Source organism: Thermobia domestica, chromosome 9 (genome assembly GCF_964235325.1).
Source record: "Thermobia domestica chromosome 9, izTheDome1.hap1.1, whole genome shotgun sequence".
Classification (NCBI taxonomy): Eukaryota; Metazoa; Arthropoda; class Insecta; order Zygentoma; family Lepismatidae; genus Thermobia; species Thermobia domestica.
In genome coordinates, this window is record NC_137462.1 from 108,219,901 (window position 1) to 108,364,079 (window position 144,179).

The following is a 144,179-nucleotide window of genomic DNA, read 5'->3' on the forward strand; positions in this document are numbered from 1 at the left end:
TGATAATTTCAGGTATTCTCCAGAAGTGGTTGTGTATGTATTGTTCTCAATGCAACTTGTAGAGAAACACTTTGTGACACATAAATAGTGGCTTCATCATAGGCATTTAGTGAGTTTATAACTGTCTTCACTTGATTAAAGTTATCTGCATAATACGACACAGCTTCTAGCCACAAGCCCCATCGGTTAAAACTAGTTGCGGAGGTAGCGGAACACTTTCCGCAATTTCGCGTAAGATTCGTACGGGCGGTGAAGCTTTCACAAATACTTTCTTTACATTTGATACAAGCACTTCTAGTTCCAGATATTGGCATCTGATTGTTTCTGTTACACGATGCAGACTGTGTGCAAGACGAGTCAGGTGGACTGATTTAGGATACAACACTTCATTGTTCTATATAACATTTTATTCTACATCTGCATTTACAAAGTGATTCAGTTCACTTTAAATATAACCTACTTTCTTGCTATATACTCTGAAATATGCTAGTATGCAGGAATAAAATTCGGAAATATGCAGTATCCTGCAAAATTTACGAAATCCATATCGAAATCCACTCAAAATATGCACGCATCCCAAACGAATCCTTACAAGTCCTTCGGAAAGAAAAAAGTACTTTCTATAGCTACGTTTCAGTATGTTACTGTAAACATGCGTTTTGCATATAAATCCGGGCTGTATTATTAATACTTTCTAACGAAAGAAAGTAAAATGTTAAAAGATAATGTGAAGAATATATCGCACTACTATTTGTGTTGTTTTGAATTTAAAAGTACGAGGAAGTATCTCTATTTAAAAGGCAAAGAGTTAAGCTAAATCAACTTAATTGTTGATGAAAATCATTTAAAACTCTCTAAATAAGTCTTTCTAAAAATCTACAACAAATGAGTTTTCCGTAAGTCGATACTTGGCTAAATTACTTTCTAGGATCCGAAACCAATAGGTTCACCTCGTTGCAGTTGTGAGTCGTTGGATTTGTTTTCAAGATAAAAATTCGATTATTTAACAACTTATCCAACCAACCAACAAAACAAAACCAAGAATTAGTAGCTGGTAAACAACAGAAAGTCACTAAAAAGTATTGGAGACGTGAAACATCTTCTGGGTTCAATCTCGAAAACCTATCTTGAAAACTGTTAAAATTAATGCTTACTTCGAAGTGTTCCGTTCATTTACTAGCTGTAAACATCCGTTGTTCCCAGGTCTTAATTCACAACTAAACTTTATAAAAAGAGAACAATTTGCGTAAAGAAATGTTCTCACAACAATTCCATTGCTGGGTTATTTATTCTCTACTGTAATGTAAGCCGGAATAACAAATACACAATGTTAGTTACATGCTAAATACATTTTTTTTTTTTAAATTTTAACGTCGCATTGGTGAAAGTGATTGATTGTGAACTGTGCTCCCACCAGGAATGAATCCGGGACCACGTGCACGAAAAACCATACGCGCTAGCCACTAGACAAGTGGGGAGGACTTTGTAGTATAGAGGAATGGCGTTCTTAGAAATAACCAGAAACGTTTATAAATTCGGTTTGAATCGCCCCACACCCCGAGTAGAAAATAGGAAACAACATCTCTTTATACGCGATTAACCCTGGTGAAAATTTATCTACATACAAAATTTGGTGACTGTAGGTGACTCCTTCTTTGTAAAAAGTTTATGACAGACACATACATCTTTATATTGTTATTAAAAATCGTTTATCGTCCTTCATGTTTATTTTTTTTTTAATTCAGGTCATTTAATATATCGTACACGAACTATAGAATTCATCCTATCTTGAAGAAACCTTACAGAGAGGTAGACTTTGACATTTTGTTATTGTCCATCTATATCTATACAAATAAATAAAATAAAATGTGTGTCTGTCATCAGTTTTTCGCATAGAAAAGTCACTTAGTGCCACCACAATTTTCTATGTAGATAGATTTTTACCAGATCTAATCACATACGAAGCTTCTTTCTTTGATTTTCGACTCCGGGGCGGATTGACCAGGGATTTGTGAACATTTCTAGATGTTTCTAACACATTGTCTATATGCAACCAACAATACATATTAATTAAGTGGGATTACATAATGCGAAAGGATAAATCTGGTGTCCTTCGTTATTTATTTCAGTCATTTCTTTACTGTCAGATATTTTTATTAACATTATACTTGGGGGGGTGCGTGGGGGTCATTGATTCGAGCCCAGTTCGCGCCAAGTGGGCTTTATTGTGGGCAAATACCATATGTACGGGTTTTCTTTGGGTTTTCCCGTTTCCTCTCACTTTCTTCATTCCATAATTTCATTTATTTCTCATCATCACCGTCTCCTTTAGCATACACTGCATAACCGAGGGACATAAAACTGATAGAAGAACATTATCCTTCCCGTGCGAGGAATGGATACTTCAGGTAGTGTCTAATATTTGGCCAGCAGACTCCTGATTCCTGAATTATCGGTTAACAAAACAGATGTTTCTTATGTAGTCCAATTTTCGCATAAAATATAACTTTCACTACTGCTATTTAGATCAAGAATAATGTGAATATACGTGTAATAAAAAAACTGTTAAATGTTGCTTTGAGCTGAACGTTAACCTGTTAAAACATTACATCAATGGTATAATAAAGATCAGTTAAAATCAATGAAGGGCGAAAATTGTTTCCGCAAGCAGCAAACTCATTACTAAATACCAATTGCAATAAAAAGGTCGCCATTTAGTCTACATCAAACGAAGAGGAAAAACCGAAAATATGGAAGTGCTGTTGCCACTAATAGTGCAGTATTTATAAACTAAGTTCAGTTGCCGTGACAGTCAGTGAATTTTGTGTGGAAGTAAGGTCAAGCAAAAGTATTACTGGGGAAAATACGAAAAATTGGAGGAAATGTGACCTCTCTTGGCGTGTTTAAAGTGTGTGTTTTAAATTTGTTCATGTATGCTTAATTATTAAGTACTCATCCCGAGTACCGTACTATTTCTTGTCCTCTTGTTTGAGCTGTGGAAGCAGAACCAGATCGAAAGGTAAAGAGTGTATAAAATACTTACTATTTCCAGGGCTTGCGCGAGGGGTGTCGAGCAGTGCCACCGCCCAGAGCGGCAAGTCTAATGGACGGCAAAATTTGAAGAAAGAACAGAATGCTATCAGAATAATGCTTCGTAATAGGGCCACATGGAAAAATAAAATTGTGATCACTTGAGCATGTAACTGAGCTTACTTCACTCACATTCAGGAAAATATTCACTCAGGAAACTCAGAATATTCTCCCTCATTTTCAATTATCAAACTACTAGCCATACCTGTAATCAAACTACTATCTCATATCTAAGCAAGATAATTCTCTTGCAATTAAGGTATGTTAAAATTATGTATCTTTATTGTGTTTTAGTACATTACAACACTCTTTGATATAAAATAAGCTTAAAAATTAAAATTTTTAGTTGTGACTAAAGCATTTTTTATTTTATTTTCTGTATGCGCTGCTGTATATCACGGATATAAAGCTAAATTGAGCATACTGAATATTATGTTATGTATGGAGTCGTTTAAATATTAAGTAAGCATTCGAGAGAGGTAGTCCAATTTTTTTGTTTACTTTTCATTTTCATACCTGTTTTTAAATGAGGCATCTTACTTTTTTCGTAACACTTGGACGTCTTCTGTCAAAAAAAGGTTTGCGGATTAAAGGGCGGCATGTGAAAGTACCGTCCAGGGCGGCAAAACTACTAGCGCTGGCTTTGCTATTTCTCAGAGCAAACAGGCAATAAACATTTTTAAAATGCTTCTTACTAGGTGCTCCCAGTGACTGCCTCACATGTTTCCATGATACTATAAGCCTGAGGTGAGAACTTGCGTAATTGTTTGATTTTATATTAAGCAATAGCTCCCGTCCAATGCACTTGGATATTGAAGCCAGACGTTTCACATCAACCAATCAAATCAAACAGAGTGACGATTTGAGAATGTTCTTTAATAAGCAATTTGTAAGAATACAAATTGCTTATTTAAGAACATTTTTACAAATTGTTTAGACTCAGACATCAGTCCAGTTTATTTCTTAAATTGAAACAATATCGTAAATAATCTGTACAATAAGCCCATGTGACCTCATGTAAGGTTGAGCATATACATACAAACGTATTTCTTCCTTTGTTCTTCGTTGAAATTAGAGTTCTGTGAGGCAGCACAAGTAAGTTAACAGCCAATCAGATAGGGAAAATGTCGTGGAAGAGTGGCTCTGTCATTGGTGTTACTCTTGATATCACAGATGAATAATAACGTCGGCTGGTAATCAACTTTAGAGGGTAAAAATACAGGAGATACTACGATAATGAAGTAGAAATGTTTAGTTAAGTTAATAAACTACAATTTTACATCGAAAATGCGTAACTCGTTCAATTTATCTAGAAACGGTTCATTTCTGAGTAACAAGAAACCCCAATTGACTAGTATGGTGAGAAATCGTTTGTTAAACAACACCAAAGTTCTGTGCAATTTCTGAAGTACTCAAAAATTCATTCTCTATCAACAAATTTTCGAAGAGCATCATTATAAATCACGGAAAGTTGTCCAGGACGTGGTTCATCTTTAGTATTAGGTCTCCCTTCTTGAATTTCTCTAACCATCTTCTGGATGCAAGGTCAAAACTCTTTCCAAACACAGCTCACAAAAATTTAGAGCATCCTTTATATTCTTTTCTTAGAGTGGAACAAATGAACTTAAACCGACAGACAACTTTTAGGGCTACAGATCTTGTAAGAAATGTAGAAAAAAATCAACTACCATTTTAAAAATCACTCAGTGTACGTACAATAAAAATACATGATGTATGATAATGCAGAAATTATTAATGTGAGGAAGAGAATAGAATTTAGTGCTGCAAAAACGGAGTGAAATTTTCGGGAGAAATTATTTTATTTCAAGATGATACAAGAGACTATTATGCGAAAACTATGAAGAGATTTGAATTTACCACAAAACCGCAATGTCTGAAGAAGAAGAAGAAGAAATGAGCCAGAGACAACAGGACGCTACACAATCAAGCATTTGGAAATGACATTGTGGATACACCTTGAATTGCACAGTAATTGTCATGATAAATTAGCCATATAATCGAGAGAAAGTAAGTAATCATTTCTACATGCCAAGGCAGACTGAAGAAGACTTTTTACAAAAGGCAACTCTAAAGCTCACAACTGCTGAAGAAATAATACATCACAGTCAAAGTGTAATTTTCCTCCATTATTTGTCGCGGTTCGGAACAGAAGGCGAAAGTTTTTAAGTCTTTGAAAAAAAAAATATCACAATAAAAAGATGATACAGAATAAATGATATACAGTACAAGGCCAGTAAGAATTAATGGTCCTTGCACGGAAGTCGAAAATTTTCTAATCTCAAGTTAAGCCGTCCTCAACATTAGGTCAAGGTCATTAAAAATGAAAAATAAAAAAAATCCGCAGTCACTAAATAGCCATTTGTAATCTGTTATGGATTTTTAATGACCGGATTTATTTTCCGAGGGTACATAAAAATTTGTTCCAACTCGGGAACAACAGCGATTGCTTGTGAAAAGCACGTTTCTTTACGAGCGTTGTAATAACTTGACCAAACGGAATTAAAATTGCTATCTATAAAACAAAAGACCGCACACGTAACAAAAAGTCAAGTTTTGCTATATTTCAACACAATGTTGCATTACTAGCGCTGTTGAATTCTTACACATTATAAAGTACCCTATATTTTCAGGTAATTGATAATGAGTTTCGCAAAATTTGATTATGTATGACTATTGAATTCATTAATGTCCTGCATTAACTATCCATGTTAGCACCTAGAGAACGTTTTCATAATTATCGTTCAATTGTGAATATCTGTGTGTTCGACAACTGCCTTGAAATTTTATTGGACGTTAAAGGACATTTTTTTTAAAGTGATAGCTTCTGTTGTTTCATAACATTGGTTTGTCGTTCAAAAGAGCTAGGAGTAACCTCGTAAAGAACACTGAAAAGTTGAATTTAATATTCAGTTGGACAATTGGATAGAAACAACTAAATCGTTAACTCTAGTTGTATTGTAATTGGAACAGAGTGAATAAATACAACCTTAAGTCAATATTAAAAAATACCTGTTGATGCTGAATACATCAATTAAAAGGATCTCTAAATATATTGTAGACAATAAAACTTAAAAAAAAAAATCTACGGTTTCCGCTTTCATAATACTCTTCCCCTCCAGTAATCCTCTTGAAATGTCCTGATACATAAATATCGCTGGCTTAAAAGAAGGTGTAACTTCATCAAGCGTGTAAGGTTATTATTATTATTATTATTATTATTATTATTATTATTATTATTATTATTATTATTATTATTATTATTATTATTATTATTATTATTTGAGAGAGAGAAACCTCTTAAAAGAAGTAAATAAGACCATTTCATATTTAATGGGGTAAATTGAGTCAAATCTTATAACCAAATTTTCATCATTTTTCCAATAGTTATATAAACTTGAACCTACATGTATGCCTGCTGACAACACATAAATCAATAAATTATTATACAGTACCAACTTATAGGAGACTGCAATCGCTCAGTTCAGGGAATAAAGGTTGTAAATAAAAGTATGCATTTTCGTTATTGAGTGCCCAATATATTCATCGAATAGCGGAGAGAAAAAGAAGAAGACTGCTTTGACTAATATTGTAGTGAAATTCACATAATGCCAGATATTATACTATTTTCCAGTTAGGCCCAGATTAGCGCCTAAGCAGAGTAGACTGAAGCTTAGGACGGCATAATTCTCTCTCTGTCTCTCCCTCTCTCCTTACATATTACAGAATAATTTAATTTATTGTACAATAATCCCTAAATTTTATAATGCCATTAGAGGAAGTCCATCTTTTTTTGTTTCCCTTTTAAATGCTTATATACTTAGATAGGGTGACACAAATACCTCTGCGATTGGTAGGTCTCGAACAGTATTTTGCTATTTTGATGCACGAACTATTTCTCCATTCTAAGATTCCTGATGTGGATCTATGTACAGCAACCAAGCCCTCTTGTGTCAGCTGGTAGGTTGATCGAGAAACTCTCCAGCTTTTCAAAGAGAAAAGAGTGTCCATGAGATTATGGTTGTCATTTCAATAGCCGATAAGAAACGTCGTCTAAAAGAGAGCATTACAACCTAGCTTCCTTCCTGTTCCTTTTGTCCCTATTAGTCAGAAATATGTGGCTACCTAGACATCTGTCATTCCCACGCAAATTAAAACTCTTTTCAGCTAAGAGTACTGAACAGAAAACCCCAGTCATTACATTATCTTCCGAACCTTCCAAATCACCTCTGTTCGTAAGCTAACGCCATCATATTGTTACTCGCCATATATTTCTGACATCAAGTTATGCCAGCATATTCGACGTCGATCTTAATGACCCTATCCCATTACCGAAGAATCCAAAATCTCCTACAATTTTAATTTCAAGTCAAATCATTTTCAATTTTACTGAAATCGAATATGATGGAGGAGAAATTATAGATACTGAGTGGACGGTAATTGGCTTACGAGGAAAGATTCGTCTTAAACGTTAATCTTTCCAACTAATGATGCTTCTAGAGTGGAATCTTAAGGACTTCGGTAGTCATCTTGAAGAATTTGAACAACTAGTATCTGACCAGTCATCAGTTGTTATTTTCTTGCAGGAAATCAATTTTCAACTTACTCAGTCATCTGTTTTATCTCATCACACTATTTACAGATGTGATGAACTTACTAATGATGGCGCTGCTGGCTACGTAGCCATTGCTATATTCTGTAACTTTTATTCTCGGTTTATTAACTTAAACTCCCGGTTGCAAGCAGTTGTAGTGCGTGCCTTCTTCTCTCTCCCGATCACCATATGTTTGTTGTATATTCCTCGTCCTGAAGCTTTTTTGGCAGTCGATTTGATTCAACTTCACAATCAACTTGAGTCGCATGTGATGGCGGTCGAAGATATGAATGCGCACCTATGGGGCTCTGATCCCGAACTGATCCCCGTGGTCGTCAGGTGACGGAATTCCTCTATCGGAGTGGGATACACGTCCTTAATGACGGTTTCATTTCATGAATTGACTTCTCCTTTTGTAGTGTTTTCCTTGAGGCTTCCTTCACATGGAGAGTGCATCCTGATTTTTTAACAGTGATAGTTTTCCAGTGAACACACAGGATCTCCATATTACTATTTTGACGTTGCAAGTCGGAGCGTGCTGACTGCTCAATTATTCGTGAACTCAGTGTTTTTCATCATCCTGAAGGCTTACGTGTGTGTTCAGCTGTAGACCTATTTATGCAGACTATGATCGACACTGAATATGATTTTATATTAGAATTAAAAGGCAATGGTCCAGGAAAGGGAATTCCTTGATGGTCTGTTGAAATCCGTGGCTAGCCTGACTCGTCGACATGCTCTTGCCATTTTAAACGACATCCAAGTGTCGATAATCTTCAACAATTTCTTATTCTTCATGGTCTTTCTAGACAGCTGATAAAATCTTCGAAGCACCAAAGTTGGAAAGATTATCTAACACCTTCCAGTAATCGAACCTGGTGACGATTTCGCTCCATAAATGAGTACCATTCTTCTTCTAGTGTGCTCTATCTATCAACGAACATACTTCTGGGGAATAACCCCACACAGATAGCCAACATATTGGTCTGACACTTTTCTTTCATCTCTGACTCCGCACACTATTCAGTCGTACAGGGAAGAACCGTTTAAATTTCTGTAACTCCTATAATGAAGATCATAATGTTCCCTTGATAACTTATGAATTTATGTCTTCCTTAAGTGAGTTGTTCAACTACTCCAGGAATTAATCGTATATATCTTATGGTATATTGCGCAACATCTCGAGAGATTCACAGCTTGCAATATTACAGCTGTTTAATCATATCTGGTTGGATGAGACATTTCTACCTCAATGGCGTGATGCTCTGGTGCTTCCAATCTTGGAACCAGAGAAAAGTGCAACAACAGTCACGAGCTACAAATCCATTACTCTTACGAGCTGTGTCTGTAAGCTTCTTGAGTGTATGGTTAACAAGCGTCTAGTTCAGTATTTAGAATCAAACTCTCTGTTGAGCAAATTTGAATGCAGTTTTCGCTCCTTCTGACCCACCACAGACAATCTTTCAAACCTCGAAAGCCAGATTCAAGAAGCCTTCTTGCATCGTCAGACCTTGTTGCTATTTTTTTTTTTTTTATTGTGAAAAGGCTTATAACACAACTCCGCATTACGAAATTTTAAACAACTACAGTATATGACTGAGACCTTCGTAGTCACATGGTAGCATTTATAAATAACTTCCTGGATGAACTTCCAACTATAGACCTCTCAGAGCGATTTCCACAAGAAAATTGTGTTCTCCAAGGTTATGTTCTCAGTGTCACACTATCTCTGTAGCCGTCAATTCTGTATTACTGATTATAATATGATTTTATTTCTTTTCGATTAACTCTGATGTATAAATGACTTGTGAACAATGAGACTGTGTAGCCGTTACTGAATGAATCCATTTCTGATGACAATTGGGTCGTTGTAACTTACAACGAAGTCTAAAACTTCGATCAGAATACAAAAATGTTCTTCATGTATTAAAACAGGATAGGCAACAGAGTAACCAACAATATTCTCATATTCATTGAGTATAAATATATTTTGAAATGTACTTTTCAGGGGACGGAAGCAGCTCTGAAATTATAGTCTAAGGCTCAAGAGTGTTTTAATCCGCCCCCCCCCAAAAAAAATCAAAACTCAAGTTTGACTTTGTCTGAACAAAACACTACTTTTGAGCAAATATGTAATTAAACTGTAACAAAGTTTTAAAAAAATACACTTGCTCAACTGTAGATTGCTTTGTGTTATACAGTTCTTGAAACTTGAACAATGCACTATGATTTATACTCATTGCAATTTTGTGCTTGACTATTCTTCATTTTCCTCTTGAACTTTTGATAGACTATCACAGAAATTCACTAATTTCTTTTGAGATTACCCTTGTGTTGCCTCATCAAATCATGCAATTGTGCATTATTGGATTCTACGATAGCAACTAATGAATATTCTCTTTTACCCGACTTTGATCCGACATTTTCTTCTCGAGTTGTTGCTGTTTTTATATTTTTTCTTGTAAATTTTCGGCTGGTTTCAGCGCCGAAAGAAGGAATTTTTACACTCATGTTAGTTTATACTTTTTGTCTTATTTTGGTGTCAGAAATCACCTTCCGAACGTTGCCCGTGTTGTTTAGAAACACCCTGTATATAAATTGCTAAAATATATGGAAACTGTTTTGATTTTCTGTTATTCCTAATAAGATTGAAAGAAACGAAAAGAATTAAAGGTAAAGACTAAGTGAAGTAGAAAAACTCCACGACATTAAAAAAAAAAATCCTTCTTCTGTAGTTATTATGCTTTTGACTGCTTACAAAACGTCTCGCAGATTAAATATGTCACCTATTAACAGATGGCAGTGTTTAAAACGGGTCGTTTTGTTTCTGATCGACCACCAAACAAAGCCGACACAAGTAATTGCCTTCTAAAATCCTATTGTTTTGTGAATGCTTTCTTTCTTTTTCTTTTCTTTCTTTCTTTTTTTTAAATTATGATTTTCATTCGAGACGACTTCTGCTAGAGACCGTTTCGACAAAAGACGCTTTTTCCGTTGATGGCTATTACAAGGGTACACGCTGAAGGTAATTAATGGGAGTTAATAGGTGTCAAATTGTTAGCTAATTAGGAAGGAAGAAACAGCCACCGACAGCAATAGCGGGGATAATATTAGTTATTAAACGAGGAATGATGGCGTGCGGAGGGTTTGCGGAATTCGTTCCAGTCTTTAATTAGAACTTAGAAACTACAAAACATTTCCATTCTTTGAACGTTTGATGATGTTACGTATATATACCCTATGTATGTACGTACTATATATACCGTACGTAATGGAGAAACAACACGTTAAGCTTCTTCTTCTGCGTTAATGCTATTTTCCCCATATTACCTAAAGGCCAATGAATTACATGAATTATACATAATGAATGGAGTTACTTAGCATGTGTTTAGATATAGGTGCTGGATATTAAAAAGCTTCGCCTGACTAATTAGATTCAGTTGTATATAAACACTGGTCAAGTTAGAGTTGAGTTTGATTCTCCAAGCTGTATTGGTCACTCTTTCGCTTTGCAATCCAGCCTCAGCATTAAGAAATCTTTGCTTCTCGAAAGGATAGAATTACTGTTTTTATGTGGTCCTATCAGGATTACACCATTATTTTCTTCATGTATACTGTATTCCTAATCTATAATATCTTTATGTCTAACTACACATCTTCATTGATGGGAGAATTGGTTTTCCATTTAGGGGAAAAGATGGATATCTATAACCATGGGTTATTTTGTCCTGCTGATAGTTTTTAAAGAGTTTAGATTACTAAAACGTCTTTTATATATTTACCTTATCTGTCCGTGTGTATATCTGGGAAACAAAAAAAAAATCAAGAACTACTCTAAATCACCCATCAATTTTGGCCAGAATGTAGGTCAAAAGTTAGGAATAGAGGTCGTTGATCGAGGTGATATTCAAACCGGAAGTGGTAGAAATAAACCATTTCCGGTTTCAACGTTAATCTCTATAGCGGAAAAAAACTGTAATAGATATCTAGAAACGATTTGCTGCAATGAATGAAAAATCCCAAAGATAAATTCCATGTCCATTCTAATCTTTCTACTAAAAGAGGAAGTGGTAGAAATCTACTAACACTTCCGGTTTCAATATTGAAAAAGTATCACGGCATACAAAACAAACTCCCTTACGTGATATACACGTGATACTGATACTAATTTTAACATATCGTTTACAACATACATTTGTTACATATCTGAATAATTGGCCGTATTTAGACATTGCATACAGATTTTGAGATGAAATTTAGACTTATTTAGACGTTTTAAAAAATGTAAAATAAAATGCAAAGCTCTTATGAGTTACAATATAAATAATATATTCTCTCTCTCTCTCTCTCTATATATATATATATATATATATATATATATATCACCTCCTTTTGTACGATTTCGTAATTTTTTTTTCTAATCAGACTAGTCAATCGCACTGGGAGAAACTATGCTCTCTTAAAGGGAAAAAGTTGAAGCACGTGCTTTTTATAAACACTTGTAAACCAAAGAGTAAACTTAGTCATCAGAATAAATTCTATTTTGGCATCAGAAAGCATATGACATCGCCGACTTCAAACAGGTGTACCATCCTCGTTTCTTGAGATACTGACATCTTATGTGCTTTTTTTTTTTTTTTTTTTTTTTTTTTAACGTAGACTGCTTCAATTAGGGGTATCGATTGTTCCTTGGATGCCACATGATATTATGAACTGAATTTCTTGAGGAAGGCTTACTCTTTCCTTCAAGCCACTGTAGAATCCCATGCGAGAAATTACTAGCATACAACATGGGCGCCGACCCTTGAGGGGTGGGGGGACCTGGCACTCCAAAGTTTGCTTGGGCCTCGTAGGATCTGGATATGTATGATTGGATCTAAGCTCGGATATTTGACAACGAAACACCACTACCCGTTCGGGGCCCCTATATTTATTCAAAAATCGTCACCACTGGTATTCAGTGCTTTATCCAGTTCCCTCGATTTTGGAGGTGACTCTAAAGCTCTATGGAGAGACCATGTTCATCACTTTTTTTTTTCCCTTTAGACTTGGATCAGTTATGAGATAAAAATTGGAAGGGGAAATCTACAACTTTGACGGAAAAATTTTCCGGTACTAATATATCTGGATAAAACACTGCTAGTATAGTATAAAATTACTAGCCCAAAACGGGACGTTGTTTTAAACAAGCGAGTTTCGTTTCACAGTTGTAAAACTATGGTAGACTTGCAAACTGTGCGAATTCAATCGTGGAAGTAATTTACAATTTCAAGCTGCAATGATTTAAAAAAAAAAAAAAAAAACGATATCTCTTGCCGGTTTTGCTCTAGATAAATCAATATTAAAATCGGAAGTACTAGTAAATTTCAACCACTTCCGGTTTAGGTAAAGCGTAGCGGGTGGTTACGGTACGTTTTCTTGAGACGCGGATTTAATTCTAAGAAATCGCTTATTGCTATTATTATTGCTTTCGTTTTACGACATTCAACGCTGAAACCGAAAATGGTTTACTTCTACTACTTCCGGTCTCAATAGAAGATTAATGTAGATAATCAAATCCATGTTTGAGACACTCAACCAATTCCATAAAACCGTTCTCGATGTCTCTTAATGATTATGGTCTAAATAAATCAATATTGAAACCGGAAGTAGTAGTAAATTTCAACCACTTCGGGTCTTGGTTGGGTGTTACACTTGGTAATAGTATGTTTTTATGAGACGTTCAATCGATTCCAAAAAAAACCGTTTGTTGTTATATGTTACCGTTTTTTATTATGTGGCTATCAACGTTGAAATCGGAAATGGTTAATTGAAACCACTTGCGGTTTAAGTAGAGGGTTAACGGAGGAGATGGAACTGATTCTTGGAACGCTGAATCGATTGCAATAAATAAATTAATAAATAAATAAAAATTTAAAAAAAACTACTTCCCAATCTCTTTTACAGTTTTTTGTTCAGATACCCGTCGACAGACACACGGAAAGTCGTTCTATAAGACTTCCGATTTTATATGTGGTATAGTTTAAAGTCTATAAAGAAATATTGTGCGTCCTGTTTGCATTTTTGTCAGGATACCGGACAACTTTCTGAAAAGAAGAAGACAATTTCGTTAAAAACGGGACATCGGTTCAACCTCTCTCGGCGTGGTTTTCCTTATTTACAGTAAGTAAATAAGTCGTCGCCCTATGCAGCTGCAACTTGCCTCTTCCTATAAGTATTTCCCTTTCATTATTTGAGTCACAATTTCTACATTAAGAGTAAGCAGGAGGAAACATCTGTTACAGTCAACAGTATAAATGAGTGAATCAACACACTTTTTATAGCATTACAAAGTAAAGGAAAGGAATATTTTTATCTTGTTTTGTTTCCTCCTCGTCTGCAGTCTGGTGCTCTGTTCAATAAATCTTTCCTTTATTGTGTTAGTTTATTCCTTGTATTCATTTACAAATCTTTCAAGAAGGAATTCAGTGAGATAATTATGCTTTTCAAACTACCAAAGAACAATATTTCTCGATGAAATCATTTCTTTGTTTCATTTCTAGCAATTATGTATAATATGATTTAATATATATATATATTTACTTTAATAACTTCTGTATCAAGTGTCAAATACACATACTGCAACTGTTATTTGGACAATATAAATATACTAGGTGCATCCAGAAAGTCTCTCTCGCGTCCCATATCTAGGGAACCGTATGCTGCGCAAAGCGAATGCGTGCATGTGTGAGAGAGTAAGGTTCTAGCATGACGCGTACGCCAGCGGAACTTCCCTAGTGCTCTCAGTAGTGTCGTGGCAGTAGTTGAAGATAGACATTCCTATTCCAGCTCCCGCCGCATGTGAATTGCGAGCAGTGATGAAATTTTTGAATGCACAGGACATAGCGCCAATTGAAATCTACCGTCAGATGAATAGGAACATCCATCTTCAACCACTGCCACGACGCTACTGAGAGCACTAGTGAAGTTCCGCTGGCGTATGCGCCATGTTAGGATCTTACTCTCACGTGCACACAGTCGCTTCGCGCAACATACGGTTTCCTAGCTATGGGACGCGTTGGAAAGTTACTTTCTGGATGCGCCTCGTATTATTTGTACTTTGTGGGTGCTGTAAAATGTTTTGAGGCTAATATAGAACTGCAATAATAGGTACAGTATTACTCTGTTTTCACACTTTTCAAGGGACTAAAAGGAAAATCATGTTAATAAATGGGAAGTGCAAATTTCGTGAAATGAAAAGAAACTCGAAACCTATTTAGCAGGAAACCATGGTTGATTTCGTTGTCATGATCGGTTCTATTTATCTATGTGATGAAATCATGCGTTTACTCTAAAGATCAAGGCCATGTAGCATAAATAGAGAGAAATTAAAGTTTCATAAACTTCAAGGAGCAGTTCAACTTAGGAATGCATTTTTTACAAATTATTTCCATTTGTAGAGTTGAAAATTCTAAAAAGAAACGTTTTTGTTTGATCGCGACACGTTCAGTAACAGAAGAAAAAAGATTTTGTGATGACGTCATGCGTGGTCAAGCAGCGAGAGCAGGCTTCCATACACAGTGCCAAGCATTTCGTTTGTGAGAAGTGCGGTGGCACGTTCTAAAGTGCGATTTCCTTTCCCAGAACTGATAGCAAAGACTTAGAAATGTCATCTGCATGTAGAAAATGATAATATGTGATGGTGGGCGGCACAAAAGTTTTTATAATATTATAAAACGTAGTTCTTCCTACAAAGCATAAGTTCAGCGTTGCACAAAAGGAACTGAAATTTCGAAACCAATACCATGTAAATAGATGGCGGATGAGATTACTACAACACCTAAGTACCTTCGTTAAAAATCATTCTTCCGATTCCAAAACACAGGTATGTTCATTTTCCCGTTTGTCGCAATTTTTAACGCTGACCCTATAATTTTGTGCTTCAAGATATGTACAGGAGCGCGACATATTAGGCAAAAATGAAATAACATCTGTAAAGTTTGCTAGAATACGAAAAACATTTTACTAGTTAAAGTTCTTTTATTCACATCGCTCTCTGAGGAACAACTCTGATCACCCGTTTTATCATCATTGTCACTTGATACAGAAAAATTAAATAATGAATCAATGTCCTGAGGAACACTGACATCGTCACTGATTCCTTCTTCAAGACGGTATATTTCACTCCCTAATTCACATTGTATAGCTTATTTCTAAAGCAGTATCTTCAGAATCATGAGTCACACCGTCTCTATTATCCTTTAATGCCTCGTCTTGACTACAACCGTCAATTGCGTCTTGTACGATACTTTTACGTTGGTAACTGGACATAGATCGGCGCTTGTTCAATGGCTCGGATTCTAAACCTTTCAAAAATATACTTGGAACAGCATTCTTTCTCAGTCTACGTGTAAATAATTCTACTGGCATTAGCGAGAGGCGGATCTAGACGGTAAAAACTGGGGGGAGGCAGACAGAACCAATACTATGATAGGTATATCATATTTACTATAAACTTTCAAAAATATCTAAATAATAGTTTAAATTATTTCTGTCACTCAAAAAACTGGGGGTGCCTAGGGCCCCCCGCTCCAGCCTAGATCCACCACTGGCATTAGCTTTTCTTTCAGGAAACCTGACTGCTCGAAGTCGGACTCTCCAAGATGTTCGGAACACGAGTGTTTTTATTTGGCACATTGTTTTTCCTACTGATTTTCTTGAGCCATAATTTATATCGATCTGGTGATTTCTCACAACTTGGAAACGTAAAAAAGATACTTTATGTCCTCAGCTTTAATCGCACGAGAATTACAACCGAAAACACTGCATGTGTTAGGCATTTCTATTTCACTTCGTAGACACAGCACCCGCAGTATTAACACGTGTTTTCTACTTCACACCAGTCTCTCTTTCAGAAAAAAAATGTTCCGGGGGGGGGCATACTTAGTATTTGGAGAGGCTCCTCATTATTTTCACACAGTACTATTATATTTATTATATTATAGACATTATTTTGGTCTCCTCCGAGGGGCACTCTCACAGCTCCGAGAGACAATATCCCCTAAAATTATGTCTGGAAGAAACACTGATTCGCGCAACACTACGTAATTACTGCTCTCTCTCTACTCTTTTTTATACTAATATTCTAGTAAAAACAACCTACAAAAACGTTCCTCAAGAATACAACACAAAGCAAGACTGCTAACAAACCCAAAACACAATCTATTAAATCCAGGTTTATCAGCTGCGTACAAGGGAATGGTTGCTGACTCATATTTTAAGTTCCTCGCGTAGCCCACGCGTGACGTCAGCATTTACGATTCATCAAAAACAAATGCCTATAGAAGCTGAACGAGACGGCCTATGAAGATATAAAAAAAATACGAGTCTCTTATTTTTTTGTTACTCTTTCTATTGCACCAAACTTGTTCTTAACTCGAACTGCTCCTTTAAAAAAAGAAAAATAAAGAAAAACTAGAACATGAAAACTTAAGGGATCTTTAAAAATATTGTAAAAGGCGGGAAAACGTTCATTGCGGGACCATAAAAGCAGGATAATACACTCTTTAAAATTTCCTTGGTCAGAAATGTGAAAAACGCATGTTCAAAACAAAATAAGTAATTGCTACTCATATTTGAGGAAAAATGTCTCATTATTTTCAAATGTGTCTTTGATTTGTGAGCCCAAGGCAAAGCTTTAGGTTCCCATTTATGAGATTTGCTCATTTCTTATAAATGAGAATGAAATAGTGCGTGATTTGCAGGGAACCGGTCAAAACCCCCACAGCCAAAACCCCCACACTCAAGAAATGTCAAAACACCCACACAAACGGTCATAACCCCCACACAAATGGACAAATCTCCCAAATACACGAACAGTCATAACCCCCACAGCCAAAACCCCCACACTCAAGAAATGTCAAAACGCCCACATGATCGGTCATAACCCCCACACAAATGGACAAATCTCCCAAACACACGAACGGTCATAACCCCCACAGCCAAAACCCCCACACTGGTAGTTGGTCATAACCTCCAATGGTCATAACTCTCACACAAATGGACAAAACAGCCACACATAGCAACGGTCACAATCCCCACATAAATGGACAAAACCCCCACACAAATGGACAAAACTCCCATATGCAGAAATTGTCACAACTGCCACACAAATGGACAAAACCTCCACACAATCGGACAAATCTCCCACACTCTAAAATGATCCTGGTTGCATGTCTTGCCCTTGTACTTTTTAATAACATTTTTTATTCCACTTAAACTGATGTTGCAACTATTCTTCTTGGGCGTCATAAAGAGCCGCAACAAAGACGTGAAATGACGATCATTTCGGAGTGTGGGGGATTTGTCCGATTTTGTGGGGTTTTTGTCCATTTGTGTGGCAGTTGTGACAATTTCTGCATGTGGGAGTTTTGACCATTTGTGTGGGAGTTTTGTCCATTTATGTGGGGATTATGACCGTTGCTATGTGTGTCTGTTTTGTCCATTTGTGTGGGAGTTATGACCGATTGTGTGGGCGTTTTGACATTTCTTGAGTGTGGGGGTTTTGGCTGTGGGGGTTTTGACCGTTCGTGCGTTTGGGAGATTTGTCCATTTGTGTGGGGGTTATGACCGATCGTGTGGGCGTTTTGACATTTCTTGAGTGTGGGGGTTTTGGCTGTGGGGGTTTTGACCGTTCGTGCGTTTGGGAAATTTGTCCATTTGTGTGGGGGTTATGACCGTTTGTGTGGGCGTTTTGACATTTCTTGAGTGTGGGGGTTTTGGCTGTGGGGGTTTTGACCTATACCCGATTTGCAAATAATGATGAAAAGGTAACATTACACATCAAAGGACAGCGGCGAGGAGCGCCATATCAGCTTTCGAACGTAAGTTTGGGTGAATTGTAAACATACTACCATAGACTAAAAAACACTGTAATACATTCCTTAGGGTGCAGAACGCTGACCCCTCTCATATAGGTTATATAGGCTATTGTAGTCATGTTGGCTCCTTTATGTAATAAAGCTTAATACTCAATTCACATAATAACGAGTGCAGCAATAACAAGTGAAGGCGGGTTAGAGCTCTGTAGAGCTCTGTTTTCTATATTACAATAGAATGGGGAGACATGTCAATGTTTTACACCCTTTGCCATTCGTTATAAGGTTTCAAAACAACTTTTGTACGAAAAAAAAAGAACATATAAGTCATTTATGTAGTTAGAAACATCGTTAGAAAAGTGATTATTATTGTGAAATTGTAATGCAAAGATACTTTGTACTGATCACCTAGCATAGATTGGCACCTCCTCTTTTCATCACCAGTAATCGTTTTAATGAAATGACATACGTTTGCAGGTTGTTTTATAGCATAGTACTGTAAGCATTTGTTTTAATTTAACGTAGGGGTCGCGGTAGCTCAGTGGTAGAGCGTTCACTTCTGGTGCGTGAGACCCTTGGTTCGATCCCAGTTCGCGGTAAGTGAGCTTTGTGGTGGATAAACACAGTGTGTGTGGATTTTTTCGGGGTTCTCCCGTTTCTTCCTATTTTCTTCATGCCACTCTCTCATTTATTCTCATCATCTTTCACTTTAGCCTAACCGACACAACTGTAAACATTTCATCTCATTCTTTTTTAATTTAACGTCATAAGAATGTGCTCTAAGGCCAAGGGAGACAGTGATAGAGATGGATAATAATGGCGTAATCAAAATGTGGACGTACGTTTCTTGGTAGTTTTTGCATGAATACGTGTTTGTGGGGTTTGTGTCCTTGTTTTCTATCTGAATTGTGTTCTTAGCAGTGGAGTTTCAGCATATTTATGAGGGTCAGAAACTGTCGCATGCCCCTCCCGCATTGAAGAAAGTGGAAGGTAGAGGGTGAGTCATGAATCTTCAAACCCTTCCCGAAATCACAACTTGTATGTAAATTTGTATCTAATTTTAGAGGCAATTTTACAAATTTTAATACAATTTGTCCTCGTATTGAACTTTGATCTCTCCGAAATAAATTCCTGCGTACATTCCTTGTGGGAGGAAACTGGAGAATTCTGGAAAAGCCCATGCACACGGTGTTTTCTCGTGTTGACAACTTGTTTATTGCAGATAAGTAGGCATATTAGACCGAGATGACTCAGTGATAGAACTCGTCTCCGATGCATGGGGTCCCTGGTTTGATTCCAGCTCCTCCAGGTGGGCAGTGTGAGTAAACACCGTATGTGTTTTCTCGGAATTCTCTCACTTTCTTCATTACACCATTTTCGCTCATTATCAACATAATGTCTCCCTGAGCTTCGTAGCATAATCACGGGACGTTACATTCCAGCAGAAATTATTGCTGTTAGGCTAAAGTAGACGGATAATTCTTGAATCTGAATTATCAAGAAGTTGATATAATGTTGGAGGAAACGAGAGAAGCTTGGGTAAACCCATGTCTATAAAAAGAAAAGTCTTGAGAAAGCGGACAGTGATATAAGAAAAATGTTCAACTGTTCAGTAGGAAGAAGTAACGCACTTAAAGTACAAGTCTTCGTGGTCTTCGTGGAATTTTCTTACGTTGAAATGAAGGTTTAAATGTGTTATATTTTAAACAATATAACTGTAGATGTTTATTTAATATGCCTTTTAGTGTTAATAATTTGATTTTTTCATGTTTATATTTTGTTTATACCCTTTCCCTTCTCGTACTTAAGAACCCCGTTTCTGTGCACCGTTTCTCGCTTTTAAGAAAAACATTTTTCAACTTTTTTGAGAAATGTGTTTCTCAAAATTGGGATCATATGTCTCATTTCCTCAGATGTTACTTTCTTAATTTTAAGAAAAAATACATTTTTTCTCAAATTTGAGAAAGCATTTGCACCCTCAGAAACGAGACATAATTCCTCGCATTTGAGTCATTGTATTTCTCAAAATGATTTGAGAAAATCGAAATCTCACTATTAAGAATATATATATATATATATATATATATATATATATATATATATATATATATATATATATATATATATATATATATATATATATATATATATATATACAGAGTGGCCCAAAAGTAGGTATACAGGTTCCGTATACTGATCAGCCCACTAAAGACGTACTAAAGGAAGCTAATGAAGGACAACAGATCATGAAGATGATAGAAAAAGAGAAGAAACAGCATTCGGCACTCCGATTGGATCACCATGCTAATAGAGGGAAAAGCAGAAAGAAAACCAGGAAGAGGAAGACCAAGGATAGAATATTTAGATCGAGTTACGAAGAAGAGGCCATATCAAAGTATAAAACACCTTTCTCAAGCGAGAGAAAAATTTTAAAATTTCCATGTTGCTCACCAACCTATGGGTGAGGTGAACACAAGAAGAAGACTCTTGTTGTAATAAGTATTAAAAATTGATTCCAGATACTTATTGACTTACCCTCGTATATTCAAAGCAGAAAGCAGCGACAATTTGTCATTGACAAAGGAGAATTGGACATATAAAGAGATCTACTACTTTCAATAATTTATGGTCACATCAAACCTAAATCCGGCTCTGTTTCACGTATTTTCTTGTTAGTGGCTATTCTAATCTCTCTGACTTGAAGGTTGGTAGTTTACATTGTTTTGGTCTTTAGTATAATACGAGTAAAGTTGTTTTACAACACTTTTTTTCACGATTTCATACATACACATTTCACAATTGGGCTCTTTCTTCTTCTTTTCCTTTTACAATCTACATAAATACTTCGCTCTTCTTATTTACTTCATTGCTTTCTTTTTCTTTACAAAGCAAAGAATCTACAATAATCTCCCGAGGAAAAATACACTAATGACAAATATTTTAAGAGCACTCCATATACGTACGTTTCGAATGGATAGAGATTTGCACCAAGGTATATATATTTAGAAGGCATTTTGATATTAGTTTTAAGGTTCCTTTATATGTGCCACCGAAGAAGATGAATTCGTTGTATTTGCTGCTAGGTCTTCTGTCAAACACGAGTAAAGTTGAATCGTTGTCTATGTTTGCCATGCCAGACCAGGACGACGCTAGTTTTCGCACCGGTTCAGTTGCTACCCCGGCTTCGATTTCCGGTGAGAGAGCAGAAAAAATAATTTCACAATCGTTGACTTCTATTAACTATAGGTTCCCTTTAGTCCAATGAACATTAACGTGGATCGTTAAGCTACAATTTTACTTCATTTTTCAATATCAGGATGACTCCACGTACGCGTATTGCACAATTAAGTGATTTCGAGTACGGCGGTATTGTCGAATTGCGAAAGGCCAGAATTGACACTTGCGTGGCTGGTGACATGTGAACAGTCTATCGATTGTGTACACGATGGAAGGTAGAGAGTTTTCATAGAATACGTTCCTCCAGTACCCAATATCTGGAATGCTTGGACGCCCCTAGGGACCATCATCAGTCCAATCAGATGTACTAACTCCCAGGTGAAACTAAACAACCCTTTGATGAAGGCAAATGTGCAATCCCGCGTTTCTCTTGCAGAGTTACCCTTGACACCTTCAGTGGTCGAGAGAGACTGCAGTGGTAAGACGAATGAAAAGCAGTTAACGTTCGGCGATGAGAGTCGTACCTGTCTCGGACCATGGTAGAAATAAGACTTCTACCATGGTCTCGGACACTAGCGAGGGTCCGTGTGTGCGTCCACAGACGTGCAGGAGAGCAAAGAAGCCTAGCGAGTGTTTGAACTAGTTATAGAGGATCCACATCTGACATTCTGATTTGGAGACAATAAACTACAAATTATGCTCTCTCTCTGGCCTTCATTGTTGTACATTCATGATGTCATCTGTCTTCCGCCCCGGTCTTCCAGCAAAATAATGCATCTTTCCAAACATCTAAGGCTTTTCATCTTAGGTATCGCCATGTCCTCGTATTGCGTATCACAAAGTTGTGGCAACATAAATTATAAATTCTGCTCGATTTGGACTTCATTGTTGCACATTTGTGATGCCATCTGTCTTCCAACCCTATATTGCAGCAGAATAATACACCTTTCCAAACCTCTAAAGCTTTTCACTTTAAGTATCGCCATACCCTGGATTGTCGCATAACATGAAGGTTGCGGTGAGATGTTTTGTTATAATTCCAATTATTAAATGTTTGTAGAACTTGAGATAAAATAATGCTAAATTTTCTTATTTTCGTTCAGTGCATTAACTATGTAATCGAGATGTTGATTTTTTATAAATTTGTGCGAGTGACGTTAAATAATAGCACTAGAAATCTCTGTTTTTAATACTGTATGAACACGAAAGTGAGAATGTATTATGGGGAATACATAAAAATGGATTTCACATGATACAGCGATAAAGGATGTTGTATAAGAGAATGTTTGGTATATGGAGAAAATACGATAAATGAATGTCATGTAAAATTGTGTAAAGTAATAGGATATGATGTAGACTTATGTGTACCAACAGCATGTCACTATAAGAGAAAAAATTAAAAAGCACTGCTCTGTCCTCTTCTTGTGAAATTCCTTCTTCCCTATACTGCTAGGTCTCCGTATCTAAAACCTATTGAGCAAGTGTCTAAATCTGAGCAGCAACCAAGCTCCTAAGAGTGACCTGCAATATTAGCTGCTTGTATGGTCTCTAACTCTCGGAGTGGTTATATATGTTAACCATTTAAAGTTAGTATTGTATGTTCTTGAACAGCCATTTATTTATTTATTTTCGTCTTTGGTCATTCGTTCGATCTGGTGAACTACACTGCTCCACAAAACTTAAGCAACTCGAAGAAAGTGGCAGAAAATAAAACGACACGATCACTGCACCAAGTATAATGAACAAACAGACGGTCCAGATGCACAATGCAACACAAGTGAAGACGAACAATACAGTTAGGATGTACAGGGTGACCAAAAAGTTCAGCACTACGGTACCTCAACAGGTGAAGCTGGGTTGTGCGAGGGCATAGGCAGTCAATATGGCATGTAACCACCACAAACAGCTATATAGGCACGACATCTGGCCTCCATGCTGCAAATCAGAGTGTTGATCAAGTCTTGCGGCAGATGGCGCCACTCCTCGAGGAGAGCTGTTTGCAGGTCAGGGAGAGTGTGTGCTGGTGAACTGCGCTGCGCTATTCGCCGCCCAAGAGCATCCCACACATGCTCGACGAGATTCAAGTCCGGCGAATATGCAGGCCATGCAATACGAGTAATGCCTTCGCTCTCCAGATACTCGGACACACGATGTACACGGTGTGGGTGGGAATTGTCATTCATGAACAGGAAGTCTGGGCCAAATGCTCCGCGGAAATTGCACACATGTGTATTGAGAATTTCATCCAGGTACCGTTGTGCTGTCAAAGTGCCATGTTGCACAATATAAAGGTCCGTTTTCCCATCCAGCATAATTCCACCTCACACCATAATTGAACCACCGCCATAGGAGGACCGTTTAGCAATGAAGTTTGGATGATAGCGTGCTCCTGGCTCTCTCCACACTAAAGTCCGATCAGAATCTGACGACAGACTGAATCTCGACTCATTGGAGAACATGACACGGGCCCACTGGTGTTCCCCCATACAACATGTTCCTGACACCATGTGTAACGCGCACGTTTGTGCTCCAGTTTCATGGCACACACAGCGCAGGCCTTTTTGCATACAGTCCTGCTCTATTGAGTCGCCGATGAACAGTTTCACGACTCACGCGTTGTCCTGTAGCCTCAAACAACTCATTGGCCAGGTGAGAGTATGAAGCTTGACGGTTACGTTTGACAGAAATTGTGAGAAATCGGTCCTCGACGGCCGACGTCTTCTTCGGACGGCCTCTTCCATGACGTCTACTGACTTCACCTCCATTTTGAAAGCGATTGCACAGCCTCGACACAACACTTTTGTTCATGTTGAATTCCTGCGCCACTTCCACTTGCGATCGGCCGAATTCCACCGCCCAATTGTTTGCCCGCGGTCAAAGTTACTCAAATGTCGTCTACCAGCCATTGCAAGGTGTGTACACCACACAAGAACCACTAACTCAATGCTTGGAGCCTCGGACACTACTGGGCTGTGGTGTACGGCTCATGGCATAAGTTGTTCACCGCGCTTGTAACGATGCTGCTTATGCGATAGAGTGGGTGCTCGACTTGCCTGTGTGTCTCTGTGTATGTGTATGCCACTAACCAGTGTTGAATGGGCCCCACACGTCACTTATACCACGTTCTCTCGGGTTGCTTAAGTTTTGTGGAGCAGTGTAAAATGAATTACATAATACTATTAATTTTTTTCTAAAGATATGTTGTTAATATACCGCAGCCAATTTTATATATATACATCCACGCTTTACTGTAACATTTTTCTTTCATATAAGGCAAAATTTTCATCATGTGACTAAAGTTGCAGATTCGTTTCAGGAAAGATATTTAATTGTTTTATGCAGGAATTTTTATTTATTAAGTATTTTGTTATTTCATAATAAACCAGTTGAGGATGCTCCAAGAGCATTTGCCAGAACGAACTTACAAGGAATTAACTTTTCTTGTTAACTTCTACAGGCTTTATAGCAATTGTTCTATATACTTTATTATTATACTCATTTTAAAATTCTTGTAATAGAATATATTAAAATATCTCTCTATTTATAATATCCTTGGGTATTAAATTTTTTTCTACATGTTTTGTTTAAGAGTTTTGTTAAAATGTTCTATGATATGTTGTTTTACGAAGACACATGCTCAAAATGGAGGGCTCAAAATTGAAAAATTTACAAAATATGACATCTCTATGACTTAAGGTTTCCAAGATATGGCTCATTAAATCTCCCGAAATCCGAACTTTTTTGGCCAATATCTGGGAAACGGTGGCCAGTTGGCTAGTGGCACCGATTATTATTTGGTACCAAAATGTTTCAACATCCTCTCAGGTATTCATCAACGTCAATATGATCTCTCTGATGACTTACGGTTCCCGAGATATGATTCTTTCAATCTCCCGAAATCGGAACTTTTATGGCCAACATCTCGGGAACGGTAAGAGTGACGCGAAAAATTCCATGACTTCTTTGAGATAGTTTTTGGTGCTTTATCGAATGGAGAGCTCAAAATTGATAAAACCGCAAAAAACAGACACATATACACACAGATACATAGAAAATTCAATAACGAACTTTTTAAGTTCGTTGAATACGTTATGAAAAAAATACGTATTTGTTTTCTATTTATTAATCGGTTTTGTAGTTGATTAGGGAAAACAAATACGTATAACACTTATGTATAATCGTTGTCATGTTTTCTTGGACTTATTTTTCCATGAACATGAGAAATTCTGCCTGGGTAATGTAGAGGATATTTCAAAAAATATTCTGGAAAACCGGGAAAAACTAAGGATTTTTTCCCCGTTATTTCTGTCGCCATCCTGGTTTCATCTTAATACGTGGAGTGGTTATTGTATAACGTCAATTTTTAGGTTTACAGAAAAAAAAGTTTTTTATCTATTATTGCAGAAACTACGCATCGGGATTTACACCTAAGGATACAATTTTGGACAGCTTACTGAGATTCATCGATTGGTGTTTGTCTCATTTCTGGATTTTTTTTTCGTTAAATGCTATATCATTTCATAATGTCCATGTGCTAATAAGGTCGTACTACGTACGAATTTCAAACTGGAGTTTATATATATATGAACAAAAACACCAGAGGCACAAAAAGTGCAGCCAAGTTCGACAGCCTCAAAAAGTGTTGAGATGAAGATGGATGAGCCAAGTTCCTTGGCCACTACATCTGAAAGGAACACCGGAACTTGGCGCGAGGTGTCTAACATATTCGAATACATTAAGATGTCTGTTCCTAGTTTCACGGCCGGGACATTTCAGCCCTAAGGCTAGTGGTGACCCCCAAATCCACCACGCTCACAAACACCATCCCTAAGGCTCGTTAACATAATTTACTTTGACACTTCGTGGAGGAATATAAGTTTTCCTTGTCTGGGTTTCGAACCACCAATCTTACTTCAGTATAGTGTATATGTGCCTTAGCGCCTTATCAAAGTTGATATTCCTAAGGTTGATGGTGGTCCCAAACCCACCACTATTACCATTTTCCTTTACACCTCGCGCCAAGTTCCAGTGTTCCTTTCAGATGCAGTGGCCAAGGAACTTGGCTCATCCATCTTCATCTCAACACTTTTTGAGGCTGTCGAACTTGGCTGCACTTTTTGTGCCTCTGGTGTTTTTGTTCATATTTCACTTCTTTTTGTAGTTTACCATGTGAATATCGAATATTGGGATTCTCAATTGTGGCTTATTGCTGGATTTAAATTCAAAATTGTACATTTTTAAAGGAGTCATAATGTGTTACATACAACATTAGTTCCCAAGGGCTCTCCCACCGGGAATCGAACCCAAGACCCTGTACAAGAAAGGCGCACATGCTAGCCACTAGAACGGCGGGAAGGATTTATTCTATTAAATATCTGTCAGAGAGTTATGTCCAAACGAGATTCCAATTCATTTACCCGAACTACAAAATCACGATCGCTAACATCTCATTTTTCATTACCTAAATACAAAGAGTATCAACAGGGCCCAAAACCCTTGATGCTGAATCCTCGCTGCTACATCACTAGACATAGCTGGTGTTTCAATATACTTAGTTGTTCCCATTGCGAAATTACGGAGTTCATTACATGACGCGCATGTTGCGCAGTTTCATACTGCCTCGGGTTTTCCTTCCAATGATATACACCTTTCAAATAGCATGTAAACTTAATAATATTTGCCACCAACATATCCTAACTGTATATAAAACTACATGAACTGACATAAATTAAAGGGGTGATTTCGGTTGACGTGGAAAGTTGAAATGATGAAGGGGGATAAAGAATTTTCCCATGCTATTTAAATTGGTCTTTTTTTTTTTTTTAACATATAATCTCATGTTTTAGGAACTTGGAATTGGAATAAAAAATTGAAATTTGGTATGCGTGTACGTTTTCATTAGCATTACCTAAGTAAATCAGTAAAAATAAAACATTCCAAATTTAGAGTGGTTTTATGGGGAACTGAAAAATCTTTCCCATGGTACGTATTTATATGGGACATCTTTTACACCTCAAAATTATACGGCACTTCCTGTAGGACTACAGTGATTAAATTTGACATGATTGTAGTTTTTCGGAACCAACCGACAGAAAAATTGCCAAAGTGAATATTTTTAATTTTTAGGGAGTCTAAAGGGGAGATGAATTCCCCATGCTATTTAAATAGGCCTTTTTTTGGACTTATAATCTAATATTTTAGGTACTTGAAATTGGAATATAAACGTGAAATTCGATATGCTTCAACGTTTTCGTTAGTACTTCCTAAGTAAGTCAGTAAAAATGAAAATTTCCAAATTTAGAGTGGTTTTATGGGGTACAGAAAAACCAGAAATGGATTTTGGGGAATGTTATTTACGTATATTGGACGTCTTCTGCTCCCCAAAATGTTTAGGCACTTCCGGCAGGATTAGAATGATGAAATTGGGCACGATTGTAGCCTTCCTGAACTAACCAACAGGAAAATTGATAAAATTGAATATTTTTAATTTTTAAGGAGTCTAAAGGGAGATGAAAAATCACCATGTTATTTAAATAGGCGTTTTCCTGGAATACAAAATCTTATCTTTTAGATAGTTGAAATAGGAAAAGAAACTTGAAATTCGGGAATTGTAAGCTTAAGAGGTGTGAGGAAGTAGGCCGAGCAAAGGCGAGGGTGTGGGGGCGAACCCCCGGAGGGCAAATTGAGGAAATATGAAGAGCAAAGGCACGAAATTCACTGTTGATGAAAAGGCTGATACGTAAGAGATTCTCACACTGTTCACAGATAGAGACACGAAGTATCAAGAACACTTTTACATAACGACTGTGGTAACTATAATATAACTCGTGGTACCAATATATTTAAAGAAATCGGTTACATTTTGCTGCTAGTCTCACATAAATTCGAACAATTGGATTTCTCATTTCTTCGAAAACTTCATTAATTTTAACATTCTCACCTCTACATTATCTTACTTATCAAATTAATTTCAAGGGTTAAGTTTAGAGTTACCCCTCCGCTTTTTATAAAAATCAGGAAAATTTACAAGAGAAATGAGGTAAGAAATGATAATTTGAAGTTTTTATTTGATGTTTAGGAATGTAAGTTCGGCAGAATAGTTATGTTTAATGCGAGAAAATATATGTGGAAGTTAGTACTATTTGCCGGATGCGGAAGCATTCGCGGAAGGTTTCAGCAGCATGGTGCTTGTAAAATATGGCGAATATGGCGAACAGGTGTAACGGATGCGCAAGAATAATGAAGAAAACCTTTTAAATTTTTGTGAAGCCCACGGAGTACTGAAGTCAAGTGAAATGTAAAAATTTGTAATACTCTGAGCACTGTTTTTTGTATGTTGCAAAGTCCAAGGGCACCTTCAGACTGGAGGGGCAACTCTAAACTTAAGCCAATTTCAATATCTATTTAATACCAATGACTGCAATAAAGAAAAAATATTCGCTGAAAAAAGACAAAAATATTGGCTTTCCTTGTCTGGGTTTCCAACCACGAAATTTACGGCAGTATGTTCGTGTCTTAGCCCACGTTTTTAAAAGTTAACTGATTCACAGAACGTGCCTCATTAACTTGCTTAACTACTTATTACTAGCTTTCAATTATTTTACTCGCACACTGAGAAAATCTATATGTGGCGTACGTAAAAATGTTGATTACATGTATAAATCCTGTAGTTCTTGGACTTAACGTACACTAAATGTATAACTGAAAAAGTATACTTGAACGTACGTACTTTCCGTATAAGTGTTCCGAATAAACGTACTTTCCACACGAACGAAAAGACTGTATGTAGGCGGTCAGGATCTCACATACAGATGGCCGTATGTAACTTATAGCTGACGTACGTAATGTACGGAAGACTGTTAGATGTCAGGCATCCTACAACGACATTGTGTAACATCTAAGCGGGAAAGAGGGCAGTACGTATGTAGCATATGAACAACGTATGTTAAGTATTGATTTCTGTAGTAAACATAAGGATCCCGTATACGTGTACACTATACCGCTCTCCAGATAGCGGATTTTTCTCGGTGACCTTAGCTCGTTTTTTTTATTAACCTAGAACGACAGGGACACGAACACAGAAACATTGAGGAGAGTTAATATTCCAAAGGCTCTTTCACCGGGAATCGAACCCAGAACTCCATATATCAAAGGCGCACGTGGTAGCCAATAGACCAGCGAAGAGGGGACCAACTCGATCACTCGGACGATTGACAACATTATCACTATGCACATGATGTGTTCAATAACGGAATCGTTCCCGATTTCTGATTGTAAGGACAGTTTTTTTTTTTTTTTTTTTTTTTTGCTAATGAAAAAAATTCCATAGCAAATTCCTTAAATTTCATTTTCAAGCCGTTATAGGGTACCTTTATGGAGAGTTTCGCATCTTTATTTCATTAAGAAGTACTTAATGGCTATGAAGAGTTTTTCGCCCATAAAATCCCATAGTACATTCCTTAAATTTGGAACCTTTAATTACACATGTCAATACATAAGGTAGGTATCATTATGCAGAGTTTCAATTCTCTATCTCATTTGGAAGCACCTAGTCAATGATGAGCGAGTAAATGAACCGATCTCTGTTTGAGTAAGGACAGTTTTTCGCCCATAGAAAATTCCATAGCACATTCCTTAAATTTCGGATATTTTTCATATTCAAGCCATTATAAGCTACCTTCGTGTAGACATTCACATCTTCATCTCATTGGGAAGTACCTAATGGCTACGGACTATTTTTCGTCTATAAAAATTTCCCACAGCACATTCGTCACATTTCGGACTTTTTCCATACTCAGGTCATTATAAGATACCTTTATGCAGAGTTTCACAACTTATCTCATTGGAAATACAAAATCAATGCGATGAGCGAGTGAGTGAACCGATTTCTGCTTGACTAAGGACAGTTTTCACCCATAAAATCTTTCCATAGCACTTCCTTAAATTTCGGACATTTTCCATACTCAAATCATTATAAAGTAATTTCATGCAGAGATTCATTGGGAAGTATTTAATTAATGCTATGAATGAGTCAATCAGTGAGTGAACCGATTTCTGCTTGGCTAAGGACAGTTTTCACCCATAAAAAATTTCCTTTAGTACATTACTTAAATTTCAGATATTTTCCATACTAAAGTCACTATAAGGTACCAATATACAGACTTTTACGTCAATATTTCATAAACAAGTACTTAATCAATGTGACGAGTGAATGAATTAACCGATATCTGCTTGGCTAAAATAGTTTTTCATCCATAAAAAAATCCCATTGCACATTCCTCACATTTAAGACTTTTTCCACACTCAAGTCATTATAAGGTACCTTTATGCAGAGTTTCACGTTTCTATCTCATTGGAAACTAGCAAATCAATGTGCTGATTGAATGAATGAACCGATTTGTACATTGCTAAGGACAGTTTACATCCATGAAAAATTAGCCATAGCACATTCCTCAAATTACGGTCCTTTTTCACACTCAAGTCATTATAACGTACCTTTATGAAGAATTTCAAGTTTCTATCTCATTGGGAACTAACAAATCAATGTGTTGAATGACTGAATGAACCGTCCTTTGCTGAGGACAGTTTTTTGTCTATGAAAAATTTCCAATAGCACATTCCTCAAATTTCGGATTTGTTTCACACTTAAGCCATTATAAGGTACTTTTATGAAGAATTTCAAGTTTCTATCTCATTGAGAAGTACCTAATCAACTTGAGTGAGTGAGTGAAACGATTTCTTTCCTGGTTAAGGACAGCTTTTGCACATAAAAAACTTTCTATAGCACATTCCTCAGATTTCGGACTTTTTTCATACTCAGGTCATTATAGGGTACCTTTATGCAAAGTTTCACGTTTCTATCTCATTGGGAAGTACCTAATCAATTTGATGAGTGAGTGAGTGAAATGATTTTTTTCCTGGCTAAGGACAGTTTTTTGACCATCAAAGATTTCCCATAGCACATTCCTCAGATTTCGGACTTTTTCCATAGTAAGGTCATTATAGGGTACCTTTATGGAAAGTTTCACGTTTCTATGTGATTGGAAAGTACCTAATCAATTTGATGAGTGAGTGAGTGAAACGATTTTTTTCTTGGCTAAGGACAGTTTTTTGACCATAAAAGATTTCCCATAGTACATTCCTCAAATTTCGTACTTTTTCCATAATTAAGCTATTATAGGGTACCTTTATGCAAAGTTTCACGTTTCTATCTCATTGGGAAGTACCTAATCAATTTGATGAGAGTGAGTGAAACGATTTTTTTCCTGGCTAAGGACAGTTTTTTGACCATAAAAGATTTCCCATAGCACATTCCTCAGATTTCGGACATTTTCCGTACTCGAGTTATTGTAGGATACCCTTATGCAAAGTTTCACGTTTCTATCTCATTGGGAAGTACTTAATCAATTTGGTGAGTGAGTGAGTGAAACGATTTTTTTTCCTGGCTAAGGACAGTTTTTTGTCCATAAAAGATTTCCCATAGCACATTCCTCAGATTTTGTACCTTTTTCATACTGAAGCTATTGTAGGGTACCTTTATTCAAAGTTTCAAGTTTCTATCTCATTGGGAAGTACCTAATCAATTTGATGAGTGAGTGGGTGAAACAATTTTTTTCCTGGCTAAGGACAGTTTTCTGCCCATAAAAGATTTTCCATAGCACATTCCTCAGATTTCGGATTTTTTCCATACTCAGGTCATTATAGGGTACCTTTATGGAAAGTTTCAAGTTTCTATCTCATTGGGAAGTACCTAATCAATTTGATGAGTGAGTGAGTAAAGTGATTTTTTTGCTGGCTAAGGACAGTTTTTTGTCCATAAAAGATTTCCCATAGCACATTCCTCAGATTTCGGACTTTTTCCATACTCGAGTTATTGTAGGGTACCTTTATGCAAAGTTTTACGGTTCTACCTCATTGGAAAGTACCTAATCAATTTGATGAGTGAGTGAGTGAAACGATTTTTTTCCTGGCTAAGGACAGTTTTTTGCCCATAAAAAAATTCCAATAGTACATTCCTCAGATTTCGGACTTTTTCCATACTCGAATTATTGTAGGGTACCTTTATTCAAAGTTTCAAGTTTCTATCTCATTGGGAAGTACCTAATCAATTTGATGAGTGAGTGAGTGAAACGATTTTTTTCCTGGCTAAGGACAGTTTTTTGCCCATAAAAGATTTCCCATAGTACATTCCTCAGATTTCGGACTTTTTCCATACTCGAATTATTGTAGGATACCTTTATGCAAAGTTTCACGTTTCTATGTCATTGGGAAGTACCTAATCAATTTGATGAGTGAGTCAGTGAGTCAGTGAGCCTGAAAACTGCATATTTTGGGGGTCCAGTACTCGATTATGGTTGAAGGTAGGAATGTGAGATTTGGCATATGAGTAAATCTCTGGGATATCTCCTCACATTCTAAATTTCATGTTTCTACCCTTAATGGAATCGTTTTTACAAAGCCTCAAAATCGGCGATTTTACCCAAAACTCTTGTTCGTGTATAATATGCTTACGGCAGTGCAGGCCAGTTTTCATTTTCTTCGCGGAACTTGGCTGCCATGCACTGCCGTGCATGTTGATATTTTAAATATTTATCTTCATTTTTTCGTTATAGGGATATGGTTTTCTTTCCTTCTTTCAAGACAATCTGAAGCGTGCCATTTGATTATGTGACGAAAGATATAATTAAATATTACATTCAACACATAGAAAAAAAGGCTTGTTTCGTCTTCGTAAAGATAGATAGTTCAAGGTTAACAAATGAATGAACAATTCTGTTGTATTATTTCTGCTTTTGTGTGTTTTAGGTATATTTTTCCCCTTCCAGACAGTATAAAACAATGGAAAATGCAAATGAAACGATGCTTGTAATACAAAATAATTTTATGCAAGCAAATATTTGAAAAGAAGAAAAAAATCAAACTAAATATGTGTGTGTTTGTCTTTTCTCTGTGTTTAATACGTGGTTTATTCTACTTATTCTGAAGGGAAACAATCGGAGGTGGTGTGCGTTATTCACCTGGTAGGAGGGGTGAATGTCACTCGAGGAATGTGATTCTGCATATATCAGGTGATGTAACATTCAAGTAAAAAGGAACTTGTTTTCTATAATTCTAAGAAAAACCAATTTATGCAGTTAAGCAGTTCGTGATTTGAAACATTTTTGTGTTTATGCGTGTGCATGTACTAGAATTACCTTTCCCTATCGTAAAACTTGAATCATGAAATAAGACTCTTTCATGAAATTATTTAATTGTAACTGGCAATATATCGAAAATTAAGCACGCTCCTCCCTCGTCTGATAGGGCAGTGTGGTATAGGTATCGGACTATATAGTAGGTATAGTCCGATAGGGTAGTATGAAAGGGCAGCAGTCTGAGATGTTGGGCTGACAGTTGGAGGTTCGAGTTCCTCTGTAGAGAGTTTCAAAATTTTAACTGTCCTCAATTTCTGTGTTCCTGTCCCTGTGATTGATTGGATAGGATTTTTGAGTTTTCGTCCCTTTCAGCACCAAGTCTATATAAGACATGGACTTCCGGCTTGAAGTGGGATCCGAACAAGTTGAACCCCCGCCGGGATTCGAACCTCGTTCTCCTGCGCTAAAGACGAACGCAATCTCTATAGCCATGAGGGAGTTCTATTGTGTTCCCTGACGTAATGGATAACGTAGAAAAGAGTATAAGATGACTAAGTGACACCAATGTTCCGGTTGGTGCGAATTTTTAAGGAGTGTGGTTTACGAAAACTCATTTAAACACTTACCCCATCTGTCCGTTTATTATCTGTCCGTCTGGGAGATAAAACCTCTCAATAACTATTTGATGGATCACCATGAATATTGGCCACAACATAGAGGGTTAAGAATTAGGAATTGAGTTCGTTGATAAAGTTGAACCATCCAGTTGATCCCAAAGTGTTATATTATAAACGAACTCCCCTCGGTAGTATGTAACTCAGTTGTACCTAGAAGTTATGTTAGTTACATATCATTCAGTTATTTTTTTAATATTCTAACTAAACTCCATCAAGTAGTGTACATGTGTCACATCATTTTTTTTGGCTACCGTGTGCATCTTTAGTGCACGGGATCCCGAACTTGCAGTGGAAAAAAATACCTTAAATTTGAACGAATTACGGTGGTTTAAATTCTACTTTAAACTGCAAATTCACATTTTATTTAGCCTCGGTGCTAAAAAAAAAAAAAAAGTCTTGAATCTACAACCAACAAACCGAAAATTAAGCTAATGGTATTAAACCTACAAAGCCTTAGTATTTTATTTTTTTAACGTTATGTATAGGTTGCAACATATTAAGTTTCTCAAGCAGAATACTGTCCTAAAATTATTGTACAACCTAGCTATTAACATGTTAAGGATAGAGTCTACATGTATTAGTACAAATATAGCTAAAAAGAAGTGGATGCATGTTGTTTGTAAATGAATATGTATTGAACTTTACCATGGACTGAATATTATCAGTTCAAAAATTTAATACGTATTTTTCTTTTCATGAAGTCAATATCTGATTTTTTTGCGAATTATGCTGGTTTATAATCCTAGTCTTCTTCTTCCTTCTCTAATTATTTATTTCATTCTCTCTGAACAGGAAAAGATCACTCCATTTAAAGAAAATTTACACTGTTTTGTTCGTAGTCTACAAATCAACAAATTATATGTGATATAGATATACAGTAATATAATTGAAGATACAAAACTAAAAACGTACAGATACAGAAAAATGATAGCAAGATAAAGAAAGAAGATGCATATTAAATCTACACAAGATGAAAGGTATATAACTAGTAATAAATATTTCGGAATATTACAAAGCATTTACATAGGCTTTGCAAACTCGCTTAAGAAAATGTAAATATTTGTGAAACGGGAGACTGAAATCCAAATCTTTGTTTGGAGATATAAGATGATTGTTGGTTGAGCAATTTTTGTTACAGGTGAATTCTTAAAATGCTTATTTTTAGATTTTGAATAAACAAAAAGTGATCTTGATCTTGAATTAACTTTTTTGGTATTATACCCTACTTGTATAAGTAAGTCACTATTGTCAAGATAATTAATAAGCAATTTATATAAAGATATTTCGTCTGCCAAAACTCGCTTCTCCGATCAACTGTTATATTCGAATTCATCTAGTAACCTTTTATAAAATATTCTGTTCAGAAATGAAGATACATGATATTCTTTACGGTATAAAAAATGCAGAAACTTTTTTGAACTTGTTCTATTTCTCATTATGTGATTTGTTTGCAGACGGCCATACAATCGATCCATATTCCAATCTTGATCTGGCAATATTATTAAAAAGAAATTTCAAACCATATCTATTATTAAGATTCAATGCATTTTTTTAAAAATTATAAATCCTGATTGCTTATAAGAATTAGTAACAGTGTAATGCACAAGTTCGATGAACTTTAATTTGCTGCCTATAATTATTCCTAGATCTTTAATAGACTGCACGCAATCCATTACTTGTCCATTTATAGAATACATTCAAGTAAAATTTATTTTACTTTTAATTAGAGCCATATAAGAACATTTCTTTATATTAAATTGGAGTAAATTTCTTAAGCTCCACTCAAACACGCATTGATATCTTTTCGCAATTGATGACTATCCTCTAGTTCGGAATATCTTAATAAATCTTTATGTCATCAGCAAACATTAGCCAATCAGCATATTTTAAATTTGAAGGCAAGTCGTTAACATATAATATGAACAATAATGGACCCAAATTTGAATCTTGGGGTGCACCTGATTTAGGAACGTACTCGGTTGTCTTAAATTGCTTATTTCTTAGAAAGTGTTTTAGGTTTCTTAATATAAATCAATAAGCTTCAAGAATTGGGCAGAAAATTCAGAATTACCTAGCTTAAAGCACAAATATTATGGTTGGCATTATCAAAACTAACTAACTAACTCTATGGCCTATGGAACCCGGAGGTTCAGTGCCGCGTTCACAAAAGCTCTCCACTGACTTCTATCCTTAGCTAATTGCATCCAGTTTCTACTTTGTATTCCTATCTCTGCGAGATCCATCTTAATATTGTCCTCCCATCTGCGCCTAGGTCTTCCTAATGGTCGTTTTCCTATGGTCTACCAGTCAAGACTTTGAAAGCGTTTCTACTTTCTTCCATTCTAGCTACATGACCTGCCCACCTAAGCCTCTTAGACTTGACGACCCTAACAATGTTGGGTAAACCGTATAAACTATGTAGTTCCTCGTTATGAAGCTTCCGCCATTCCCCATTCTCGTTCCTCTTGGGTCCGAATATTCTTCTCAGGATCCTGTTCTCAAATACTTTCAGTCTATGTTCTTCCCTCAGAGTAAGCGACCATGTTTCACAACCATACAGAACAACAGGCATGATTATCGTTTTATATATTTTAAGCTTCAAATTCCTCGACAGAATTCGCGACGACAAGAGATTTTGAACCGAATAGTAACACGAATTCCCTGCTTTTAGTCGACATTTAATTTCTTCGTGAATATGATTTTCGTCTGTTAATATTGATCCTAAATATTTGAAAGTATCCACTTTATCAAAAGCATTATTTAATATTTTAACGCCTCCACAATTTGCCGTATTACGGTCCCGACGCACTTCCATGTATTTAGTTTTCTCTGCATTTACTTCTAAACCCATGTCCCTGCAAGCGTTTAATAAGATCTCTGCATTTATTTCTATTGTTCTCCTATCATCCCCTATTAAATTTACATCATCAGCATATGCCATAACCTGGTGAATGCCGTTCAACTCTAGGCCCTGGTTGCTATCTTTGATTTTCCTTATGGCGTATTCCAGCACAAAGTTAAATAATAATGGCGACAACGCATCTCCTTGTTCCAGGCCATTTTCGACGTGGAAGCTCGTGGACAAAAATTTTCCTACCCGGACTTTACTTTGGGATTCACTTAAACATATCTTAATTAATCTAATTAGCTTTCTCGGTATTCCAAGTTCTGTAAGAACGTTGTATAATGTTTCTCTCCTAACCGAGTCGTAAGCCTTTCTAAAATCAATAAATAGTTGATGTACCGGGGTATTGTATTCCCACTTCTTTTCGAGTATTTGGCGAATGGTAAATATTTGGTCGATAGTTGATCGATTTCGTCTAAATCCGCACTGATAATCTCCAATAATTTCATCTGCGTATGGGGTCAATCTTGCTAACAGAATATTATTATCATTATCAAAAGGTTTAGAAAAGTCAAAATAGATAGAATTAACACATGAACCAGCATGTAACACAGAATAATTCACGAGATTAGACATTACAGACTGACACGAAAAAAAATCCATGCTGATTTTCAACTACATGACATGCAACATAATTGAAGATACGATAATATAAAATTTGCTAAAACACACTCTTGCAGGTGCACCAGGTATTATTACTGGTCTGTAATTTTGAATATTATTTGTATCACCAGATTTAAATACATGACAAACCTGTGTTAATTTCCATAATGCTGAGAATGATTTCTGTCTGATTATTAAATTAAATACTAAACACAGAGGTTTAATAAATGGACCTAGTTTCGAACATGCTTTAAGTATACTGAGGTAACTGGCCTATACTGAGGGCCAGTATAAGCCTCAGACTGCTCGTCTGGGTTTTAGTTTCCTTATAGCATTTTTATATTTTGGGTAACTAATTTCTTCACAGGGTAAGATTTTAGGATGTTACCAGTTATAATCATTAAATACCACACCTGCTACAACATTGTAGCCATACACAACATTAAAATATTTAGCAAATCCGTTTACAATATCAATTTTGGAAACTAAATTCCAAAAGTGGCACGAATTAGTTTCATCTTGAGTTCTATTTCAGCAGTGCATTTACAATATGCTTCATTTATCATTTTCTGAAATGCCCATTTAAGTTGAGCAATAAACATTTATCATAATTAGAATATTTTACTCACTTACTATGTAAGTCCTTTCTTTTTAAAAATTTCAATTATTTTGTTAGTAAACCAGCAAGGATACTTCTTTTTAATTTGTAATTTACCATGTGGAAGGGTTTCATCAAAAAAATAGTATTAGCAATCTTATAAAATGTAGTGAGGGCATCATAAACATTACTACTGTTTAATAAACTAGTAAAATCTACACTGCGAAACATGTCATATTTTTTTAAAAAATCTGTTTCTTTTTTTTTTTAATTTCAAGTTATTATATATATGCACTCTTAAAGCTACAGATTAAACGTTTTGTTTTAAAATCAACATTTAAAGGAGAATAGTGATTATCTGATGTAACAAGTATTAAGTTATCCTGAGTAACTTTCATACATTATTTTATATTAGTCAATACCAAGTCTAGAATTTTACTATTTGAATTCCTTATATCATATACAGACTTAAATTGTACATATTTGTAAAATCAGACAATTACTTATAACATGGGCAATATACATCAAACTTTAAATTGGAGCCAGTAATTAATGGCAAAATTAAAATCTCTTAAATTTATTAAATTAGTGTTTTAAAAATTCTCTTCTAGTTCAAATAACATAGAAAATGGTAGGTATTGTTCGAATTTTGTCAAATTTGTAAAATAAATTGTAAACAAAGAGTATATTACATTTCATATAGTAAATCGAACACAAATAATTTCATCATCAATTGATAAGTTTACTCTGTTAGGCATTATATATTTCGCAATAGCAACCAAAACACCACCTCCTCTTTTACCGCATCGATCCTGTATATCATCATCATCATCATCATAGGTATTCTGCCGTTATTTTCAGGTCACTTGCCGCAACTAAGAAGTTTCCATGCTCCACGGTCTTCAGCTACCTTCTTCGTCTTCACGTACGATTTCCCTGTTTTGATACCGTCCATCAATTGTAGCCTCTTTCGCCCTTCCCTCTCTTTCCTGCTACCATACCCTTTAGCACTCCATCTTCATAAAATTCCTTCTTAGCCAATGTCCCAACCAGTTTCTCTTTCTCTTCTTAACAATATCTAAAATTGTTCTTTTCTTCCCCAACATTTCTAACATCCTCTCGTTCGTTTTCCGCTCGACGCAGCTAATTCTCTTCATTGTTCCCACATTTCGAAAGCTTCCAGCCGTTTTTTAAAATCACTTTTGCGTGTTGTCCATGTTACTGCCCCATACAGTATAATACCTAACATACCTAACATCCAATCATACACATCATCATGTAGCCACGTTTCAATTAGAACTATAATATCATAATCACTATTAGTGAATTTCAAAAAGAACTCATGATCCTTTATGTTCAATCCTTGTACATTCTGATAATAAATAGAAACGTTATCGATGGCCATAACTTGCTTCAACTTGGTAAGATCATCAATTAACTTAAATATAATAACATCTCTGTCCCCATCTTTGTTCTTTAGTTTAATAGTCTCCTATTATCTACACAAAGATATGCAAAACCTTGTTCAAAACAAAATACCTGCTTCCTGAAAGTGTAACACTCTGCTTGGCATATATTGAGCGATTTACAGTCAAGCCTATGACAATGGTATTTAAATTTCTTTTCACATCACACTTACGAAGTATTTCATCTTTAACTGCCCTTCTTATAAATTTTACAATGAATCCCCCTTCAGACTGACCACATATTTCAATAGTATTGCTGCGCCCATATTGTTCAAGTGCATCTAATTGCAGATAATTTCCACTCAGTTATTTTTCTTAATCGTAGATTTTTCCCCTTAGGTTGTTCAATTTGTTCCAAACATTCATTGAATTTCACTATCTGATTTTCAGTTAATTCAGCATTTTTATAAAATTTTTCATGTGCAATATTTAACAAGTTACCCAAGTCACGTTTCGTTTCTTTATTTATTTACGAAGATTCTCAACTTCCTTTTTCAGTTTTCAATAGTTTGAGACCTTGTATTTTATTAATTTTCATTATACTGGATATCCCGTTTTATCTTCGAACACTTCTTGCAACACTACACCTGATTAACAGAACTCATATTGTATTCTACATTACTCTCAGTCAAAATTTTCCACTACAAATGATTAAATTTCAAACACTTCTAGCCTTAATTTTTGATGGTTCTTGTCTTGAGACCAATTTATTGCGTTTCGAACATGAAGTCATGCTTGGGTGATTCAATGTATCGATTTCACGAGAGTTGAGTTGAGTTGATTTTAAGTTTAACGTCCCGTTCAGCAGCGAGGCTGTATGAGACATGGACCTACTGATTAACGTGGAATCCGAACCACATGAGCTCGCGCCAGGAATCGAACCCGGGTCTCCCATGCCAGAGGCGCGTACGCTAACCGCTTAGCCACGAAGAAGCTCCGAGAATGTGTGCATTCCGAACACAAGCAATCAGTTAGTACCTGGCAATCTTGGTAAGGATTATCGATCTTTGCTTCTTTAAATTTAATATATATATAAACTGTTATAATCATTATTTGAGTTTATATGTTATTTAATACAGTTTAGATTAATAAACATGAACTTCAATACTTATTAAAGGTTCTAATATGGTACATAATGACTTACGTGGTATTAAACCAGATGAATTTTACCACATTTATTATTATTATTATTATTATTATTATTATTATTATTATTATTATTATTATTATTATTAATTTGTATACTAAGCACACGCTTCACATCAGGTATTGCATTTTTTGCAGGGAGCTTGTAGAATTAAGATTTGACATTTTGTGGTCTTTCTTCTTTAACCATTAAAGCAAACTTGAATCCATCACAAACTCAGGAATAGATTAAGGTCCTTCAATAGGCACTCACGCATCTGGAGAATTTTGTTGATGGACGAATGCGCCACGTAGTGGCACTTCGTGTAACTCACACAAATACAGCAACACAGCAAGGGTGCAGGTCAAAACTCATCCGGCCTTACCCCCTGGAGTCACGGATCTTGTCCCTGTGCAGAGAATGGTGGTAAAACAAAAATTCTTGTCCATTATAAACCCTCTGTTCAATGTGTGGCCTCTCTGTCTGTAAACATCGTTCTCTTGCGATGATTTACACTACAAATCAGATGTTATTGGCTCTATATGTAACACGGGTCATAGGAAAATTTTCAATGCAATGCGACTTATTCAATATAAAAACTAATAGCAAAACGCTCATCTTTCAACGTAAATCACATTACACAGAGTTATACCTACGTATATGTGCAATTCTTATGTAAAAATGACTAGAGTAGCAAAGGACCGAAGCACATGAAAGGCTCCAGCCAGTGGCGTAGCCAGAAAACTCGTCAAGGGGAGATTCAGAAAGCATTGCTGGAACGCAATTCTTGTATTCATATGAAATAACCAATAGTTTTTACTTTTACTACAGATAAGCTTTCCATTTTATTCTCGTATGAGTCTCCTTCTTCCCACCTATGTTAACTACATAAAATACATTACCCAAAGTTTGTATTATTATTATTATTATTATTATTATTATTATTATTATTATTATTATTATTATTATTATTATTATTATTATTATTATTATTCAAGAAAGCGTTGTGTGTAATGTCAACCTCCAAATTATCCTTACATACCTTATTCAAAATAGTAGTACCAACTACCAACTCGTAAACATACCACTGGCGTATTTGGAGGGCTATCGGGCTCCAGTCCCCTCCCCGGCCCGAAAAATCGTTAAAATTTGCTGGCACCCATAAGGAAAAATTAAGTGCTTATTGACATATTGTGCATAGCCCTACGTCTCCTAAACAAAATCCTAAATATGCCACTGAAACTTACTCAATATTTCTGATAAAATATCCTATTGTATAAAGTATACTCTTTTACTTTATTAGTTTAATATTTCGACTTTTTTCGTTGCATCCCTCTTCTAAAATTCACAACGACGCAATTTGAGTCATAATTGCAACCTGTATGTACAAAATTTAACAAAAGTAATAAATAAACTTATCCGTAATGAAAATAAATTAAAATACAATAAAACTCTGTTCATTTGGCTATATAAACTCTTCTATGTGAGGGGAAAATCGTAAGTAAAATTACTGTGGCAATAACAATTTCGTACTTTCAGTGTTCTAGAACTAAGCAGATCATAGTGTCTTATCGATACCAAGAAAGTTAATATGAGATCCAAGTATACCTAAAGTTGTTCTTTTCTCCAAGATCATGAACCTTAGATTACCCTTTTTCTTTCTTTCCTTTTGTTTTCAAAACGTGACATTTCTAGTAACCAGAAGGAAAAGTACAATCCCAACGTTAGATTTTGTTGTACAAAAATCTTTGGAATAGATCGATCAATTCAAATGCTAGTTCCATCTCGATTTCTCTAAGCGAGGAAAATTACCCAAATTGGTCTAGAATAAAATCTTGCGGTGGCGATGAAGTTCTACTTATTGTCGTGCCGTGGAAAATTAGCACCCGGAACGAGAGTATACGACGGCGCCCTCCGTACATATGAGTGAGGTCGACAGACCAGCCTTGAAGCGCCATGTTTGGCGGGAAGCGTAAGAAAATTTTCAAAAATAAACCCTGCTTTTCATTGGTTTTGAGCACTTTTTATTATTTTTTCTTCCATTTTATATATGTGCACGCGATGCGGACTGGTAGTTCACAGTCTCTGTCCTTGGTTAGCTGCCAGTCCTGATGGGCTTATCCACGACGATGGATTGTTGGAAGTGAAGTGTCCAAGTTCAGCTCGTGATTATACCCCAACAGAAGCGGCTACAAAATTGAAGAAGTTTTACTTACACATAGACTCTCTCACAAAGGAGCTGAAACTGGAAAGTAACCGTAATTATTACTATCAAATTCAGGGACAGTTACGAGTGACAGGTAGACAGTGGCAAGGGTGCCGATTTCTCTGTAAATTTAAGGGGGGGGGGTATTCAGATGCAGAAGGTATATTTTTTCTATATATGAAGATTTTAATACAAATTGCACTCAAATTTATGCCAAATATTGTATATTTTACAAATATAATAGGGGACCTACATGAGCTTTGGGGGCCCGGGCCCCCAGGATCGGCGCCTTTGGACAGTAGTGTGACTTTGCTGTTTGGACACCAAAGGGACTATCCATTGAACGTATCCGAAGAGATTATCATTTTTTGAATAAAGTGTTTCCAAAATTACAAACATTTTATATGTGTAATATTTTACCAGAGTTGCTGGATCCTCGAGTAAGATGAAGTCATAAGATACAATTTCGTGATAGGAGGGATAATCTCAAATCGTAGAAGGAAACGTTGTAGGAGTACCAAATACACCCATGTAACTATGGGAAACTCATGCATTCTGCTGTGCATTTCTTCATATTTCTTTTTTTACAAATTATAGTATACCCGTCTGCCTCAAATAAGATTTTAAAAGGTGAAAAATAAACAACATAAAACTTTACAATTCTTAAAAAGTTATATCTAAATTTTCCACCACGAAACAGTTTACATTAAAAAAAAAAAAGTTGGTAGGGATATTTTAAGGTAATATTATTTGAATATCACATGTAGAAACGTTTGAACAATATTTTCATTTGAGAAACAAGTGAGTTTCCTTTCAAAGTGAAAAACTACAATAAGTAGCTTCCGAACTATGGGAATTCAATGATAAAACCGGAAGTAGTACATCTATAACTTTTGTTTTCAATAGAACGATCCTCGTGTTCTCGTTTGGCAGAATCCTGTTTCGCAGATAGGGATTCCAACTGGTTTTCAACGTTCAGTGTTGCCATGTTTCGAAGAACAGAAAATACGCAATGAGTGTACATTCCCGTTTTGCAGATTGAGAGATGTAGGTTTTTGGAAAATCTGTATTGCACCTGAAGCACTCCGATATCTTTATTATACGCTGAGAAACGCCGATACTTGTAATACATGTTGAGAAATTGATCCTTCGTTTGGAAATTGATTCCATGGAAGCAAATGTCACGAGGGAAAGATATTTGCTCATTGATGACAGACAAAGGCAAACTCTATTCCGAGTCGCACCTCTTTCTCAGATGTACATTCGATTTGTTTTCCTTTCACGCGAAAGAGGAGGAAATTGAGGTGAATTACTCGTTGACATTTAGCTGCTAAGACACTTCTTCAGAACGGGAATGAGTAAACTTGGCAACGCTGTACACTGATTCTGCAAAAACACCGAGAACCAGAGTGATAAGATAAAAGATAGAACCTGTTCCTCCGACTCTGTATCCAAATCAAATCGCAATTACTTACCCGCTATCTTGCACTTCCGGTTTGAGTAAAAGAATATGCGCGAAAGTCGAATAAACTATTGGGACATGGAATCGGTTCCCAAACAATGCTTTTAGCTATTTTACCGTTTCTGTTCTATAGCGATAAAATGGGGGACCGTAAATGACAATTTCTAAAACTACTTGTTGAATAGAGTTTACCTTAGGAGAACCTATTCTTGCGACAATGAGTACATTCCCCCCCATTCCCCCCCAAAAAGCTTCTTTCTTTCCGTTTTTGCACTATGACGACCAATATTGAAGCCGGAAAAGATTATTATTTATTTATTTATTTATTACCTTTTACAATTTGAGCAGAGGGTTAATGGAGAAGTTGATACCTACTGCTGGGATACTGCATCAAAGGCAAAAATAAACTGCTTGCCGTTGTCTCGTAACAAGTTTTGCTCTTTAGTCAATAGAAAACGGAAGAAATTGGTAATATATTACTATTTACGGTTGTCGTAGGGAGCAGTCGTTCTTTCCAGGGGGGCACTTCTGGTACTATTTTATTTATTATTATATTATAGACGTATTATTTTGGTTTCGTCCGGGGGGCACTCTCAGAGTTCCGGGAGGGGCAGTGTTCCCCATAAAACATGTCTGGAAGAAACACTGGTAGGGAGATGCGAGTGAAATTTTATCTTTTCTTGAGACGAAGAATCAATTCTACAAAACCGCTTCTTGCTATGTTACCATTTCTGTTCTATGGCGATCAAATTTGAAATCGGAAATTGTTAATTTCTACCACTTCCGGTTTGAATAGAGAATGAACAAAGAAGTTGAAACCTATTGCTGAGACACTGACTCAATTCCAAGAAACCGCTTATGGACATTTCTTACGGTTCTTGCTCTGATACCTGTTGACAGGTGGACGGATAGTCATTCTATAATACCCATGCTTACGCATAGCATAATTCGGAAGTCTAAACCGTATTTTCGGTTGGGAGGTGGGTGTGGCTTCGAAGACATTTGAGCGAGGGGACATGAATAATTCAAACAAAGCCTCCGTAACGCTATTATTTCAAAGGTGAGCAGATTTTTAAAATAATAATAACTCACTTCTGTATGTTCTCTACTCTTCACTATTTACTTGTCGAATGAAGAAATGATAAAAGAAAAAAGGATTTTCAGATTGCCGTAGACGTGAAAAATGAGTAAATGTACTAAACTTCCTCGGAACAAACACATGGCAGACAGTGTCTTGACCTGTTTCTCCTAAAAACAGCCCACCAGCTGTGACATCCCTCGGCAAAGAAGGAAGTTTCATTCACATACAGGCCAATGCGACTTCTGTGAACTCCCACTGTTTGCAAACTATGAACAGAACATCTCGATAACAGTAAAAGACAATTTGTTGAAAACATGTCAAACAACTGTTTGCAGACACTAGCGTCATATTATATTTTACTTGATGGTAAGTGCGAGGAATGAGTCCTATACAACTTGTGTAGATTATTATACTGTTTTTATATTATTGAATGTGTCCATGTCCCACAATGAGGTAATCGAAATTCCATGTGGATCATGCACTCAGCAGCGTATCTAGGATGTTTTTGTGTGTCTGTGTGGGTTCTTAGTACCGGATATACACAAAAATAACCAACATAAAAAAATATAAACAATTACAAGCATCAGAGTACATAATCGGAAATCTTTGAAGGGGCGGCGCCGCTGTGCCCCCTTTCCCTACGCCACTGCATGCACCAGATAGTGTAGTAAACGAGCATGGTTTTCGCTTTCAATATGAAGTGTATACAAAAATGAACTTCACAATCCCGTATCAATAATGCAATAGATATTCTAGTAGGATAAGCGCGTAAGTACGGTAACTTTCGACAAATTGCCAACAAAAATAATATAGTTCATTTTTCAACTATAGAAGCTTCTAAAAATGGTAATAATGAAGTAATCGCAATTTCGTATGAACCATGCACTAGATGTTATAGCAGTCAATGGACGTGTGTAGTGTGCCAACATTTTATATCGTAGCCTCCTTTTCACTAATAGAATCCTCACAACAATGGAAAAAAATACGAAATGGCAATTTCCTCGTACATCATGCAATAAATATTGCACTAGTGTGCATGACTTAACACTAATTGAAAAATTTACAACGGAGATATCCTGCATCATATTGTAAACAATGAAATGAAAACAGCAATGGAAATAATGCGGAAATCAAAATTTCATATTGAACTAGTACATACGTCTACGTGATTTGACATCCATTGGTGAATTACTGACTGAGATATAGTGTCCAGCGTTTTCAACAATGGAGTACTCACAACAATGGAAAAAATTAGGAAATCAAAATTCTCCACAGAAAATGCACTAAATGTTGTACTAGTAGATATGTCTGCGTGATTTGAGATCTGTTGATGAATTACTGACCGAGATATCGCGTCCAGCGTTTTCAACAATGGATTTCTCACAACAATGGAAATAATAAGGAAATCAAAATTTTCAACGGATAATGCACTAGATGATGTATTAGTACATATGCCTGCGTGATTTGAGATCCATTGGTGAATTACTGACCGAGATAACATGTCCAGCATTTTCAACAATGGAGTGCTCACAACACTGGAAATAATAAGGAAATCAAAATTTTGCGCGGATAATGCACTAGAAGTTGTATTAGTACATATGTCTGCGTGATTTGAGATCCATTGATGAATTACTGACTGAGATCTACTGTCCAGCGTTTTCAACAATGGAGTGCTCACAACAATGGAAATAATTAGAAAATCAAAATTTTGCACGGATAATGCACTAGATGATGTATTAGTATATACGTCTCCGTGATTTGAGATCCATAGGTGAATTACTGACAGAGATATCGTGTCCAACGTTTTCAACACTGGGGTGCTCAGAACAATATAAATAATAACGAAATCAAATTTTTGCACGGATAATGCACTAGACGTTGTATTAGTACATATGTCTGCGTGATTTCACATCCACTGGTGAATTACTGACTGAGATATAGTGTCCAGCATTTTCGACAATGGAGTACTCACAACAATGGAAATAATTAGGAAATCAAAATTCTGCACGGATAATGCACTAAATGTTGTACTAGTAGATTTTCACGCTATACATTATTCGTGTGCCTGTTCGCGGCGCCAAGCTTTACCGGGGTTTGAGTCCGACTGGAGTCGAACCTCGGTTCAGCTGAAAACGCTACAGATGCGAGGATTCGTCCGCTGGGCCGCCTGAATATTACTCCCCCTCCTACTTCACTCCTAGACCAACCCCTCAGTATCTGTGAATGCTAAGTAGCTTGGTGTAGTCCTGTTTCCTTGGTCATTTGCAATAATTTCTACCTTCCCGTTCTGGAAGACCCCAACACAGGAATATGTGGTCCCAAGATCGATGCCTACAGCTGGTGCTTTTGCCATGTTTATTCTCTTTGGTATGTATTACAGACAAAACTCGATGGTAGTTTTCTCACGTTCCACACACTACAACATCTTGTGACTGAATATTCCTGTGTTGGAATCTTCCAGCATTGGAAGGTAGAAATTATTGCAAATGACCAAGGAAACAGGACTACACCAAGCTACGTAGCATTCACAGATACTGAGGGGTTGGTCTAGGAGTGAAGTAGGAGGGGGAGTAATATTCAGGTGGCCCAGCGGACGAATCCTCGCATCTGTAGCGTTTTCAGCTGAACCGAGGTTCGACTCCAGTCGGACTCAAACCACGGTAAAGCTAACCGTGAAAAATGGCGCCGCGAACAGGCACACGAATAATGTATAGCGTGAAAAATAGCGCATCAAACAGGGACTCGAATAATGTTTACTGCAACAAAATGTCGCATCGAAATTGGGATTCGTGTTTTGGAGAAAAAAGTGACGTTGCAATCATTGACCCGGTTCACTTACATTAGATTATTTCACATCAAATTAAATATTTTTCCTTCGTAATTACGAAATTATGGAGTGTGGCAACACTCATGGCATTGAATTTCCATTTCCGATAGTTTGAAATTTTCCTATTTATAGCGGACAACAGTTTCAGCGGAACAACCCAGAACAACTTTTCAAAAAAAAAAATGTCTGCTGCCTAATTTTTGCTTCACGTCCTCTGGGTATTTGAAGCACAGAAGGGAGGGAAACACAGGTCAGAAAAGAAGAAGAAGAAGACTTTACAAATGATGGTTTACACACTAGCCTTTCTAAAAACGACAGGGGGTGAACCCTCTGAACGTCGTAAAAAAAAGTAAAATAAAAAGTATTGACTACAGCTTAGAAATGGTTTTGTTTTCTTTCTGTCCTTTGCCTGGACTTGACTAAAAAAAAGAAAGAAAATTAGAAGACAAATATGAACGGGACACCGAAAAAGCAGGTAAAAATAAAAAGTAAATACACGATACCTAGTAGCCTTTGCACTCAGCGAACTTTGTTCTGAAGTACCTCCAACGCTAGGTATTGTCAGTTATTGATATGTCTCCGTGATTTGAGATTTCTTGATGAATTACTGACCGAGATATCGTGTCCAGCCTTTTCAACAATGGAGTGCTCACAACAATGGAAATAATAAGGAAATCAAAATTATGCACGGATAATGCACTAGACGATATATTAGTAAATATGTCTGCGTGTTTTGAGATCCACTGTTGAATTACTGACCGAGATATCGTGCCCAGCGTTTTCAACAATGGAGTGCTCACAACAATGGAAATAATTAGGAAATCAAAATTTTCAACGGATAATGCACTAGACGTTGTATTAGTACATACGTCTGCGTGATTTGAGATCCATTGGTGAATTACTGACCGAGATATCGTGTCCAGATTTTTGAACAATGGAGTGCTCACAACAATGGAAATAATTAGGAAATCAAAATTTTGCACCGATAGTGCACTAGATGATGTATTAGTACATACGTCTGCGTGATTTGAGATCCATTTGTCAATTACTGACGGAGATATCGTGTCCAGCGTTTTCAACAAAGGAGTGCTCACAACAATGGTAATAAACAGGATATCAAATTTTTGCATGGATAATGCACTACATATTGTACTAGTACATACGTCTGCGTGATTTGACATCCATTGGTGGATTACTGACTGAGATATCGTGTCCAGCGTTTTCAACAATGGAGTGCTCACAACAATGGAAATAATTAGGAAATCAAAATTTTGCTCGGATAATGCACTAGATGTTGTATTAGTACATACGTCTGCGTGATATGGGATCTGTTTGTGAGTTACTGACTGAGATATCGTGGCCAGCGTTTTCAACAATGGAGTGCTAACAACAATGGAAATAATTAGGAAATCAATATTTTTCACGGATAACGCATTAGATATTGTACTAGTACATACGTCTGCGTGATTTGAGATCCATTGGTGAGTTACTGACTGAGATGTCGTGTTCCGCGTTTTCAACAATGGAGTACTCACAACAATGGTAATAAACAGGATATCAAATTTTTGCACGAATAATGCACTACATATTGTACTAGTACATACGTCTGCGTGACTTGACATCCATTGGTGGATTATTGACTGAGATATCGTGTCCAGCGTTTTCAACAATTGAGTGCTCACAACAATGGAAATAATTAGGAAATCAAAATTTTTCTCGGATAAGGCACTAGATGTTGTACTAGTACATACATCTGCGTGATTTGAGATCTTTTTTTGTGAGTTACTGACTGAGATTTCGTGTTCCGCGTTTTCAACAATGGAGTGCTCACAACAATGGAAATAATTAGGAAATCAAAATTTTGCTCGGATAATGCACTAGATGTTGTATTAGTACATACGTCTGCATGATTTGAGATCCATAGGTGAATTACTGACGGAGATATCGTGTCCAGCGTTTTCAACAATGGAGTGCTCACAACAATGGAAAAAATTAGGAAATCAAAATTTTGCTCGGATAATGCACTAGATGTTGTACTAGTACATACATCTGCGTGATTTGACATCCATTGGTGGATTATTGACTGAGATATCGTGTCCAGCGTTTTCAACAATGCAGTGCTCACAACAATGGAAATAATTAGGAAATCAAAATTTTTCTCGGATAAGGCACTAGATGTTGTACTTGTACATACGTCTGCGTGATTTGACATCCATTGGTGGATTATTGACTGAGATATCGTGTCCAGCGTTTTCAACAATGGAGTGCTCACAACAATGGAAATAATTAGGAAATCAAAATTTTGCTCGGATAATGCACTAGATGTTGTATTAGTACATACGTGTGCGTGATTTGAGATCTGTTTGTGAGTTACTGACTGAGATTTCGTGCTCTGCGTTTTCAACAATGGAGTGCTCACAACAATGGAAATAATTAGGAAATCAAAATTTTGCTCGGATAATGCACTAGATGTTGTATTAGTACATACGTCTGCGTGATTTAACATCCATTGGTGGATTATTGACTGAGATATCGTGTCCAGCGTTTTCAACAATGGAGTGCTCACAACAATGGAAATAATTAGGAAATCAAAATTCTGCACGGATAATGCACTAGATATTGTACTAGTACATACGTCTGCGTGATTTGAGATCAATTGGTGAAATACTGACTGAGATATCGTGTTCCGCGTTTTCAACAATGAATGGTTGTAACAATGGATATAATGACTTAATCAAAATTTTGCAAGGATAATGCACTAGATAATGTTGAGCTACGATAATGTTCTAAGTTTGGTTTTATTATTGCTTTAAATAATGTAGTTATTGTGTTTCAATCTTTTTTTTATTTTCTAATATACTTCTATTGGCCGAAGGTTGCGCCATCTAATGACTCAGCTTCAAACTACTTAGAAGTATTGAAGAACCTTAAGGTGTTTGGGGCCCTGGAGCCGACTATTTCCAGGGAGCCCTATATTACGAACAATTTCATCGCATAAATTTACTTTGCTGCCTTCCATAGCCTTATAGGCTTATCGAAACACCGAGGACTATGTTGCAATATTTTAATGTATTCCAAGTTTGTAATAATCAGTTTAATTACATTCATTATTAACAGTTAAATGCACATGTACTGCAGTGTAACACACAAATGCCAAATGTCAATTTCACAAAATAAGTATCGTGAAGACGCTGATGAAAGAAGACTTAACGCTAGCGATACCACGAGCTTAGCAAGCGGGAAAAATTAGCATGGGTCTGAAACCTATAATATAATAAGTTGATTGCTATATTTTACTATTATAGAGAAGGATTTTTGGGATCCCCTAAGCATGGGGCCCCGGAGTCTGGGCTCCATTGGCTTCGCCCTTAATCCGCTCCTACACAAATGATCTCAAATATGTATTGTGTGTTATACACAACTACCTCGAGATTTTCTGTACAATTCCTGCAGGATGAGCTAAATGTTTATTCTTTAGTATGATCTGATGGAAGAAAAATTTGAAGCTTACAAGGAAGAAAAGGAAAAAGGCAAACGGCAAACATTATGTGTGTGTCTGCATTCAAAACCAATTAAAAGGATTGTAAAGCTCACGCAAAACCAAACTACATACATATCGTGACTAAATGTGGCAGTTTTTCCACGGGAAAAAGATCATGTAATAAAAATTCAAACAAAACAAATTACGCCCGCTTACAAAATAAACATTTTCTTTCTATATAAAAATATAGTTGTCTATATTAATTTATTCATTGCTTGAAGCGAATGTTTATTTATTTATGTATTGGTTTCTACTTCTTTCATATTATTTTAACAGTGGATTGTAGATATAGCTACTATCATCGCTGGTGTAATTTTCAGAAGAAAAATTTCCGCTATATTGTAGGATTATTGATAAAATATTCATCTATGAAATGTGAACAAAGTTACCTGTGTCTTTTTCCATCGTTTAAAAAGAACTTATCCCCAAGAATAAATTATCCCTTTTGGAGTTTCCCTAGAAAAATGAGTTATCTCATATTATAGGGCTGCTAATAGAATATTCATATGTGAAAAACATTGTTAGAGTTGTTTACGAGAAAATATCAAAATTTGATTTTCATTTCACTAAATTACTCTTGTTTTTTGTTTGAATTTTTAAAAAATATGAAATTAAAAATTTGGTCCGGATATGTTGACCTGCATGTCCTCTAAGTGAGTGTATAGGCCTAAGCATCGGGGTAAACGGAGAGACGAACAGTACGTAGAGGGCATAAAACGTGTGAATCCATTGAAATATTGAATCAGTTTGTTTTTGTTTTTTATGATCATCACACTATCGATTTTTGAATGTAAAAACATGTTCTTAGCTACATAATATGTAATTTTATCTTCTTTCTGTATTTCCTATAGTACGACTGTTAAAATTTTTCGTTAATTCAAGGTAAATTGAAGTGTTACCAACTATTTCCCCTAGTATAAAGAATTGATACTATATCGATTCTGCCACAGCCTGTGTATGTGCATGTAAATGACTCGTCGCAAAGGAATACTAGTACTAGATATTGTTTTGTTAATCCATAACATTACTTACAACAGGGCTCTAAAGATATTGGGTACCAGAACATCACACGACTGGCAATTTGAATCCAGCAACCGCTTTTTTTTTTAAATGTTAGTATTGTCAATGTTTACCTGCAAGCTCCAATTTTTGTTTGGAGGATTAAAAGCAAAATATGATAAATTCCTTACAACGTTCAATGTTTCCAATTTGCCTTGAACTTCAACGTGAATGGTACATCATTAAAGGATTTGGATTCATCCAGAAAAGTGGACAATTGGTATTTCAGTGCTCAAGCTACAAGACACTCATATATTGGCTTAAAATGTTTGTTTATTGAAAAGAGTATACTTCTCAGGTGATCTTACATAATTTTCATAGAGTTATAAATGTATTCTTCGGTGTTAGACCATAAAACACTTCATCGGGTATGATATGAAATACCATAGTTTCATGTATGTTCACGCATAATTTCAACTGGTGCTCTAAATTTGTTGATTTGAAGTCGGTTAATATGGTTTCCTTTCTAAATTCTTATTATTTTACCAGAAGGTCAAAATATATGTATCAAGTTGTGTTTGTATTACTATGACGTCTGATTTTCATAACTCATGCGTAAATTTTAAAATTACAAACTAATTTTTAAATGAATATTATTATGTTAGTTATCTATGAGTTTATCATGTTTGTGGGATTACACTTTGTATTGTATACAATACGAAGTACAACAAGCGAAGATTTGACATCCCCATACATCCTTCATATAGGTTGTGAAATTATGAACTTTCTTTTAGCTTTGGTTCTAAAAAGTAACACATTTGACTTAGACTACATCAAGCAATACCAGACTGAAATGACTTAGTCATTGAAATAAAGATCCTCTGGTGGACAAAAATAAATATTGAGTGAATTAGGAAAGGAAACTCACTCTTCTTCAATTTATAACATTATTTTCAATTATTGCGGTCAGTGAAACACATTGACGTGAGCCTTAATTAGATGTTTTGATGGTAGTTTATTGATTATATTGAAATTAACTAAGCTCGTGAAAATGTTCTCTCTGTTGTATACTTTAGCGATCTAACGTTCAGAAAATATAAAGTACAGAGAGATTTATATAGGAAGATTATAACTGAGTTGAGTTTCTGTGTTTCATGTACAGTTGCTGACGAGACGAGACAAAAATTTTTGTGAGACGACATACGATCTGTAGAACCAAGTAACCTTTTGAGACGAGACGTCACTTTCATGACACCTTTCTCGAGATGAAACAGCATAAACTCTTGTCTCGTAAGCAATCTTTTGTAGTTTACGTCGTTGTGTAACACCAAGGTTATAAAAGAAATAACCTACTATCAACGTGGGCTCCGAAACACTACTGGTGCTTGAATCCAGTCCAATTGATGGATGAAAACACCATTATGCAAAATCACCCCTTACATTGTATAGCCCGTTCCCCCATTACATTATCTTGCCTTAAAGACAGCTGGATTACAGAAAGCATAATTAACTTATGCGCAAGTAAGTATATTTGGGTATTAAGAGGCCCCATTACGGTGAAATTAAAATACCCCTAATTTTACAGTAATTATGTGAAATCTTCAAATAGATAAAAGATAATTAAAAAGTGGAGCAAGAGTTCGCTACACAATATTATTTTACATGAGACACCGTTATCACGTCTCACTTATCTGTTTTAGATTTCCAGCCATTTAGGAAATCGGCATTTATTTTTGCGTTGATAAATGACTGCAAACGGAAAGCTACTAACTCAGGATAACGGTACCTCATCCAAAATAATATTGTCTAGCGCGCTCTTGTTCCACACATTTTGATTATCTTTTACTAATTTGAAAATATCACATAATTATTGTAAGATTAGTGGATTTTAATTTCGCAGTGATTGGGCCTTTAAGTCATCAATTGTGTATATATGGGATCCCTAATATCAATTGTCAATATATTCCTTCACTCAGGTCCCTAATTTCAAGTTGTAAATGGACTGTAAGACTTAAAACAGGGCCTTGTTACAAAATTAATCCACAAATTAGAATAAAATTATAACAACATATACGTAAATTTCAGGGAAGATAAATATTGAAAATAAACCGAAAATATTTCATATTGATAGTTGGTTGAATTGGTGCTTAATGTCCTTTTCAGCACCGAGACTATAGGAGACATGGACCTACAGATTATCTTGAGATGTTTCCTCTAATCATATACCCAAGAGAAAAAGGGACCCGGACAAATCCGCCAAATGACAAATCCGCCAATTACCAAATCTGCCAATTACCAAATGCGCCAAACGCGAAAATGACCAAATGCGCCAATTGTGAAAATGGACAAATCAGCCAATGGACAAATCCGCCAATTACCAAATCTGCCAATTACCAAATCTGCCAATTACCAAATCTGCCAATTACCAAATCTGCCAATACCAAATCTGCCAAACGCGAAAATGACTAAATGCGCCAATGACGAGAACGGACAAATCTGCCAATTGACAAATCCGCCAATTACCAAATCTGCCAATTACCAAATCTGCCAAACGCGAAAATGACCATATGCGCCAATCGTGAAAATGGACAAATCAGCCAAATGACAAATCTGCCAATTACCAAATCTGCCAATGACCAAATCTGCCAATTACCAAATCTGCCAATGACCAAATCTGCCAATTACCAAATCTGCCAATTGACAAATCTGCCAAACGGAAAACACCGAACTCTGTTTGTATTATCATCAAATAACTGGATAGTCTAGTAAAAAGCATATAGAAAGAAAGTATTTATGAATATCAAGCAACAAACTAAAAGTAATTAATAGAAAGTAATCAAATCATCGCCCAGATATTTGAGGATTTGAACGAGGTAACCATTTAAAATAACATTAACGTTTACTCAGTATATGTTAAAAAAAAAAAAAAAAAGTTGGTTATTTTATGAAGACCGGAGAGACATTATGTAAAAGTTCATGCTCTAACGCAATGAGATAATTTGTTTGTTTTTATATGTTAATTTTGATGAATTTATAACTGTTAAAAATGAATGTTCTTGTTATTTGCTGGAGTGATTGCCCCCTTTCTACACTGAGGTTATATTTTTCGGGTGCCCGACCTCTTGGACATTACACTATACTTGTTACAGTTGGCAATACTTCTTAAAATGACGTAGTTGCGAGAAATTTTTAAAACGATCGTTGTTTGTTTTCGTACTTTTGACACTTGACCAACAGTTTTTGGGAGTCGTGATTACTACATATTCTCGTAATTTCACAACTTTTAGCAGTATTGCCAACATTAACATTCATTATCACATCTCCTAAACCATGTAAAATATCAAATTGCTATTACGTGCTGTTTGCCATGACTCCATTTTGGTGTTGTTTGCCACGGTATTGTTCTCTCTAGCTTATCTTATACCACAATCGTGAAGACTTATACAAAATCGACTTATAAGCTAAGGGTTGCCAGATGAGCATATTATAATGATCAAATCTATTATAATATAAACAGAATGCATACAATACGAATTGTCCCAAGCACATTATTGGGTTACTACGCTATCAGCTGTTCAGGCCACAGTTAAATTTATTCAAGGTGAGTTCAAGCACTCAATATAATAATTTGTTTGCTTAGAAACTCTCCTAGTGCATTTTCAAAATTGATATTGCCTACAATTTGTTTGTGTTCGACTGTGTAGCCAACGTTAAATCTAGGCATATCATCAGGACTAACAATAAGAGGGTATAGGAATCCCGATAAATGGGGACCCAAACCTTCTAGAGGGAGCGCGATACGCGATATATATATATATATATATATATATATATATATATATATATATATATATATATATATATATATATATATATATATGTATATGTATATATTTCATAACCTTTCTAGAGATCAAATTAAAATTAGATTTAAAAATCTGGATTTAACGATCTTTTAAACACCTTTGGTGAAAGTAGAAAAATTTAGTCTATTGGTAATACAAAAATTTAGTGACTTATGTATAGTTACTGAGGTATTTTCAAGTCCACACAAAGAGCTCCCTAGTGGATGAGCGGTTAGCGTAGGGACCCAGGTTCGATTCTTGGCGGGAGCTTATTTGGTTCGGATTCCACGTTAAATTGTAGGTCCACGTCTCATATAGCCTCAATGATGAACGGGACGCTAAGACTGAAAATCAAATTTGTCCCACAGAGATTATTAAAATACAAGGGTCGGCAATCCCTCCATAGCATTTCTGAAACAAGATGGAATGTACACGAATTGGAATGGATTTGAGTTAAGCATCCCATTCAGCAGAAGACTATGAGCCTTGGGCCTACAACTTAACATAGTTTCCGATACACATGAGTTTCCGCCGGTAATCGAACCCGGGTCTCCCATACCAAAGGCGCGTACGCTATCCACATAGCCACAAGGGAGCCCTGTGTACGATTTAAGACTATAAAACCTATGGCAGAAGAAACGGGTAGGTTACATTTCTCTAAGTTACAACCATTAATTCTTCCGGACGTTTGAAGATAAAATCTAGATCATATCAATGTAAGAAATTGAATCCCGCATTTGATACTGAACCACTCCGAGAAGAAATCAGAGAAGAACAATTTAAAATATTGGCTTTTTGATGTAATCGTACACAAGATCGTATCTCAGGTGGATTCTCGGTGTACAGAAATGAGATATATATTTACTTGACTTTTCAAGCAATTCTCAGAGTAAACACTTTGAATGACAGTGTCGCAATCAAGAAATTAATTACAATCTACTCTGATGACTTCACTTGTAATTTTGTCAAAGAGAAACAAGTATATAAGTCAGTCTCTGTGCAGCTACTTTCTCGGATCTTCACAATAAAAATTATAAATTGATGTTATATTTGTGTTTCCTGAACTTCAGAATTTCCTCGCGCGAAGTGGATTCTGTGGTGGACAAACACAGTGTGTCTGAGGTTTCTCGGAGTTCTTCTTCCTCCCATTTTCTTCATTACACTATTTTTCATTCATTCTTATCATTACCATATCCTTTAGCTTACACGGCATAAGGGTAGGACGCATCGGCGCAAATCTGTCTTCAACATTGGTTGGGACGAGTAAGACCGTTCTCCTTATATATATATATAAGCGATGTTCAAAATATTTATGAAGTTGAAAAACAATGCTGTGAAGAATCAGAGGAGCAGAATTGTCTTCAGTGGCGTATTTAGGAGGCTATCGGGCTCAAGTCCCCCCCCCCCCTTAATAAATTTGTTAGTTTTTCGCATTCCACGTACAACAATAATCCTTCTTACCATTTCTAAGAATGCAATTGACTTTCCATTTTCTTATGCTCTTTGTTTAGAAATAATACTGTATTTGTCAAATTTCATTCCATGTAAGAACTGCGTTCTTTTGTTCTTTCTTTCGTCCTTTCTACTTTTCTGTTTCTTTTTCTGGACGTTATTTTCTTTCATTTCGCCTATCATACTTTATCGACTGTTGTCAGTTGTGATTTAAGTCGGCCGTCATCGGTAACACCAAAACTAAGAGGAGTTGATAAGCGAAACTGGTGTTCCACACCAACATGCGCGGATATCAACATGACAGGACTTTAGTTATTATAATAAAGGAAAAAATATATCGTTTAGTTATTTTTAAAAGAAGGGAATATTTGAATTAAAGAAAATCAAACCGGGGGAATAATTAGTCAAGGAAGTTAGGAAGGCCAAGAGGATGCTTCCTTTTTCTTGTATGAATAGAATAAAGGGTTAGATTCACTCATAAGTTTTTGTATCATATCATATATAGGATTTATCGGTCTGCAATTCTTGCCACTATAACTTCAATTTATGCATAAATTAAAATATATTTAATTCTCAAACTCAGATGGGCAATTGCACTCCGACTTCCTTCCTTGTGTTGGGCATAGCCCTCGAAACAAAATACTAAGTACGCCTTATTCTAGAGAAGGGAGATGAAACTCATATTACGGTAGATGAATCTGATCAACTGTTGTGGAGTATATTATATATTAGGCGATGTAGGTGAAGTAGTTGTACATATCAGTATTACAAATCACTGCCGTGAACACATTCTTAAATCTGAATACACGCATATTTATAATTGGTATATTTCTAATTAGGCATCCACAAAGATCAACGTTAAAATTGTTTTATAATAATATAATAATATAAATGACTTCCCCAAAACTATGAAGAAAGAATATCAATTATGTATGACGCAACAATACTGTTTGAGCAAAATGATGATAATCTCAATAACACTACATGAATCGTTACAGAAATCTGACGCATGTCATATACTCTTTAGTTAACAGATGTAACCTTAAGATTATGGAGAAAAATATTCCAGCAATTGAATTCTCTTCTTTGCTTACGAAGCATCCTCTCTCAAAAGTAAAATTGGTACACGGAAATACGTAGGAACAAACCATGGTTCGATCTAGCAGAGAAGAGAAAACAGGCAAAATTATGTTGGCTAAAAATTCGAATGAAATAACTACACAAAATTTCGTCGATATCAGGCGGGAAACTTCCAAACAAAGAAACGCGATTTTTTGAAAGCTAAAATTTAAGAACTTGAAAATAATAGTAAAAATAAAAACATTCGAGACATGTATAAAGAGATCAACGGATTTAAGGAAGGCTATCAACCTCGTGCTTATACATTAAAGAAAGCTGATGGAACAGTTTTCACTGATACAGATAGCATTTTAAATAGATGGAAAGATTTCTTTGACGATTTGCTTAACACCCAGTCAAAAACAAATGTGCGTGGAGAAAGGGAGATACTCACCGCAGAACCGTATATTCCAGAACCCAACCGAATAGAAGTAAAAATCGCTATAAAGAAATTAAAGAAACACAAATCTCCGGATGTAAACGAAATTCCGGCAGAGTTAATTTTAGCTAGAGGCGAAAAATTGTGGAACAAGATACACAAACTCATTCTCCTTATCTACAACAAGGAAGAATTGCCACAAGAGTGGAAAGAATCAATCATTGTTTCAATCCACAAGAAAGGCAACAAAACTGACTGTAATAATTATCGAGGCATCTCTCTTCTGTCAACATCCTATAAAATCCTTTCGAACATTCTATTAGCAAGATTGACCCCATACGCAGATGAAATTATTGGAGATTATCAGTGTGGATTTAGAAGAAATCGATCAACTATCGACCAAATATTTACCATTCGCCAAATACTCGAAAAGAAGTGGGAATACAGTAGCCCGGTACATCAATTATTTTTGATTTTAGAAAGGCTTACGACTAGGTTAGGAGAGAAACATTGTACAACGTTCTTACAGAATTTGGAATGCCGGAAAAGCTAATTAGATCAATTAAAGCAAGTTTAAATAAACCCCATAATAAAGTCCGGATAGGAAAATTTTGGGCCACGAGCTTTCACGTCGAGAATGGCCTGAAACAAGGAGATGCGTTGTCGCCATTATTATTCAACTTTGTCCTGGAATACGCTACAAGGAAAATCAAAGATAGCAACCAGGGCCTAGAGCTGAACGGTGTTCACCAGGTTATGCGTACGCTGATGATGTAAATTTAATAGATGATAGGAGAACAATAGAAAGAAATGCAGAGGTGTTATTAAACGCTTGCAGGGACAAGGGTTTAGAAGTAAATGCAGAGAAAACTAAATACATGAAAGTGCGTCGGGACCGTAATACGGGAAATTATGAATGCGTTAAAATATTAAATAATACTTTAAATAAAATGGATACTTTAAAATATCTAGGATCAATATTAACAGACGAAAATCTATTCACGAAGAAATTAAATATCGACTAAAAACAGGAAATTCGTGTTATTATTCAGTTCAAAATCTCTTGTCGTCGCGAATTCTGTTGAGGAATGGTCGCTTATTCTGAGGGAAGAACTTAGACGTAAAGTATCTGAGAACAAAATGCTCAGACGAATATTCGGACCCAAGAGGAATGGGAATGGGAAACTTCCTAACGAGGAACTACGTAAATTATACTTCTTATCAAAGATAGTTAGGGTCTTCAAGTCTAAGAGGCTCAGGTGGGCAGGACATATAGCCAGGATGGAAGAAAGTAGGAACGCTTTCAAAGTGTTAGCGGTAAGACAAATCGGAAAACGACTATTAGGAAGACCTAGGCGCAGATGGGAAGACAATATTAAGATGGCTCTCGTAAAAATAGGAATACAAAGTAGAAACTGGATCCAGTTGGTTAAGGATAGAAGTCAGTGGAGAGCTTTTGTGAACGCAGCATTGAACCTCCGGGTTCCATAGGCTACAGAGGTAGTTAGCTTACGAAGTATGAGTAGATGCCTAGACTGATACTACAAATAGATTAAATACGCATTTACTGAAAAGATGGGTTCTACTGACATTGGATAGTCTATACTCTTCCCGTGCTAGGGCCTAGGGGAGAGGAGGAGATAAGATTTCATATCAGGTTACGTCACACACAGTTGAACGCCTTCATTTTCATTAAAAATGGAAAAGCCAAGAGAAACAAACTTCATTTCACTTTCCTTTGTGGCAGTCGGACACAAATCATCACACTTATCTGCAAAAAGCACTTTTCAAATCGGATTATTGGGAGAGTCTCTAGTTCCTATGTTGGGGGGACATGTCTCCCCATTTCCCCGGAATTTGTGCCCCGGAATTTGTCTTGGGGTCAGTGACTGAATGTTGGCTTGAGATTCTCGGATAGACCTCAACGGTTGACTATCCCGAGAGGACTTTAGTCTGGTTTTCTCAGTCACAACAGTTGAATACCGGAACGGTATTTAAAATATCCAGAACCGGGCCGCTATTTTGCCCAAGTTTATCAATTGTGGAAACAGTATAGAAAAATCTCTTCCAAAATACCGCTTCTCTAATAAAAAGTGCACATGTTTTCTGTATGTGGCATGTTCTCTCATTTCGGTAACAAACAGGCCCGTATCCATAGGGGGCAAGGGGGGGCCGTGCCCCCTAAACTTTGGCTGGCCTCCTAAAAGTTTCACGGTAGGCTTGCAAATGAACTATAATATGGTGATGAAGTATACTATGATTGGGTCGGGCCCCCCTAACTTCTACCGGACCCCTCTAAATTTTTGGGCTGGCTACGGGCCTGGTAACAAAGCGAATAAAATGCATATTATTTTGCATTTGTCTACTGCAGTCACGTTAACAAAACTAATGAATGACAATAGTTGATGCGATAGACATACGAAAGTAATTATTAAAGAATTTTCCTTCGTCTTCCCTTAATTGTGGAAACAGTATAGAAAAATCGGGGTGAACCCATATGTGTCTCTGACGTTTTTTTTTTTTTTTTTTTTTTTTTTTTTTGCCTGTGTCTTAACAAGGCGAGTAGAAAACACATTTTGCGTCTGTTCCTTACAACCACCACAACACGACAAGAGTCACAGAGTTTTGTTTCTTCCGTTGCACAGCAATCCTGCTCGCATATTTTTCATCCACGGCAAAACGCTGGATAATATGAAAGGGGCCGAAACCGGATCCGGCAAACAGCCGGAAACGGATCCGGCAAATCGCCGGATAATGTGAAAGAGACCTAAGTGCAGGTCCTATAAACATTATGATATTAAGGAAACGAATAAAAAGCAAGAAGAAAACAATAAAAGAAAATTGGACTAGGGAATGATATTCAAACGTAAGAGTACTTTTTGTTTCCTTTTCATAGTATTGGAATGTGAAATTCCCGTAGAATGTCTTAACAAAATTAAATCAGACAATTTAAAAAAAAAAATAAAGAAAGAAAAACAAAAGCTAAATGCATGATTTTGCGTAAGCAGTAATTGAATTTAATATTTTTTTTCCACTAAATTTGTTAGATTTCTCGAATAAACAAATAAATCTACCCTCTGTGGCGTCACATATCTCATGAAAACAGGGCCTACCATTCAGCTTATGCCACTGATGTCTTTAGGGTAGGGTGCGAATCCCGGGGCGGAATTTCCTTCTATTTTATGTAATCCCTTTCAAAAAGTAACAAACTGAAACATTGATTCTTCACAAAGCAACCAACTATCTCCTGTTAGGAACTATTGTATCCCCCTTTAAATATACACAACCTAATTCGCTCACTGCTTTTGGGTAATATATGCTCAGCATCTGCTACTCTTGTAGAATCTAGTCCTTAATGAAAGGGTCAACAAAAAGAAGGAAAGTCAACCGTCTCTAAGTACAAACAAACTAAGGTTTTAATTTCGAAGTGTGACTTGACAAGTTATTTAAAAGTTACAAAAGCACATTTAGAATAATTAAAATTTAATATATAGAAAACGAACTATCACTTGATCTGAAGTACAACATAACCAAATCAAAACAATATCAATTATGTTGTTGTACTTTACTAATATGAAAGGCGGCAACTAATTCACTCTCCTGTTTTCTTTCCCAATCTTTCAAGCATGTTCTAACAGTGACGGTATAAATGCACCATGCTACATTACATTGGATAGTACATTTGCTCATAATAATAAGTTCCTTGGAAGTAAAATATCTTTTTAAGATAAAAAAAAAATACTTTACCTTAAATACAATTAATTTTTAAATGTGTAAGTGCTTGTGTTATCTCTTATTCGTTTAGCAACTGTAGAATAGATTGCTGTATATTTAGAAAAGTTCTCATCAGAGCCGCAGTTAGGGTGCGGGCGAGCGGGGCGGTTGCCCTGGGCGCTGATAACAAGAGGGTGCCGAACGAGCAAGAAGAAAGAAAAGGTATTGGAAATGAATAAACGACGCGTCGCCCCGAAAAAGTATTGGCGCCCTATTAAATCAATATTGTTGTTGGTATGGAAAGAAATAGATTTGTTAAAAATTTTCTTGCTTGCTACGCTCGCAATCCAAACGTTTCAATAAGAGTCACAAGTTTTTACTTATCACTTTAAAAAAAGCTATTATATATGATTTATCAATGACGATGTTACATACATGCTGCCAAGTAATGACTTACAGTATACACAAGAACGTTTTCAAAATCAGAAACGGTCAAAGTGTTAAATACGAACGTATTTGGCGTTTTGCTGATGATGAATTTGGTTAGTTAATCACGTTTTTCTACCCAATTGTTTTAATCACGACGGTGAGAATAAAGGTATGAAAAATGAAAGGAGTTAAAAGACACACACAAGTTGCTCTTTGCTCGGGAATATTAAAAATAAAGGTAAACAAGGGGAATAATAAAGTTCTTGAATTTGAAACAGTTGTAGTATAGGGGCTTAATGGGTCAGAACTTTACCCCATGAATTTCCTCTTTTTCAAAGACTGATCACTACCAGTGATTTTTTAAATTTCATTTGCATATGAAATGCTTTCAATTTCAAGGAATTTATTGGGATGATTCCTGCACTTTTCGCCTTTTCCCGTTTCGCCTTATGACCTCTGCAATGGAATTTACATGTAAAACCTGTTATCACTTTCTATCTTCATGTAAGACGGAACGGGAAATCTCGATGTGAATTATCCCGTTTCGCCTTACGAACATTATGTTGGTAGGCTTGCAAGTGCATTCATAGATATAATTTAATTTGTTTATTCATATAACAAAATAAGTGCAGTAACTACAAGAAGTACAGAACACCTATACAAGATGGTGTTTATCTTCGGTACATATACAATGAGCAACAGCATCTAAGTATTGCATTAGAGAAATCTGTTTACTACTCATTCTACATTTCAAAGTACGCAGGCGAATGTTTAATTGTTTTCACTTCTATTTCTGGTGTCTCAGTGGTAGAGCGTTCATCTCTGGTGCATAGGATCCTTGGTTTGATCGCAGCTCACGCCAAGTGAGCCTTGTAGTGGACAAACACCCTGTGCGTGTGTTTTCTTGAGGTTCTTCCGTTTCCTCCCACTTTCTTCATTTCATCATTTCATTCATTTCTGATCATCACCGTCTCCTTTAGCCTAGCCGGCATAAATGTGGGACGTAAAACTTTCATTTCATTTCGTATGAGAGAACTTTCAAGCTGCTCATTTCTTGGAGGATGTGTGTATTCACCAGATAAAGATTCAAATTCAACACAAATTAGAACAACAGAAACCTTACACCCTTCACTACAATTGCAATATTATTTTGACTCACGACAATAGTTTATCCGATAAATATATTCTTCCTAACACAGTAACCTTCCCCTTCGTTTATATGCAATGAAAGATATAGCCATTTAACAAACTTTAACACACTTGCACTTATACACTTTCCAGTGACGAACTCAGTACTAATCAGGAACTTTTACTGATCATACACAGTGTGAAACTACTTGAGCAACGTACAGATCTTTAAATGTGACATCTAATCTGAAACCTGTTACCTGATTGACTCGTAATAATCAATAATCTTACAGAAAACAAAGTTACACAAAAATTCTAAAATCCCTTCCCTTTCCTGCTCTACCTTTGCAAATACATAGAAATAATCTAATTACATGAATATAAACATTAATTCTTATACCTTTTCAATAATTTATCCCACTGACAAGAGCGGACTTGCCTACCTGGCTACCCGCAATCATTTCTTTCAACTATTTTAACGTATTAGCATTGTTCATATTTTTAAAAAGTACTTCATTTTATACTATATTCTTCATTTGCTGTAGGCACGGGGTGTGCCTGGGGATCCGAAAATCCCTCCCCAAAATCACGACTTTTCTTAAATTTTGTCTAATTTTAGGGGCGATATTACAAATTTTAATACAATTTGTCCTCATATTGAATTTGGACAGCTTCCCCCCGAAATACATTCCTGCTCACTCACGTCCCTGGCTGTATGTAAGTATTAAAAAAGTTTAATTAAATATAAGCGAACTCTATTTGGCAGGATATGGTTTGAAGGTCCAGCTCTTCGTTCCACTCTCTGGTTACCCTTCTGTATTGTACTCCTATTGCAAGTTCCTTGTTGCATTTTTTTAATGTCAACTTCACCAAATAAACCTATCTTCCCTTTAGGTTGTGAAGGAGTTCATTTATATTTTTTTCTGCCTAAGTATAGTTGTACACTTCTTGCTTGAAATTTTTTGTATACTATGGAACAAGGAATGCGCACGAGACAAGATTTGTGGCTGTCTCGTCTTGAAAATGTGCTGTAAAAGTGATGTCTCGACTCGAAAAATGTATATTTCTCTATTGGAAGAGCCGTGTCTCGACTCGTCTCGTGTGCATCCCTATATGGAACGTTAGGCTCAGACTGTTTGATATCTGGGAAGTTTTCTGAATCGGAATTTGTGCAAAAATGTTTTCATTACGCAATAAATGAAACATGATTATGAGAACTATCATTTTAGTTTGTCTCTTTTCTTTACACATAAGCATTGAGCATCGGTGAAGACTTTTTTCACTCTTCAAAAATTTTCTGTGTTCCTGATCCAAATTAAGTTGTTTTCGAGGAGTTACAATTCTATTTCTGTAGGCAGAATAAACGATTTATATTGAGGTAAAATAAATAAAATCCATGTAAGGTGGATACATGTAAGGATAAAATTCAGTGGCGGATCCAGGATATGATCAAGGGGAGGGCTAAACCATAATTTGCCGTTTTATCCTGTGTAAAGCAGAATTGAAGCCCATTTTATCCAGTGTAAAGCTGAGCGTCAAGGGGGGCTATAGCCCCTTATCACCCCTTCGATCCGCCCTTGTTAAAAGAGATTCTACTGTTTTACGTACAAAAACAAACACTTACGCACTCCAGAACTTGTAGGACTATGTTTATGCCGTTTTTCTTTTCTTCTTTCTTTCTTTGTTCTTTTCTTTTTTTCTTTCTTTCTTTATTTTATTATTATTATTATTTTGTAATTAGGTATAACTTTGTTCCCATGAATTGCAGTAGGGTGTCGAAAATCCGGATTCGTGAGCCATAATGGTCAGATTCATGGGTCAAAATTTTGATGGTGGGCCAAAGTTTGCCAGTCTACCCCTGCTCTGTGATAATTAATTCTTAGTTCTGATTTCGAATCCATTACATTGTTACCTTCTTTTTAAATGCAACTTATTTCTTTCCAGTTTTTCAGTATCCTTCTGTTGAACATTTTAATTACATTTATATTTGCTAAAACAGGGCTACCAATATATGAAAATTATTGTAAGGCGAAAGGGGAATTCCCATTTTGCCTTATGATAACAAGTCATTAAGTACCAATTTTTGGTTGACGTTTCCTGTGATAAGAATCATAAGGCAAAACGGGAAAACGCGAACAGTGAAGACACGATTGGGATCATTTCCCCATCAACCACTTGTATCGCCAGGATTTCTTTTGTGTGTGTGTGTGTGTGTGTGTGTTTACGTATCTAGTTGTGTGATATTTTGTATGTTTATTAATAATAAGTAACCTTAAATTCAAAATTTTCAGTCATTAAGAAATTAAGTAAGTACTATAATTTTAAATGTATATAGTAGCCAAACTATATTTTGGATTTCAAGTACAAACATTAAACTATTCTTCACCTCTATCGATCAATATTAAGAAATTCGCAAAGAAGGTCCATTCAGAGCTTCCGTTACATTTCACAAAATATTTTTTACTGTAAAACAATCAAAATTAAAATCTTCTTTATGTGGTCACATACAGAATAAATTTACAAAAGTTTACAATTATTACTGGAAATTGAAGCTGTTACCCATTTCGAACATTTCTTTTTAAACACATAGTTTCAAACATATTAAAAATTCATTTCTTCTAGATAGTATGAAACGTAAACATTGTAAATTTTCATAACTGTTCTCAAGGTGGATGTGTACAGCCAGAGGCAGTTTTATAAGTTCAACAAAAAGTCCAAAAAAAGCCTCTTGAAAACAGCTTTTATTTGTAAAAGAATAGAGAATGATCACTTTTGGCTGTTGCAATAATCTGTGCAACCAGACAACAGCTGTTTGTCTTATTTGTAAAAAAAAAAAAAAAAAAAAAAAAAAAAAAAAAAAAAAAAAACCGAAAAGCTCGATAAGGTGAGTGTAGGGGCACCGAAGTCTATAGCTACGGCTCTGTTTTTCATCTCCCTTCTAAACATTTGTCTAGTTTACTGACACTTATCGATTCGACTGTGATATTCCTCATTGTTGTAAATATATATATATATATATAGAAAATTTTTTGAACATTTAACATTCCCCTTCACCGGACGCAAATTCTTATTAATTAATACACTGAGAAAAGTCGGTTATCCGGACAGCGATACATTGTACAAATATACGGAATCATTGTTTACTACAGGAATCTGCAAGGAGCACACGTTATCCATATGCTACAGATTTTCCTCACTTAGATGCTACATAATGCCGTTTTAGGATGTATGACATCTAACAGTCTTCCATGTATCACATACGTATACGTATGTTACATACGCCAGCTGTATGTTATATGCGTATATCTGTATGTGACATCCTGATCACTTATATACAGTTCTTTCGTTCGTACAGAAAGTACGTTTATTCGAAATATTTATACGGAAAGTATGTCTTAGTTATACTTTTTTAGTTATACGTTTTTTTAGTTCTACCTTAAGTCCAAAAACTACAGGATTTACACATGTAACCTACGTTTTTACGTACGCCACATACATTTTTTCTGAGTGTATAACTTCACAATACGCCCTATATCCGTCTCTCATGTTAGTGTATAAGATACAATAAATTTACAGCATTCAATGTAAGGTCTACTGAAAACATTTTGACAGTAAGCAGACACTTTTGATCAATGTAAACCAACTTTTAAATTGAAAAATTATTAATTCAAATGACTGGACTAAACCACATGTTCAAATTAAATATAACAAATTTGGTGGGTTTTTTTAAAATTATTTAGTTAACTGTAAACAAATTAATTTAAGTTGTTGGCCAATGCAATGATTGTTAGTGAATATTCTATGTTTGAACGCATCGTTGGATGACTATCAATTAATGAAAATATAATGAAACTAATTGTAGATCTGAAGTGAAGTGATTCAAATAAAAGCGTATAGATATAATTATATACTACTAAAATTATTCCTCAACAATGTCTTAAAATTCAGTTAAATTGGGAATAATATTAACATGTTTGCTGTCCATCGGCGATTAGGTGCGTGGAGGTAATTGCTGCTCTCACTTTTTTAGCTTTACACTATAACCTAATTACATGGCCCCTTTATATTAGTAGTGTTTTGTCCCCCTTTTTAGTGTTCATACCCAATTGCCGTACTTTCTATTACAAGTGAATGGATCTGTTTTTGCGCAACTACAATCGATCACGGAAAGTAAGATAAATTTAACACTTTATTAAAATTGTTATAGTAAGTTAGTATACTATATATTGATTTTATCTAAAAAGAGAGGTTTGCACGTGTATGTTATATGGGAACAACATATAATAAAATGTAGGGTTGTTACAAATCATTGGAGCTGTTTCATGAATTTGGCGTAGATATGATATTTGGCATATTATCACGAAGCTTTACCATAATATAGACCTTAATTTAGAGCCTATTTAATTTCGAATTTATAGTAGTCAAATTCCGTTCAAACATTAGCCATTCACAACTCTCTATTCTACAATTCAACTCAGATTACGTTATTTTCAAACAAAGTTAAACTATTCTGAACTACTAGTTTGTTTAAATTTTACTACATGTTGGTACAAACATCTAACTGCTTAATTAAATGAATTGAGAACTACCCAATTTTGGTTCAGATTTTTTCTTTCAAATGTTTAAATTGTTAACTCATTAAAGACACTTTGAACCAAATCCATTCGTTGATTTAAATTTATTTTTTCACTACATTTGTTTCACAACTTATGAACCAATCAGTTTGAAGGAATCTAAGTCGAAAGAGTTTCCATATTGGTTCAGAAAATAAACAGGTTTGTTTTATTTTAAATTTTCATTTCTCTCAGTGTAAAGATCCCGTCGAATTGTATGTTTTTAATACTCATAGTTCTTATATTCATTACATAAGGCATATTTCACTGTAAGAAATCGTGGTTATAAGGAATTAAGGAGAAAGTAAAAAGAAAAATGTAAACAAACTTGTATGTTATACGAAACTGAAAACAATTAAATATCAATTAATTTCGAAGCTCTAGTAGTTAAAATACCACTAAAATAACACACTATTAAGTAGGAAGTTGCGTCAATTATTATATCAATTCTCCTGACAGTGATGGACATGCTACTTACAAACATAGTAAAACGATATAACTTGAGTTGATTTTGAGTTTAACGTCCCTTTCAACAGCGAGGCTATATGATATGAGACCTACTGATTAACGTGGAATCCGAACCACATGACTCCCACCAGGAAGCGAACCCGGGTCTTCCACGCCAAAGACACGTACGTTAACCGTTTAGTGACATAGGAGCTCAGTAAAACGATTGAGTTGTTCAGGAAAGAAATTATTTAAGTGTCAGGTATTCATTGTTATTTAATATTTTGTGGTAATATATCTTAAGTTAACGTTTGCCTGGGAAAGATTGATAGTAACCATACCACAAAGGTTGAGAAATGCTTTAATGGAATACTACAAGTTAACATGAACTATTATGAGTGTATTCCTATTTCCTGCAAATGGGTGTCATTTAAATTTTGATGTTAGGTATGTTCTGTTTTGAACCTACATAAGTTTTCAAGTAAGTGGTGGTACAGTCCCCATCATGACGAGATATAATATAATGTTGAAAAATATTCAACATCCTGGATTGAACTAGAACTTTTATCACTGGAAAGCAAGCACACTAAAACAAGCGGTACAATGATTCTTCTATTTATACTTAGTATGTGAGCATTAATAGAGAAATAGGATTATTAGGTCTATTAAATTTAAATATGTATATATTCTGAGGTTTGAAATAATACTCAAAGAAAGAAACATTAGGCTATGTATTGTGGTTTATCACATTTTCTTTTTCACGAGTAAAGTCACGTGTAAAAAAAAATAGTGACTTTCTGAACCCATTTTGCTACAAGTTCTTGTAAGATTGAGAAGGTACTTAAAATAACAAGCAGCAGGTGGTCGAAATAGCAAAAAACTTTTATCGAATTTCGATACTCAAACGCAAATTTTTGCTCAGTTTTATCAGGCAGATATCGAGATAGTATCTTGTTGAAGGTCAGAATTACTACTTTTTATCTTAAATATACCTAGTAGGTACCTCTAGCCTCTATACTGGTGATGATTTCTTCTAAAAGTATTGTACGGGTAGCGTGGGACAAAACAAACTATCAGAAAGCTGCACTTGGACATTATTTGGTGAAGTGTTCTTCACAAGAGTGAAATGTAATTTATCTTTGCTACTGGGGAAATCTTTATTCATATTCGACTGAGAGAACCAAGTGCCCGAAAGTATATCTGGAAGTAACATTGCTGTTGGTTGCCCTAACCTTCCTTCTTTCCCTTCTCTTGCTTTCTCTCTCTTTTATAAATAGCGTGACATTTTCAGTTTGCCGAGAATTGGTCACACCCTATTAAAAGTCATGTTATACTTCTCTTTTTAATAGCAGAACATGAGCAATTCTAAAGGTGTGACTTCATCTTTATAACCATCTCGACCTCTGTGTCTGTGTGTGGGGGGGGACTAATATGCAAATACTAAATTTAATGTTAAATTCGTAGTCGAAAGACATCATGTTCGATTGGATTGGGTTTCAATTTAGCGACCTCTTAAACAGCGAGGCTATATGAGAAGTGGGATCCAAACTGCATGAGCTCCTGCCGAGAATCGAACAGGATGTCCCGCGCCAGAGAAGCGTACGCTGACCATATAGCCACGGAGGAGCTCTCATCATTTGCGAATTCTGATTAGGAAGTATTGGATTTAAATAGCTTTTTCTCTATGTACTGAAAATTAATTATGAATTTTAATTAGGAAATAATATCTCGTTTTGTGCAATAGAAAATATTAATTTAGCCGAAATCATATATTGTATAGAAAGACTGAAACTAGATTGGAATGATGATTTCTGGTGAGTCTGCCAGCAAACCTCAGCAACGATCCGCGAGGACAACACAAGAACAGGTTCTCTCTTCTGAAAACAATACAACCAGAACGGGGAGAAGGCCTGGAAAGGCAAGAGACCACCTGCTGCTTGAAAACTCTTTCATCTGAGCCGTTTTTACGCGCCGTATTTACGCTCGAAGTTAAAAGCAGCCAGACTTTTCCAGCGTATAAAAATTCGTTACGTAAACTTACGCCAGGTCCCATACACTAACGTATTGACAGCTGCTAACAAGACTAGCGTATGAAATTTTATGGTTACGACCGAAAAATACATCAATGTATGGTAGACTTAAATGTGCAATTCGCATTTCCTGAGCAGCTGTCAGTCTCTTAACTCGCCCCAACTGAGACAATATTCTCTGTAATTATCTTTTAATTCTAATTGTACTGAATGAGACATGACAGAGACACGGACATAGAACGATCGAGGACAGTTAAAATCACAGAGAATCTCCACTGCGGATGAAACCTCGGACCCATACACCAAAAACCCACCCACCAGCCACTATACCAGCTTAATTTCCTTTAATTAGTTGCAACAGCGACACCCGACTGTGTAGTCATCTTTTTTGGTTGCAATTCAACTTAAGCATACACGTTAGTGACAAACAGAAATATAACGGACAGTCCAAATCACAAAGTATCTCTTACCAGGAATCAAGGCCGGGACCCCTTATACAAAATGCTCACGTACTAGCGACTAGATTAACGCGAAGGCTCAAAGGGAGGGTTTATAGATATTGTAGATAAATGTGCAAAAAGGACTTTCAGAAGATTACAATATTAGTTTACGACCATTTTAACCCATATATACTCCGAGGATTACAATATTTGCTTTCGACCATTTTAACTCTTATACCCTTTGATGTCTGCCCCCATTCAAGATAAGTACTTAGAATAAGAATTCATTCATCTATACGAAAGCTTGCTCAAAAGAAGAAGGAAAACTTGGTGTTCATGACTGCATCACTTGCTCGCATCAGACATACGTTATAAAGGCTGTAAAAAAACGCATAGTACTCATGTTAATATCACCTTCCAGCACAAATACAAACTGATATTTGAGCAAGTATATAGTCTTAAAGTAGCTAGGTGGTGGTCGTAGGAAATGCTGTCATAATCATGTCTGTCAGAATCGCATGCTAGGGCTATGTTTGATGAACCAAGGGTAGGTTATCAAACGAGAGTAGAAGGTGTACAGTGACTAGAATACACCTGATTCATGTTATGAAAATGTGTTACCCTCTTCGAAGATGAAATCGCAAAAAGTTGTTCAAATATTTATAGAGATGACAATTGAGGATGAAAGCACCCATAGCGGAACAACAGATGTGTGAGATATGTAGCTTAATGCCCTATAGTAAAATTTTGGTATTCATCCTATATGCGAAATTCATACACACTTAATAGTCGTCATTGTGTTAAAGGGTAAAAGGACAATATTATCGAAATATCAGCGTCCTCCATGTGCCTAGTCAATGACGAAGATCCTGTAAGCGATGAACAGATGGAGAAAAATCGTAGGAAAAGAACATAAACGTGCGATTCAATAGTAGATTGGTTACTGTTCGTGCGTTCACATGGGCCCACACATGTTCCAATGAAGTTGGTAGTGATCGTCCTATCAATTATGGTTATCCGCACGTGTCTTACTTACGACTTACAGCGAATAACTATATACATCATTACCCACGAGAATGGTCTATAAATAAATACGTAAAATAGTGGTAACATTCAGAGCAATATTTTAGTTTACCTTTAATAATTCAAGTAATAAATTACTTTCTGTAGAAAGGAAATAAATATATCTAGAAAAAATATCTTTTTTTGCTTCAGAGATGAAAAGAGTTGAAAATTAAGTATATGTAAAGAGTTACTGTAAGCAATAATGAAAGTGATGTTTAATTTTGTATAGGTGAAAATTCTTTGCATCTCCTTAACATGCACAACGATATGTTCAAAGAATATTTCTAACGTTAAATAAACCACCTGTAGACCTTGTAAATAAATTTTATATTTAACTCAATTGTCATGACAAGGTACAGCACTTTTTAGTAAAAACACTATAAAATGTAAAGTTTCAATACTATAATAGTATCTTCACCAGACTTAACACACTTATCTAGAATGTTGTTTCTACTCTTTCTACATCTCGTGGTGTAGCTCAAGGTTGTGGTTGCAATGAGGTACCTAAAAGAACACCAAAAGCGATGCAACAAATGGGTCTAGGTCAAAACCCCCACAGCCAAAACCCCTACACTCAAGAAATGTCAAAACGCCCACACAAACGGTCATAACCCCCACACAAATGAACAAATCTCCCAAATACACGAACGGTCATAACCCCCACAGCCAAAACCCCTACACTCAAGAAATGTCAAAACGCCACACGATAGGTCATAACTCCCACACAAATGGACAAATCTCCCAAACGCACGAACGGTCATAACCGCCACAGCCCAAACCCGCACACTCAAGAAATGTCAAAACGCCCACACGATCGGTCATAACCCCCACACAAATGGACAAATCTCCCAAACGCACGAACGGTCAAAACCCCCACAGCCAAAACCCCTACACTCAAGAAATGTCAAAACGCCCACAAAATCGGTCAAAACTCCCACACAAATAGACAAAACAGCCACACATAGCAATGGTCATAATCCCCACATAAACTCCCACATGGAGAAATTGTCACAACTGCCACACAAATGGACAAAACCCCCACACAATCGGATAAATCCCCCACACTCTGAAATGATCGTGATTGCACGTCTTTGTTGCGGCTCTTTATGACGCCCACTTTAGTGTTTCTGTCATTAGAAAACAGTGCAAGAAGAATATTTGCAACATCAGTTTAAGTGGAATAAAAAATGTTATTAAAAAGTACAAGGGCAAGACATACAACCAGGATCATTTCAGAGAGTGGGAGATTTGTCCGATTGTGTGGGGGTTCTGTCCATTTGTGTGGCAGTTGTGACAATTTCTGCATGTGGGAGTTTTGTCCATTTGTGTGGGGGTTTTGTCCATTTATGTGGGGATTGTGACCGTTGCTATGTGTGGCTGGTTTGTCCATTTGTGTGGGAGTTATGACCGTTGGAGGTTATGACCGATTACCAGTGTGGGGGTTTTGTCTGTGGGGGTTATGACCGATCGTGTGGGCGTTTTGACATTTCTTGAGTGTGGGGGTTTTGGCTGTGGGGGTTATGACCGTTCGTGTATTTGGGAGATTTGTCCATTTGTGTGGAAGTTATGACCGTTTGTGTGGGCGTTTTGACATTTCTTGAGTGTGGGTGTTTTGGCTGTGGGAGTTTTGACCGGTTCCCCAACTCTAATGTAATGTCGTATAATGCATTGCCCTTCTTCCTAAGACGCCACTATTGATACATAATGGGTTGTAATAACTTTATCAAAAACGTGGTATGTATAAGCTTTAATGTATGACATTTTAACGAACATTTATAAGACATTATAATATTTATATGCCATTAAATTGTATCATTGTGACTCTATATTACGTTTTGGTCCCGGGTTCGATCCCAGCCCCCGCCAAGTGAACTTTGTGGTGGACAAACACCGTGCTCGTGGGTTTTCTCGGGGTTCTCCCGTTTCCTCCCACTTTCTTCATTCCACCATTTCACTCATCTCTCATCATCACCGTCTCCTTTAGCCTAACCGGCATAACCGTGGGACGTTAAACTTAAAGATTTCATTTTCTATATTACGTTTGCAATTGTAAAAAAGACACAGTATATTTTTTCTGAAAGAAAGTGACTGAATGAGAAATTGAAGAAGAAAACATGTTGATTTCGAAGTTATGACTACTTACTTTATAAATTTATAGTTTACAACTATTCTCAGGTTATCGAAATGAATAATGAAAAATATATAACTAGTTAGTAAATCAAAGAAATATGAGTCGAAATGTTAAGTTTTGTATGAATAAATTTATAAGTACAGAAAAGGGAACATGTCATACACATCGTTATTTTAGAGAACCTAACCTATTCATTGAAAACCATAAAGTAAAAATTGTATGTAAGAGAATAACACCTACACAAATAATAAGAGAATCTATATACTTTATATATGCTGTATTATAAGTAGGCAATTTGTGATACTTTTATTGAAGTTATAGCATTTGTTCCAAAGGATCAATCTATATATGCCCATGAATATATTATAATGAAAGAAATACAAGAGAATACGAAGATAAATATGTGAGTAATGTGTTGGGTTATCGTATATTATTTATTCTTAAAAAGAATCTAAATGTATGTCGAGGAAATATTATCTTGTAAAGGACAAACTGCGTTTCTTTACTAATATGACCACAAAGGGGGTAACCGTGGCTAATATTGTGGTCTTTGGGGAGCCAGTTTATTTCTTTTCTTTGTCTATTTTGTTTATTCCGTTATGAGAGCTCATCCGTGGCTAAGCGGTTAGCGTACGCGCCTTTGGCGTGGGAGACCCGGGTTCGATTCCCGGCGGGAGCTCATGTGGTTCGGATTCCACGTTAATCAGTAGATCCACGTCTCATATAGCCTCGCTGCTGAAAGGGACGCTAAACTAAAATCAACTCAACTCAATTTATTCCGTTATGAGTATTTCAAGTTTGAAATTACCGACGAAGTGCCTGTGGTGCATCATCATGTAAGTAGCCCACTATGAGAGGGATACACTTTACACAAAAGCTCTTTCAATTTTCAAATTTAAAAGTAGTAGAAGAAATAATAAAGAAAAAGGACTTGAACCATATAAATATTGTTACTTGACTATTTCAACAAAAACGAAGTTGCAACTGTGCTGACGACCTTTACGGGGATGGAGATTTCACAAGTTTGGTTGGACCTCGCATAGAATTTGTGTGAAAGACCATGAAATCTACGAGCTATGGCTGACCTAATTCATTAAGCGGATGTCTGCTTCTTTTTTACATTTTCGAAATAAACCAATATATGTATTCCTTATTATAAGTAGAAAAATACAGTCGGTAAAAGTTAATAATAAAAAGTCTTGAACAAGAAGCTATAATCTTTAACAGAAAATGAATAAGGAAAGTAAGAAGAAACGCAATTATTTTAGCAATAATAACATCGTTAATAAGTAGGCAGTAGTTAGTATAATCATGACTTGTTTGCAAACACGTATCTTGAGATCTTTTTTGAGTACTCTATTTAGAACGTTTAGAATATATAGTTTTTTTTATATATAATTTATTAAGTCAGGTTTGCGGGGTTCTTAGATTGTAGGAACTTTGCCCATATTACAAGTAACTTTTGTCCTCTTGACCTGATTTACAATCGTGAATTTTAAAATCGAAAGTTATAACAGAAAAAATTCTTTTACAACTATTAATTTTGGTATTTATTTTTTATACGATCTTGTACTTGGTGAGAAATTCTAGTTTGTAATTGTGAAAGTTGTGAATATTTGAAAGAATGTGAAGAAATATTTGCATAGCCTTGTAAAATATAAAGTAAATATTTTAAGTAAACACTTTTGTAATTTTCTTTAAAAAGATTCTAAAGTGACGGCTTATATTTTGATGTCCCTATTCAAATTACCCGTTCCGAAAACAGGTTCGTATTCATTTTAACCAATTTGAAAATACTTATTACCAAGACTTTTTAATTAACTTGATTGTTATTACCTACGATTACAACCAGCTATCATGTTCCAAAAAGTGTATGTGTCACCTTACGAAAAGACAAGGAAACTGCTAGTTCACTACTGCCAGGACAATGAATGAAAGCTGTCACTGATTATTGGCAACGAAAGATACAGTTGTTAGTGCAGCATATTTTTTTTTTTTATAAACTAAACTTGTATTCGAGCATCTCATTTTATTTGGTTCGATGTGATTTATCGATTTATACATATATAATGTGTTTGACAATGTTATTTTTAAAGGAAGAAAATCAATCAACAGTGTGGACTATATCTCATTAACTGAGTAATGTAGTCTTAGAATTGGTGTAATAAAGATCTTAATGACAACGACGACGACTTCTGTATAATTTTGGGGAGGCATTGAAATATGTGTATTTCCTTGTCACAAATTCGAATAAAGATATCTACATTCAGGGAGGCCAATCTCCAAGATCAGTGTGCATGGTTAATGACGATGTAATTCAATTTCACTTTTATATCAGTAAGTAGCTTTAACAGAGCATCAATGTTCATATCTACGAATACGATATTTTACTACATGTTCTAGAAAAGTTTACATGGGTTTTTACACGCATGTATAACATTTTGTTTACCTCAATATTATCAATGGAATGATATATGTCTCGTCATTGGAAGACTGTTAGAACTACGCGTTTCATTCTTGGAAATATGTGTGTCAGTGTTAAGAGGAAATCAAGTAACAAAAGGTACAATCCGATTGTTAACAGTTAATATTTTTCACTTTAGAAATCTGTAATCAGGATCACAAAATTATTACAAAATCACTAAGCATACAAGTTACAAAACACCAGTTACTAATGTGTATTTACTAATAGATGCGAAGTGAACTCAATTATACTAATTTTCCTTTTATATGAACTAATCTTGGATCATATTCAATCCACTTTAAACGTATTAACTACATAAAGAGAAACTTACTCTGAAAATTATTTGTTGGCTATCGAATAATTACAACAAACATTAGTCTTTTCGGGTTCGATTCCTAGTAAGAGGGCATTAAAATTCAAACGCGTTACTTCACGTCTCATATAACCTATGTACAGCAATGGGATACTAAACTCCAACAACCAACATCAGTAAACATTCATTTTGAAACATAATTGCGAATTAATTAAAGTAAAACACATCAAAATTAAAATACTCTTTTCCGCTTTCTTTCATAAATAATTCTTCTTCTTTTTCGTAATATTGTAGGATGATGATTGAAGAATACATCTAAAATAAAATGATAGTTCGGTGACTTATCCTTTGGCAGATTTGTCCATTGGCAGATTTGGTAATTGGCGGATTTGGTAATTGGCGGATTTGGTAATTGGCGGATTTGGTAATTGGCAGATTTGTCCATTGGCAGATTTGTCCATTGGCAGATCTGTCCATTCTCATGATTGGCGCATTTGGTCATTTTCGCGATTGGCGCATTTGGTAATTGGCAGATTTGTCAATTGGCTGATTTGTCCATTTTCACAATTGGCGCATTTGGTCATTTTCGCGTTTGGCGCATTTGGTAATTGGCAGATTTGGTAATTGGCAGATTTGTCCTTTTTCACAATTGGCGCATTTGGTCATTTTCGCGTTTGGCACATTTGGTAATTGGCAGATTTGGTAATTGGCAGATTTGTCAATTGGCAGATTTGTCCATTGGCGGATTTGTCCATTGGCAGATTTGTCCATTTTCACGATTGGCGCATTTGGTAATTGGCAGATTTGTCCTAGGCCCGAGAAAAATCCCAATATTGCAAGTACTTTGAGCTAAATTAAAAATGTACATTTTTGCCATTCTACTATACATATGTACATCTTATACCGGAACACGCCTCGATTTAAAATTGATGTTACTTATACTATTACGATAAAATATAATGTATATATATATATATAACAATAACCAATTTTAAAGTATCGTCTTTTTGTATACTATAAGAGACTTTTTGATTTTCCTAATTTTTTTCTTTAAATAACAGTTAACAAAATGTGTGAGTGTGAAAGACGCGAGAAAAAGTTATTTCGTGACGTGAAGTGGGAGTTTGATTTATCCTTGGGTTGAAACTTCTCTGCGACATCAATTTCCACGGGTCAAGGGGTGAATTGGAAGCCCCTCTTCGGGCCTTTTGGGAACCCGCACCATCAACTCAAGAGGGCCACGACCACATGACCCTCAGCCATTTATCTTTTTCGCAAGAGTTGTTTACAACGAGGTGCATAGAAGTTGTGTGATGTCCCTTTTGATGGCATCCATACAGGAAAAACATGTATAGTACATTTACCCTCCAAAAGGACACGCGTATTCACATGTTTGGATCTGAACAATGATATGCTTTTATTGTGGTACTTTACATGATATATTACCCATCCTTCTATTGTTGAATCCGTCTTCACAGCTGAAGAGTTTAGCTTTTGTCAGTTGCGTCACACGATTAATATTAGAATCAGAAAATGAGCGTGACAAAGAAGTACAAGGTAATCAACTTGAGATAATTAACAAAAATTAATTAATCAGAATCATTACCTTCACGGACATCAAGTCAGAAACTCGTCAAATTAATTTTGAAAGAATTTTTCAAGACGTAATATTGGACGAAAAGATTATATAGTTTTAGTATCGTGTAAAGTTTTATATTTAAACACCAACTTGCTCAATCATGTTTTTACAAAAGAAAACACTACAATTCGTTTATGTTCTTGAACAATTATTGTAAATTATAAAAGTGATCATTTTTGTCAAAGAACGCATACAAACCAAAACATTTGGTGTTGGCTTGTGAAGAATAGCTTGGCTACAACATTGATTCTTAGAATAAGCTTCCATTTTGCATAAAGTTTGCCTTCCACAAATTAATTCTCTCTTGTTATGCTCTCTTTCTAATGGTAACCGCACCAGTATCAACAAATCTTAAATTTTTTCCTTCATATTGCTCCGTTGATTAACACAGCCTAACCTATCTAAAGAATGAACTACATTACGCAGGAAGGCAGGAAACAGCAATAACTGCAGAATCTGAAAAATGAAAGTTTTAGGGGTATAATTTTTTATTCCTGTGTTCATAAAGGCAAAATCTTGTTTTACATGGATGATGAGATAATGACAATGTTCTTATAACAACAACAATTACTACAAAGTCCTTCTCACTGGTCTAGTGAGTGGCTAGCGCTCGCCTTGTGTGCACGTGGTTCCTGGTTAGATTCCCGGTGAGGGACTATTGAACGCACTAAGTGATTCGTAATAGGTGCACGTCTCATACAGCCTCGGTGTTGAACAAGATGCTGAACTTCGATCCAAACAATCAACGAAAAACTACTATTACTAGTACTGCGATTGTTAATGACGTTTTGCAGTGTTGAAGAGAGAGAAAAATTCTTTTTAAAGTCGAGGTTTTCAATACCATACCCTTGAAGAATTTCATCACCAACCAATAAAAGTAATTCTTAAGTTTACAAAGAAACTCATAACATTTTCATTGTTATTTTTATTATTTTACGGAAATAACCCTGAAACATGTTTTTAAAGTTGATATCGATTGACCCTTTGTCTTAATAACTTGCTGGTCAGGAAACAAAATTGGTCGGAAACTGGCAAGAGCTCACATAAAACGTTCACCCAAGTAATAAACCATACTGCAAAATCTCAAGGAAAGCACACGTCATATCTGACAATTTCTAGGAAATATTTATTTCAACTTTTTCATTAAGGTACTTTCATTGATAATAATAGTAACAATTAAGATAACAAACATTAGAAGTGTTTATCGTTAGGTATGTAAAACTTGAAGATCTGGAGTATAAGTTCAAGATTGTGATACTAGGAGCATTGAAAATACGAAACGGAATTGTTACGTGAAAGAATAATTATATTTCTGAAAAATGGTGAAAATTGAATACACTTTAAAATTCTGTACATAAATACTACTGGTTTTGATATAACGCTGCCGCAATTGGGCATAAGTATTCCGTGATAACATTCATTTAAAAAAAAAAAAAATACGATCAGTGGGGTACTTTTATATTTTGTCTGAGATGTACCAATCCATCTTCATCCGTAATTGAAAATTCGTCAAGATTGAGAGAGTGAGAGAGATTGAGAGATAGATAATTAATAGTAAAAGTAATGTGTAAATAACTTTCATAATGTATTTTGGCACTCTGGGGCTTCACAACCACGCCCTTTGAAGCTGAAATCGGTGTTGAATGATGGAGTGCATTTATCCTCCAATAAATAAAAGCAAAGAAAAAGTGTAATCTAATAAAATACTAAATATTACTGTTTCAATGGGGGCCATGGTGGCTCAGTGGTAGACTGCTTACCTCTGGTGGGTGGGGTCCCTAGTTTAATCCCCGGCCAAGAAATTTTGTAGTGGACAATGTTATGTTCGTAGGTTTTCTAGGAGCACTTTCGTTTCCTCCCACCTTCTAATTCCACCAATTTTTCCATCAACATTTACTTGCCTTAATAATCGTCTCCCTTAGCCTAAAAGGGCATAATCATGGGACGTTAAATTGAAATATTTCATTTCATTACTGTTTCAGTACTTTACATCTACATTTAAGCTACACAGCAGTGATGCCAATCCTAGGGAGCGGGTATGCGATAGGGCCGAGCCCCATTCTCGCATTTTGTTTAACTCCCATGTATATATTAAAATTATTATTGATGTCTTGCAAGACGTTATCTGACAATGAAACATACACAGGCTACCTAAATGAGCTATTCAAAAGTTATAAATAAATTGTCTCCACCACTACTACTACTACACTCACACACATACAGGAAATGTTTAATACAAGAGACGAGGTATCATTGTTTGATGAGACAACAACAGCGTGTCTATCGGTCACGAAAGTCACGAAACTAACGAAAAAGTCACGAAATCAGAAAACGGTCATGAAAGTCAAGAAAAAGTCACGAAATTTAGCTTTCGGGTCACGATTTTTGTTATCTGTACAAATAAAAGTACAGACTGGAAAATTTTGCTCTATAAAAGGTCAAAATTCGCCACCAAAAATGTGTATGGTTGACTGGCTTTAGAAGCTACCAAATCACAAGTAAAAGCGCACTTCTATCGCATTCATGAAAATTCTGCCTAATTCGCATCCAAAATCGCTCTTGAGAATGTTACGAAATTACATGGTTTGGTAAAGAATAGGTCACGAAAAAGACACGAAATTTCATTTTGGAATTTTAGTAGACACCCTGAACAATGCATCTGACAACCTGAAAATCTTTATCTTGTTCTCTGTATGAAATTAAAGGGCTCGACGTTATGTGTTGGATAATTTCTCCAAATTATATTCTAAATGCATCAAATTAAACCAGTATTGCAACAACTTCTTTCTATATCACATTAAAAATATTTGTTTGCTATGAACCGTTTGATTCAGTTCGTTAGTTGGTTGTCTTCTTAGAATTTAACAGCCATGTAGCTATGCACGTTTAGTACGTGCTATGTCACTTATCCAAGCTTCACATGACATGCTGTTTCCTTGAACATGTTTTGCATTGCATGTCCTGGAAAGGAAATCGTTAGCAATACATTATGCCTTATTACTGCACAAAACTTTTTTTTTTAAACCATAACCGTACTTTACATGCAGATAAGGAATTCATGACAGTGCAGGGTCACTCTTAGGAAGATGGTAATATGCTGTGTTATTCTTATATAGGCTATGTGTGTCCAGTATTTTTATTTCTTTTAACTAATAGTATTCTGCTAGTCACTATGTCAGCTGAAACATGCCAACGAGGTTCCAAGCGTACCCTTGACCTCATCCCGAAATGAGCTCTGTTTCGAATTGCTGGCCGCTACTGTCAGTAGTTGGTCTAATTTGAACAATAGAGCAATGAAAAGAAGAAATTGTGCTGTATCACTGTTACCAGGGACACGAAGCCCATGCATGAAGCAAACGAAGAAATAACACATTAAATCAAGACAAAACATCTATTTGTTTTGGAATTGTATTTGTGGGTCAATATCAATCCACATCTCCTCTCCCTTCCCCCATTTTTTTTTAAATTAAGAACCAAAACAAACTAAAATATTTATCCGTACTAAAGAAAAATTAAAAATGTTTCAGTACAGACCTAAATGCAAAATCACAAATCATTCATTGTTAAAAGGGATACAATGAAATATAGATCCCAATTTAACAATGACCAATTCAATTGAAGTAATTGATGGAGTACAAAAGCTATAAATCAGGAACAAGTACCAATAAGGAAGAATGTGGGGGTAAAAGGAGCAAAAAAATACAGGGGGTTTGAAGGGCCTCCGGTTGATCACTTTCAGGCTGGAATTGTAGAAGTTCAGATCAGAAATTCTTCCGACATTAATTACAATGCTGATTTAAAATGAAGGAGAGCGTAAAAAGTATCAGTTCCACGTCTCTTTCTTTCTTTCTTTCTTTTTCTTTTTTCTTTTCTTTTCTTTTTTTGTGTATGTGTGGGAATAATTAATAGGAAGCTATTTTTAGGTTATTTCGTTCGCTTAGAATTTAGCAACCATTTACAACAGAATGAACACAGAATGAAATGAAATCTTTGTTTTATGAAATGAAATAAAATTTTTGATTGTAATTTCCCACGATTATGCCCGTTAGGCTAAGGGAGATGATGATTAAAGCAAGTGAATGGTAATGGAAGAATTGGTTGAATGAAAAGTGGGGTGAAACGGAAGTACCCCGAGAAAACACACGGACACGATGTTGTCCACCATAAACTTGTTTGGTCGGGATCGAACCAAGGACCTCACACACCAGACGTAAGCGCTCTCCCACTGAGCCATCATGCCCTCGCATCTTTCAATTTTTTGTCCAGGAATTATGCCTTGTAGACAAAAGCATTGCTGGAAATTCAGGATCGGTCGTAGGAGGTGCGGGATCCAATTGAAAACAATTTTGATGAGCCCTAGTTTTCAAGCTAACTTGCATCAAGGCCTATAGAAATATATATTTAAAAAAGTTTATTAGGTAGATTTTATATACATTTCTCTGGTAGAGTGCAAAACAACCAAAACGTGCTCTGAAAAAGTACATGCGAGTTAATAGAACAAGCAGATCTACTCTATGTCTTAATATAAAATCACAGCATTTGTACACAACCTTTGAAAAATACGTACTTTTCACAGTACCACTTGTTTTTGTGACTGTGTAATGATTTATTAAAACAAAATTTTAAAAAAATATTTTTCTCAAAATTGTCATTGTTCAGAAAAAAATACAATTTTAATCATTTTTTTCCAATGGGTCATATGCGTATATTTTGTGCATATTCGTTCCATTACTGGGAGCTACAGTATATGCATATATTTCATGAATACTTCACGTATTATTCAATAGGCCAGTGAACGCTGCTGGATCCAGAAGAAACTATTTCAGTATGGAGTTTGGCTCTTAAAGTGTTAAACCTCTAAAAAAGAAAGAAAAAAAACTGTTAACATTCACAAACTACAATAAATGAGTTACATTATTATTTCTTTTATTATGAGAATTTTGTTTTGTTTTGTTTTCTTTTCTTTTTTCTTTTTTTTCTACAAAGTCTTTTATAATCTTGATCAATTTCAAATTGCTGCTAATTTCAGATTCAGCTGACAAAATTGCTAAATTGTTCAAACGTTGCTGATTTTATGATCTCAAGTAAGTTTTGATCAATTTCAACTAGAAAAATCCCCTTTTTCCATATGTTACAATCACTGGGATTGTCCAGAAAAGTATATATTGCAATGGTTTTAGCTTAAAAAATATAATGTGACCAAAGCAAATTACTTTCAATATATAATAATGTTACAGTTCCGGAAATGTTTCACTGCCTTCATGAGACACATTGCCAAAACTGTGAACACTATAATTTACTAAAAGTAATTTGCCTTGGTCAGATTATATTTTTTCATTAAGGCAAAGAAGTTCCAAAGCTAGAATGAATGGCAATGTGTTTGTAATGTGTTCTTGTGTGTTTGACAACCCGAGAGCAAATTACATTCTAGCACAGGGCCCGATTGGAATAAATCCGTTCAATCGACTTAAGGTCGTTCCTCGATGGAATGAGAATGTGGGAAGAAATAGGAGAACTCTAAGAAAACCCAAGAACCACACACATATCACATGTGTCCACCATAGTTGTCCACCGCAAACTCGCATAAGCTTGGAACGAACCAGGGATCTCTCACATCAGAGGTAAGGGTTCTACCACTGAGCTACCGTGCTCTCTTATGGCTTTATAAAATGGAACCTGCATTTTAATGTGAGTTCCAATCTATGCATCAGCCAGTGAGGTCCAAACCTGGTACACTCCGCATTAAAAAAATTGCGACAGCTAACGCTGTGCAGTTAGGCCACCCAATATACACCTTCTTATTCCATAATCGTGTCAGATAAAGAGACCCCCTCTCTTTCTTCCTTTCTCTCCTATACTGAAATTAGACAATAACATGAGCGCAATTCTTATTTCAAACTACACATGTATTAGTTTCGACAAAATGAAATAACAAAACCGAGACGAAACAAGATTCATAGGTTCATGTAGGGAGAAACTGAAACACACACAATGAAAAATTGAAGCCAATGGATGTCTATTACACAGAGATTCAGAAATGAGGCAGAGAAAGAGAAAAATAAAATAAAAGGGAGAACAGATAAAACTACGGAATTCAAACATAGTAAGAAAAGAACCTAACATTATAAAGTTCTGTTTCCAGAAATCCAACAGTAATATAGAAATAACGTTTGTTTTTACATATTTTTTCAGAACTATTCGAATATATAGAGGATGCTTTAAACATTCATTATGTCCCTTTCATAATGGATAGCATACTCAATTTCAAATAGAACTAAAGATCTCCGAGACACGTCTAGGATAAAGTCAAAAGTTTAACACACATGCTTTGTTTCCGCGTGGTTCGATTGTAAATTCGGTAGATTTTCATTGGACGCACTGTTCCAAAATACATTCTAATAAACCCAGTAGATAGCGTTGGTCATATCCTCCATTTCAGACTATTAATGCAAACTGAACAAAAAAGAAAAAACGAAAAGAAACGAAAAGAGATAGGAAGAAAGAGAAAATAGAAGAGTTCTATTTTACTGCTAAATTTCTATCAGAAATACCCTATATTAAAAGTCCAAAGTGTATCGTAATGAAAAGTTACAAATGTTGGAAAGGAAAAGTTTATGTTCCTCATAGATGTAGTATGTTTTAAATTTCAACGTGAAAAAAAAAAACATTGAATTATATGTAGGATGGGAACAAATTTTGTGTCGAACTAGTATAAATAAAATTTTGTTTTCAAATAACCAAAGAGGTTACCATTTTGTAGTCTTTTCCGAAGATTTATCTGTTCCGAGCATCCAGCATTGATTCCATCTCTTCCGGATATAACGTAATTGCACAGATAGAATGAACAAGCTAAGAGCTCAAACGGATCAACGTGTCAATCGGATGATGTTGGTTAGGTTATAGACCACCACTGGGTCGAGGATTCAAATCCCTAGTGACCCGGTAATTCGACTAAGACTCGGTAACCCAGAGGATAGAAAAGAGATTTTATTTATTCCCTTGCGTTTAAACAGTATTTCTGTCAGAGATGATTAGGACTGGAGATGTTATCCCTAGAGCACGAAAAACACGACGCCGAAGGTAACAGTTAATTAGATTCTCCGACCAGGTATATCGGGCCCTTGCTCTGTTTTAACTTTGGAACATGAAGTGTGTGTGTGTGAGAAAGGGAGAGAAGGGGAGAAGTGAAAGATGCAAAGACAGGATAAGGAAACGTCAAGAGAGAAAGGGGGACGAGTATAAATATGAAACAGACTTATCATTGCAGTGTATGATGTAGAACGCACACACTGTTTACTCGAACTATCGCCAGTGATGCCTTGTAAGTTCTCCATCAGAAGATAAATCTCTGCAACCATTATTTTATGCGAAAAAATCATACTACCTGATGGGGAATCGAACCGATATTTTCAATTTGGAAGTGTGGCACGTTACCATTACACTACCGATTGCTTTAGCCAAACTTTGTTTAACAAATGGTGTAGTGTTTCTTTCTGAGAACGATAACACGAAAAGTGTATACTGCAGATCAATCATGTGTTTGGAATGTCCTGGTAATTTCCTTGCCCTTTCCCAACCAGCATTCGTAAATCGTCTCTATCATGATACAGGTGTTTGCTTCCACATTCTTGTGTATTGCTTGTCCAGCATGATAAGTCGATTCTTCACAATCACTTTGTAAAAAAAATAACTTTGGCGTGAACAAGATTTGAACTTCGATAGCTGTATTATTCATAAGGTCATTACGTTACCCCTACAATATCATTCCATCTGAAATTATAAGCCAAATATTACTTACTTTAGCCCTGATCTTTGGAACGAACCAAAGTACACAATGAAATTGAAGTTTGTTTTAAGTTTTACGAACGATTATGCCGGTTAGGCTAAAGATGACGGTGATGATGAGAGATGAGTGAAATGGTGGAATAAAGAAAGCGGGAGGAAACGGCAGAACCCCGAGAAAACCCACAAACACGGTGTTTGTCCACCACAAAGTCCACACGGCGCGAGCCAGGATCGAGCCAGGGACCCCAAGCACCGGAGGTGAACACTCTACCACTGAGCCACCGCGCCCCTTACAACGAAATTGACTTATTCGACGGCCTAGAGAGAAATTAGTGTGCACTAATAAAGGAAAAACATACAATTCACGAAAAATTACAGAAATAAAACATATTTTGCTGTAATTTCGTCGTGCAAGTTCAAAAGTACGTGAATAATAATAATAATAATAAATGTTCCCATTCACATTACAGTACTCTATTATTATTATTATTATTATTATTATTATTATTATTATTATTATTATTATTATTATTATTATTATTATTATTATTAATCATAACATCAATTACCCACTTCGTTGGGTTAAATTGAGAAAAAATAGTAATATGTTCCGTTACTATTTAGGATTACTGAAGCGCTCTTTGATATCGGTCATTTTCGATGTGTTTTATATATCCCCTCCCCACCCTACGTTGTGGGGCACGGCACCTTCAGTGTCATTGCTGATCTCTGCGAGCCGGTAAACTATAAATTCGACACTGATATTGGTTATTTCTATTATTTTTATATGTCTCCCCCTCCTCCAAGTTAAATTTGGACTTAAACAGCATCAGATGTGTCACTGTTAATCTCAGCGACTCCAAAAATTATAGATTCGCCACTTACACCGGTAATTTTTTGTTCTTTTTTAAAAGTCGCCTCCCCATCTCTTATGTTACACCGTCAAAGTGATATGACAGAAACCATGTCGGGTTCGAACTTCATCTAGGTTGAAAATTTGATCGAGATTGGTTTGGTGGTTCAAGAGTCATTAAGTTTTATTTAGTTTTATATATATATATCTCCAATTCCCCTCCCCAAGTTCTCCCGTGAAAGTGACACGATAAAAATCATCTCAAGCCCGAACCTCACCTATGTTAAAAATTTGATCGTGATTGATCCTTTGTTTCACGAGTTATCAAGTTTTATTTATCCTTTTAACCCCTCCCTCCCCTCAACTTTAAGTTATATCGTCAAAGTAAATAGATAAATACCATCTTAGGTCCGAACTTCATCTATGTTGAAAATTTAATCGAGATCGGTCGGGTGGTTCAAGAGTGATGAAGTCACAAAGACAGTCACTTTCATTTTATTTTTTTAAATATATATATCTTCCGCTCTCCGGCCCCTACGTGCGCTCATGTTGTTAGCTAATTTTAGTATAGGAGAGAAAGGAGGAGAGATAGAGGGGCTCTTTACCTGACACGATTATGGGATAAGAAGGTGTATATTGGGTGACCTAACTGCACGGCGTTAACTGTCGCAATTTTTTGATGCGGAGTGTACAAGCTGCAGAGCGAGAACATATTCTGCGTATAAGTTACTGGGAAGCCTTTTTAATTAGATTTAAGTAACTGTTCATTTATGAAAGACTAAAAATGGTAATGTTATACGTAAACGAAGCGACAAATGAGAGTTATTCTTTAATCTCCTATTGTTCTTTTCTGAGCATATCGTAGATCCTAATCTATGCTTTAGCAGGATGTCAATTTTCTGGCCGCCCATATGTGAAAACGATAGATTTAAATCAAAGGACAGCTTAATAGTGTCCTTTACGATATCAAAATAGGCCACGTACATCCATAATAAGCATATATGTGGAAACATAAAGAAGTATTTTCGCACTTGCGTAACAAAATGTGAATAAAAGCGAAATGACAGTATTAATATTATAGTCAACATCCTTGATTTTATTCGTTTTCTTTCTCTTATCTTCGTAGAGAATTCCATACGAGAAACACTGCTATTAATAAGTAGAGGGATTTGATGATTGAAGTCAAATAACACAGGGAGAATCGCAAAGTGAACATGTAATAAGCACCTAGTATGACTTATAGCTCTAAAGTCCTGAAGCAATACCACCAACGCTATAAGTAGCCCAAAACAGAGGTCTTTGGCTAAAAAGAAACCCGAATATTGAAAACAGATTCTTTTAGGTATAAGAGAAAAAATAAGCAATGCTGCTTCGCTACACTTGATTGACAACAAACCACGGAACGAATGCAAGTGTTTGTGGATTATAGCAATTTGAGGTCTCTTTTCCCGTTCAATTCGTGATCTTGAGGGTGGCTTCCTTCGTGGTTCGTGGAAAATAAGTTTCTGCAGAGGAAAAGCCACCGTGACAAATGGCTTCATATGCCTACGCACGCAGACGAATACAAAGTTAAGTTTATGAAGGATTCTTTCCCTTCCTCCCCTCCTTGCTTCTTCAGCTACTAACGTGCTGTTTATAACAGAAATTAAAAAAAAAAAAAAAAAAAAGACGAAGGTTCAATCTCATTACATTTTCGTGATGTTTTCATTGCTTATGATTATAGATCAGTGTTTCCGGAGAGATTACGGCCTTGAAAAATTCAGTTATTAGTGTGACTTGATCGTTGGCTCGTGCGTATACGAGAAAAACCAATACCTTCTATCTTCAATAAATTGTTGTGATTGTTGTAAATTGAAAGAAGCATAATGTGGCTATTTAGGCTAGAATAAAACGTTTACCTAGTACTATATATAGTGACCAAATGAACAAAATACTTTTTAGTCTCTTAAAACGAAAGTTGCCATCTTGGTACTGTACGTGATTCTTTAAATTGGTCTTTACTCCTCGCTCCTCCCCAACAGTAGAGCATGAAAAACTTGATCTTAAACCTGGCTACTTTACAGTTTATGTTCCGTTAAGTTGTAGAAGTAACGAGTTGCATTACGTCCTCAAAATCCGGGAATGAAGCTGTCAAGGATAGTTCCAACTAAAGGAAGTGTTATATGCCTTTTGCTATATTTTCTTAATAAAGAAAAGCATTAAAATTTAAAGCACAGTATTTCCTAAGGCAATGAATCCTATTGATTGATGACACATTTTACTGTATGCAAACGACATTGCGACACATCTTTCATTAATGGGCGTACATAGTTTCATCAAAGGAGGTTCAAGCACTCAATCCTTTATCCTTTCAGGAAACGCATGATTTCTGTATTTATATGATATCTTTAATATATTAAATGTTTATTTTTCTATAATATATTGTTCAAGAGGGCTAAAACCCCGAAACCATCCCTTGCATACGCCTCTGATAATAGTACAAGGCTATAAGTTTCTATAAAGTAAGGACTCTATGTGGTACTGGATATTATTGCTGACTTTGGAGATGTTGACTGGTACAGTCTGTTTCAAAATTAATTTTACAAACCCATTGGGTTGCTCAACACACCGGCTGGGAATTACTGCCTTAGGGGAAGGAAATAGTATGAAGAACATGAATGCCCGAAGGATTTTTGCCAGTACCCTATTTTACAGATCAAAGCCCCTCTCCTCTCCCATTGGGATAAGAAACATAATAGTACAGCACGGCACAAAAGTATCTATTTTTCTCACTTTCACTATATACTTTAATAAACTTTTGTTTATAGAATTATCACATTCAAGAAATTAGGAACTATTATGAAATATTAATGAAACTCCTTGTTATATAAAATATACAATGATATATGAAATATATCAAACATAAAAGAAATGTGGGTGCATACAATGTAGTTGGTTTCAGATGTTTTGTTGTTTTCCATACTCTGGGATAAAAAAAACAGTCCAAAGTAATGCAGATTGTACATATAAACATGAGTAATAAAGGAAATAGGTAGTTACTTTATGCAATCATGTACTAGCTAGCTCATGTAGTCGTACTTTTTTAAAAAAATAAATGAAACGTTATGAAGTGCTAAGGTTGGCGCTCTTCTTTTCCGCCTCCATCCCATGTGGACCCCATGGTAAAATTTTCTATTTTCAGTTGAGAAATATATCTTTAAACATCGTAAAGTTATGGTATTTATATGAATTTCTAGTTCTAGGACAGAGCGATCCCAGGTTCGATTCCCGGTGGGAACACTTGGTGCAAAAGGTAAAACAGCTTTTTCAGACCAGACACTCAGAGTGAGGTTATTAATGGGTTTTCCTCATTCCCACCATATGTTAAAAGTATGGTACCCAACATACAGCGTCTCAGGCTGCTTCTTTACTTTCCTAATTCCTTGGATAGAGTGCTCGACAAGGGACGTCGTCATCCCTCATAGGTGACCGGCTTAATTCATATAGCTATAGTAATACTTACACTGTAAAAAATCGTTGTGTTATTTCAATGACAAGTCTATGTGTTAACACGACTGTGCTAAAATATAACACAAACAGGTGGTTAGAACAACTCAGTCTCCATTTGGAGTTGTGTGTCAAATGCCGATAGTTGAAATGACACACAGCCTGTGTGTTCAATTAATACAAGTGTAGAATCTTCGGTGTTGTTTTCTGCGTGATTGCCAAATATGTTGAGCATCTAATTATAAAAGCTTATGAATTGAAGCTACAGATAAACACAGTAGAAAGAAATGTTTAAACAAATCCAGGTATACGCAAAATTTCAACATGCAAACCGCGCGATGTGTTTTCAATTGTTTTACATAATATTTCTGAAGAAATATGTCAACAGCGAAAAACAACATCGTATTACTGTGTCACCTCTACACTGCACTAGTGTTCACCAGTCTACACCGGGGACTGTGCTTCAAAAATGGCGGAAAACAAGTAAAATCAAAATTAAGACTCAAACATATTATAAGGATACAGGTAAGAGTTTCCTGTCATTCTTGAACAAGATGTTGGTGAATGTTGTGTTTCGCATCATCAAAAATACTTCACAATAAATGTTGGGGAAAACGACAAAAAATTTTTATAAAAATTTTCGATAAGTAAGGTTAAACATGCACACCACATGGTTTTCCAAGACAGAAAAATCGTTACATCAACACCATACACGGAGTTATTTCAACACCGAAATAGGTGTCGTAGTAACACAGAAGTGGAGTCGAACTAACACACAAAAACGGTGTTAATCTGGTGGTCTGACCTTGAATTTTAACACAGGGAGTGTTGAATTAACAATTAAGACAGATTGTGTGTTGAAATAACAAGAAAATGATGTTGAAGGGACACAAAGACTGTGTTAAATTGATACTTGACATGGTGTAATATTAACACAAAATAATTAACACACCACACACTGTTACTTTCTTCGTGTTGGTGCAACACAAGTAATACTCAACACTTTTCTCCACACTACCGACCCTGACATGGTGTCGAATCAACACCGAAAATACTAACACAGATCCCAATTTAACACCGCTCAACACCGGTTGTGTTAAAGACGTAAAACACCCCCTGTATTAAACGTCAACACTATGGGGGCTCTGTGTTGAACTAACACCGCATAGTGGTAGTCACGCTGGAACCACTGCCCTCTGTTAAAATTGAGTTGAATTAACAAAACCATTTTTACTATGTAGAAATATGCATAAATAAATAAATTAATTAAATAGTTCTAGGACGCTAAAAAAATGTCACCGCTCTTTGTTTTTCAAAGCAAGAAAAAGAAATGACGCAAATTAAATTGTGAGTACCTCTTTAAAATTGTCCCCGAACGTTTAGCTAAGAGGATCTTTCCCAGTTATACTAGGCACGTATCAATATATTATAATACTTGATACGTAGGCTAACCAGTGGCCATAGTTCTTGTATGTCATTATATATATGAATGTAGCATGGATAAGTAGGAAAAAATGATTAGAGATTTTCATTGACTAAACATATGAAAATTATGACTTGAAAATTTATTTTATGTGTTATCTCTACAAAGTACTACAAAGTATATTTGCCCTATGTGTTCTTTGGTCAGCGAAATGGACCAATTTCAGAAAATTAGAACAAGGAAAATTACGTTGAGGTGAGTCTATTCATCCCAAAAGAATCAACAACAGAATCTGTACATAATTTTGCAAGTGATTGTGCTCACCGAAAGAAGTTAATCAAATCCATTGAATGATGAATTGCATGAGGAAAAAATCTGTAAGTGAGAGCTCATAATCTTATGTAATTTATTTTTACTACAGTAACGAGATTATTATTTATGCTGGAATATACTGTATAACTTGTTTTATGGCAAGATATCCAGAGATTCATAGCCGCAGACACAAAAGCCTTTGGGTTGCTATTTTATACAAAACCAAACAAACTAATATCCACTTCCCCAAGACTTATCTTTACATGTATACGGTAGTCCTATGTACAATTTACGAATACGATCAAAAACACCTACGATTCAATTAGTATATACACATTATATTCTACGTATTAATCCTTTGGAGAAGATAGTGTGGAAATCTTTTAGAAAGAGTATAAAACTTCATTCTTTCTACAATAAAGAAGACTGCACGAAATGGGTTTATTCGTCTCAAAACTATAAAACAACAAAATCTGGTTTTCTAGATTCGTAGAAAAAGTGTTCACCAACTCTTGGGACGATGTCGCAGAGTCCGGCGTATATACTGAAAATGTATTGGTTTACTGAAAATTTATCAGTGAAAACTTCAGTGAAAAGTTTAATTCTCTAATCGTGAATTGAACACACGTCTCGCGCACTAAAGACGCGCTCGCTAACCAAGTGATCATGAAAGAGTTCACGGAAATGTAATAACGATCTTCCATACGTCAAAGAATTCAAATGAAGTTACCGAATTACCGTGGGATATGAAATTTCCACCAATGATCTTCGAGTTATGACGTAATAGTTAAGTTAATGATTGTTATAAATAGAATCTGGTTGGAAGATCTGTTTTGAAGTTCTAACATTCTCACGCACGCTACTCAAATATTTTGCCAATCCCTTCCTGCAAAGAATTCTTCCTTATCTTTTATATGCATCCAAAAATGGTTCCTATTATGATTTCTTACAATGATCACTAAAGAGTAATTAATTGTTTGTAAGTCTTTATTATTCATGGAAGAAAAACACGTTAGAAAACGTAGTAACCATTGCTAATTTTATTCCGAAGAGAAGGTTTAAATTAGTGATTAGAATCGGTAAGCACAACTATTAATTTCTGTTTTTTTAGAAAAGGTTATTTCTTTCGGGTCACATTGAGGGGCATAAAAACTGTCTATTTATTGCACTATTTAAGAATTAAGTACATACCTACCTCTACAATATCAACATTCTTGTCGAATTTATCTCTCTATCTAACTGTTTTTCATTAAATAAAACGGAGTCTATTTTTCTTAATGATAGCGAAATTTGTGATGCACAAGTGCATTTAACAGTCCCAGAGAGTTGGGTCGTTAACATTACAATGAGGCATTCTGTATACGCACTTAAAATTAGATATTTGAACAGGCCTTACTGATAACTGAAGATCAGTCGACACAAATACCATTTTAGAATCGTATACGCTAAGCTATACATATAAAAAGAACTTCGCTCTTCTCAATTGTTTACTATGGTTACTAGAATGGCGTTTTCACAATAGAACTTCAAATAGAATAATATAGCCTTTTTTTTTCTTCTTTTCCTTACTGACTTGCGACAACGTGAATGAAGATGTGTGCTTGTGGTTATCTATTCACGCCATAAAATTTGACACAATATGAAAGAATGCTGTCTCTTTTCATCTGTGAGAAGAACTAAAACCTTTCGCTTATTGTGATATTTCTCTCATTTTTCAGTTCAGCGATTGCAATGAAAGCAATTGTTTCTTAAAGCTGATGTACTGGTTAAAAGAAATAATATTAAAAAAAATCGCTTGTACTAAACTGATAAACTGGGAGAAACATGTTTTTAAGGAAACTATTTTATTTGTTTGTTTTCTCATACCTATGGTTTGGCAAAACGGTACATCCTTCGAAGTTGACAGATATGGCTAGTGTTGAGTTTCCTCGTGGCTAAGCGGTTAGTGTATGCACCTTTGGCGTAGGGAACCTAGGTTCGATTCCCGATGGGAGCTCGTTTGGTTTGGATTCCACGTTAATCTGTAAATTCACGTCTTCGCTGCTAAATTGCAATTCAAATCAAATCCAATGACTAGTGTCGATTACGAGACGAGAAGTGAATTTTTAAATTCGAGACGAAACTAGAAACAACAATTCTCGACTAGTTTTCTAAACGAGATTAACATTTTTTCTTCAACTCTCGTAGACAAGACTGGAAGTCAAGTCGAGAATGAGAAATTCCATTAAACATACGTAGAGTTCTAATTATACTTTCTATTCAAACTAAACTTCAAATCAACCCACTTTCCGTGCACTTGACATTTTTGACTAGAGTCTCGTACCCTTGAGTAAAATTTGTTTCTATTTCCAGTATATTCTTAGTATGCTATTTTATGACTTTTTAAAATTATTATTTCAATGCTAAAGCACTTAGCACGTTATATGTTTTGAACTAAACTCATGACATCATATCTGTGAACTTTCATTTACATATGAGGTGCCTAGTATCATAATCCGCCACATCCATTTCGCTTAGTTTCATGTAATCTCGCAAAACGTGCAGTATAGCTCCATATGCACGCGTACAAGGTGCCATATTTGAACTAGTTTTTTTTTTAGTAGACGACTTTTAAAACTATTGTGCTGCCAAAATGTCTTGAGCTGTGGCAAAAATGCGAACTAAAGCTCACACCCTCACGCACCCACGCGTTGAGCCAATAAGGGTTCAGCTGTTGCTAGCGAGAGAAAGCGAGTGGAATTCCTTCAGCCGATAGCAGCGCTTGCAACGGAAGACTAGAGATCAAGTCAATGTGGCATATCTTTAGGCGCCTCATATCTTAGTTGTCAAACAATTGCAAAATCAAAAATACTACAGTATTTCCTCACAAACTTTCGTATGCATGTCGTCGGCATCTTTCCAAGCTTGTCGGTTTATATATATATATATATATATATATATATATATATATATATATATATATATATATATATATATATATATATATATATATATATACAGGGCCGTGCTGTGGAAAATCAGCGCCCGGGGCGTGAGTATACGACGGCGCTTCCATATATATATTCGAAGCAATTTTTCCTATCTTTTTCCTTTTTTCTCCCGAATTTTTCGCCCCGTTACTTCAGCGTCCGGGGCCGTCGCCCCGCTCGTCCCCCACGGCACGGTCCTGTGTATATACTGTATATATATATATATATATATATATATATATATATATATATATATATATATATATATATATATATATATATATTACATTAGAGTATAGCATATGACTATACACATTATGCTATCTAAAAGTAAAACACTCTTATTTTGGCAAAGGTGCGCAACATTCCTCATGGTAAATATTCAACACTTACTCTGCCTTAAGGAGGATGCTTGAAGTTGAGTTTCAGGGCAAAATGAAATTGAATGACGTTGACAGTTGTTTATAACTTGAACTGAGAACATGCAGTTAAGTTTCGTCTTAACCCCTTCTAAAATATTTGAAATGAAATTGAAATAGTGGGTCTAGAATATACAAAAAATTAAAATTAAGTGGTAATAAGTGTTGGACTTCTTGCTAGGGACCTAGATGTTTGATTTTTTTTTTTTTTATCAAACCAAAAGATTGCCTTGTGACGGAATAATAATAACAATAAAATCCATGTGATCGAAAATTATTGTCAACTTGTGAAGTTTTTTGTAAGAAATCTGCATTTGAGAGAATCTTGACTAACTAGTTTTTCTTTAGTTTTGTAATTTGTCTGCATGGATTTTTACTGCATATTTTAGTTAGTGTAGTTACAATCAGAAAGGGTTGTATTTGATGGTTACATGAATTTGATAGATCTCATTATCATAACATTAACAATACTGCAAAGTGTGTCTATTTATTCACGGTTATTACAAGGGTGTATCCAAAAGTTCCAGGACAGTGCTCATAACATGCAAACCGCTTGAAGTTCACGAATTTCCCGCTAGGATGTTTTGCGGTGGTGTCTTGTGAGCTAGTGTGCCTTGTAGCCGCTTTGAAGTGGAAGCGTTTGAATGTTGCACGTGTTTTCGTGTGTGTGTTGCATTAGCCATCTGCGATTTTTTTTTTTTATCTCGGCAGTACAGCAAAAGTTGAAGAACAAAGGGTGTACATCAAATTCTGTGTGGCATTGGGTAAAACGTCATTACAGGCGATGAGAGCATCGTTTATGCCTACGACCCAGAAACTAAACTGCAGTCTTCTCAATGGAAAAGTCCTGCGTTTCCAAGACCCAAAAAAGCACGCATGGAAAGAAGTAAATTGAAGACGATGCTTATTTGTTTCTTTGACCAAGAGAAGATCGTACACTTGGAATTTGTCCCACATGAAAGCACTTTCAATGCAGACTTCTACTGTGATGTTCTAAGAACGTTGCGTGAAAATGTGTGTCGTAAAAGGGCACAGAAATGGCATAACGGTAACCTCATTCTCCACCACGACAATGCACATGCACACTGGTCCTTTAAAGTGGAGCAGTTTTTTGGCTAAGAACAACATGACAGTGGTTCCCAATCCCCCATACTCACCTGACCTGGCCCCCTGTGACTATTTTTTTTTCTTTTCCTCAGGCTGAAGCTTCGGATGAAGGGGCGAAGATTCGACAACATTCGAGAAAATCAAGAAGAATCGCAGCCGGGTACTTGACACTATTTCAAAAAAGGACTTCCAGAAATGCTTCCAAGCATGGCCGAAACGCTGGGAACGCTGTATTAATGCAAAAGGAGAGTCCTTTGAAGGTGATGGAGGAATTTAACTTCAAAGGTAAGAAACTTTCATTTTACAGATTCAGTCCTGGAACTTTGGATACACCCTTGTATGCAAAATAATAACTGTAATAGAACAAAGCTATACGAAGATGGCAAAACATGTAACTTTTTGGCCAATTTCCCCTTTTCGCTCTAGTAGTTGCTCTTGCTGAGATCTGCACGGCAGAGAAAAGTATATAATGGCTTTTTTTAAATCACTATTTAGCAATATATACTTTGTTTTCAGTAGTGAGCTGTGCAAATATACATTTCATATTTTGCCATCCTCGTATAGAAATATCCTCCTCATATATATATCTGTATCCGTACAACTTCTATTTATATCATATATAGAACGAATTTTTAAACTCATTTCTAAAACCACTAAATTGATATGAAAACATTGATTTGGTAATTATAATTGTAATTAATATATCTACAGTATTGGGATTGGTGGGATTGAAATGTCCATTTTTACGTCAGCAGGGAATCAACCCTCTGTAACGCAACCAATGAATGCTGAAGCCATGCGTACGACATCTCCTTAAAGATCTTCAACTACTCTCCCTACCACTTTTTGAAAATTTCAGAGACTAACATGAGTACAAGAAAAAATATAAGGAATTTAAGGAATGATTCAGATAATATTTTCAAAATTCTGTTAAATAGGAGTTTCTATGTGTTTTCTGGTAGAATAAAAGCCTGTGTGAAGTTTGTGACATCACAACTGTCACATGTTGAAATTTCACACGTTTCTCTTCAATTTTAACCAAACTAAATTCGATAACCCTACTGCCAGGTACATGATATTCAGTGTTAACGGAACAGAAAATTCAGCACACTAACAGAATTTTCACAGAGGAGAAACGAAATTAGCAGGTTTATAGAGAGGCAAGTGATCACTAGATAAACGTACACTTGGCCTTAATATTTTAGTAGAAAATTAAGTTATTACTATTCAAAGTAACCAATCTGTCTTTTAATTCCTGAAGCGAAACAATGGAGAGAAAGTCGGAACTGTTTCAAAATTATTGTTGTTATTATTATTACTAGAGGACAAGCAGTCTTTCTGAATCCCGGAAATAACACTTACAAATGAACTTACAACTGGATCAGTTGAATAGTTGTTATTTCTTGGAAACAATAAACCGGTGTTGGTCTTCCTTTTCCCCTCGCTCTCTCATCTTCATTTACATAGGGAAAACAGCTTTTGGTCTTTTTTTTTCTTTTTCTTCTTTCTAAAAATTAATTTCCAAGATCAAATAAGCAGTTAGCACCCACCTTGGATCTTGAATGTAAAAGGAGAGGAGCGGCACACACATGTTCTGAATCATGTATTATTGAATAAAAGAAGAGAAATGTTATATAGAAGGTTGAAAAGGAAGTTCCAAGCAATTGACGTTAAATTTGAAGGAGTAAAATTTACGCAGGTAAAATGTGTGTCTACGAAATGTCAAAGGTAAATAGCTATAGAACAATTCCCTTTAGTTTGATACTCAGGTAGATCAACCTTCATGCTTAGTGGTCATAAGGAATTATGTAGGAGGTCCGGGATCGGCTTCTCTTCTAAGTATTTCTAAATGTCTCATCTGTGAGCAAGTAACCCCAAAATGCGTTTATAGTCGCCTCATACGGATGATAGAGTATTGCTTCTGACAAAACGGGTATGATTGTGGTTGGCTGCATTCATCTATTAATTTTAGAGCTACACACACACAAACACACACACACACACACACATATATATATATATATATATAAGACGAAAAGTATAGACCAACCTGGGTGCACAAATGTTTCCTTTCGGAGTTATAGGTCGCTGAAAACATGAAAAAATGAACTTTAAGGGTCCATATCTCAAATACTATGGTACCTATCGTAGTCGGGCCAACTAGTATGTGCCCTATCCAAAAATTTATGTTTTAGAATCCTGCAGTACTTCCGCAACCATTTTTAAAGAGGTAGTTAGTGAGTACTTCGAATTATATGCCCGTAGCCAAACTTTCTCTATAAATATTGTTGCATGAGTACCGAGAATTCTGAAACATGGATATTTGGATAGGGCACATACTAATTCCTAAGTGAAGTCTTAACCCGATTACGGTAGGTTCCATAGTATTGGAGCTATGGACCTTTAAAGTTCATATACTGTTGTGAAATACCGTTTACAACAGTTGAGGGATGAATTGATGCATGGAAACAAACCAGAAAGTATATGTTCGAAAATGCTTCATAGTGCATCTTTTCCAATTTATGACCCGTCGAAGTATCGTAAACAATGAATTTTCAAGCTCCATAATGCAAGTACAAGTACCAACGACGCCAGAGAACTGGTGTGGTTAATTTTATAGTATGTGTTACCTTTAGTTTCGAAAAATGCCAAAAACAAGAGCTGTAACGTGCGTACTGGAAGTAAAAATAGGTTCAAATAAGCGTAAATCCCTTGCGCACTTTCCCATTTATCTCGATTTTGGCATTGTCGAAAATCAAAGGTCTCAAGACCATGCGAAATTCACCACGCTGCTTTCTTTTGTGTTGTTGGTATTTGTGTTATGGCACTTCACAATTAATTTTTCCAATATTTTGGCAGCTCATATCTCAGAAAGGACACATATGAAGAATTTTTGTACGTGGACTTTCTGATTTGTTTCCGTGCAAAGATTCAATCTTCAAGCGTCGTAAACGGCATTTTACAACAGCCATATATATATTAGCAGCTACGAGGGAGAGAGCAAAATTACAGGGGCTAATATGCTTCCATACAAACAACTTTAAAGAATTCATTTACCAAAGACAGTGCACCCTTCCACCATCAACTGCGTTCTATGCAACGACCAGTACGCATGAGAATTGCTCGATAGCGCATTTTTCACTAGAGAATGCTTCTTTATGGGATAGAAGAGGCATTTTATTCAACTTCTGTTGAAGAACTTACCAGAGACCGACAACTGTGCGCACTTTACGAGAAGAAAGGCGATGTTCTTAAGTGCCAAAGCAAGGTATTTATTGGACTAACAGCGGAACTATTCACTAGGATGTCGATGAAGGAAGCAACCGTCTTAGCTTCCATCTATTTACAGAATGCTTGTTTTTGTTGATTTTCTTTCTGATTCAGATAGAGCTAAGAGACTCAAACTCATCACTTTAGAGGAATAACCACGAGTAGAAAATTATTGAGAGCAACAACTACAGATAGGAAACTCCACGACGGGCAAAAGCCACGCAACGTAAGATACACTAACATCTTCCCACATGGAATGTTAATTAAGAAATCACACACTGAAGTCTATAAAGAAAATGTTAGAAATTTGTGAACTACGTTCTTCAATCTCTATTGCTTAAAAAAATCACTAACTGTTGGAAACTTCATATTTAGCCAATAAGTAATTAGAAATATTAAATGTTTAGTACCGAAGTGGGGTGGGTCCTTTCAATCTGGACAATATTTTGTCATCTCAAAACGGAACAATTCTGATTAATTCGGACGTTTGAGTCTTGTTTAGTGTTGCTAACATCTTGCACCAGTCGAAATATTGTAACTTAACACCAGTAGCATAGCGTGGTATTCCGAAATGGGGATGCCAAAGTTAGTCACTTGTCTGATATAATACAATACAATGCAATGCATGTTCAATGTGTATTTTCCTTAACAAGTGAAAAGATTCACTATGCAGCAAATGTTGTTTCGATGACTGTGTTTTAGAGCTTTCTTCATGAAATTACCCAAATCAGAAATACCGTTTGAACACCACTCCGACTCCTTTGCCCCAAACATAATGCAGACGAAACATAACATTTTATTCCCTACAGAACACCCAGAAAGCCAAGAAAATCTATCATCATACCACGAAGACTGAAATATTTGCGACTGATTGCTAGTTGTCGTTTTTATGGAAAGCTTTGGGGTAGGTCGTATCCCTTTCAGAGAGAGCGTTGCTCGTAAGTCAACCGAGATATGGTAGTTAACAAAAATAAATAAATAAATTAAATTTGTGTCTGGTACTGTTATCGTAGTCATCATTTGCTAAAAGTTAGTAAGGTACTATACCTTGTAGCAGCCGAACACTTTCCACAGCTTTATCTCTTAGTTACAAATGTAATTTTCTTCATACTACAGTAAAAAAATAAAACAAATATTTATTTCAAATCACAACGCAATATATATATATATATATATATATATATATATATATATATATATATATATATATATATATATATATATATATACCGCCAATTTTGCTTGACCACCAACGATCAATGTTGTAATCAAAAGCATAAATCTAGTACAGAACGCAAGGGCATAGCCAGGGAGAGGTGAGCCAATAATTTATCCCAAGAAAGGAGTGTAAAGCCATGTTCATTAAACAACTTGCAGAAGCTTTATATTTAGCACGGCATAATTTTCAACCATCCCATACGATTACACAACACAAATAGAAGATTAACAGGCTGAGTCTGCTCATTAGGGCCCGCAACCAGCCATTAAAGTTTAGGAGAGAGGCACAAATATGCTAGGGGGTCCAATCGTCACAATTCTGGCTGTTTTTTATCAATAACTACTCTTAATAATTAGGAGGCCAAAACATTTAGGGGCCCAGGCTCCCTTAATTGCACGCCTGGTGGGGCATACAGTAGCAAATGCGTAGATTACGTTAGACGCCAATAAGCAATTGTCTCAGCTTCTTTTCTGCCACTAGCATTGTGACGAGAAAAACTGGCTCCACTTTTGTATAAATATTGTTTTCAGTATAATTCCCATTATTTCTTTCTCGTGAGCAGGTTCTTTCTCCGCACACCATACTTCAATCTCTCTCTCTCTCTCTCTTTTTTTTTTTTTTTTTTTTTTTATGTCACCCCTAGAAATTTGTCATCTTGGGTCCGGACCTCAGATGCCCGCTCGTGAATATGGGTCTGAGTGTTTATATCATTTCAAGACACAAATAGAAAGCACTTAAAGCAACTCTGGGGGCCTATTTCTGTGTATCTACTTCATTGTCAGATACCCAGATACGGAAGAGCACAAATAAACTTTGTGAAAGGCAGAGGGTGGCCTACCGGATCGGTGACCGTGATTCTACTACAGAATGCATTATAGTTATGCTTGTGTATGTGAGTCCTCTCAAAGAAATGAAATGAAATTTTGAGTTTTACGTCCCACGGTTATGCCGGTTAGGCTAAAGGAGACGGTGGAATGAAATGGTGGAATGAAGAAAGTGGGAGGAAACGGGAGAACCCCGAGAAAACCCACGCACACGGTGTTTGCCCACCACAAAGTTCACTTGGCGGGAGCAGGGTTTGAACCCGAGACCCCAAGCACCAGAGGTGAACGCTCTACCACTGAGCCACCGCGGCCCTCCTCTCAAAGAATATCTGGCTACATTCTGGGACATGATATGTATTTATGATGTAGATTATTAGTTTGCCTTTAATTACTATTACAATTACGATGCATTTAATTACGATTAAAGCATAACTATTTTTATACTATCACTTGCATAAGCGACATGCTTCATAATGGCGTTGAACTAACTATTTATGTTTTGTTCTACTTCCTTGACAGCGGCCGTACGTTCTGTACAGAAACCACAGCTTAGTTCAAAATATATAGAGTTGGCAGTACTTCAGCATACGCCAGCTTACATCTAAAGCAAATGTTGGGTTGCAAAGGGATGGCGGGGAGTAGTTGGGCATGCGCATTCGACAGAAAGCAGACGAAAACCCCGATGCTTGCAGTAGGCCGGATGCCCGAGGAACGTAGCGTACAACAAGAGGAAAGACAGAAAATGTGCATCTGAGTGATGCGCATACGTAGGTTCTGCTTGCCAAAGTAAAGCGAGAGAGCGCATCCACAAGATTGCAGTGGAAATAATCGTGATAATTATAAGCAAACAATTTATAAATATAATGAAATACGTACTTTTTTCTTATTAACAGGGGATGCCGGGCATACAGGCGTTCCCTTACGCTACGCCGCTGCTTAACACGTGGTAAAAATCAGTGGTTTTTTCCTTAAATCTAATGTACTTCACTGGTAATGGCTTTCAGTATTATGTGTAATGACGTTCAATAGTCAAAATACAGACTCAAATTGAAGAGAAACTAACGACTTTTATTCCAAAATAATAATTGGAAATGAGTTTAACGACACATTCACAGCGAGGTTAAGTGAGACGTGGACCTACAGCTTAACGTAGGATCCGAATGATACGAGCTCCCGCCAGGAATCGAGCCCAAGTCTCCCAAGTCAAACGTGTATACGCTGTCCACATAGCCACTCCACATAGCTCCACAATATAGTAATAAACACTTGAAGAACGTATGTATGTGTGGAGAAGAATGAAGAGAATTAGCTAGGTCGAGCGGAAAACGAATGGGAGGGTCTTGGAAACTATGGGGAGAAAGAACAATTTTAGATATTATTAAGAAGAGGAAGAGAACTGTTGGGACATTGGTTAAGAAGGAGCTGTATCCTGAGGGACGTGCAAGAGGATATGGTGGTAGGAAAGAGGGCGAGGATGCGAAGGAAACTACAATTAAGGGACGATATCAAAACAGAAAAATCGTACGTGAAGATGAACATGTTACGGAAGATAGTGGAGCATTGAAGTTTCTCAGTTGCGGAAAGTGTCCTGTCAATAATGGCAGAATACCTATGAAGATGATGATGTAAGAACGTAAGAATAAACATGTTTATAGTAGTGGTTCCCAACCTTTCTAGACTGATGACACACTTTACTGTTCGCCTACGAAATGGCGACACAGTTGTTTTAGTTTTTGGTAAAATAACATATAATAGTCAGTGGCGTAAATGTCTTATAGTAAATGTTTATTTTTCCATAATACCTTTCTCAGTTGGGTTAAAACCCCGAAATTCGTCTGGCTAATTTGTTATAAACATTAACTCTCGAAACAAGAATGTTAAATTTTATTTACTTTCAAGTTTGCCTTTAAAATTTTGTAAAAAAATATATTGAAATGTATGAAAAATTATTAAACAAAAGTACTTCCACAGCATCAAGTTAACTTTGCTTATTCATATTTTTCAATAGGTCTGGTCTTTTTTTTTTTTAACTATTCCTTTGTGAGAGCCTCAATATATATATATACATCATATTGTATCAAAATGGATTAACTACCGCGTAGGCAATCGTAGAACATATTTTTTTACATGAGGGAAGAGGTGTTCACTCTCCCGTTGTCAATTAATTTTAAATCCAATCAGTAGAGATGGTTCTGAAGTCTCAAGAAATATGCGCCATAAATCAAAATCTGTTTCCTTACGGAAGTTATAATGGAACTTATTATTTTTTTAAAAAAAAATCGAAGTGAAAGTACTCTACTTCGAACCATTTTCTCCGAGTCCAATAATTTTCGCGCCATGAGATCAGAATTAATTCTAGAAATCAGGCACTAATTAGGACTAATTCGGCATTAATTTCTGGCGCGAAAAATTTTCAATTCGAAGAAAGTTGTTCGGCGGGCCAACCAGCCGTATTTGGTATGCTCTAATTTTTCAACGAGATCAGCACTAATTCTCGGAATCGGGCACTAATTACAGTTAATTTAGAATTATTTTCTGGCTCGATTTATTTATTTATTTATTTATTTATTTATTTATTTTTTTTTGGATTCGAAGTAAGTAGTAGGGTCAATTCACGTATATATTTGTAACTCCTATGTGAAAAGTCACACATATCGCACTAGAATATAACTTTACGTCATATCCACGGCATCCACGGTAAGCTACAAATTAACATCATAAAACAAACTCTCTGTCATTGAGCTTGAGCAAGTTCACTCTATTCATGAGACACCCTGTGTATAAAATAACTGTAATGATTATGGAAAAAATATATAAGATGTTTAGCAAGTAACTATAAGACGAACTTCGCTATAACTCGTTAAAGGTAACGCGTGACTTAACAGCATCAGGGCCAATTTCGGCCACTTGTATTAGTTCTAAAGCAAAAGAAGGAGCTTTATTGCTCCTTGCTTCATTTCTTCAACACCCACACTTCAATCCTTCTTTCATCAATTAACTTCTATTTTGTTTGTCCCTTTTTTGTTTCGTTTGGTGCTTAGTATATACTAGACAAGCATAAAGCAATCTTTATACCGTCACGCACAATTACGTCACACTCTGATTGGTTAACTCACATGAACCATTAAAAATACTTTAAAGCACATATTAAAGTCATCTTCGCAAACACGTTTTCGGAGATTTAGTGTCTTGTCCAGGTACCTACCTAATGCCGAACATGTTTGCTTCTGTGATGTGATAGCCATTTAAACACCTCTGAGATCGAAACTCTGCGTTTAGTTACGTATGGTTATATACTAAACGCTAACAAAAAAAAGAGGATAATTCAAACTGGAAAATTATCTTTACATTAGTGGAGGAAATATTCAAAGCCAAAGCTACAACTTATGTATATACGTATTATATACTTGACAGTGGCGGCTGGTACTATATGTTGCATGGTTGTGCAACTGGATATTTTTTTAATACTAAAACTATTTTTAAGTATTAAAGTAGTGTATCAGTAAAAAACAAACATCTGCTCTTGAGCGCAAAACCGTATTGATGCATTTCTGAAAAAAGTCAATCAAAAGAACGGAAAGAAAGAGAGAGATTTACATTTCCAGTGGCAGCGAACGTTGCCACTGGAAGCAGTAATATTGAGCATATGGCAGCGAGCTCCTATCTCTTAACATGGGGAAGTTTATTTATTCTTGCATCGCTCCTATCTTCCCGTATTGGTCTCATGCGGTTGCCTTTCTTCCGCAACTGGTCAGCTTCTGTAATAGTTACGAATACCTCCGCTTAGCAGCGCTAGCAGGGTGAGCGAGATACAGACGCTTGGAAGAAAGAAGTTATTCACAAAACATAAACTCGCAAAGAACAAATATAAGTCTGGTGGTAGCAGGGACGGATCCGAGCTGAAAGTTTGGGGGGCGGTCGTTTGAAGTCAATGGATTTTATTTAACATTTATAATACAAAGGTGAAAATTCTTGGGATAAGATTTATTTTTTAAAAAATCCTTTTCTGGGGGGATCGATCGAGTCTCGAAGAAGAAAATGTCTTACTACTGGTCTAATTTCTAGCTCTGTGTCTTTCGTGCACATGATTCTGTGTTCGATTTCCGGCGGAGAGCATAAATTAATATCAAATCATTCACTTCCAATACTCATCTGTCTTCTTTAGCCTAATTTGCTGGAATGTTAAACTACTTTATTTATTTATTTATTTATTTTTTTTTTTTCATTTTCGAAGGAAAAAATCTTAGATTTCATGCTTCTTTACAGACAAAAATACGTGGTTTCTGAAAATGGACTTTTTGTACCGTATATTTATACAAAGAAAAGCTAACAAAATGCATATAGTCGGAGGAGAGGGGTGTTTCTGGACCCTAAAGAAAATAAAGCGGAAAATATTTGCGGTAGCGATGCTTTCTATTTAGAGAAACTTGGCGAGCAGCATTTCAGATTTCAATAAAGTCATAGGAAAATTTGAAGCCCAAAAGATGGAAGAGAGACCTTCCATTCTAAAATAATGCATAGTTTATATAATTAAATAATTTTGTTTAACTGCGTGCATGCAATTTTCTTGCTTTTTTTCTTCTTTTCGGATTAACGCCATCATTCATGGCTTACAGCACATACTATATATTCGATTTATCTCGTGTTCAATAACATGAGTGTAGAGATTTTGTATATAAATAGTATATAAACGTACACAGATAGTGGTTGTTTGAAAAAAAGGAAATAGCTTATATATTAAATCAATATTAGAGAAATAATTTAATCAATAACATACAAATAGAGCTTAAAAGACTTTCCTCTTCATATTTCCTGAATATTTTTTGGATAAGACTCAAGAATGCTGGGGGGGGGGGGACACTTGCGCGTACCCATACCTTTGATATTGCAACATTGCAACCGGTGCTTGTACAGACTACGATTCGCTACTGATACTTGCTTGACCTGCGTATTGCTGTTATTGTAATTCGAATTTTCAAGGATAAACATCCTGGTTTATGACTAGCCACAGTGCGACATTTAGGAGCTCGGCGCCTCCAATAATTACTTGTTTTTCCACCCCTTCCTCCCTAACTTAACTAAATTATGTTTAATTAGTGACTTCAGAATGTATTACAATTAAATACCACTCAGTAAATGCTAGTGCTAAAAATTTTGCGTTCTAGGTACGGGCCTAGTTAACCTAATGGAAAATGCGACACTGTGTAGCCACTATATTGAGGGAGGAAAATGAGAAGAGGATCCTTACGTTATTACGTTATTTGAGCAGTCATTTCCGACTGCCTATTGAATTATATACAGATATGGCCAAAAGTATTCGGAATCCAGATAGTAAAATCGGAGAAATCCGGATTTCGGATAAAATCTGGATTTCGACCGTTTTGTATGTCTGTCTTCCGTAGTGGGAGAATATGAGAAGCAAAATACAATATGACGTCAAGAACATTCAGTTAGAAGTGACTGGAGATGTAGCTTCAATAAGTGAAGCAAACTACCACCGTCAATGCTATAATCCCAAGCTGTTCAACAAATATGTTAAGTATCGTGAAATCTCGAGTGAATACAATATTACTATTAAAACTAAGTCCCTAGTGCGAATTCTCGAAGGGCTAAAAACTAACCACGTGACGATTTCAAGTTGGGAAATATGTGGTCAACATATAACGACACTCTTCGCCGTTCGTACTTTTTTTTTTTTTTTTTTGCTGCAATTCACTGCAAAAATATTACGTCACACCACAATACACCGCAGCACTTTCACAAATATGGTTTTATTTCCTCAAGTCTTTCTTTCTTCAATTATCCAAAACAGAATCATTCCCTACAATGTTTATCTTCCTTCTTAATTTGGTATTACATTCTTAATATCAGAAAGGGGAAGCAGTGTTTCTTCCAGACATGTTTTTGGGGGCCACTGCCCCACCCGGAACTCTGAGAGTGCACCCCCGAAGGAGACCAAAGTACTACGTCTATAGTATAATAACAAATAGAATAATACCGTAAGAAAATAATATGTGTCCCTCTGAATACTAAGTGTGCCCCCCGGAACATTTTTTTTTTTTCTGAAAGTACGTAGAAATTTATTTTTCTCTTTTGGAAACTGATAAATTCTAATGAGGTAAATACAGTTTTCTTTTAAGAGTCATTCGATTTAGAATTGGCACCATTCTATATTTTTTTTTTCAAAATAACTGTAAAATACGCAAGATGCTTTTCATGGGGGCTGAACATGAACCTTTAAATAGCATCTGGAAAGGAAAGAGTAGTAATTTGTTGCAAGCTATTTGAGGGGCGTTTACCGAGATATGTATAAGTAGTAGAAAATAGCCGATATTTTTTTCGTTGTTCAGTTTGTTTACATAGATATTTTATCTGACTCATGCGAAGAATGGGTATATTCAGCTATTACAAATAAATATCAAGATAGAGTCACTATATTGGTTCGTAAATCCTTAATACTTAAAAGTGTTGAGTAAGGCTAGTTTTAGACGGAAGCATTAATCGTAGCATTTCTCGTAACAAAAATCTTATCATCGATATCCTACCGTGTAAAGTAGCAAATGCTATAGCATTTCCCATGCCATGGCATATCCTATGGCATTTCTTGTCGATAGAACCTGCTCTATTTTGTAGCATTTTCCCCAGCATTTCTACTCCGATTGCAGCGCCGTGGTGTGTTAAAAAGAAGCGAAAGATTTTGTGCCAAATATCCATGCTCTTTGTTTTGTGTGGGAAATTGAATTGTAGTAAAGAAAAATGAGTTGGAGTAGGGATGCTCTTTGTCCACATACTTCTTTGTGATTTTCGTTTTTTAATATGACCGGCGAGAACTGTTGTTATAATTACTATAGCTTTAGCTACCTCACGCTTAATTTCAGAGCCATAATTGCGCTCTTCTCCAGTGATTTGTTTGCTACGTCTCGACAAATGCTTATCAAAATGCTACCGTTTAAAAGCACCATATGCTTTTGATGCCATAGAATATTATATGAAAATTTTGGCAGCACATCTGCTACGAGAAATGCTACGATAAATGCTTCCATCTATAACTAGCCTAAGGCATCATGAAATAAAATCGAAGCGACAACGTGACATTATATTGATCAACTATCAGTTTCTTTAATCGCTGTTAGAACCATGTTTCTCAAATATATCTGCAGTTATTATTATTATTATTAATAATAATAATAATAACAATAAATATTCCATTTTAATTTAAAGTTTGGTTCGTTGGTCAAACCCAATCCAATTAAAGAACAAGAAACCTGGAGAATCAGAACTAACAAAGAGATAAAAGATATAATAATGAATCAGGATATAGTTAGGTTTATAAAATCGAATCGACTAAGGTGGCTAGGGCATGTGATAAGAATGGAAAGCGACAGGATGCCACACAAAATAATGAAAGGAAGACTCTACTCCAGCAAAAGAAAAGGAAGGCCAGAAACCAGATGGCTGGATGGAGTAGAAAGTGATCTGGAAAAATTGAAGGTTCGAGGATGGAAAGAAAAATGCAGAGATCGGGAAGAGTGGAGGCAAATAGTGGAAGAGGCCAAAGCCCACACAGGACTGTAGCGCCAAGTGGTAAGGTAAGGTAAGTTGGTCAAACTCTCTGTTATTAGTCTGTGTACTTGTAGTTGTTTCAATCGTGAGGTTCCCGGTTCAAATCCCGAGTCCGTTTTTGAAAACGTGATAAATTTTAATGAGATAAATAACATTTTCTTTTAAGAATCATACGACTTAGAATTGGTACCATTCTACATTTTTTTCAAAATAAGTGTAAAATGCGCAAAGTGGTTTTGATGGGGGCTGAACATGAACTTAAACAACATCAGGAATGTGAGTATTCATCTTAGCGATTCCGAAAACTACGAATTCGATACTAATATAGATAGCTCTCGATTACTTTTACATGTAAACATTCCGACCTCATTTTGGGATGTCTTACCTACACTGGGGGTTGAACTTAAACTTAATAGCGTCGGAAGTGTTAGTATTCAATCAGTGGCCCGAGAACTATTCATTCGACATTAATATTGGTCGTTTTCAATTATTTTTACGTCACTTGTAACTACCATCACTTCTAGTAGAGCTAGGAATGTCTTACTCCACAGCATTTTTTTCTCAGATTGTAACTCATATGTGTACCAAGTTTGGTTGAAATAACTCCAAGTGTTTCAGAGTTATAGTGGAACATATATATACACATAGATTTTTACATATACAGATGTCATAAAATTAAAAAAAAAATCAGTAGGATAAATAACGTCAAACAACACCTTCGGCGTTGCCCCTATCACAAAGTAAAGTATCGAGTAGAATAAATAACGACAGTGAACGCCTTCGGTCTTGTCTCTGTAAATTCCCGAGCCAGCTAACATACCCGTTCTTGCCTAAGCTTGGATTTAAATGTCATCTACATTGACACCCGACAGCTAAGTGGCCCCGAAACAGTAATCGATGACGGACCCTGATTAATTCGACAGTAATCTAGGTAATCTTAGACATTTTATTTTTCATTCATTCTCACACTCCACACTGATAGGGACTGAATTTGGACTTTAATGGTACTTGAAGTGTGATTATTGATGTACACTCATGTCCAAAATGATTGTCGCATATCTATAACTGTCTTCTTGTAAGAATATAATTTAATAATGATTTTTCAGGGTACTTTTAATACTGATACTATGTGTATAATCGGGAAATGTATATTTGTGGTAAATTTCATAGTAAAAGAATTGTAAATACTTAAATTATAATGAGTAAAACAAAATGGTGCTAAATGGACAAGAAATTTTTATTTTCGTTTTATTGTTCTTATTTACTGCTCTTTTGACATTAAATTTGTCACACATGTCTTTGCCGATTATACACATGCTAACATCATAAGAAATACCGGGCGAATTCGTTATTAAATTATATTCCTACAACAACATATTTATAGACATGCGACAATAATTTTGGACATGAGTGTACATAAAAAAGATACAATATTGACTATAATTATTTATTTTCTATTTCACAAGTCTCTTAAAAATTTAAAGAAATTCAACTTTTATCGTGAATGGCTAATTACAATGACGGGTAAACTATGGTCCGCGAGCCAGACCAGCCGCCCCCTAAAAGACTCTTTCCAACCCGCGAGGTGATTTCTAATCGCCCGAATGAAAAGAGTAATAATTTGGGAAAATAACTACTTTCTTCTTCTTTCCTACCTTTTATGTTTAGCTTAGTGACCACACTTCAACCGTAAATAGGGCTTACGTAATGTTGCAAGAATGTAATAAAATGTACGGTACCATTGTTGTTTTTTTTTTAATATATATTTTGTCGACCCTCCTGAAATATTTTCTTTTTTCTTTGGCCCCTCCTAAAAGCATTTGCCAATCACTGGCTTATTAGTGACACTGGCAAAATTTTGTCGACGTAATCTATAAAATGTGATGCTGAGAGCTTGACAGATCTAATTTTGCTGAACGAGTGAGTCATCATGCCACCAAAAACTAGCGGAAAGGCTGCAAAGAAGGCTGGTAAGGCCCAAAAGAGCATCTCCGAGGGAGATAAGAAGAAATCATAGATAATAAGAGCTGACTTTGACGAAGGAGGACCTATATTTCTAGCTCTCCCATGTCTGACAAAGCAAAAGTTATCGAAGACTTGCGTGCACACCAACAGCACCTGCTTCAAACTAATAAGGAGTTTCCCTTAAAGTAGCCAAGATTACTTTTGAAAATACTACATTTCAACAATGTGAGAAAAGTCAATGCCCCATGCAACTACCCGGCCCGTGTGGCTTTCATGTAGCTCTCCTTCCAGAAGATATCCGGAAGCACCATCTTCAGCTTGTGGCTGAAAATTTCAAGTTATCACACAAGCTCCAATTGGCGACTGGCCAGGAATCTGATGTTAACCTGTTTGCTTCTTTTCTGGTCAATACCAGCACCGAAAATATCAGGTTGCTCAAAGATCAGACCAACTCTACCACAGGAGAACGTCCTTTCAAAAAGCCTAAACGTACAATTAAACCAAGATTCACACCATCCTCACCTGTCCATATCAATAATAGTTTTACTCCCCTAGCGACGCCTGACTTACCAGAAGACCCAAGTGCAGAAAAGATGGACATCTCTTTTCAAGATACTGAAAACTTGGACAATCCTAGGTCATCTGAAGTTACTACTGCTACTGCAGTAAAACGCTACATTAAGTCCTTAACTATTTATGATTTTCCTGATAATAAGGGCTATAAACTCACCCACGGCGCGACTACGGTATGCAAGGACATTCCATATTGTGCGGTGTACAAGACGTATATTAAATATAAGTGCCATTCTCAAGAGGATTATTAATCATTGATTACCTTCTGCAAAGACTTGAAACTCCAGTATGTCTTGGAATTAACAAAACAAGAACCAGTCATAAAAGGAGTTATACGCCAATTACCAATTGACACTCAGACCAACAATATTAAAACAGATCTCCTCAATCGAGGCTATCCGATTCTTACTGTTAATCAAATGAAGGGCCGAGCTGGTCAACTCCTGCCATTATTTTTAGCAACCTTAAAGAAGACTCCGGCTGCAATGGACATCACTCAATTAACTTACCTGTCATTCTACAAAGTCAAGATTGAACATATAGAGCTCGACCGTATATCCAATGCTATAGATGCCAGTGACTAGGCCATACGCATCGACTAGGCCAGCGACTAGGTCATCTTGTCATGCGAACCCAAGATGTATTAAATGCGCCGGTACTCATGCTACCTATCAGTGCATTCTCACCACTCGAGATGAATCAGTGATATGTGTTAATTGCAGAGGGGGCACCCAGCCAACTCCCCGAAATGCCCCACCATCTCAAAAATACTCACTGGACGATCTACTCTCCGGAAACTTCCATTCAAAGAAGATTTTCCACCGCTACTTCAAGACTCATCATCTGAACCATCGTCTCATTCTACAAGTAAACCTCTCTCAAGTTCAACTTATGCAAACAAGACCAGTTCAAGCACATCGCCACCTTCATCACCAGAACCTCCGGACGCTTCAAACTCACCATTCATAGAACTATTGGATATCTTCAAGGAACTCAGACTTACACGGTTCCTTCAAACTCTCAGGACTCGACTTCCGCAAATACGTGCAGCAGAAGATACTCTCACAAAAAAAATCTCTTATTTTTGACTTAATGGCAGCTGTTTTCACCACTGATTAATTTCAACAGAAAACTTTATTTCAGACTGATACACATTAGTACAGGACCAAACCCTTTTTAGAGCCGCTGTACTTGATGACGCCATTGGCTAAGATCAATCCTCCAATCCCTGCTCCAATCAATCCAATCAATCCTCCAACCACTGATTAATTTCAACAGAAAACTTTATTTCAGACTGATACACATTAGTACAGGACCAAACCCTTTTTAGAGCCGCTGTACTTGATGACGCCATTGGCTAAGATCAATCCTCCAATCCCTGCTCACCTTTCCTCTTCAAACTAGCCACTCCTTTTTTCATATGGCTCCACATGAACTACAATTCCAATTTGGTCATTGTCAAGGAACATATCTCCAACCTATGATCTTTACTCAATGAGTCGGCGACGGTCTCTGCTCATTCTTCATCTTCAAGCTCTGGATTCACTTTATGACAGAATTCTAACAGATATATGCGGTAAGGAACTTTGAGTAATTTCGGGACTCAACACTATTATCAACCCGTCATATACACCTTGACCTTGACCTTTACAGCTGCTTGAACAGCATTTTAAATTGAGAGTGTATTTACATATTTGAGAGTTCCATTGACAAAAATGATTCATGAAAGACTTTTATTCTTAATTATACAAAATTTTGTAGTAAAATTTTATTTAACTTGTTAATCATACTTTTGTCCCAATCATGGATTTCCGGTTCATGATCAATAGCAGATAAGGTACTTGAGAAAATGTCCAGCTTTTTAATGGTTGAGGAAAACAAACTTGAGGAAATAACGCGATATTGAATTTGTATCTTACTTGTCAGCAACATGTAACTTCTATTCCAGTCTATTATTCGTTATCCAACATTCTGCTCAATGCAATATGGTAGGTGTGATTACTGTTTTGTACGCCTTTCCTTTAGGCGTATTGGTATCCTACGGTCACTCAAGGTTCTGTTTTTTGATATTCGATTTTCGACATTTTTGAACTTACGATATTTTGTTATATCAATGACATTTCACTACTTCATCGATTTTTTATATCCAAATCCGATCATTTCACAGCCCCAGTTCCAGTCCAAGTCATGAGAACATACTGTTGGCAACATCGGATCTGTAAGTTTTCACAAGGTTTTCCCGTTTCTTTTTAGTGTTTTTATTCCAGTAATTCTTTCATAGCATTCAATTGCATTATTACACCTTTTTGGGCTACAGTGTATAACCACGAGGCGTTAAACTATAAGTTTCATTCCATTTCCTTTTACGACAGTGAGAAAGAGTTCCGGTTCGTGAAAATTTACATTTTGGATTCTAGATACTGAAAAGTTTGTCTACGATTTATCTATGTACATTATCCAATATTTAATTAACATAATGTGTTCGTGTCTGAAATTGTTTTATTGCGTTAAATTCAGTGGAAATTTTATATATGAAGCATTGTACAGTAATAATTCATTATGTTGAATGCTAAACATCTTCCAAATTAATTTAAATTCCCAGGTAAATGCACACCAACTCTACCATTTCAAACAATCATCGCATCCTGTTACGTAAATAGCTTCAAAGAACACCAATGCAACTTTCCTTATTAAATGCACTCGACCATCAAGCTTCCAAGATACAGACATTACGAAACTCATTAATGCATTTCGCATCTTATCTTTTTCTGGCCATTTTCATTTCCTTCTTTTCTTACGTAGAACTAAACCCTTCTTGGAATTGTTTTTAGTGATGAAAACTTTTAACTTTTGTGTCGTAGAACAGTTAGTTGTAAAATATCGTATGTACTATGTAGTCAGTCTACAGTTAATGTCATTTTTTTTTTTTTACTGTTCCTTTTTCGTCACAAAAGTTCAGAACAGTTTACTAATATACGTTATGTATACATTAAAATGCTATAGCTTGATTCCACACTTCAATTGTGATGATGTTACTTTGTCTTGGTAACGGGTGACACTAAAAACCAATGTTCTTCCCCTCCCGCTCCCCGAAGGTATCCAGAGCAAAGCTCAGTTATATTATTTTTAAGTAGCCACAGGGTGATTCAAGATAAAACTTATACTTTCACAGCAACACCATTCTGTAATGAACTGTAGTAACAGGAATGTCTTCAAGCAAGGTGCTCACAAAAGAGAGGAACAATTTGAAATGTTTTTATTAAAATTATAGAAGGTTTGAGGAATTGGATAATTTAAATCAGCAATTTTTAAAGTGGCATAAACTTTGTTAATTTATACATTTTACGTTGTAGGAAAACTAGTTTTAGTCAAAGCACACACGGAAAGTCAAAGTCACCCAGACCAGAAAGATTAAAAATTTCCTGAAGATTAAAAAATTTCTTCATGGGATTTCCTTCTTAATATTCCACACCTTTCCTTCTGTACCATTCCTTATATGTTTAACAGTCAAAAATACTTCATGTAACATGAAAATTTGATCTTGCACTTCATCTGTACTAGGTATATTATAAAAAGATTTATTTCTTTTTTTTTCTGAAAACATACCTGGGGATGTATTTTACAATTACTTATTGTCCTTTCAAGGCAGAATAATAAAATCCGTTTAATACTACATACCAGAGATGGAGTGGGTCAGTGGGTCGGTGGGTCGGTGGGTCAGTGGGTCAAGTGGGTAAGTTTTCTGAGTGGGTCAGTGGGCCGTGGGTCAACAGCATATGACCCACTGTGACCCACCATCCACCGTGACTCACTACGACCCACCATGACCCACTGCGACCCACCGACTCAGTATGATCTACCGACCCACTCTGCTCACTACATTGTAGACAGTATCTTCTGAAGACTGGTAAATTTGTCTTCGTTTTACTTTCAAGACCTTCATTTCCCTTCCTTTTCAATTTGTTTCTGTCTACTTACCTGAGGTGAGTAAATCTAACCAAGTGAAAAAAGAACTTCAGGCACTTTTGGGTATTGATATTTTTAATTGTAATAATGGCAATAGGACTTACACTACAACTTGGCTTTCGAGAACTGAGATTTTAGAGGAGCTAACTACTGGAAAAAATACATTTTTGAATCACTATAATATATAAATTATTATATAAAAATTGAATGTAAATATGTGAATGTATCAGCACGGTCAAATTGCAAAGTCAAATGAAATTACTTTTGGTATATAGTTAGGCCTTAATCCAAACTGGGATATTATATTCCTTTCATTATAATGCATAATATCCTAAGGAGGTAGTGAGAATCCGAATTTTTGCGGGAAAAAATGAGTATCTCGCAAAACTGTTAAACTTACGGAGCTGAAATACAGTGTATTAACTCTTTATTGAAAATAAACATCCTAGCATTTTTTTAAATTCTTCTTTATGGGGGGGGGGGACACTTTCTATATATGGAGAATTCGTAGTGAGTTGGTTTTGTAAAAAGGATCGTAAACGATCGATGTTATATAAGAAAAAGATCAGAAACAAAAAAATACAGTGCTTTGCTTCATATATCCATTGCTTTCTACTATAATAATTGCTGAAGCTTATATTTATTATATGGAGCTTACAGCACAGGGCCATCAACCAATAAAGTTGTGAGAAAAATAGGCATAAAATTTGTACTGTAAGCTTAATTGCACGGAAATTTTAAGTTTGGATTGTACGCCTAATTATATGGAAAATCTTACATTTTTTTTCCCTTTTACGTTGGTCTACTTACCTTGATTTGGAATTTTCAAATTTTATTCTTTTTTCCACTGAAAAGTATCGATAATTCAACAAGGAAATAATTATACTATGATAATTTAATTGAAATTCATCGTAATTTGGCACATGGCAAACAGCAATGTGGTAATTAAAGGGGAAGAAGGAGGGAAATTCCCATTCACCTCTGAACACTTTCCAGGAACCTCGATCCCTTTCGCTTTCTAGACGGGGGAGAGAACTTGGTAATGGCATCAAACCTTTATGTGTAATTACAAAAATTAAATTTATAAACAAATAAGAAATCATCAGTTTATCAGGTTTTAATTGATAATTTATTCACAAGATTCTCTACGAAGGCGTGGTAGATGAAGTTTCTGTTCTCCATGAGTCGACATTACCAACTGACATGGTCGATATGAAAAGATTTTGTATGGTGATAGAAAGATGATACTTCTTGCTGAGTATTTCAAAACTGACCAAGAAAAATCGTTATCAGACTTAAGTCTAACAAGCAGATTGTCGATGAGAAGTTGCAGAAATCGGGTAGAAGTATTACCAATCATTTCCTCGACAGAGTGCGAACGGGGATTTCCCCTTATGAATTTACACATGACTGATATTAGAAATAGACTAAGTGCTCAAAGATTATCTAACTTGTTGTTCATCAATGTTAATGGCCCACCGCTAGACAAGCTCAAAGTAGACGAGCTAGTTATTTCTTGGCTGAAGGATAGACATCATTCCGCTGCGGATGATTTACCACGAAAATGTTACCAACAGGAAATAAACCCGATTTCAGATTTGTTTTAAGATGGAAAATTACGAGTTATGGAAAATTTATACTTGTATTACTAATGGCTTATTTGTGTTATTCAACTGTGTACCTAATTTTTAGTAAGTCTCTTCTTTGCTTTAGGTAAACTACTTTGAATAAATATTCATAATAATTGTAATTATGCATATTTGTAACTTAAATTTAACATGGTGTTTTAGTGATTACACAAATTACAATTATGAGCATACTTTATGGAGATGCTCTCACATAGGGTACCCAAGCACCTTTATACACTATGAAAAACTGATATTTCAAGTCTTTTGTGAGAAAAATACTGTGAACTGAGATACTATAACCTTTTCCATATTGTACAGGGATATTTTCCTGCAAATAGAAGGTTTTTTTTTCACTCCGATTAGTGACAATTCCACAGTCTTGTTTTATTACAAGTGTAAACTCTTCAGTCAGTACAGAAGGGGCCGTGGATCGTGTTCAGAGTTGATGACGATGGATTTTGGTGAATCAGAGTAGGTCATAGTGGGTGAGAGTGGTTCATGGTGGGTGGTGGGTCACGGTGGGTGAGAGTGGTTCATGGTGGGTGGTGGGTCATGGTGGGTCACCGTGGGTGGTGGGTCGTGGTGGGTCGTGAGTCAGAGTGGGTCACGGTGGGTGGTGGGTCGTGAGTCAGAGTGGGTCACGGTGGGTGGTGGGTCAGTGGGTCGTGGGTCAAGTTTTCATTGACCCACGCCAACTGCTACATACGTACACGTAATGACTTGTTTTATTGAACCCTCCTTCAAAGCTTGAACCATTTCCAACAAAAAATTTCTGGATGTAGACCTGGACTAACTCTATCAATTTATCTTTCGATCTAGGTTTAGAAAACACTGGAATACGTGCTTAATTGTTTTAAATGGAAATTCTAAATACCAAATTTCATCACTAACAAATGTGGTGTATTGTGACAATATAACCTACTTTATTGTACACAGTATTAAATGAAAAAAAAAAAAACAAACAATGAAATGAAATATTTAACGTTCCGTGAGTCCGCCCGTTAGGAGACGATGATTAAAACAAGCGAATGATGATGGAAGAATTGGTGGAATGAAAAGTGGAAGGAAACGGGAGTAACCCGAGAAACGCCAGGATACAATGTTCTCCGCCACAAACTTACTTGTCCTGGGATCGATCCAGGGATCTCTGCACCAGAGATAATCCCTTTACCACCGAACCACTGTGCGCGCAGTATTCAATCAGCTTGCTGAAGGTGTGTTACATACAAATACACCAGTGCTTTACTTTGCATAATATTACATCATATTACTGAAGGTTTAGTACAAACACATTTTTATTTCTCGTAACATTACATCATATTGCTTACTTTTTGGCACAAACAAACCACTACTGCACCGTGCGTGCCCACATTTCATAGTAACTGTTCAAAGTAAAGACCAGTAACAGGAAAATCTTGAAATATAATATGAACTCTACGAGTATATTGTACAGTACAAAAAAGTTCTTGTGGTGTGGAATTAGCGTTACCCACGAGACGAATATGAGATGAGAAGATTATATTTTTAAAATTGAGACAAGACAACAAATACGACAAGTCCCGTCTTCTTTCCGGGAAGAGACGAAAAATGTTATGAGTTTTGTGTGGCAATACTACTTGTGCCTGTAAAACGTCAGTCAGTATCTTTGCATTTCATATATGTTCCGAATATTTGGCTTACTAAAGTCAGTTACCAGTAGTTCTGTGGTGTGAACGATTTTTAGGTTCGTTTGGGTATGAATATTGATTAAGAAAGCTGAGGATATGTGTCTTTTTTTTTATTTAATGCTAATTATTCAACAATTATCATCATACAATATTTGAATTTCCTATTATTAAGTGTAAAATTATACCAAAATTAATTCCAAAAATCAAGTACATAGGTATAAATTTACAAAAAGAGACAAGATAAATTTCCGAGAGGAGAAATAATTCTTCGAAAATCAAGACGAGACATAAAAGAAAACCCCTATTTCTCATCTTGTCTCTGGGCAAAGCTATCTGAGGTTAAACCAGCCCCCCCCCCCCTCACACCAGAGATGGCCGCTCTACCATCAAGCCGAGCTCCCTTACTTTTTTGTAATATGATTTCATACCAAATAGAAAAAAAAAAAAGTTCTTCATATAATTACGACCCTGCTGCTTCGTTCATAATTTCATCGTTTAAGATTGTTGCGCATCTGCGCCATCTTTAAGTTTTGGCCCGTTATTTATACGGAGAGATTTTTTTTTCTCTTTGAAATGAATTTTGCTTGTATAATTTTGCTTGTATATTATAAACATATATATAATTTACCGTATAATTCAATGAGTTGAGAAACCAGGATGATACAAGGTGTTATCAACAAATAAATAAGTAATAAATACAATTCTAGAACTTTATTGGCGCATAATAGAAGAAAACCAGAAAGATAAAACATATATACATTGACACATCTCATCAAGCTAAACAAAATGACATGCTTGATGGGAAATCCTCATGAGTAATTTTCGAGAATATAAACAAAAAAAAATATTGACATGAAAGTTGATGCTACAAGTGAACCGACACTAAGATACCTAGTGTATACTGTCAAGTCTTTGATTATGACATTATATAGAGATAGTATGTGGTTAATCCACATTATAAAACGGAAAGTCCCAGTTTGGGCGTCATGCTAATGAAGTGTTGCTATTTGTGGTCTTCGTCTGCTTGATGACAATAGAGGTCGCTAGCATGCAGGCCAATTGTTGATTTAAAATTTTTGTGGTGATTCAATTGCAACTTTAAAATATATTTGTTTCAATTTAAGGTGGATCACTACCCGGAAGTCAGCATATATTTTAGCTCATTGCCTCAACTATTGCGCAATGAAACGTTACATATTATAAATATTGTACTATAAGACAGAGTAATATTTCAGCTACAGCACAAGACACTAATTCATTTGGTTGTCTCTTCTGATAGCGAAAAATGTAACAAATAAAAGAAAATATTTGATTCGTTTTACAATGAGCACACAAGATGACACTTACTGTAAGATCTTACTAGAAGTGCTCAGTTTTACGAAATGTTTATTTGTATGTGTAAAGTATTTTAAAGTAACGATCTTATTATAAAATAAATACATTGTTTGACCGTTTTTCGTGTTATGTTTCATATTTTATTTAAATATTAATTTGCATTTAAGGAAATAGATTTTGAGAAGAAACTTGCGCACAACGCCATAATGCGTTGTTGCCAAATTTGTACGTTTACTGTAGTAGTCACAATAAGAAAATTCCTGGATTCAAGCGTTGCAGTTCGAGAAGCGGAATTGCGATAAGGGTCGAAAACTAATTTCTCTAGTAAGTATCCAAGCAGAATTCTATGATTATTTCCTTTATTATCTGGCATCAGTAAACACTCGGCACTATTTGGCAACGCCACACTAACATAACACTGGGAACACCTAGTGATCCACCTTAATTATTTAGTGTACTAACGATATTTAGATTTCGTTATTAATATTTGTGTAACCACATGTTGGTTGGTGGCCAAACTAAAAAGAAGAAGAAGTTAAATGTAAACAATGAGAGCTTTTAGTTAAGCACAATTGTAGCCTATAGTATATACAGCAGGCCGAAGGCTCGGGAACCAATTGGCGGATGTAGCACGGACCTTGGTGCTAGGTCACCCAATTTTTTGAGTGACAAAAATAGTACCAACAGAGGCTCACAGGACACTTCTAGGATAACATTAATAGTGATAAATTGTATAGTTGTATTTAACATTTATTTTCTCCGACAATTTCTAACTTGAATGTTAATTATTTCTTTTTTTCTATAAAGCGCAATGTCTTGTGACTAATTTCTGTAAATGCCTACAATTTATTAATTGCGAGTTCGAATTTCATGTCTAACTGTAACTGATGAAAGGAATTATTTATTTTTTATTTCTAGTTCCTGTTAATGAAGCGAGTAAACATATTTCAAAATAAAATATTTTGCATAAACTCTTGACATACCTATCTAGTGTGTGTTCTGGCTGACCTCACAGGTTTTTCCTTCTAGAACGGCCACTGTCGGGAACAGCAAAAAGTCAGATATAAATAATAAACTTAAATTATCATTAGCTCTGAAACTTCAATTATTTTAAAAGTTTTCTTTCTCAATTACTGGTACAGATTTGTACGTATTCCTTTATTTCCTATTATTTTAACACGAGAACTGATTTTTCAACTTATTTTTTCCATCATCAAAACTATTGACATTCCTCGTGAATAGAAGCAAATAATCATCATACGTTATGCTGATGTGTAGAGATGCAAGAACTCGAAAAAAAAAACGGCTTTTTTGAAAAAAAACTCGGTTTTTTCTGCTTCGCTCTTTTGCTTGGGAAATTTTCGGCTTTTTTAAAAATTCTGCTTTAAATTCATTAAGCAGATTTTGTTTCGCTTCTCTATAACACAAAAAGTTATTTAATTAGTGGTTGATGTCGATAATAATATAAAACCTCGAAAATAAACCATGAATTTCGAAAAGATATTTCAAACAATTTTACTTCTCAACATATTTACATTATGAATTGCAAAGGATTAACCAATGTATATAATAAGATTTTTTAACCTCCTATATACAAAAGTAAGCAGGGTTGGCAAGAACCATGGTTGTTTTTGAAAATGCCAAAAAAACCCGTTGTTTAGGGGGAGTTTAAACTAGTTTTTTGGTTTAAACCAGGTTTATTGGATTTAGGTGTTTTTGCTTTATGTATTTATATTATATATTGACAGAAATAAGTTTGTTTTGCCTTGGTGTTATTATGCAACAACGGGGTTATGCTGGAAGAGGTCACATAAGCTTAAAGAAGTCCGGCCAGTAAATTTCTTACATTGGGCAACTCCCGCCCTAGCCATCGGGAAAATCCCGTCATTATTCTAAACGTAAAACAATAACGGAAAAATCCTGTTATTGCTTTGCATGTAAAATTTAAAGGTCAACGTATCATAATCAGTACGCTAAAACTGAGGTATTAAATTACAAATTTAGTATGTAGATATCATTGAAAGTCCAATCCAAACTAATGTTGGAAGCTACGTAGGCAATCGATAAATTTTGCCAATTTCTATCAATATATTTAAGCAACCTTGTCTTCTTTATGAAACAGCCATTCAGGCATGCAGAAATATACAATTTGGTTTCGTTTCGTATGTTCAAGCTTAACATACTTATGTAATGCCTAGGTTATCAAGGAGAAGACTTTCACTTAAAGTGACATCCGAACCGCTACTTTGTTTACGCATGAAAGAAGGGTAGTGGTTCGACTGAGAATTGAACACGGGACACCTTGATTAAAAGGTGAAAAGGAAATGAAACTAATGCAGATGGTTTGATGTGTGGAAACGTCACTATGAAGTTCACACGATTCGCATTTATCGTTCTTCTTATTTTTTTAGTTTAAACCAGTTGTTTATTTTTTTTAAAAAAGAATAAACAGCTGATGTAAACCAGCCAAACCTAAAAGTAAATACTTCTTTTAAAAAATACACAAATAACTAGCAAAATTCTATGTAGTAGTTTTACTTCAAAATATACCATACCCTCTTTTTTGGAACAAAATAAAATTAAAATAAAACATAAGAAAAATACTTAGATTTATATGATACAATTAAAGGCTGCATATCTAGAGTTTTTGGTTCTGTATATTCTTGAAATTCTACAGTTTTATATAACTACCATCACGGTTTACTCAGTCAAGTTCTCTGAATTTTTAACACGAGGGATTCAACATATGGAAGGTGTGAGGCAAGAACATGGTAACCCACAATTTTACTATTTTAAGAAATTAGAGATTTTCTGCTGCACAATCCATTTTGAAATTTGGAAAGCTGATTTTTCACGTAAGACTATACATGAAGGATTAAAAGAAGCGGCATGCGTTGCTGTCTATCTGGTGCTGCAAAACTCAGCAATTGAAAATTTGTTGGTTACCATGTTCTTTGCTCACACCCTTCAATTCATTACGGAACTCTCCTCCCCCTTCCCCACCACCACAGAAAAAAAAGGACTACGGAATACATTTAACTTAAGATAAATACAACTGCACAACAAACATGGCTGAATGGAGCTTTTGCGCTTCTATCGGGAAGTCCGGGATTCAACCCACCATTCGACCATTCCGACAAAGCTTTTCTTCATTCCATCTGTGAAGTAGAAATAGTGCGTGTATTGTGAGTTGGCCGATTTCCTTGCTTATTGTTTTTAAATTGTTATTATTACTAATTACCAGCAGTGACGGTTTTGCGAAGGTTAGGGGGCTGTCTTTCGGACTGAAGCCTGTTCCCCCAAATTACGGAATGTCTAAAACAAATGAAATATCTATTAGTTATGCCTTTACTCATAAACTTTAAGTTCCCGTCAAATAAAAATTACGAATGTTTAGAAAAACTAAACATTAGTAAGAAAATCCTCTCTCAAAATACTTTTCTAAATCCGCCACTGATTCTCAGTATAAAATGATCTTCAAGGTTGTATTCGGAAGATTATCGCTAAATATATAAACGAAACGAAATATTAATTATGCCTGTACTCATAAACTTCAAGCTCCTCACAAATAAAATAGGACATTTTAGAAAACGAAACAATCAGAGAAAACCCTCCCAAAGTACTTTTCTAAATCCACTACTGAATATTTATAGCCTATAAATTAGTACTCAAAGCTGTATCCGGAAAATTATTGCTAAATCGTTCCACAGCTACAGTATAACAGAAATGTGGAAGTACGGTTTGACGGATATATTGAAAAACGTACGCTTTGACGGATATATAGAAAAACATAAGTTCAACTTTTGCGCTAAAAGCTACAGTACTAAGCTCATGGAAATGAAACACGGATGACAAACTAAAATGATCTAGAGAAGAAAAAAATCGGTAACTCAAAAGTTAAAATAAAGTTAAATAGCCTCTAAAATTACCCTCAAATACTACATTCTTCATGTTAGCTTTAATTCGTAAAACATGTGCTCCATTCATTTTGATGGTGAATTTCAGAGCGAAATATGGCATTCAGGTCATGGAATTCTTATCTAGTATAGAATATACTATAAGAAAGCTATTTAGATAGAAAAATCATGAAAATGAAAAAAAAAGCTAAAATTTCCAAAAATTCTCGTTTTTTTCCTAAAAAGCCGGCTTTTTATGTGAAAAAAAAAACATCGATTCAAAAAAGCCGGCTTTTTTGCATCTCTACTGATGTGTCAAGTAAATTTAGAACTTGAAGTATAAGCTCGTCGAATAAACGGTAAATAAACAATCTTGAAAGATTAAGTTCATTTTTGAGAACATTCTGGGTCTTCAAGAAACAATCTAGAGAACCATACCTCAATCAATACTATGGACATTCAGCTAACACAATGATTTTCTTTTCCTCGTTTTTTAGACATTCTTCTTCTTCAGTATGGAAAAGTATGTAAGCATACAACAAAGATTTAACATCTGAGCTCATTTAATAACTGTTACCTTTCTACTACTCTACAATTTTAACCTGTGGCGTGGGAAACTAGGGTTCGATTCCCGGCAGGAACTCATGTGATTCGGATCCTATGTTAAACTGTAGGTTTATGTCTCATATAACTTCACTACTGAACAGAACGCTAACCTTAAATCCAATCTAACAATCTTAACGAACAATAAAAATCAAAATTTGTGAACATAATTAATAACAACGAAAAAAGAAAGTATTTGTATGCATAATGCTGCTTTCAGAGATAAATAATGAGGATAACGGAGAATCTTTATTGTTATTTTCTGTAATACAGACAATCAAAATACCCTTGACAATAGTTCAAGTGGTAGAAGTGTACGTAACTAGGAACCTTAAAACGATGGAAAGTAAATTTAATAAGCTTATGTATTCTCTACTTATCTCCATACGTAATGTATGTAAGACATACTCTAAATAAGGAAGAAAATTCTTTTGTTCAATGACTTTACCATCTTCATCATTTGTTTTTCTCAGCCTTATTTATGTTTCATCACCTTGGCCTGTTCTGCATGGAGCCAGAAGCAAAGACAAACCTAGGAAGGCCACCACCTACTGTGTTCACAGAGAATAAAGACAGTTTATTTGACACTGGACTGCGGCGAAGGCAGAATTATGTTTACACTCGCCTGACTTCTGACACTGTGAAAGGTTCTTAGATAAATACATAGTTATGTGTTCTTTCCCATGGCAATTGTAGAATTGAATTAACTTTTTTCTTTTCGTTTCTGTACGGACGTTTTGTGTACAGCTACGAAAGCAATACTTCTATTTAAAAAAATGCAGACTAGAAACATTCATAAATTCCAAACAATGTATGGGTACTCATCGAAATTATCGGGGCCGCGGTGGCTCAGTGGTGGAGCGTTCACCTCTGGTGCTTGGGGTCCCGGGTTCGATCACAGCCCCCACCAAGTGAACTTGGTGGTGGACAAACACCGTGTGAGTGGGTTTCCTCGGGGTTCTTTCGTTTCCTCCCACTTTCTTCATTCCACCATATCATTCATTACTCATCATCACCGTCTCCTTTAGTCTAACCGGCATAACTGTGGGACGTAAAACTCAAAGATTTCATTTCATTTTCATCGGAATTATCAGTCCCCACTAGATCCAATTTACGGGTAAAAACTTTGGAAATATATTTACAAAGAAATAAAAGTATGTAGAATTGGATAGACTAGACACGAGACTAGATTCGAGACCAGAGTTCTTTGAATATATATCCTTGTTCAAACTTACCTGTATCCTTACTCAAAATTATTCTTATTTGCTAAATTTCACGATTGTCTTATGTAAATTTAGAGTAAAGGGTTATGTATAATAACAAGTACTTCGTACGTGTTTCAGGTAATATTATTTGGTTATTGCATGATAATATAAGTAATCATTATGCGAATTATCTTCATCGGCGAACTATTCGTAGCCCGTAAACGAATTTTGTTTAGACTGTGCAGACAGAAAGTAGTTACCCCTTACCTGTATAAAATTACTTAGTAATACTGATTAGGGCACTATTTTTTTTAACTGTTAGTAGCATTGGAGGCAATTCTTGAGCGAGTCGCATCGACTGTAATGTTTTCCATTGTACAAACTATGATATTTATAAATTTAAATTTGATTTAAACTACTCGCTTAACAAAACAATATCGTTATTTTAAAAATTATTATCGTGTCGTAATAGTTTCGCCAACTATAGACTTTGATTTCATCATACCATTTCTCAGCCAACGATTGGATTCCGTACAGAAAGAAGTATAGAATCTGCGAAGAAGTCCTCAACTGCACTTTGCACCGCGTGAACATCATGGAAGGTTTTCCCTCTCAAGAAACGATCGAGATGCGGAAAAAGTAATAGATAGTGGGAGAGATATCAGGGAAATATGGTGGGAGAGGAATGATTTCATACTGGAACTCATGGAATGCCTGTACCTTTTTTTGCGCGACATGTATGCTAGCACTATCCTTATCCAAAGATGCCCACTTTGGATTAACCTCACTCAAACTCACGCTCAAAACATCTTTTCGATCTCACATTCACAACATTCTTTCGACATCACTCTCACTCGATATCACACTCATAACATCATTTCGACATCACGCTCACAACATCCTTTCAACATCACGCTCATAACATCATCTCGACATCACACTCACTCACGCTTACATCATAATCATCCCGACTCACGTTCACTTCGTGAGTGTAACGAGGAGTGAGTGTGATTTCCGAACTCATGAGCTTGGCACCTTTGACCATTGCTAGGTACTTGCGGTGTGTTTCATGGCCTTCAGCGCTGTATCGATATGGTTACACCTTTTTTGATAGACGTAATAAATCACTCTTACTATTGACTACCATTGTCCTAATATCAACGACGTCTTCTGTGGATGGAGAGATGGTTTAGGAACATCTTGGGTGTCGATCACAATTCAACCATTGTCCTGACCGTTTTTATTATTCTCATCTGAAGTGACAATCCGATGCTGGAAACTTTCCCTGATATTGTTTACTCACAGACGGAGATTCTGGTTGGCCGGTGTCAACTCGTGTGACTCCAATGAGTCAAATTTTTTCGCTTTATTGATTACACCTAATTGCCGAACGAGAATGATATAGTGTATGGTGAGATTATTTCTTTACGATATAAATAATTTCTCACAAAGCTCAAGAAATATCGTAATAGTTAGTCATCAGAATAAGTTTGCTCCGATATCCCAGAAATATAAGTTGATTAATAACTCTACAATATGGTATAACTCATTTGACAAGTAGTAATTGACTCAGGAATGAGTTCGGTTTTCTTAAAAACTACTCAGACCACTTGATATATACGGTACACATTTCATAAATAAATGTTTTGTTGATAACCCTATAGTTTGGAGTAAGTCATTTCTCATGAAAATATCTACAAGTTTGATAATGTTTTTCTTTTCCTTGCTTTATTACTATTATTATTATTTTACGTGTGTATGCATTTATTTATTGATAATTTCCTAAAACAGAATTCCTGTCATTTTGTTGAAATTTCATAAACAAATATTTCATTTGTAGATCTAAAATATGACATAAGTCATTTCTCACAATATATATATATATATATATATATATATATATATATATATATATATATATATATATATATATATATATATATATATATATATATATATATATATATATATATATATATATATATATATATATATATATATATATATATATATATATATATATATATATATATATATATATATATATATATACACAAAGGACTGTTTACTTCTGGAAATAATTTTCCTCAGACGAAGTTCCCTGAAAACATCTTATAATTTTACTTGTATTTCATTAATGAATGATTCAGTAGTAACTACAGCATAAATCCACTCTGAGTAGCCCCAGAGAGAAGATTAACACCTTTGTCGCAACTAACATAATATATTATTGTGTTCTGTTTCTGCACTTCATTTCATCATATAAATTATATACTATGCTCAGGTTACCTTCTTCTGTATATCAAACCAGATAAATATATCAATAAGTCCTGATACCCATTTCCTAATGATACTACTAATAAATGAATGCTCATGGCCCCAGAGAAAGCGTTACCTTCTTCTACGACCCGCCCATCTTCGGATGGGAATGAAATTGCACATTAAAAGAAAAAAAACTACAGAATAACAATAGCATAGCAGAGATTAAGAAATTGGTAGGAGAAAATTTAGTGCGGTAGCCTGTACCTCATTTTTATTTAAATCGACACAAACTGAATGAAAATACCTAAATAAATCCTTTCACTAGATTTAAATACCACATATTGTAAAATGTTACCAAAATGTTCCAATAGCTATTTTATGTTGCGTTGAATCCTTGTTAATGTAGTGTAAGCTATTGTCTGAAGATGTAGATAAATTGTAGGAGGACACGAAACGCTGAAATACAACGCACGAAAACATTATCACGTCCCTCTATTAATTTTTTAAAACCTTCTGAAATGAATGAGATTAATGAATTGAACCTTGAACGAATCATCGAAAATCACGAGAAAGCTGTATTCCATTTTTAACAGTTCATAAAGTATTAACGAAGAAAAGCTCTAAGGGTAGATAAATGTTTTGAATTGGCCTGTGAACAAAGTAATAATTATTGTTTCCTTTATTTTGTTTGAGTCATAAATTTAGATAAAAAGGAAAGCATTCTAAAAGGTATCCCTTGAAATCAATAGAAAACAAAAGGCATTTAGTTATGTAATCTATAGTTGTAACTCCAGAGTGGCACATTTCTTTGACAGATGCAATGTTTCGTTTTCTTCCACTTCAACAGTTGAGAATAGATTTATATGACCTATTCAGGTGGCTCTTGAGTTTTTATTTCTTCTGCAGGTGGCCGGTTGCTTAGTTGGTTACTCTCATTGCTTTTTTTGGAGGCCTGGAGAAAGGCAAAAGCGGTGCTGCGATTGACATAAGGGTCACTCAGATCATGGCTTCCACTCTTAATCATAAACTCATCTTCACCTGGCGGGCAATAAACCAGTTAGAGATTATGCAATGTAATGGATGTTCTATCGATTACATGGGTTCTGTTTGTCATACCCTAAGGGACAAGAAATTAAACCAGGTCTCTTGTTCTTAAATTAATGAAATTTTAGCCCAGGTGTTAGTAGCACTGACTCAATATTTGAGCATCTCGCTTAAACCTCTCTCTCTCTAATTGCTTGGTTTCTTAGGTTAGAGTCTAGAGTCCCGTTCAGCACGGAAATGATATGAAACGTGGACCTCAACTTGAAGTGGGATCCAGTGGTTCCGTGCAGCGTAATTGCTAACGCTCTCGCTTTGGGTGCGAGCGTTCCGAGTTCGATTCTCGGTGGGGGCACTCGATCGTAAAGGTGTAACAGCTTTTTCAGGCTAGCCATCCTGAGTGAGGCATTTCCTGGGTTGTCCTCATTCACACCAGGCAAATGCTAGGATGGTAACTAACAGAATAGTCCTAGGTCACTTTCTTCCTTCACCATTCCTTTCTTCTTCTCCAATTCGTCGGGCAGTGTGATCGCCGAGAGACGTCATCCCTTATATGTGTGATGGGCTGACATGGTGATATACGTCGGAAGCCCAGGAATCAAATTCCTAATCCTAATCCTAGATGTGGGATCAGAACATGAGCTTCAGCCGGGAATAGAAGCTGGATCTGACGCACCGCTGACCATACAGCCATAAGGGAGCTGTCTAGGACTCCATAGGACTAAGTTATATAACTGTTTATCTTGATCATTCGTGATAACGTTGCCATCCCAATATAAAGTTATGTTTTTTCAAATGGCACTATATCAGATTATTATATTACATATTTCAAATCAACATATCAAATTAAAACATAAAATACCATATTTATTATTCAGTGTTGCAAACTAAGGATGTTAAAGTATCATAAACATCCAAAGTTTAGAAGCTTCTATCAAATATACAGTACAATGGTGATGAACAAGATAACGCACATCGAAAGTACCTTAGCGTTGGATACCATGGCCATGGTACGACTTGTTTCGAATGAATAGGAACGAAGTTACCAGCGCTTGAAAATCTGAATTCTTTGAAAGGGTTCATTTCGAAAAAAAAAATGCTTAGATAAATATCATATCTAGTTGCTTGTGTGGTTTGTAATGGATGTGTAAATTATTTTGCCGTTTACAGCACTTCGATATCTCAAACCGTTCCGGATATGTGATAAACATTGCTGAAGTTTGCAACATTGCTTCAATCATGTAATTGCGAAAACTTGTAATTCCAACTACTAAAAACTATTACTGTAATACTATAAAAGAGAAGGAGGACAACAATCCTTTCAAATATTTTCCACAAATATGCCATTCTCAGCAGTGTTACGAACTTTATCAATGTTTATCATGTTTTAAGAAGTGAGTTTTACGAAATAATAATAATAATAATAATAATAATAATAATAATAATAATAATAATAATAATAATAATAATATGTGTCCTCACTGATTTAGTTAATAGTTCGCGCACAAGTCTTTAATGCGCGAGGTCCCGGGTTCGATGAACAATGGGAAAGCGCCTAACGCGCTAGAATACACATATCCCACTTTAAGGCCCATTACACAGTCAAGCGGATCTCCGCGCTCCGTCTTCCGCCCTCCGCACTACGCGTGTGTGCTTACACAGTCATCCGTAGCTACGCGCTACGCGTCACGTGATTATATACAGGATTCTTCTCAATCAGTGTTGCGAGTCAACATAAAAAGTTCGAAACGACAATAGTGGAATCTTAATATTTCTGTAAGAAGAGAAAACGAAAAACACAGAAAAATAAATGTCTCAATATTCATCCCTTAGTTTCTCAAAGAATTCTGAAGGGAGCTTTTGTGTCTGTGTATATAGATTTGCGAGAAGACGAGAAGTACTTCAATAATTTCCGTACGTCAATTCAGTCGTTCGATGACCAATTTGAAAAAATTCCATCGAAATTATAAAAATGCAGTTTAAGTAGGATCCATATGCACGCTCTTAAAATACAGCACTTTTCTTTAAAGAAAAGAAACCGTTTTAAAAAAAAAAGTGTTAAAAAACTTAACAGATACTGTTTTTTAACAAATGAAAATAACGAATGTTTGTACATTTGGTTAAAACTTCACATCCAATCACTTTTCATCCAATCAACTATAATAGAGATAAATTATTTGCCTCAATTTATCTTTTTTCATTGTCTATACCTCCATTTTTACAAAAAAAATCTTTTACAAATCTCGTTCCATGCCTGTTCACGAATGTCACGCTTTTTGTGTTCCTCATCAAGAGGAGTCCCATTAACATGGTGTTAATTTAGCCTCCGTGATAATTGAAACTGAAACAAATTTGTTGAAGGAAAGTCGAAAAATTACAATATCACGTACTGTTAACAATGGTACATTAGAGGCACCACATGTACAGTTCCAATTAAGCAAAGGCATTAATATTGGAAGTTTCAATTAAACAAGACATTATAGCTAAATTAAAAATAACACTATAAAAATATGAAAATAGTATTATAGAACAATATAAAATATTATTTAGCAACTCACTATCAAAAATAAGAAATGAAATCTGGATCAATTTTCATTTTGCTTTTGCTACCATGCACGTTTCTTTTTAGATTTTAAAGAGAAGTGGCTGCTCCGCGCGCGGAGTTCCGCTTGACTATGTAAGCACCCATTTGCTCAATGGTCCTATCTGCCTCGCGGAGCGCGGATAGGGCCACGCGGAGGCCTCCGCGTGACTATGTATGCACCCATAAGAATCAATAAAACAATCTTGTCACGCGGGACTCCGCACGCGGAGCTCCGCGTGACTGTGTAACGGGCCTAAACTTAAGTCTTGTTCCATATAGGCTCGTTACTGACAAGTTGTACAGCAGTCATTTGCAGCTTGTAATTGTATGACATAGGAGCGCGGTTTTACAATGAGAGAAAAGCAGAGAGAAACACAATGAAGAAAGGAGAGGGGAGGGAATGACAGTTGGCAGTAGTAATGGAATGAGTCCCAAATTTCGTGACTCATGACCCGGAAGACCCAGAGGTAGTTGACTCATGACACGCCAGATCCGGTGACCCGGACAAACCATGACCCGCAGTGACCCAGATAGACACATGACCCTCAGAGGTGATATTTCGGCTACTTCTGGGTCGACAAGTCTATCTCGATCACTGGGTCTGGGAGACCCAGACCCGGATAAAAGTCGTGACCCAAGTGACCCGGTGTCCCATGATCCTCCACGCAACTCAAAAGTTATGGGAATAAAACACAATAATTTATTCTTTATTTAATTGATGCCATCCAATTAACCAAACAAAATGTCCATAATCCTTTGATACATGTATGACTCTGGTTAATGTGTCATCCAATTAACCAAACAAAATGTTCATAATCCTTTGACACATGTATGACTCTGGTTACTTTGTTTGTTCCTCCTTTTCTAGTGTAACTAGACAAAGAAATTCATTTAATGTACGATATCTGGCACTTTATGGTCAGTTTCCTCTGCATCTTTTACTTTTTTTCCTTTCTTCTGATGTTTACTTGCTTCCTGTAGAGACAATAGCCATTATTTGTGTAATTTGCATTCTAAGGAATTGTGTACACCGTAAAACAAGCAACCTTGGCAATAATAGGACTGCATCTGTATTATGTAACGAAATAAAAAAAACAATAAAAGGATGCAACAATTGTTAATTTTATATGGAAATTAATAAGAGAGTATATAATTTATCTAATACTTAAAATGATGAATAAAATCGAAGAAAAAGAGTGTTTACTCCAAGTTTATGGCAATATAAAGATTTTATTTTCATACGAACGGTTCCCAACGTGAAATACTCAGCGAATCGTTCATTGCTACACGGAGAATCATTTGTAATGGAAGATAAGGTCTATTAACATTTTATTTCAATTTTAACGATAAATAATGTGTGAAGTTGTAATGGCGAATTCTGGAGAGCGAGAGCAACTATGAATTAATGAGATTATATACAGGGGCGCCGGAACCGGGAGGGGCAAGGAAGAAGCTGCCAACCCTAAAACTTTTAGAGGGAGCAAGATATTCGTTTTTCCCCCTCACTTTCAGACTGTAAAAACATCACAACAGTGATTATATGAACTAAATTTTGCTTTCTATGGTAATGTGAAAAAATTCTCTATTCCAGATTCATCTTTCTCTTGGAGACATGGGACCGGGCGCTTTTTCTGACCGCATGTTAGACAGAAAGATTTAGGAAAAAGAATTGAAAATTCTGTTTATTTCCATTGGTCTACATTCTCAAAATAGTGTAAATTCTTTAAAAATTGTTGTTTAAGTAATCGTAAGTCTGCAATGTGAAACGAGTCGTTGAGCGAGGTTTTAAATTTAAAAAATATAACAGTTTAAATAAGTAACAGGACATTTAAATACATTTTCTATAAAGTGAAATTAATGTTCTTACAAACAATATGCAGAGCACAGTAAGTTTTATAGTGATGATTAAAAATGTATGAGGTAGGATTAATAATTCAGAGAACATGAAAAATGCGAAGCCCATTGTCGTTCCGTTCGTTTAAGATATGAGTGCAGAAAGAGAACACCTACTTCAGCTCTACTTTCCAGCCAAGTTCGTAAACAACAAGAATAAGGAAGACAGTCGCTGCTTGTAATAAATAGTAGTCTTAGATATTTAGCTCACAGTTAGGGATGCACGCGAGACGCGAGAAGTCTCGTCTCGTCTCGCATTTGCGAGACGAGACACGAGGCGAGAGTGAACATTTTATGCGAGACGCGAGACAAGACTAAACCATGCGAGACACGAAACGTTAGACGAGACTCGGTTAAGTCTCGCACGAGAAGTCTCGTGAGACTTCTCACAGTCTCACAACATTTTTGAATTACATTTAATTGTATATTTAGTGATTTTACATTTATTGAGTTTTCTAAGTTGAGCGTTAATGCCTCCAGGAACAAAAAAGTGATAGGGGCAATAGACATTTTATGAGATGTATTATTATTCAAGGTTGATTTTCAGAATTAAAGCATTCTTTAGTTTCTAAACATTATTAAAAAAGAAAAGCTTTGTAAATTGGAAATTTATTATAGCATCGATTTAGGACTTTATTTTGCGACAAAAACATACACACGGGCGCGCACGAATACATGAACTTCTGTTTTTGGTCTGAAAAGCGAATAAGACTCCCTATTGCTGCGAAATGTGATATTTCTGTTGTTTCTTTTTCACATTACTACTAGCGATTAATGTTGGGGATGGCGGGAAATCCCCTCTCGTCAAAGTTTATCCCCGGCCCGGCTCGCAGAAATAACATGATATTTTTACATGGAATAAGTATTTTCTTTCTATATATTTATCAAAAATATCCCATTCTAGTTTGGAAGTTTAATTCAAACACTGGTTTGGTAGGATGGCCCTATAGGTTTGTTGGGAGATGGTAGGAATGGCCCTATATCTGTCAGTTATTTTATTTTCTAGATCTGGCAACACTATATAAGTTGAAAGCGAAAGTTGATAAAATGCGATAATGCAACATTGCTACAAGCGCGAACGAACCGAAAGAATTGGGTCGTATTGTGTTGTGAGGAGTTCTTTTGTTGTTTGCAGGCGCTTTTGGTGGTATAAAAACATCTTTATAACGGAAAATCACCCTTCAAGGAAACGACCAAAACGTGTAAATGTTGATAGTGGCGATGATATTTTAGAAGAGCCAAATGGAGACCCAGTTGAAAGTGAAACGGATTCAGGTACTGTTTCTGCAAGTTCGAGTCTTGATACACCCAAAACAGCAGGGCGTAAAAGTAAGTTCCAGGATTACTTTGAAATTGCGACGAATGCTGAGTTGGCTATTTGTAAATTATGTAAGCCTAAGAAGATAGAATTGAAAATGCATTCTCGTAGTACAATGGGGCTGAAGAAACACTTGCAAAATATTCACAAGAAAGAGTACAGCTCACAGATGACGAGAAGAACCCTAAAACAGGGGAAGCGGGGAAAGGTCAACGACATGGTCAAGTCCATTTTCGGTTTTTGAGGTATGGTCTATACTTAGATGTCGTCTGCTACTCCGGGTAGTTATCAGTGTGCTATTCCGTAGTGTCACTTGAAACCCCCGTGCGAAAAATGGGCAAGCCCATACCTACGTCACACTATTTCTGCTAGGGCTCTTCTTGTCATCTGTGAGCTGTACGCGATTCTCTACCCCGACATCGACAAAGATCAGAAGAGTAGCTGCAGGAAGGAGGATTAACAATATATTTCCCTCAGAAGAAGGAAACTAAGGTAAGTGCATAGCATACTTGACAGTGTCTAAAGTGTTGAAAATTAATTATCACTATTCCCCGCGGCACTCCGGTTGCGAGCCATTGATATAATTGTTATTAGTATATAACATAATTATGTTGTATATAAGTTATTTAGGTTAGTATATTAGTATATGTTAATTGTGGCGTGTAATAGTAAACCGTATAAGTGTAAATGAAGCTACTTTTTTTTTAAAAAAAAAAAAAGAAAGACAAAAAAGAGAGAGGTTTTTTGTGGTAAGTTCTTCACTTATACGGAGAGAATTCCGCGATGAGTACCGCAACAAATTGCGGTACCCTGATTTGAGACCACAGACATGTAACTAAAGAACATACCTCCAGCCCTTATCTGGAAAGCTTCTCAGCCGGATGAAGCTAAAATTTGGTGAGGGAAGGCGGAGTACAAGGTAAGTTGGGCGTAGTTTAAATTTTATTATTTGTAGCAGTTACCTATATTTAATCCAATTACCCACTGTACAGTCACTGTACACTCTGTATAGTCACTGGGTAACGTACTGTACATATTAATTTCCTCCGCCAGACAATTAGTGATTTAGAGTGAGGATAGCATGTGTCTATCCGCCTACTTCGGGCTTTAAAATGCCTACAATTGGCTGTTTGAATGGCCACATCGTATCCTCACCACATCCACTTCCGACTTCAAAACGAACGCTCCAATTATCGATCTATTCGGGGCTAAAATGTGCCCGCATGGCATACTGGAAAATATTGCTGGAGACCTCTAAGCTGGAAAACAATGTTGGATCCAGCAACAATTTATGCTGGTTTTGCTGTAAATTTGCTATTAATTTGACGAAAATTAATGGTCCAGCAATCAAATTCCAACACAACATTTTTTTTAATTTGGAGCGGAGGGGACACAAGTTCGGATACCGTGTTGAACTCTAGGTTCCATCTCCTTATGATGTTATGAACATTCATCCCATGGAAAGCAATGGCAAACCATCATGGATTCATCTTGCCAAGAGACTTTTAGGTCAAATACTTGCCTTCGGACAGAATATCACATCATCAATCATTAACAGCCATAGAATAACACATTGAAAAATTTTGACCCAGAATATATGCGAGACTGCGAGACCATGCGAGAAAGTCTCGCGCGGGACGCGAGATGAAACTCAAAATTTTATGCGAGGCGCGAGACGAGACTTCACATTTGCGAGACGAGACGAGACGCGAGACGAGACCAACATTGAGGCTGCGTGACGAGACGAAACTTTTCCATTTCTCGTCTCGTCTCGTCTCGCGTGCATACCTACTCACAGTGGTCAAGCAATCAGTGGACATTTGCATAGTACGGGTAATTTGATGTTGCTCCTGGATGAAAGAAAAATGAATGGGCCTGTTCTCAGCCAATGGATTAATCGACAGGATAATTGGCTTAATGCTGATTGAAATAATGAAATTTTGAAGATTATGGCACATGCAATACAGACAGACTTGGAAGCAGAAGTTAAAGAGTCTCAATTTTATGCAATCATAGCCGACTCCACGACTGATATTTCAAAGAAAGATCAGTTGTCTCTGTGTGCACTGTGTTGACTCTGACTCATCAAATCCCAAAAAATATTTATGGGGATGATTACCCCACATGGCACAAAATCGGAAACATTAGAATTCGCGATCAAAAATATTCTAACGAGACTTAACCTGAATGCAGAAAATATCCGCGGCTAGTGTTAAGATGGTGTAGCTAATATGTCAGGACGAGTGAATGGTGTAGAGAAGATAATTTTGACTCAACATTCGAAAACTATACATTCATTGCAGTAATGCATTAGATCTTCCATCTCAAGAAGTAGCACGAAAATGCTAATCTTTGTGTGTCATACCGGCCATAGTGAAAGACGTTTGTATCATCAACCTGGATTCTGCAAAACGAGAGACGACAAATGCCGACATCGTTCTTGAATCCTGTAAAACTAACAACGAAAGTCATCCTAAACATTTCCAGCCTCCTTGTCCTACTCGCTGCTGTGTTAGACGAAAATCTCTAATCAGATTTCAATCTACTATAAACGAATTCAAATCATGTTGAAAAAAATCATCAGTAATACAAGTGGCCCAGATGATGGTCAAAAAGTAATACTAAAAGGGTATTTGAAAAGAATGAACAAATTCGGAATGATATTTTTTTCTAATAGTCAGTATATGTGCTTTTGTACCTTGCGAACAACTGGGATAGGTGCTTCAAAATTCTGAAGCTTCTGCTTCCAGAGCTAAAAAAAAGCAACAGTGATTCTAGAGGATACTATGAGAAACCTACGAACGAACAGTGCATTTGAAAACATCTATAAGGAAGCAAAGGAAAATGCAGACAAACTTCACTTAAAATTGCCCACTTCATCAAGATCAAAGAGAACACCAATTAGGTTGGAGCAGACTGATAATCCTTCAATAGCAGCTACCCTAGAGCCTGTATCAGTTCTTCGAAAGAGTACACGAAATCATTGACTATTTGTTGAATGAAGTACAGCGTTGTTTCAATCATCCAGGCCTCAAACAACTCACATAACTCGAGAAGATGCTTTGTGAAGATGCTATATGTTGTGAGCATCTCTCAAGAGATTATTTATTACAGAAATTGGGAGTTCATGCGTCGGATTTTAATCTGGATAAATCATGCGCTCAGCTCTCACTGCTTCCATCTACTTCGATGACGACCACCAGCGTATTTAAAACTATTAGTCCTGAAACCCAAACTGTTCGCAGCATTCTCGACCAAATTGTTCGTCTAGAGACTCTTGTTTTCACTTTGCCAGCTTCTTCAGCATATTGCAAAAGATCATTCAGCTCATTGCGTCGTCTAAAGATATATTTGAGGACTTCCATGACGTAGAAAAGATTGTCTCATCTGCTATTGTATGTGCATAACGACCAGATTTCAATGTGAGATTTAAACACCATTGCAAGAGAATTCATATCAAAGACAAGCGAAAGGAAAGCCACTTTTGATCAATTTTGAAAAGAAATAAATTTAGAATCAAGTATGTGAAAATGTTAAGCGTTATATAACCAATTCTTTATATTAGAAAATAGCACCTAAAATTCAATATAAATTTGAATTATTCCTTATTAATTGTGTAATACTTTATTAGTGTGAAGTGAAGTGAATATAAGTGAATATAATGACATTAGGAGGAGAGGTGAATGTAATAACAAACTGGATATACTGAAGTAAGTGTAGTAAAAAATACAGGTAACTGGATAATTAGTGTAATTGAATTTTCTATATAAATTTCATGAAGTCTAGTGAAAATTCCATTTTTCCATTTCTGGGACGTAAGTATTTCTGGGACGTAATATATCCTTATTTTTTACTTGATTATGTAGCCTGTTTTATAATGTTCAAGTTACTTTCTACTACAAAGTACTAAAAAGTTTGTAGTTCTAAATAGGCATTTCTAATATTACAGTGTACTGCAACAACAGAACTGCATTTTTTAAAATAAAATTTCAATTTCCTCGTTTCAAATTGATTCAAATAGCTTTAAGATTCTTTAATAGTGGCCGCGTGGTCATTTTCAATACAGTTAAAAATATGTATCGGTATATAAAATTGTACTTACAAAAAATTGTAAGCAGTACTTACAAACATTGTAAGCAGTACTTACAATTTTATGTTTTTGTGATTTCAGTGCTTGAAAATTTCTGCGTCAGACCAAATCCAGCACAAAACTGACACTAGATTAATTAATCTAAAGATGTAAACCAAGACGCTTGTCATAAATGGAAATTTCACTTTCACGAAACTGTTTACAGCTGTATTGTATTATTATTATTATTATTATTATTATTATTATTATTATTATTATTATTATTATTATTATTATTATTATTATTATTATACAACCAATCAAATTATTGTTACATGACGAACATACTCTATATTCGTTTTATCTATGTCACCATCCCGTGTCTATTTTCAAGACAGCAGTTTGCCCCCCAGCTGAAAAATACCTCCGACGCCACTGCATATATATATGTACAGTGCCCTCTTGTCCTTTAGAAGCAGAATTTTCGTGAGCTCGTGAACACATTTCAGCTTATTTTTAATAAGAAGTTTATATACCAAGTTCCATCTGCCTAACTCGAGGGGCGCGTGGGATGTTATATTTTGGCTTAAATTTAGAACTCCTTTCCCCCGTTCGGATAGGTTTTTAAAAAATTAAATAGCCTACGATTTATTTCTTACAGTTACCTACAGTTCCGTCACCCCTTACTTAAAGTACTAAATATTCAAACTATGTAAACTTTAATTATAATTAAATTGATTGAGTTTTACGTGTAATAGACATCTGTGCTTTAATATCTAAATGTCTAACACATCGCTATGGCTTTCATCGTGCTCCGAACACAAAATAATACGTTGCCAGGGTGTTGTAGGACATTTTCTCAGCATAGCTCAAGTAATCCGTCTGAAAGCAAGTTTCACAGGTTCTTTCAATTCATCAATCGTAGTATAAACTTGTGCTACAACACACCCTCAGAGTATAATTATCTGTATTATTAAAAAAAAAAGTACAATTATTCGAATATGATCTATTTTTTTCTGGAAATTTCCAATCATCTCAATTGTTTATAGTTGTAATGGTCCGATAATGAGGGAGCACGTTCTCTTTAATTTTATATAACATAATTTCCTGAATATTTATTAAACACATTCGGATTTGTACAGAGCGTTGTGCGAGGATTAGAGACCTACTCCTATTATTTTGGGGTTGACATTAGTGAGAGGGAGGATCGCTCGCTTCAACGATGCACAGTACAGTATCACCTTTTACGAAAACATGTTCATGAGTGGCAGCATCGATTATAATAGGTTAACATCACCATTCACAAGGTTGTTCTCAGAAAAGACCTAATTATCACTGAATAGTTTTTTTTTCAGCGAAGAATTATTATTCATTAAAACGTGAGAGTTCCTTAAGCCCGGCAATACGCCTATTTTGTAGAGGTGAAAGCGAAAAAGGGTTCCCAAATTAAAGAGCGCCATTTTGATGACAAAAACGGAATTACCAACTCAGTTGTTGATGCAATATCACAAGCAATATCATAAGATTTCTAAAAAGTAAGATTTGCAAGACTCTTGCAAGCAAGACCAAGACCAAGACCAAGGGTTCCAGTGCAAGACCAAAACCAAGAGTTCCAGTGCAAGACCAAGACCACCCGGGTCTTTGTCTTGGTCTTGCATTTACTCATCACTAACTGTAATACTAGCAAATTCGATAATAATAATAATAATAATAATAATAATAATAATAATAATAATAATAATAATAATAATAATAATAATAAAGTAAGAAAAATAAACGCAATGTGCTTTCTAATAATTTTCTTCGTTTACCTTAATGCATATGCATATAAATGCGTATATACCTAGGAGATATGAATGAACAAGGCAATTAAGAATATGCATATGCATTATTTTTCTTAATATGAGAGCATCTTAGCTCACATATGGAATTCAAGCACCAACAGATTATATAACAAGACAAGACAAACATTTTATCTTGTTTATTTCAAGGATAATGCATAATATAAACAAAATGAAATGCAAAAATGTTGAGTAGTTAGCAAATGAGAATTACTATACCATGTGTACCTTGGCTTATATATATGTAATATTGAGTATTCCAGCCGTATTTTACACACTGGTAAAAATATTTACCTTGATTTTTTTCTTTCAGAAATAAAATAACGATAACAATAATACTTTAAAACAATGTATCATCTTGACACTTATTGCCATTAGGTTTTCAAAAGAGCAGCTGTCGCTTCAAGAGGATGTGGTTGTACTTTGAAGTTATTAACTTGTAAATATACTTTCGGAAGCAAATTTGGCGCATTTCAGCAAATTCTTTCTTTCAAATAAAGTTCATTACAAGTACCATGTGTGTCATTGTTACATG